Genomic DNA, 110,699 nt, shown 5'->3' with positions numbered 1-110,699 from the left:
AGAAGAAGAAGAAGAAGAAGAAGAAGAAGAAGAAGCAGAAGAAAACCAAACAACTCATACAATTGAACACATCGAACAAATACTTCAGATACCTACTATTATGACAACCGGTTTTTCTCTCTCACTCGCTTTTTTCTTTTTCAATGTACAGTAAGTTGAAGAATCAACACAACACATTGGTTACAATCAACACAAAACAATCGTGTTTTTTCTTACAGTTTCTCGTGTTCACAATAAAATCGTGTCTTGTCTCTAATAATGATACTATTAACACAAACAGCAGCAGCAGCAGCAGCAGCAGCGTGGGAAGTGCGCACAGAAATGCGGTCCTGCCCCTTTAAGACGCAGGATTTGGGAGTGACGCGCCTGCGAAGCCACTGGATCCCGAGAGACAGAGAGAGAGAGAGAGAGAGAGAGAGAGAGTTTCCAGCGCTTGAAAAGAAAAAGAAAAAGAAAGAGTGCAGGCTTGTGTCTCGTCTCTGCTTTGTCGGCGCTGACGGGCGCTTTTAAAGATAGCAATACTTTTTGTGTGAGTATCTGCGCAGTGTTTGGGGATTAAGCTGCGCAGCCCGCGGAGCCTCAGCATGGATTGGGGCACAGACCTGTGGGTGAGTGTTAGTGTGCCCCTCTCTCTCTCTCTCTCTCTCTCTCCCTCTCCCTCTCTCTCTCTCTCTCTCCCCCCGTGTCTCAGCTGGGCACAGTTTGCAGTAGCATGGATGTGCTTCTCCCCGCTTCCCCCCTTTGGTTTCATTGCAGCCTCTGTTTTTCTTCCTTCCTTTCTTTGAAGTGAAAAGTTCGGGACACTGCTCTCACCGCGCTGTGATGGCGGGATGAGTGGAGGTGTGTGCGCCTCGGACACAATGTAGCCACCGCGCCCGCAACACTGTTACAGAGCGGACGCTTTCCAGCTCCGATGCACTTTGTGCGATTGCGCGGCCTGGAAGACGGACGCACAGCTTCAGCTTCAGGGTCTGATCCAGCTTTAGTGTCTGACAGTGATTTTGTACATGTGGGTAAAAGCTGATCTGCTGAACGTGTCGGGTCATATTCCGTCCTTTCAATGCCCACACAGGTCAGCTGTGCCAATGTCTGCGTACATCGATACAGATCGTTGATTGGAGCGCACACAGCGGCTTTATTGATGATCATGTCATATTGCATGATCCCTGTGCTGGGCTCCATGGCTGGTCTCTCCCGGGATTCACACCGGGATCCTCCTCTTGTTTGTTTGTGTTCAATGGAACGACGTTGGGATTCATGGTTACTCCAGGTGGGTCGGTTTGTCTTCCCCTTGTAGGAGAAGATCAATTGGATTAGTTGGCAAACGACTCGTGTGCCGTGTGAAAGTGTACTTTTTATACCCGTGCAGATGTGCTTCAACAATGATGAGGAAATATGACAAACTTGTTATGTAGGATATAAAACGAAGTGATATGCTCTGTTGGGCTCCGAGGTGCAAAGCTGGTAAACGCGTCTGAAGGGGTCGCGTTATTTCCCGAGCACATCCGTATTTATGAACACAGTGGGAAGGAAACGGTGACTCCCATCCCCCCCATCGCTTTTACTTGGCTGTGAAGGACGTGATGCACAGCTGGCTGCTTCAGTATGTGAAGAAGAGGAGTGTCGCCCTGCCCGTGATCGCATCTCACTTTGTTCTGTATTCTCTGGAAGATGCTTAAGTTACAAAGTTGCACTGTCGGCCTTTCCCAAAGTTTCGTGCAGTTCTAGCCTATAGGGGTTTCTCTACATACTGCACAGCTACTTCACATGCACATTAGCGACGGGTTACTGTCTTGCTGTAGAGTCTGCTCTTGCACAGGACGGTCACCGAGGCGAGGCATCCTCACAGATATAGTCCTCACACACCCTTGTAAAGTGTCTCATGTAAAACCGGATTGTTCCCGTCCAGGGGCGCTGGGTCTTATCAGACCGTCTTCTCAATCTCTGTGTGCAGTTTGTTGTCGTTTTGATGTGACGTCGCCTCAATGTATACCAATCCTTACTGTCAATTAATTGTTAATTGATTCGCAGCGGAAACCATGCCTGGCAGGCAATCCTTGTGACTTTAATCAACAGGATCCCCAAAATAGCCTTGTGGCATTACATATCCAACTCGAAACAAATCCAATGCGCTAGGCAGTAAGAATTCTATATATAGGCCAACTTTAAATTGCTGGTATTTTGGTTACACAGGCATTGAGCATTTCCATTTCTGCATTCCCTTGTGTGTTTGTTTAACAACTAAACTGATTCCATTGTTGTTGAAGGCCTGTTAACAAACAAACAAACAAAAACTCAATTTCCGAAAAGGCCAACTGTTATCAAAAGCGAGAAGAATGCTCCCCACTGTACACAGAACACGTTCTTGCTGACGTAGTTGTATCATCTCTTCATCTCTTCACTGCTCTATTACCTGAACTTCGCAGTGGAATGTGCAGCCGTGAAAAGACCTGGATCAAAACACACCTGAGCGGGCGTGGCCGAGGTGCAGACCGTGCAAGCCCAGGTAGCTGCGGGCAAAAGTCGCCTAACAAAGCTAGAGACAAATGGCAGTCGGGGCTAGGGATGGGAGAGACAGAAAGCACAATTGCCACCCCGCACCGCCCCACCCCACCTCACCCCACCTCACCCCACCTCACCCCCCTTATCACTTCTCACTGCATTTGCATTGTGTGGCCAGACACTATAAAAACACTAAGCTTGTTCCTGAGCCCAGTTTTGTTCGCTATCAGCATCGTGATTAACCGACAGTGGCCCTGCACTCTGATTGTCACACACGGGAGGACCAACATCCTAAAACTCATTTCATCCTAGAGAAGAATTTTTTTTTTATCTTTGCTCCGATTGTTGTGCTAGTAGGCAGACAAGTCTGACGGGTATTGCAGCTTGCTTGTGGTTGGGTACATTGTGGAAACTGGTTTTTGCTGTTTGAGCAGAGAGGGCGAGAGGAGAGATGAAGGGGGTAGAGTCTGGAGGCACGTAAGAAGGAGAAGTTGCCAGAGGGAGGGAGGACAGCAATAAAAAATGGAAGTGGCCAAGTACAGTTTACAGCCAGGATAGGATTTTAAGGGAACCTCTTGAGGGGCATTCTGGGGACCATGTTCTGCTAGCTCACACCTTTTAAAGGACTAAAACCACTCACTGTCTTGATACTGTTGCATACATGTCTATATGTATGTATTCTGATCGTCCTCCACACGTTCGAGCAGGATTACACACCAATAATCACACCCAGTTAGACGGGGCTTCTGCGGGGCTGCGGACGGGTCGCCTGGCTGCTGTGAATGTTGCCGTCTGTGAGCGGGTTAACCAGACGTCCTAAATTAGGCCTCAAAGGCATCTTCTAAACTAAACATCTGCCTCTTTATTGGGTGAAAATAGTTAATTGCATTCCTTCAGCTTTTTGATGTCTATTTTAATGCAGCCTTCAGCACTAAACTGTGATCGCCATATAAAAACCCCACAGTGTTACATGTTTATTAAGAAGCTGACCGAGACGCATGGCAGATTATTAGTCAGAACTCGACTTTTTTTTTTTTTTTTTTTTTTTTTAATACTCTGACATTACACTATAAAAAGGGCAGCATTTTAATAGAGTAAACAAGACACTCGACAGCATTGTATTAACAATCAAGCATTTTCCACAAGCCATGCAGATAATCACACAATCGCTTTTGAGGTTAACTTACACATCTTTGTTAAATATTTATTATAATTTACATAATTATAAACTGTTATTTGAAATGAAAACTTGAACCTAGCTGGGTTTGGAACTGACTCAAATGGATGTTTCTAGATGTTTAGTGTTTGAGGGGCGCTTGAAAACAAACATGTCCTCCCAGTCACTGACGCAATGCTTATTTTGCTGCTGTTCTTAAGTGTTGTGTCTTGGATGTCAAGGTCAAAGCTGTTTTGGTTGACTTGTTCTTTTGGCGGCTCGAACTGACATTGGGCAGTTTCAGCAAGAGCTGGGGACCAGAACAGAATATTTCTCTCTGCAGGGAGGGAAGGGGGTAGACATGGGGGTAGGGTAGCAGTGAGTAAATAGTCTCAATTCTTGGTCTTGCTCTACGCTCAAACTGACCGACAGGTTCCGTGTTCTGCATAGTCGTTAAAACACTCAATTTGTTTTGCATTGTGGTTTTATTTTGCGCTGGGTTTGCAAGAACTGCCATGTAGTAGAGAGCGTGCAAAAGCAGCTCCCAGGAAAAGAGCGATTCTGTTCTCCGGTCAGAGCCGATGACTCTTAGTGACGAGACTCGTGAGGTCCGCGTTTTCCTACAGTTGTACTATTTGGGCATCTTTCAACAAACCGCTGGGAAAATGCCTCTTGTGACTCAGTGTTTCATTTTGTTCGTGTGACGTCGCCTATTGGAGTCACCCTGGGGGGTTGTCCATGCCTTGCGTTTTCTCCCGGGCTGCCTTGCATACCTCACTTCTCATTTGGCCTCCTAACCATGCCAGGGATTGTAATGGCCCGTCTCGGGTGTGAGCTTCCCTCTGGATGCCAGCCAGGATTCAGCCCTGATGGTCCCCCTGTCCCAAGTTGGGATCTCCCTGGTAATCCACTAATTCCTCCAGGTCTAGATACACCGTACCTCCGTGGACTCGATCAGTGGCGTCTTTAAGTGCTGTAGTACAGGCCGGCAGGATCTTGCTCTTTGTGATCTTTTGTGATCACACCTGCAGTCATGGTTTGCTTTGCGTTTGACCTGTTTGTTACAGAGGCCATGCGACAGCGCTAGAAAACTCACTGCGTCACTCTGCGGTGTGGATCTCCATAAAGCTCTCTCACTGCCCTCTTTCTGAAGCTTTTAACATCCATAAGGCAGCTCTTCGACTCTAAAGCCACCCATTTCTGTAAAGAAGTTTTTCGCTTCCTAAATGCCCATTCTCTTTCTCTCTCGTTCTCATTTCTTTATTTTACTCTGGGTTGCAGGGAAGTAAGACTGTCAAGGACGTGCTGTTTTTCTTTCTTTGTCCTTTTTTGTAAGCAGGCAGGGAAGACAGATAATCGCGCCACTGGAGGAGTTAAATTCAGCCTCTTGTTATCGGCAGAGGCCCTGAGCCCTCCACAGGATGGGGCGACTGCAGCTGCGCCCCCGCTATATTTAGCCCCACTGTCTGCAGATCTAGATGCAGGTTTAGGCGTCATAAGAAATGGCTGAATGTGCAAGAAGAGAGCCGTGCATCCGTGAGAACGCTACTGTGCGGCCCATTGCAGATAGCCTTTGAATGGCACGGATGTTTATCCCAGAGATACTCCGAGATTTTTCTCCTGTAACAATCTGCCATCCATAGGAGCTTTTGTTTTTCTCTCTGTGGTTAATTTTATTTAGTTGGTTTACTTTATATTAGTATATTTAAACTGTTAAAGGTTTATTTATTCATGTTGCTTTATTATGCTTATCTCTGTAAAGGCTTTGTGGCTACCCTGCGAAGGACACTATACAAATAAAAATTGCTTTTTTTGGTTGATCTGGTAGTTATGTGCCTGGTCTGACGCAGATGATGACTGCGGGGGTAGATATCGGTACCACAGACCGCAGGAAGGCTGGGCAAATTCACTGTCTTCAGAGAGGAAATGCGATTTCAGATGGCAGGGTTCGGTGTGATCTCGGGCGGCTTGCCTAGAGAGATCAGAAACAAAGGAAATGGTGTTCCTCCTGCACGCTGGGCACTGAAACACCCGGAGCGATGATGACCCGTTGTAAAGAGACCCTGTAGTGTTTGTGTCCCTGTCTGATAGCAGAAGCCATTCACTATTTTATAGACTTGTGCTTTTATACAGCAGGGAGGGCAGGGCTGGGAGGGTAATATAAAAGACAGTGCCGTTGTGTGGAGGTGCTCAGCTTGGCAGCGTCGGTGCTTTATTGTGTTGCTGTGGGTGGGGCCGACTAACCAGAGACACGGGGCCGTCTGGGTTTGCTTTGTTGCGTTCTTTGATTGCTCATCGACGCATTTATTGGTCCGTCCTGGCAAAGCGAAGAACCGGTTTAAGGGAGCTCCTGTCCTCGTTAATTATTAACTAAAATTATCCTATTGTAATAAAGATGATGCAATATATATGTTTATGGTTGGTCAGTGTACATTGGTAGGTGTGGGCAGTGCTCTGGTCCATTTCAAAAGTAATAGTTACAACTGAACTGATTTTTAGTTTGTGTGGACACATCCCTCATTGTACAGCGGTGCCCAAGAGGAAGTGGAAGAGCCTGATTTCGTTGTCCCTGATTAGACCTCAGATTGTTAGGAGCTATAACATCCCTGTATTATATGTGGTTAGATTCTGCTTTTTCTCACTGCCTTCCATTATTATTGTCATTAATCAAAAAGACTGCAAACAATAGATGTCTTCTTTCTGGCAGTTCTGTTTTTCTGTTTTTGTTTTTCATTTGTTTTAAATAATTTTAGTTGTTGTTGCCCAGCAGAAGGGAAGGAGTTCCACAATTGTACAAATCTGACAGGAAATTACCTCAGATCCTTCTCCCCAGCTTAAAATGGGCCATTTCATATTTGTGTCGGAAAGCGATGCTTAAACCTACTTAAACGCATAAGAGTGCAGGGACAGTTGCACGTCATTAATGTGCGTGTTCCTCTCAGTTCGGCCTGTATGGACCACTTACTGCCTCCAAGAAAAAACAGTGAGCGCAAATGACCCTTTTTCTGTTCAGTGCAGCAGAGTCTTAAGTCTCATTTTGTCTCAGAGTTGATCAAACTGTTTTTGGAGTTTGTCTACAGAGATCAGCTCCTGAGAAATTTGGAATATAAAATATAAAAACCTGACCGGTCCGTGGCAAAGATGCCCATCTTTAAAAGATGCTCTTTCTTTAAAATCCGAGCCTGTTTCCAACCTTTTACTCCCTTGTTTAAAGCCGCCCCACCCGTTGTGTGTCAGTGATGTGGGAGGGTTGTTTAAAACGCTTAAAAAGCATGGTTAACTGAAACCACATTGTGAATCATGTGGACACTGGCACTCCCCCCCGACTCTGAACACTCCTCTGACTAAAGGATGGTAGAAGGGCAAGTCTGTCTGGGGAAGGAAGAGGCAGACCCCAGGCAAACTGAGTGACGGGAACGCTTTCTTCGGCAGAAGTCACTGGGTTTGTGAAACATTCGGCGCAGAGAGGGTTTGGTTGTTTTGAAGTGGAAATCTGGGTGGGTAGCCTTTACTCTTTGCCAGCCACGCTATGCACGTCCACAGGAGCCAGCAGGATTCGATGCAGAGACACTCCCCCTAAAATGATGGTGATTCTTTAGTACCTTTCATGTTCAGTTGAAACTCAACAGCTTGTCCTGTAAACACACAGGTAATGGGTGTGAGGGGTCATGTAGTGTGATCCTAAGTGCAGAAACCTATCAAATTACAGGATGTTACAGCATAAACATTATGTAACGAGCACGGCAAAAATACAGGGGCAAGATTGTTTTGTAGGCGCGGGCCTACAAAACGCAATGGAGTTGACTACATTCTCTGAATACACACACAGGCACACTCGTATATCTGCATTCCCCAGCCAGGACAGACCAGCAGACCGGCTTGACGGAGAAGTCAGATTAACATGTGAATGGGAGTCGACATGTTTCTACTGAAAACTGCTGGAGTGGCACCGAAAAAGCACAGTTACAAATATTTGGGGCTTAACAAAAATCCATCCAAGCTATCGGCTCTTGCCTGCACTCGGGCCAGTGATTGTATTTGACCGGACGTATGAGGAGCTCGGCCCGCAGTGAATCTTCTCTGTGGGGGGAAACGTGGTGTCCAGTGCTGGCGGTGCATGTGTGGACGCACCCAGAGACGCAGACAGGTTGACAATTTACACCCAGACTTGTTCACGTCCCAGTTCAGCACAGACCAGACCATGGTAGTGTTAGGGCTCCCCCCCGCTCTGGGCTCAGTGGGAGTAGAAAACTCCGACAGGAAACTGAAATGAAGAGCAGATGTGAGACCCCCAGACATTCCTCTCGTAAGAAATTTCTTCTCGTCCCCGTCCCCCCTCTTTCTTTATAGTTTAGCCTCCTTGTTCTCATAGGAAACAAGAAGTTTTTAATCACCTTCTGTCAGGACCAGCAGTCCCCCTCCCCACACCGCACACGGTCTGTCTTTGAGTTGTTGTAACGTGTCCTCTGTGAATTGTGTGCTCTTTCTTTTGCTTTACACACGTGTATCCAATTGAGAGTGGCCTTCCGAATCTAGTGGAACATCCCCCGTTCCCCTGTTGTGAATATCGGTCTTCAGTAGGACTGAGAGACCCCACGAGATCCCCTAGGTCACTGCATCGGTGAGAGTGTGGCGTTCGTGGCCTGGCGATGCCACTGACTCACTGTGTGCCACTTTGAGCGAGGCTCCACTCTGAGTTGCATGGTCCTGCACTGTCCTGCGGAGGTCTCAACCAGTTCCTTGTTTGCTGCAGCATTTTTCTTTTTCTTCCAGCTGCAGAATGGCTGAATTAACCTACCTTATTCATTACCAATCAGACGTGTATAACATTATATAGATCTTTTATATTTCAAGGCTGCAAAGGTCATTGGCAGCCCGTAGAGAAGTACTTAACTCAGTAAATCCGCTAATCAGGCCAATATTAAGTTACTTGCAGCTTGGCTGGAGCCAAAGCTGGAGGCCCGGTGGGGCGGCCTCGCCCCTCTCTGCGTCTCTCCTAAGTCGCACATGCACAGTTCACCAGCCTGTGTGCAGTGTGACACTATTCTGTCTCTGTCTGCCCTGTTGTGTGCATCTACATACCATTTAAGATCCTCCACTTTTCATAATGACTCCAATGTATTAGCCATCCCAAAAAATAAACTAGATCAAAACTAGAAGAGGGTGGGGGGGGGAGCATCTTTGACAAGTCATCTGATTCTGACCTCATTTTGGACACGGACAAGTTTAGTTTTTCCCTTCAGTTTTTTTCATAGTCTAAATTAGTTCTGCCCTGATTTAATAAACTCGGGGACATCTCATCTCACCCGAGGCATCTTTCTCCTTTTCTTGCCCTGAATACAGCCAGTTTACTAGATGCAGGAGACTTGTACATTTTGTATGTTTTAAACCACTAAAATCACCGTCTGATTCCCCTGCCTCTGTTGTGGAGCTTTTAAAATGGAAACGCTAAGGTTTCAGCCAAATGAGTATCAATTAATAAGACAAATGTAACCCTCTTGTTTTCTGCTGATTATAATTGAGTTCTCTTCAAAAGCAGCTACTTTCCCATTGCACAGCCGAGTCTGAATCTCAGGGCCTCTGTTCTCCTTCCAGAAACCAAACCAAATGGCTTTCCCGTCACGAGCCGACCAGTTTCTGGTGTCCGCCTTTTGTGGAGAAGTTGTTCCACCTCACGAAAACAAACCAACAAAAGAAAAAAGCGGAAGGGAAAAAGCCAAATGATTTTCCAAGTGAGTGCAGATTATGAATTTGGTGTTGAAGATACAAAAGGGGTGCTGTTTCCCAGCTGGCTCTGTGCCCACATGCCCCCCTTCCCCTCCTCTCTTACACACACACAGGAAGTGGAAGTTCTGCTGCGGCCCGTTTCCCCAGCCCAGCGTCTGGCCCCTGGCTGTGCAGGGCAGTCGAGGTCCTATTGTCACGTCATTGTGGCGTTTCTGCTGCCTCAGCGCTTTCCCTGCCCTCTGATGAAGCACTAAAGGATCTGGTGGAAATTAAATTACCCGATTGATCCCAACGCAAACAGCTGGGATTTTTTTTTTTTCCCTTCTTTCCAGTCCGTTTAGCGATGCACAGAAGCCGAAGCCTGACTTCAAATGCTCGGCAGCAGGAACGCAAGCACACTTTCAAGGAGGGCCCCAGCAGAGACCGTTGTGTAAACAAAACTGTCTCAGTCTATTAAGACAGTGTGGTTTTTATTTTCAATAATAATAATAAATAATAAGCTTGTTTGCAAATTTGGTTGACGGCAAAGATTGGGTTTTAGGAAGTTTAACTAAAAGGGAGTCTCTGCTGACTCAATCATGTCAAACCTCCCATTCTTCAGATTCTTTGTGATTGGAAAAGTTGTACTTCCCTTTGGCATCCTCCTGTGTGATGTGGAAAGATTGAAAGATCCAAACAAACATGACTCACTGCATTATCGATGAGAGCTGCGCGAAGGCTGTTTGTTTGAAGGAATGAAGATTCAGTGCGTCTTCTCTCTGACGGAGAGTGCTTGTGCGGGTCACGTCCCCTGGACGGTCTGTGTTGATATTCTTGAAAGACTGCAGAACAGAATGTCTCGTTGGGTGGCGGCTGCTGGAGCCAGTCTTCCCAAGATTATCTGTGATCTGAAGGCTAGGCCGAGATCCAGGCATACACCGTTTAAACGCCAGGTACCAGTCAAGGAGCTGGCCGTATCCCTGATGAATGGATGGCAATAAATCGTTAGCCTGTCACACTTATTGCAGTGCATCTAATTTAAGAGTGTTTCCTTCGGTGTTCTTGGAATTTGAAAGGGAGATGTTCAGTGTTCTCTACCACTGGAAGAATTGACCTGTTTTTTTTTCTGTGCCTTCAGGCCATAACCCCTCCTGGAGGACAGTGTGTCTAGTCTTCAGCTGCAAACACCCATCAATAACGGCCGTGTTGTAACAAGAGTAAATGTCCTGTTAGATTGAAATGGCGGAGGGAAGAAAGGGGTTGGCTGTTTTCAAGAATGGGCCGAGTCCCCTGATACAACTGAACAGAGACACTGCGCTAAGGGTCTAAGCCCAAGGGTCTATTGCATTGGCCATTTGGTTTATTATATATGGATCAATGTGTTTAAGTCAAGAAAAACTTGTGTGTGTGTTGCTCCTGCCTAGACCAAATCAAAACTTTGATCCACCCAATTGCAAACCTGTATTTTATTGCCAGAGGTCACTTTGTACGGCCCGTAAATAAGATCGGGATCTGGTACGAATCCGATGCGAGAGCAGGTCAACATTTTGATTCCTAAGTCAGGACCATTCTTTGGACTTTGGTTTTATCGAGAGGAAGAGAAGCTGAGGTGTGCTGAAATCGGTGTCCACCGTGCACTTTACTGCCGGGAGTCTCTGCGGTACAGCGCTAAATGGATGATGGTGATAAAAGCTCGCTCGCCTCCCGAGTTCTGTTCCCCGTGTCTGTGTCTGGTCTGGTCTCATTTACCAGACCGGAAAAGCTAGCAGCTGGCTTTCCTTACAGTCATCTTGGAATCCGTAATTAATGTGTTTGCCATTGCGCAGAAATAATGTACGAATACACAGCGAAATAAAACTGCCTCCCTGTGCAACTTTTCCATTGAACTCTGCTGACCCGGTGTGTCGGCTCTAGAGCAGAGAGACAGACGCTGGGGTTGGCTGATGATGTGTGAGCCCAAAGATTTATTTTATTTCAGCCCCCCACCCCCCACCCGGCCCAGGGTCTGTCTACGTGGGGCTTTCATGACTCCACAATCTGAAGTCAGTGTGTTTTCAGCCCTTGTCTGTGAAATGTGTCAGACAGTCGCAGAACGGAGCCAGTTGCGCTCCATGTGTCCCACGTTAGTGATGCGGTAGATTTGCATTCAGCTGTAAAAATAAATAAACATAAAAAAAGTGACAAAGGGTTGAAAGTTGCAAAGGATTAGTTACATACACACATACACAAAGGTGTGGTCATGTATTCATTCTTCAAAGTTTCACGGCCTAAATTTAAGGTTTTGGAAAGCAACCCACTTAGGATCAATACACTGTAGAGCAACAGTAATAATACTTGGGTACCAGGAGGAAGTGCTGGTTAGGGTGTGTGTGTGTGCGTCATGTAAAAATGAATAAATCCAAATGAAAACTTTGCAATCACAGCTCTGGTTTGTTCCCCAATGTGCTCTGCCAACTTCTATTAATATTACTTAATCATTTCTCTGAGAATCAATTATCTCTGTGCTCTGTTTTGTCCAAAGCCTTTTTTTTGGTAATAATTCACCCCTGGTTTCTTTTGTAAACAAATACAGTTCAGCACTTTGGTTTGCTAGTGGCGACCGCATTGCCATGCCTCCCTCGGCCGTGCCGCCGCCGAGCCGCATGCGGGCCGAGACTCGGGCTCGGCGGCGTTTTGTTTTTCCCTCTACATCTTGCATGCAGATTTCTCTTCCCCTGCTGTAGAAATGCCTCCTTGGTCAAATTCCCCTGCAGATTTTTTTGTGTTTACACCTTTTGTAATCTGTCTTACGTAAAACATTTGCGTTCATCTGCCAATAGTTCGCCGGCTGAACTTTGCCCTACTGAGGGGAAACCTGAATCTGAGATTTTCCTTTCTTCTTAGAAGTTAAGGTGAATTCTTTCTCTGTATCGCTCAACAAGAAAACACATTGGAGAGAAATTTCCTGTTTGTTTATATTAGCCACAGCGAAAGCAACCAAAAAAACCCGCAGGGTGACTAATCTCTGCCCTGCTTTGTTTGTCTTCTGAGGGATATGATAACATGAAAAGACGCTGTGAAAAAACCCACCCACAACTTTAAAGATTAGACCATTAGTGTACATACAAAAATATAGAAGACAAGGAAATTATTAGGAAGATAGATTGTTGCTCTAATTCCAGTATAAACGCAGCATAACTTATTGATCTGTACAAAGAGGAGCATATAGGTTTAATCATGTTTTAATGTAGATCTACACTGAGCACTGCAGATTTCCTTTCCGGTCCAAAGTAAAGATGCAGTCTGATAAATGTTGCAGCATCCAGCACATTTACAACTACTGATAAGTCAGGCCTATGATTATGCAGTAATTGGGACCTGAATTGTGTGTGTGTGTCTATATATAGGGGGTGATAAATCTGAGCCGTCCACAGCGTGTGAAAACACTGTTGTGGGAATCGAAGGTGAGCGAGCGCCTGGCTGCCTGTACAGTCTTTGCAGAAACTGCTGTACCCCTGAAAATATTATAAATATCTTTTAGGACCAAAATAGCTGCAGACCAGTTTCTTCTGTCCCCTAGGTGTGTTCGCTCGGCATCTCATCTTTCCTGTTTAATTGCTGATGAATGGCAGTGGTGTGAATGGGCAGGATCTGTAGTTTTTGCAGTCTGCCGGGTCCGAGACCTTGCTTGCTACAAACCTCGAGGCGTCCTGAGGGCGCCTGCTCTAGTGTGTCAGTGTCAGTCTCCAAAATCTGAAGGTGTTCATTATGATTAGCTATTTCTGCTACGTAATGCTAGAGCTCTGTGTGCTACAGCTGAACTAGACGGTAACAAAAACGTTTCTTAATGAGGCCCCGCCTAGGTCTCGACAAAGGTGATGCATGCGTATTTGTAGTACATAGAAGATCCTTCTGCCTTCTCTGGCTTTTGCAGAGGTAATGACAAATGGTGGCTATGGGGTGTCATGATTTTACACCGATTCCTGTGTGTGCCTCCTCGGAGGTTTGCCAGCAGACAGCAACACTTTGTTCTTTACGGACACCTCTTGTGATAAGCAGGAAGCGCAGATAGCCCGTCTGTGTGTGGTTTGTTTCCATGACTGGTTGCTATCTCGTCTCAAATAGTTTCGTAGCACTCGGGGGCACGGGAGATAAGCAATACTGGGAATTGAAGGAGCAATAGAAGTCATCTCTCCTCGCACGTTCCTCCTGACCTTGCCGAATCCATGCGCTTTCACAACTCTGATCTCTGTCTCGCATATGCATTACGATGTTTGTGGTTGGTCTTTGTGGTCCCTCAATCAATTGGTCGGATGTGTAAACCTCTGTAAAAACATAAGCACACTCGCACAAGAATGTTGAATTGTGCAAAAGGAACATTTTAAAGCAGAAGTAAGTATCTGTAGATAAAGATTCGATTTTTTTTTTTTTTTTTTTAAGCATGTGCGAGACCAGGAAAATTTGAGATTTTTCCACAGGAATAAGGCTGTGCGCCGGTGAAACATTGACATTATGGAACATATTAATATCATAAGTGCTCAGAACCTCATTGCATTATTAAATTGAAATCGTAAAATCCGCATTGTATCATATCTTGCAGAGAAAGCAGTCCGCTGCACTTCTGGGATTAATCCTAAAGACCCATAGTTTTAAAAAGCCAGGAGCTGGGTTTAATGGGAACTGATTAGCAGTAAGCCAGGGCTTCTTAAAGTAAATATAAGGAATCTAGCACCCGGATTATCGCTAATCCTAGTCTGTGGAAAAGCAGCATTTCAGGGCATTGTGAGGGACTAGTTGGTATCCTCTGTGGTTTTCTCTTATTTAGTTTTCTGTCGTTTCTGCCAGACATCCTGCGGGGTGTTTGTTTGTGGTTTTACTCGGCACCCTCTGACTATTATTTGATGGCGTGGATGTTAACTGGTACGGTTGAGCCTGACTAGGTATTGATTTGTCATCAAGAAAGATGTGGGGAGCAACTGCTTCTGCGAATGGAGAGCGACGAAAGGCATTCTGGAGCTATAAGGATGAGTTCAGGTTGTAGGGGTTAGTCCTAATGCTAAAAGCAGCTTGTGATTAAAATGGCAGCGGTCGACTCGCTTGATACTCACGGCACTGGGATAAAGCGGCTGTCGATATACAGGGCAGTCAAGGCATGAACTCAATTCTTAGGCGCTCCTCTTCGAATGATGGTTTTATGCAGCTGTGCCATTGCTGATTCAAAACAACTAATGAATCTTCTCCAAACTTATTGCTGTGTCATAATGGGTGTTATTGCACCATGATGTAAGCTAAACTAATTTCCATTTTATGTACTATTTAATGGACAGTAAAGTTTGTTTATTTCATGTATTGTAGACCCCTTCAGTCTCCTTTCCTGTCACCTGATCCTCACGGAAGTGTCCAGAAACCGACCTTGTTGCCATAGCCCAGTGAGCACTACAAATCAACTCTGAACTAGAATCCACAAGAGCAAGAATAGGCAAGCTAACAAAATAAGCATCTTGTTTCGGTCTTGGCAGTGTCGTTTATCTTTTTGATGGCTTGTCTGTGCCTCCTGTGTGTTGCCTACCACACAAAACTGAATGCTCTGAGAATGGGGCGGTTCGGTGTGGGGAAAATAAATATGTGAAGGGGCTGCAAATAAGTGAAGTATGAGTTACCTGAAGTTTCATATTTACGGTTATGACACAACCTTATAAAAATTCAGGGTGTGATCATGTTTGGAGTGCCATAATTATTATACTTGTGCATAAGGTGTGTGCGACTTTTGTCACCTAAAATATGCGTGCTTGTGAATCTTTTTAAATTACTTTCATTTCAGTCATTCTTTTGGATCGGATCTCCGCCACTGTTCACTGTGAACTGTGAGCATAAATCAAATTTATGCAGAGAAAATAAAATCTACTTCATAGTTCCATCCATGGGATATTTTCCTGTTTCTAAGAGATATTGTAAAGGTTTAGCATCAGCTTCATCCTTCACCAGAAGAAGGGGAAGGGATCTGCACCGCCTGGATTTCACGGCTCTTGCAGACTTTGAGGTGACGGACTACCTTTCTCAACGTGGGGAAACCAGGACTTTGGTCTCAACTAGATAAAGCGAGCATAAATTTGACCAGAGTGGTGTCAAACTCAAAACCATCTTTCCATTGTACTCTCGGACAACACAGTCGTATCCTACTAAAACCAAGATGCCACGCCCTCTTTCAAGCTGTTAGATCTGTAATTTTTGTTAGTTTTTAGTTTCTGTTTGGCTTTTTAACCAGTACCAAGAAGCCATGTTTTCAATCACCGAATAAACCACCATCTTCAGTTTTAGAATTAGGAGTGTTGTCCTTAAAGCTTCCTTCTCTTCTTTTACAGAAAGCCTTTACGAATTGCAGTTCTTCACGACTGCTCTTGTTTCTTGGTGGGTACAGTCTGGCTGTAGGTCACAGACTGTCATTTGTTCTCGTTGATGAATGGCCACAATAATGCAGTAATAAAACTGTGCTGTACTGAAATGTTGCTTTAGACTGCTGCCAGTATAAGTGGTGCAGTGAACGGTTTTGGGGTTTGAAGTACTGGAGAGTGTCGTATAATGAAGTACAATAACGGGAGCGGAGTCTCTGTTGCACCTGAGCCCCTCCTCCACAGTAGGGCGAAACTAAAATCTGGTTATCCCATGTTTATCCCATGTGGTGAAATCTAAATGCCCTCGTCAATCCTCAGTCCTTCTTTGTCACACCTGGGTTACGAGAGCCGAGACAAACTGCAAGGAAGGGCAGAGTTTCAGACTCCGCAGCAGTGAGTGTAGCAGATGTCATGTTTTACTAAAGAAAGTGTAGGGGGTGTAGGGTGGGGAGGAATGAAAAATGATGTAATCTTGACACGCCACAGACTGTCAGGAAATTGTCACACAAACCAGTTGCTGGGGAGGCCTCGTCCTGCAGGCAAGAGAGCACTGCCCGTTGACTGTGTTTGAACAGGGAGGAAAGCCGTGATGGGGTGGGGGGAGTTGCGGAGGCTGCACTCTGTTTTCTTAACTCGAACCACAAAGGAAAATGGAATTTTCCATGTTTGGTTTTTTTTTGTTGTTTTTTTGTCGTGTTTGTAAAGTACGAACCTCGAGTAAACAACAGGCTCCAGTTCCTCTAAATGTCTTGCAAAGCCGGAGGAAGAAGCTGACAGAGTTCTTTTGTGGCTCCATTGTCGGGACACGCTGCCTGTATACATGGACACGTCGGCACCCACGCAAACTTATTTTGGTTTGTTCGAAGTCCGTGGGTGCTTTGGGAACTGATTACTCCCTTTTCCTGCTGGTAGTTTAAAATGACACGGATGTTCAATCTGGGCCTGCACAGCTGACACAGGTTTTGGAGGGGGCTGACATGAGAAAATGTGATTGCCAGTTAATTAGGATTGATTCCTCAGAGATTAGTGATCAATTGCTGGGCCAACCAGAAGTCACCCTTCTAACCTCCCTCTCGAGACCGATACGTCCGATAAGCCAAGCAATGCCACCCAGAAGAATCCTGGTTATGGCTGTACCTTTTTAAATCAGTGTTGCAATCCTGTGACTGGGTAGGGTGCATGTGTGTGTGTCTGTGACTCAGGGCCACAGTCCAGCACGGCTCAATAGTCTTAAAACGGTAAACTGTTTAGGAGTGTGTGTTGATTCAGGCGGGAGTGGTTGCGTTGTGTTGGTTATAGACAGATCGATCTCGTAACTCGGGGCTCAGACCATAACCGGGATGACTCGGTATTCTGTACCTCTGGTCTGGGAGTAGAAGGGAATGCGCACGACAATCAATCGGAAGAGTGGTCCGCCTTTAATCCAGCGGCTCCTTCTCGGACCGCCCCGGTTCAGCCAGTGGCGTATGACGGTTCTACTCTCCCTCCCTCCGAGGCCAGCCCGAGCTGTTCAGTTGAGTCCCGGCCGAGTCTCTGGGGACCTGGAGGGGGGATTACTGCTGAGCCATATGTCTCGCTCACATCCAGCATTAGCATGGACCCTGTAAAGCTGCCTTGTCTAATTCAGTTAAGTTAAGACCTTATGTCAAAGACAATAAGGCCAGTTTCAACCCCCCCCCGACAATCCTAATACAGCGCACACTCGCTCCCTCGCTACAGCTGCTGAAGACAAAAGTGTTTGTGGTTTCCTGTTTAGTTTCATACTCCTTTTATACATCACTCTCCTCTCTTGAATTCCACCCCCCCACGAAACTCGTTTTCTCTTCGTTTCTGTGGTTGATCAGAAATGACGGGCCACTTGATGCATGCCGATCTCTGTTTAAGTGACTCATACCCATATTTATTTTTTTTTAAAAATTTTTTTCCTCCTTCATCCCGAAAGTGAAAACTAAAGAAAGTTTGCCCTAATTTTTTTTTTTTTTTTCTCTCTCCTCCGTGCCTAAATGGTTTATTTACTTAAATGTTCACTCACTTTATTCTAGATCATGTAAAATGTTTACAGGTCTATATTTTATTTTATTGTATTTAATTTTGCTGTGCATTTGTTGCATGTTTACCAGTCTGTAAAGCACTCTGTGGCTACCCTGCGAAGGGCGCTATACAAATAAAAATTGATTCAGTTAGAGCATACGTTTTTGTTTGTTTTCTCTGAAATGGGAACATGTTTTCCCCTCATTTGCTTCAAATTATTGTACAAAATATCACCATATGTGTTATCGACAAAAGAAACCGTCCCTACAGAGCACTCAACCTACAGTCCATAATTAGATTACATCACCATCAATCCTGGGACACATCTTCCTCAACCTGTCTTGCTCAATTTCAATCCGTTTTAAGGGGGACGTGAAATTACCCGTTCACTTTCCTCTCACTTCGGTACAGATTACAGGACAGATTCAGATTCAGATACAGATTCCCTTTTGGGGAAACCAAATGCATCTTTGATGGATTGGTGTATTTTTGTTGTCCCCTCTTTGTTTGTGAAAGTGGAAATACGATTACCCCAGCACTAAATCTTGACCCCGCGCGTTTCGTTTCTAAATAGGGATTATCCCTGGTCAAATGTCTGTCCTCGTTTCAGTCACACTGGCGCACAGACCGACCTGGGGTGGTGGAAGATCGCCACAAATCCACGATCTGCTGCCGCCCTGACCCCTGACCTCTGATCTCTGATGTCCATCCTGGAGGTGGAGCATCTGCACAGTTTAACCAGCGCTGTCCCAGGAGTGTGTCCAATGGGTCACAGTGTGTAGGGGGGTCAACATACTTTCTATTAATAGCTCTTGTTGTTGTTGTTGCACATTCCAGAGAGTGACGCCGGATGGGGGTTCTGGGTGCCTTTTCTACATTCCCCTGCCTGCCCTCCGAAACTCTGTTTGCACAGCAGATAGGGCTTAGTGCTGTAAACTGGCATGTCCGCTAATCCAGACGAGGAGCTGGACAGAACTAATTGCATGTTTGTCAGACGGTCGTAAAAACACCCACATCTGTGTCTTGCTCTGCTTCTTACTCCTCCTCCTTGATCTCTCTCTCATATATATATATATGAGAGAGAGAGAGAGAGAGAGAGAGAGATACGCATATATATATACACTCACCTAAAGGATTATTAGGAACACCTGTTCAATTTCTCATTAATGCAATTATCTAACCAACCAATCACATGGCAGTTGCTTCAATGCATTTAGGGGTGTGGTCCTGGTCAAGACAATCTCCTGAACTCCAAACTGAATGTCTGAATGGGAAAGAAAGGTGATTTAAGCAATTTTGAGCGTGGCATGGTTGTTGGTGCCAGACGGGCCGGTCTGAGTATTTCACAATCTGCTCAGTTACTGGGATTTTCACGCACAACCATTTCTAGGGTTTACAAAGAATGGTGTGAAAAGGGAAAAACATCCAGTATGCGGCAGTCCTGTGGGCGAAAATGCCTTGTTGATGCTAGAGGTCAGAGGAGAATGGGCCGACTGATTCAAGCTGATAGAAGAGCAACTTTGACTGAAATAACCATTCGTTACAACCGAGGTATGCAGCAAAGCATTTGTGAAGCCACAACACGTACAACCTTGAGCCGGATGGGCTACAACAGCAGAAGACCCCACCGGGTACCACTCATCTCCACTACAAATAGGAAAAAGAGGCTACAATTTGCACAAGCTCACCAAAATTGGACAGTTGAAGACTGGAAACATGTTGCCTGGTCTGATGAGTCTCGATTTCTGTTGAGACATTCAGATGGTAGAGTCAGAATTTGGCGTAAACAGAATGAGAACATGGATCCATCATGCCTTGTTACCACTGTGCAGGCTGGTGGTGGTGGTGTAATGGTGTGGGGGATGTTTTCTTGGCACACTTTAGGCCCCTTAGTGCCAATTGGGCATCGTTTAAATGCCACGGCCTACCTGAGCATTGTTTCTGACCATGTCCATCCCTTTATGACCACTATGTACCCATCCTCTGATGGCTACTTCCAGCAGGATAATGCACCATGTCACAAAGGTCGAATCATTTCAAATTGGTTTCTTGAACATGACAATGAGTTCACTGTACTAAACTGGCCCCCACAGTCACCAGATCTCAACCCAATAGAGCATCTTTGGGATGTGGTGGAACGGGAGCTTCGTGCCCTGGATGTGCATCCCACAAATCTCCATCAACTGCAAGATGCTATCCTATCAATATGGGCCAACATTTCTAAAGAATGCTTTCAGCACCTTGTTGAATCAATGCCACGTATAATTAAGGCAGTTCTGAAGGCGAAAGGGGGTCAAACACAGTATTAGTATGGTGTTCCTAATAATCCTTTAGGTAAGTGTATATATTTCAGACAAGTTCATTGCACTTTACCAAAGTATCCGCGGGTGAGAAGCACTGTGGGACAGCTTACAATCTTCTGAGATGGCTGATACAGTAGCGGTGTCAGGTAACGTTTCTTTATAAAGTACCTTTTGAAGTTCAAGCCCTTAAGGGATATGGAGGAGAAGTGTAGGACAGCCTAAGCAGCATACATTGAAGTATAAGGAGATACCTATGAGGTAAAACGGTTTCCAGTTTCTAAGAATGCACAATTTTTGTAGAAATTAGTTCAGTGCAAATGGGTTTTGTCTTGTAGTGGCATTCTCAATAGCGCTGTGACTGCAGGCGTCTCAGGATGGCGCAGGAGTGATTGACAAGTGAATGACTTGCACAGACCTGCCCAGCCCAGCCGGTCTCCTGTCAAGGCTGTTGACAGTGGCAGGTATGCATGACTGGTGACTTCAGAAATGCAGTCGAGCAGTTCTGACGCATCATCACTGCCGATCTCTGGAAGTGAAATGGTCGCTGCTGGCATTTACTAAATCATTACAGCGCTTGGAATTGTCATAAGAAAAAGTATTTCCAAAACTCCTTGCAATGACCTTTTCATGATCTTCATGGGGGGAGCATTAAGAGTCATGCAAACAAGGTACCATTTTTAGTAATTTGTTTTGTTTCATGCTTCGTGGTGTCCATACAGTTCACAGATTCATTCACATATTTTATTCTTCAACCCCAGAAGCAGCAAAAAAGCGTGAGTATCCAGGTTTCTCCTTTATCCTTTCTATTCCAGTAGAAACAAATTGGGGAATGAAATCAAGGTTGCACAAGCTTCAGAACTCAGTCCTTCTATAACCTTCACTTTCTTCCCCTCGGCCTGTACCATGAAAAGAGCGTCACAGAAGCATGCAGGGTAGGTTTCCAGTGAAGTCGGTGTAAGGGAAGTGTGCACAACTGCAACCCCATGCGGGTCTGTTTCCTTAGTAAGAGATGTCTAGGGATGCAGGCTCCTCATTAGTCTGTTTTCGCTTTTTTTTTTCTGTTTTCTGCAGCCCACATCCAAGAGGTCAGTTCAGCCCATGTATTGTTCTGGGATATCCCTGTGTCATCAGTTGTCTGCGGTGGGTTTTAATTCCCTCGATTTATCACAACATCTAAAAATACAGGCTTTTCCGCAGAAGCCCTCTGTGAGCGTGGAGTTGGGGAATAGAGGGATCTTTGTGCGGGGAAACTTCTGCTGCCATGGTTTTGGCACTTTGTTGGTAAACTGAACTTGTGAATCCATGAGCCTTTTTAAACTGTTCTCGTGGTCGCTTTATTAACGGCAGTTAACAAAATTGACTGTGTGCTGCAATCCAAGTCCCTTTCAATTGCATTACAGCTCGGTGGAAATGGCCTTAACCTTTGGGCACCTGTGGTAGAACGACCGCAAGCAGTGCAATTTTGTTTCGGTCCGAGACAAATGAAAGCATTAGAGAATTGATTGTTCACTGCCTTTGATCTGTGCAGTTTTGATTGGGGGAGGGGTTTGGTAATAAAAATATAGCAGCCCTTATATATAATTATATAATGCTCTTCTGTTGTCTTGCAAAGGAGTGTGTTTTGATTGTTTTTATTAAAATCCTTTTCTCTTGATGAAGTGAAAGGTGTGTGGGTCCAGGACGTGACCTAACAAGTCTGGAATTCCTCCCCAAGAATGTCTGCTCCGCTTTTCTCTCCTCATACATGAAAGGGGGTGACGGCAGGTTTCCGATAAAACGAGAACAACGTGTCTGTACTCGAGGAAGCCACGAGAGATGCAGAGAAATGCGAGGAAACTGAATGGATCTTTGGCTTGTTTACATTCCCCAGCTCGGCTTTTATTTGTTTTGCTTTTAAAAAAGAAATGTACATACAATTTAAATTTATATGAAGGGAAATCTTTGAACATACTTTGTCTCTGTTCTGTTTATCGGGGTTGTTTGCTGAAGCTGTTTGCTTTTACATATCTAGAATAGTTTATTTATTAGATATTTTTATTACACAAGTTTGATGGCTTTTGAGCAGCTCTGAGTCATGGGACAGTCATTTCCTTTCCCAGAACATTCCAAGTTTGAGGAAAAAAGAAAAGAAAAAGTTGTCCGTCCCTCACTTCCTGTGCAACAGTAATTACCCCCCTCTTCACCACCCTGCCAACTGAACTTCCACATGTGCGATCCAATAAGAGTGCAGGGAAACGCACACCCGAGAAACAATAACACTGTGTTTAGGACTATTAACACCTCGAATCCTTTTTGAAAAAATAGACTGCGATCTGGGCCAAGATACTAATATGATTCACGATTTCACAATTGCTTTCTCCCTACATTTATTCACCCCTTCTTTTATGTGTGTTTGTGTGTGTGCGTCTGTGTAGTGTGTTGTGTGTGTGTGCGCGCGCCTTGGCCCGTTTTCCTGAGTCAGAGTTGAGGAATGGTTTCAGCTTTGCCAGAGAGATCTGTGTGGGTCTGATTTTTTTTTTTTTTAAGCTGTGGCGAAGGTCTTAAGTTGGGGCTTCTGTCATACTGGGCCGCCCACTAACTCCAAGCCCTTGCGGTCTTCAGTTGCTGTCCGTGCCAGCCTCCCTCCCTGGCACCAAGACCGTTCCAACAGGCCGAGTCCTTTGCTTTTGCCTGCCGCCCGTTTCCTGTTCATATTTGTCCTCCTTGTTTGGATTGGAAGATGGCGAGAGCCTGTGGTCTTGATGCCCAGTGTATGAAGCTCCTGCACAGCGAACTGATGTGGGTGTGTATTATATATTCCCCTTCTCAATGTGTAATCCCATGGCCAAGCTGGTATACATACACAGGACCTCGTGCAGTGCACATTAATCAGTTCTGACAAGCTGCTAGGAGGGCATCTGGAATGAGATGCTAACTCCTTAAATGTTACCTTTTTCAATGCCCCCCCGCCACCAAGTTATGACTAGAAACATTCACCATTGAAAAGTTACTCGCATATAATGAATTCCTTTTCTGTTCCTATTCTAGTTTTGTCTTATTGATCCATCTGTTATTGATATAGCTGTTGTCTAATATCTATCCCAAGTCGGTGCGATTACTTAACTGTTCACAAACCGGAAAAAGTAGAGCTTGAGTTCAGTAGAGGTCCACTTTGATTGGCTTTTACTTTGTATTTTCATTTTTTTAGTGGACACATTGTGTTGAGCAGAACGTGCCCAGCAGAAGTGTCTATCCAGGCCTGCTTTCGAGGGCGACACATTTGTTCAACTGCCTTCAGTTTTCCCAGAATCCCCTCCTATTGTTTTGATGCCAAGGGTTTGTTCAAGCAATGCTTTGAGAAATGCTTGACTATGTATAGAAGTGTCAATTGTATTGAAAGGCAGAGCAGGTTGCTTGAGGACAGTTGATTACTACTTTAGATGCCTTAGAGACCAGTATAACTGCAAAGCCTAAAAATGCCTGTGAACGAACGCTTGGTAAAGGCTGTCCAAGAAGCAATCGAGATGCGTTTCAACATTTACACAATGAGTATATCAGCCACTGGAAAACACCCTGGTTTTCCTTGCATTTCTCATACAGATGAACAACACGGTTCTAATGAATAAAGCAAGTTGTGTTGTTGTTTTGAGGAACAGTACTGACCTCGTAAGGTGTGATCCAGTTATAAAGAAGTGGAATTGAAAGATGTGGGCTGGTTGGCTCGAACTACATAAGACGCATATCAGCGTTATTGCAGGGACACCCCTGTCACAGACGGCAAAAGTGGAACTGAAACTCTGGTGGTACTGCCCTTAGCTCAGCTGGGACAATCAGTGACTCAGAGAGAGAGAGAGAGGAAAGTTTGAAAATGCCCGGCTGTCAAATCTGCACGGGGAAAAACAACAAAAAAAAGATTTGGTTATGCAGATTTTATTAATTCATTAATTTAATTATCTACCACTATTCACCTCTCTTTGGGGCTGATGACTTTATGATAATGTCTTTACAAAATATATTCACTCCCTCCACAAGTAAACTACGCTGAACGGCAACATGTGCCAGGTCCCTCCATACAGATTGTTAGCAGCGAATCTCCCATCTCTGCACGGAGTGAATCTTTCCCAAATGCGTGCGAGTGCTGGCACAGTCGCTCGGTGGATTCATACAGAGGGGAAACCAACACCCTGACGCCGGCCCGAACATGCTCCCACGGCAGGGGTTCACCCCAAATGACATTTCAGAGGTCGCTCGTCCTTCGGGGGAAAAGAGGAAATGCTTGGAATTCGCAACGCAACACCAGATGTAGCTCGGATTGTGATCAGTGAGAACATGACCCCGGTGCCCCGCGCATTCCTCTCCCGTCTTGCGTGTGCGCCGGCCTCTGCTGTGGTTCACCCCCCCGCCCTCAGATCCTGCTTTACGTTCAACACTGAATCGACTCTGGGCGCAAGAGTCGCTCTCCTGTGGACCTGCAGGGTTCGTTCCACTCTAGGCTTCAGATACGCACTGACTGAGTGAGTCCTAAAAAGGTAGCGATGGGATGTGTGTGTGTGTGTGTGTTTTTGCTGTGATGGCGTGCAGTGAATCAGAACTGTATTTTCCACCAGGATCAGCCTTTTTGTCTCATGACCGACTTGAGTTATGATCAGAAATAATATAGACCTACAGTTAAAGCACTTAAATGTTATATATCTTTTACACCGCTTGAATATAGAATTGCAAGCAAATCCTCTGGGGCTCCCAGACTGTGGGATTATAACCTACCAGCCCACAAAGTGTTTCCCGGTTTGGGTGTTGAAGGGGGAATGTGCCCAGTCTTCACTGCACAGTTGTCCTGGGCAGTTACAGGACCTCACAATCTTCTGCCTCTCAAAAGCAAATCATCCACCTCTATAAAACAGTGTTGTAAAGGCTGGAATTGGTGAGATGAAACCAAAGTACTTTTTGTTGACTTTTTTGCTTGTGTTTCTCCCCCCCCACACATTTCACATAATGTCTAAGGAAATCCCTCAGGAGTACACTTTACAATAATAAACTTCAGATTTTCCCGATTGGTTAAGCCTCAAACAAAACCACTAATTAAGTGTAAGATGTGTTATGCAGTATACCAACGACCTTGGAATAACCTGCTATTATACATGAAGCTTATACGTTTAAGATGTCCATCTGTGAACATGGTTTTTGATCGCTACACTGGTCCCTTTGTGGCCGCACTTCACGTTTTCCAGTAAATGCATTACTTATTGGGGAGCCATAAAATCTAATCGCGTTCAAACGCAGTGGCAATCAGGGAGCTAATTAACCCAGCACTGTTTATTCTCCGTTGTCCCCTGTTGTTGCGATTTAATGCAGAGCGGCCCAGTTTATTACAGTTCCTGTCAGACGATCCGGGAGAAGCACGGTCACCAGAGAATGCGTCTCCGCACATGAAACGCTGCGGTGATGTCACCGAGAAGCGGGAGGGGGAGGAATTGTTTTGGCGGTGAGGTGAAGTAACACCGATCCCTCAAACAGGGCTTCCAAATATCCCTGACAACAAAGCCCCCCCACTTCCCCAGCATGTTATGTCTTGCGGGCCCTAATGAAATCTAAGACCCTACAACCTGATCTTACTGGCTGCAGGCTCTTGTACTTGAGCCAACGAGCAGGTGCTGGAAATCTCAAACTGGTGACCTTATTTTGAGTCCATTCGCATTAGAGCTAAATTAAAATGATGAAAAAGCAAGCAAGACTTTCAATGCCCCATTAGTGCGAAAGTCTGCGGCTCCCACAGTTTGAGTGGCAGATGGAGTGTGAGGTTTTCTTTTATTGTAAGTGTGTGTGTGAGTGTAATAGAAATATATCTGTCTGGCCTACTACTGGTGCAGAGTCCCTATGACCTTCCACAGACCTCGTGTCTGTATTAGTCAGGGTTGGGAATACCCAGGGAGAGACGGACCGGATCAGAGCGAGAGAGTCTTTAGCAAGAAGAGATTTGCGATCATTCGGCCTCACTCATGTCACTGTCTGAGTATTCTGCATCACCCCCCTCTTATTCTCTATTGTCACCCAATGTGAGGAGCCTGCCAGCGAGGGGGAGATGGCCAAGAGGCAAGGAGATAATCCCACTGTGCAGAATTCTCCACCAGTGACTTTCAGTGCCTCGCATCTCTGTGGGGTCTGCAGGCTAATACCCGACCAATAAAGCCCAGATTATGCTTAGATATTGTGCCGATGTGCTTGAAGATGGGTTTGTAGGAGGCCAGGTGGTCCAGATCTGAAGGGAAAAGGATTTGTTAACCTTGTGAACTCCCTGCTCTCCCTCTGTTGCATGGTCTCTCCTGGGCTGTTTGTCTGACCTCCTCATCCTCTGGGCTTCAGGTGAGGTTTGTACTGTAAGTCCAGCTGCAGCAGTAGTTGTAAATGTGTAGTTTGCATCACTATAATTAGTTTTGTAAGGCAGTTCAAGGGAAGAGGGAGCGAGTGTAACAGTGGCACTCTGGTATTATCTCGCGCACACTGCAACTAACGTTAATACTTTTTTTGTGTGTGTTTCCATTTTGTTCCTCTTTCCTTTGAAAACCAGTCTACACAGAAAGGGAGACCCTTGTTGTAACTGGGCCAAACTGCAACAGTGCTAGACATCCTTTGTGAATTACTCAGACAGGCAGCAGCAGGGGCACAGCGTAGGCAGCCAGCACTGTGATTGTGTGGGGTCCTGCAGAGCGGCTGAGTACTCGGGCAATGCTGTGTGGGCTTTGGGCTGGCTGGCAGGCAGGGAGGAGGGGTGGGGTGTTGCTTGGGATGGAAGCCGGAGACCTGACCGTACAGGCCCGCCACCCCGACATTGTGCCACAGCATGCATGCCTTTAGTAGTCGGGCAACGCTCTTGCATTGTTGCGGTCGTGCCCATCGGCTGTACGATTGTGTATCAACCTCTTTAACACTTGGGTTACAGCCAGGCCTCTGCAAGCTGGTTCCGGTCTGTGTGTGCCGAGCAGAGAGACCAGAGGGCCGGGGGGGCAGACTTCCCAGCACGTAAGCCTCTGACGCTTCTCCCTGCCCCTCCCCTGTCAGGCTCTGTTCGTCCATTTCACGACCCGGGCTCAGGCGGTGTGGACGCGAGACATCTCTCTGGGGAGGCACTGCATTGTTATTGTTGCTGTTGTTTATAACCACCAGTTTTGAAGGCCCACAGGGGATTGTTTCTGACCGTATTACAGTAGATGTACGCGTTTCAGCTGCAGTTTGTGGTGTTCTGTCTGTCTGTGTTCTGGAATGACTGAGTAAAGTGCCTTGAAATAAAATCTGATCTCTCGTGTTATTACAGCGCCGTCTTCCTTGGAGCTCAGCAGGGCTTCTTGTAATGCCAGCCCACAAGCTCGCTCTCTCTCTCTGTCTCTCGTCCCTACCTACTAGGCATTGTGTAAGCATTGTTTGCTTAAAACAGTCGGTCAGCGGTTTCAGTAATCATCCATAAAGATTAGATGTTAAATCCTGGTTAGGTTAGTTCTACTAATGGTAATAGAGGTTCTTATGTTTGTTTTTAATTTAGAGAGTCTGGCTGAGTCTGTGACTAATCCAAGCCTGAACTTTAATCGTACCTATGGTAAAGGTGGATCAGTCTAAGCTATAAATGACTAACTCCTAACATTAGCATTGCGCCGTGCTTAAGACATCCCAGGTGACTTCTTCTCCAGTTACACTATATTAACAAATGTATTGGGGACAACAGGCAAATGCCAAAAGAACAGCTGCTGGCAGTGTATTTAATGGGCTCTAGGTTAAACCTTCAAACTGCTGGAATCTTCAGCGATGACCAATAGAGCCTGTGCCATTCCTCCTGCAGTGACGTTTCTAGTGCACTTCATCCCAGAGGTGTTGAGGATTGAGGGCAGGACTCTTCGAGTGTTGCTACTGTCCTTGAACCGCTGACTGTCGTGGCGTTGACATTTACAGTTCCTCAGCATGATACGCCATCAGTGCGGGCAAAATACAAGACATACAAATGTTTTCCGAAGGACCGTTAATGCGTTCAGTCTACCTTTTGTGGTCAAGTCTTCTGGACACCTCCCCCAACCCACCCCATTCCTCCATCCTGCTCTCCCTGTCTCTTTGTCTCTGGGTCATTCTTTCAGGACGTGCCCTTCCCTGGGTCTGGAGAGCTTCAGCAACTCGTGGTTAAAGGTTGCATTCCTCTGCAGAGCGTGGTGTTCACATCAGTGAATAGATAGGCAGACACTTGACTGACAGCAGATAGACGAAGGGAATGTTTCACGTACCCGCTGATCTCATGGGACACATCAGGCCCACACCTACTTCAGAATGTTCTTGTTCCTGGGAAAAGGACACCTGGACCTGACATCATAGGTTCAAAAGCTGCACCAAAGGCTAAGCTCACTGGGGAGTGCATTGGTTTCTATACATTTAGCTACATATCAAATGAAGAATATGTCAGAAGAAAAAAACGAAACAATCCCAGTTTTGTCCTTTCTAAGGTGGTTCATGGAGGAGTTTGAATGGCTTGCTGGTGAGTGCGGTTCTTTCATCTGCTGGTTGTGTGGCTGACTGACTCTTCTCTTTCTTGCACTCTTTCCCCAGGATCAGTTTGAGATCATCGAGAAGCACACGCAGTGGGGGTTGGACCTGGTAGACAAGTATGTGAAGTTTGTGAAGGAGCGGACGGAGATCGAGCAGAACTATGCCAAACAACTCAGGTAGGCTGCTGGCGTAGCATGGGTCTGCAGGCTCCGCCCAGTTTCCCAAAACTGGAGCTCAGTATGAGTTCGATTGGACCCCTATCAACCCCTTCTTGACATTCTAAGGCAGGTGATGTTTTTAAGCGGCCCTCAAAGTTGTGTAGGTGAGAGAACATGAATAACACAAGCAGAGGTGGCCATGCTTGGATCTCCCAGTCTGAGGGCCAAACTGACAGTTACTTAATTATGCAATTGCACAGCTTCGGTCCCCAGGGGCCACCGTACATTAATCATAGACCTCTCTGATTCATCAGCACCTTAAGAACTGAATATCTGTCCAATAAATGGCCCATCAGGAGCTGAATTTAGAAGTTCAGGTAGAACAACAGCCACAAAATACTGTGGTGCACTCCATACATCACTGACACCTGGACCACTGAACATCCATTAAACAATTAAGGGTCATGTTTGTCAACGGGTATTTCTTTGTGCCTGACCCCTTAATTGATGTTAATTGAACCAATTTGTTTGCGTTACTAATCCAGTTTTTAATCCAGTGCAGGTGTTAAGTAGGTAATGATTTAAAACCGAAATGTGGAGATGGATGAGGCCTTCAGAGGTCTAGATACGAGGAGCACAGTGTGATATGATGGCAGAGCAGTGAAGGGAGAGAACTTGCTTTCTTGGGCGTACCTGGCTCCCCAGGCTGTCCCCGACATATGCGATATGTAGCTCAGAAAGGTCCGAAACGCGGTCAGCTGTTGAAAGTAAAAAATTAAAATGTATATATTTTCTCTAAACATTTCATCAAAACTGACAACCATGTCAGTGTAAAAGGACGATGTCGTCACATGATAGCGAAAGTGTTTCGCCAGGCTTTAGAGACGTTGGTGCGCTGGTGGAAATTGTTTTGAGTGTTTCAGCACCGGAACCGAGGGAAGGGAAGTGGGAGCAGACGACACATGATCGAGAGCATGTGATGGGGGAGAAGAGAGGGCAACAATAGACAGCTCAGCATTCTTGCATGAAATTTTCAACTGCATTAACGACTGTGATTGGGATGGTAATAATGGCCAACGCATCTCTTCTGTCTTTAAACCTGTGGGTCAGCTCTTTAATAAAGCCACGTACCAGACTGTATGGCATTGTACTTGTGCAGAGTGGTACTGAAGTATATTAGTTCAGATATGTTAGTGACTTTTGCTTGCAAAGCTCTGGCAAGTCTCCAGAATATTAAGCCTTCAAAAGATGCAGTTTCGACCATAAATCTTTGAATTTATGAAGAGGGACAATGCTTGTTATGTAATGATGGCTGAAACTACATTCTTTAGCAAAAGGTGGAGCCAAAAAATCCTCACGTTGTCCTTGATAGAGAAACTAATCTCTTTCTTGTGATGAAACGAAACAAACACCTGAGCTGAATCAGCCCCTAGTCCACACCACCTCCTCTCCTCCGGTTGGATCGCAGTGTTAAGCTCCTGAAATTCTGGAACTGCTGCCAATCTCACGTTCCTCAGCATTAATAGAGTTCACAAAGTTCAAGAAGGCTTTAATCACCTGTTGAATAGAAGGAGAAAAGTGTGTGTGTGTGTGTGTGTGTGTGTGTGGACTGTATTGCAGGACTTTTTAGGCCTCCAACCCAAGCAAAGTATTCTGTTAACCTAGCAACAGTGTTCAAATTGTACAGTTTAGTAATTATGAAATTACAGAGCTGGGTATATAAGATGGACTATTCCACATTTAGTAACATTTCTGTGTAGATAAATCAGTTCTGATCTTTCCTAGGACTTGATATTGTTGCACAAGAATTGCATTGGGACTCGCATTAGTTCTGTTCCTCTGTCTGTTAGTTGTACCATTTGTTTATATGTCTTTTTAGCATAAACCCTACTTCGCAATTGTAAAAGAGCATTCTAAATCTTGGTGATGCGGTCTACTCACAATGGTTATTTTCCTGTATATATCAATAATTAATGAAAACACTGCATTCATTATTAAAATTAGATGCTTCTGTAATCATTTACTTGCAAGGGCAGTAAGAGAGGAAGAGGAATAGTGACGTAGTTTGGCAGCTGTAGTTCTGGGGCAGAGTGCTCAAATTGTGTGCTGCTTTACCGCAGGAATCGGAAGGTAGCTCCAAGGCGACAATGGTCTCTTTCATTGACCTTTTGCAGGAGACAAAGGGTGATGCACGTCAATGATAAACTAAATGCATTACCGGGCAGTTTAGCAATTATGTGATGTAGCTATACGTCCCAAATTGGTCAAAGAGGTTTCTGCAGACCGTGCTCGCTCAGCATGTGGACGGCTTCCCTTGGCCAACAACGCTGATGACTCACTGGCCACATCTAATTAGGAAACGGCCCGTGGGTCAAAATAAGTGTTTGTGAATGGAGAGCTTTGTAGCTCTGTAAAGGTTGTGTACTTTATTGAAGTACTGGGCGTTGGGGACCAATCCTCCTGTATAGGAGATTTTGTACACTCTGTATGTGCTCACTGGTTCAGGATTAACCCTCACCCCCTTTCCTCTGCTTCATAGGAACTTGACGAAGAAGTACAGTCCAAAACGGGGCAACAAAGAAGATCAAGAATGCAGGTGAGTGCTGTGTGCCCTTAATGGATCCTTCTGAATAAATGCTGTGATGTTTGGCAGCAAGGATTTCCACTTTCCTGTTGGTTTGCTGAAGTTGTGATTTGATTTCTGGTCAAAGCAAGCGAGCACAAGTCACTCTGCATATGCAAACTCATGCAAAGGGAAAACCTGGGGAATTCCATCGGGACTCGGTGGTATTTTCAGTGGACAAGACTGCAGAAAAACGCACATTCTTGCAAGTGTGAAATCTCACCGCCCCCACACACTGATAAAATAATATAAATATGTGGAAAGTTTCGGACTGTTCCTTTTTTCATGTGCTTGTTCAATCCTTCCTTAATATATCAAGACATAGAATAGGAAGAACATACAAGAAAATCTGGTACATTTTTGTATCTCTTTAATTCAGCAGTTACATGAGCTCTGAGTAGAATCAGTTTATCATTAACTCCCAGACGCTGAGGTTCTGGGGACCGAAAGGGACCCCTAAAATGAGCTGGTATCAGTACCCTGCATCCTTAACTGAATGCCTCCCTAAAAATAGATCCTGTCAATCACCTGGCATGTACAAAGTGCCTTCCAGACACTCTAGAGCTGTCATGGTGATATCTTGCAAAACACACCTATGCAGAAACTCGCTCCGCGGGCCATACACGGCCTGAATATACGTCACTCAGGGGCAATGGCCTCTCTTTACACCCCCCTGCAGGAGGCAGAGTGTCAGTACAGTGTTGCAATGAATTATCGCTCCCCCTGTCAGCACGCCCATGATTTACAGCACCACTGGTACGCGAGGAAAGGCAGCCGGGGAATTCGGGCAGACCCTTTGCCCGCTGTGATAATCCCAGGGAGAGCAACTGAAACAACTTGCCACTGTAGATCTCATTCCCACAGTGGCTAAGTGGATAATGTTACTCTGTATATCTGGACCTCTGATTTAAAATAACAAAAAAAAATGTTAAATTCTGCACTGCACTTGGGCACTACGCTTTCTAGAAATAGCCACGCAGCCTGGTGAGAGCGCTCCCCACACACCTCTCCAATACTAGTGTGTTTGTGATTGGAAAAAAGCTTTTTTTTTTTTTAAATGTTAAGTTTGGCCATGACACATTTGTATCCTCTGTCTCTCTCTCTCTCTCTCTCTCAATCTCGCTTCGTCTCCTTCCCTCCCTCTCTCTTGCTCTTTCCTCTGTGGATCTCCTTTTCTCTCTCTCCGGTTAATTCCATTTGAAAATGGTTTATTGACATGACATTTTCACAAGTATTGCACAAGCTTTTACTTATTAGCAAGTGCACAGAGAAACACAAATCTATGTTTTGCATTACTAAAGAGAAGTCCACAGGCCTATTCTGATGTTAATTTAATCTCTCATTTCTCTCCCTGTTCTCTCCCTGTTCTCCCCCTCCCTCTCACCAGGTTCACTCATTACCAGTCTTTCCTGGACATCCTGACCGAGATGAACGACTATGCGGGCCAGAGGGAGGTGATCTCTGAGAACATGATGATGAACATCTGCGTCGAGCTCACCAAGTACCTGCAGGAGATAAAACAGGAGCGCAAAATGGTGAGCGAGGGAGAGGGAGCACCGGAGTAAGGAGAGATGGAGAGACAGAGGGGGTGGGAGGAGATGGAGAGAAGGATTGTGCAAAGATAAACAGTGGATGTGGATTGAGAGTGAGTGTGTGTGATGTAAGAAATGAGAAGTGGGAGGGGGGAAGAGAGAACTGAGATTCAGGGAGCAAGTGAGAGAGAATCTGAAAAAGAAGGGGGATCATAGAGAAGGAGAGAGAGGGGTACCCACGCAGTAAAAACTGTACCTCTGTGCTGTCAAGAGCTGGAGAAAGATCCTAGACTCGGTTCGGGCAGGAATGGTCATATCAGCCTGAGGGGAACCTGATGTGTGAAGGTCTAACGCCGATCTGTCTGTCTGTCTGCAGTACCTCGCAGAAGGGAGGAAAGCACAGCAGTTCCTGGACAGTAGCTTCAAACAGCTGGACAGTGTGAGTCTTCCTCGCGTCCTGGTCTTGCTCTGGTTACCTTTCTATTCCAGTCACGGTCTTCTGTAAAAGCATTACAAAAAATAATACTTGTTATGCAACTCAGCGGACTGACAAGTAAGCAGAACAATTAACAAGCTGATTGTGCCGCAGTCCTGCTATAGAATGTATCGGAAGGTATTTGATGGCCCCATCTATACTGCATGCCACAGGGATAGTAGTCAATACAGTCAAAAAGCCTTTGTTTTTATTTGTGATATTTAAAAAATAAAAATAAAAAAAATCCCCATTTGGTGCATCAGTGAATGTGGCCTGGAATATGTAGCTATTTTGGGAATATCAAGGAATTGGCCAAGGTCAGCAAACTAGTCCTGGTGCTGCTGCAGTTTGTGTGGAAAGGATGTGGGTATCTGTACAGGATAGGGGAGTCTATTAATTGTCCTAGGACTGTTTTTTTTTTTTTAAGGCTCTTCCCCTTTATTTGCTTATGCATGAATCTCTCGCTCTCCATTTTTGTCCTTGTTTTTATTTCTCATGTCACATTGATAGCTAGTAGTTGTGAAAATATTTACCTTAGCTCATAAAGAAAACTGGCAGTTTAACATAGCAAACCACTACTTTGGGAGAGCCAGAAAGGAAATATTTCTTAGAGCGAGGTATAATTACTTGAAATTCGCATTCAAGGTGCTTCTTTTCTCTGGCCTTTCCTGGGCGTCGCATACACATTCCTTGGCTCCGGTGTCTTCCGGCACGGTTCCCACATCCAGGCTTGGGGGATCCCCCGTTCCTCCGGTTGTCATTATCAAGGCTAGGCAATCCCTTCACAGATTTTCCATGCAATCGCAAACATGTTTTATAGGAAAAGTCCCCCTTGAAAGCATCATTTGGACACCCAGCAACTTTAATTGTTTAAGTGACAAACACCCTGTGCTGGCTTTGCTTGCTATGAAAGAATGGCCACACCAACTCGGCCTGTGATTTATTTTCTCTCCCTCTCCCTCTCTGCAGAGTAAGAAACGGTTCGAGAGGGAGTGGCGGGAAGCGGAGAAAGCTGCTCAGTACGCAGAGAAGACTGATCAGGACATAAATGCCACCAAGGCTGATGTGGAGAAGGTAGGCCCCACCAACGTCCCCGCCGACACTGTTACATCCCTTCCCAGTTTTTGGCCAATCCAGATGCCTGCAATGTCGATCTTAGCGATTCCTTAGAGTGGATGTAAGCTTGAACACGCCGGCATCCAGGTGAAGAGCATCCTGCCGTAATTGTGCTCTTGTTGGTCCCTGTGATGATGACGGATCCTCCCTTTTCACACGATTGGCCCCTGATTTACATGAACATGCGTTACAGAGGGGCACAGGCCTGGGCCAAGCTTTAAGCACTGCGTTTCTTATTCTGGTGATGGTCTTTGTCAAGTCTGAAATTGCTGCTTTGTGTGTGTATGTATCTTGTTCGGTGCCCTATGAACTCCTCAGACTGAATCTAGAGAGGGGTCCAAAATCCCACGTTACCATTTTAATTGAGTGAGAAGTGAAGACAATGTGGAGTCAATTATTGGTGTAATGAGTGGTGTATGGATATAAGGAGAAAGGAGGTGCTTTGCCACATCGACCATTGGTTTGTAGACCAAGAGGAATGGCCTGCCCCTGTCCTAGAGAGTTTTTCTTTTACTCCTTTTTTTATTCTCTTCCACCCAAACATTTATTGACTGAATTCAACTCCCTAACTTAACAGAACTAGTTTAACCAATATATCCACTCCAATCCAATCTAGTTCAGATAGTGTCAGTGATTGGGTGTGTTGGAGGGGGGTGATAAAGAGTTCTGATACCTGCTTGACTGCCATTCGCCTACATCAGGATTTGTTTCAGAGGGGGGGACCTGATTTGAGATTAAATGTTGGGGATGAAGTGGAGCAGCAGTCACTACGGAAGCAGGTGTACCTTTTGAATGATTTGCATGAGCCTTTTTTCCACCGCTGAATGCAGTATATTCGTCTCATTTTCAGGCCAAGCTGCAGGCCCACGGACGCATGCACGCGGCAGAGGAATGTAAAAATGACTACGCCTCCCAGCTCCAGAAATACAACAAAGACCAGAACCAGTACTACTTCTCTGAACTGCCAGACATCTTCAACGTAATGACCCTCCCCACATCCCTTCCCATCTTGTATCCCCAAAATGTTGAAGGAACCGAACCCTCTGGCCCTAACTGGAGAGGAATCTCAATTACTTACTTGAACCCTTAATTGAACTAATTATTTCCTAAACACAGTGGTGTGGAGTAGTGGTTAGGGCTCTGGACTCTGTAGTGGAGGGTTGTGGGTCCAATCCCAGGTGAGGGACACTGCTGTTGTACCCTTGAGCAAGGTACTTTACCTAGATTGCTCCAGTTGCCCATGTAAATTTAATGTGATACATTGTAACAATTGTAAGTCACCCTGGTGAAGGGTGTCTGCTAAGATAGAGTAATAATAATTAAGGTTCAATTGAGTAATTGAAAGCTCAGTTGGGAGAAAACCCTGGCGTAGTCTGATTTGATATTGAACCCTTTTATTGCAGCTATGAGAATTTAGTATCTGATCACTTCTCTGGGTTATTTCTCAGTGTAGAGAGAGCACCAAAGAAAAACTCTTCCTCCTAACAGAACCACACTGGGCCTGGCATTCACACTCAATTGGCTGTACTGTATCTGTTTATTTACATATATTTAAGCGGGTGAAAGTTTTCTTTAGAGATTCAACGCACATATTCCCTTTTCCCGAGTCTCTGGGGGAGAACAAGAGAACGCAATGACCATGTTCGTGAAACCGGTGCTGACAGCGCCCCGTCTTGCCCTTGCAGAAACTGCAGAAGATGGACGAGCGGCGAGTGCAGAAGCTGGCAGACGGCTACAACACCTTTGCCGAAACGGAGAAGCGGGTGATGCCAATCATCGGGAAGTGCTTGGATGGCATTGCCAAGGCGGCGTCCTCCATCAATGAGAGAAACGTGAGTTAGTGATCCTCTGCCCAACCAACACCAAACCACAGTCCACTAAATATCCAACACTAATCTAGGGCAGTATTGTGGAGTTAGTGGTTAGGTTAGGGCTTTGGACTGTGGAGCACAGTGTTGTGGGTTCAGGCACTGCTGTTGTACCCTTGAGCAAGGTACTTAACCTAGATTGCTCCGGTAAATGGGCAAATGTAAAAAATAGTGATATATTGTAACAATTTTAAGTCACCCTGGATAAGGGTGTCTGCTAAGAAATCAAGTTCCTACAATAGCAGGGCACCTTCCAATTAATCAGTCAGAATAATTTGTTCCTATATACTAAGGGAAAACCTGAATAAATGAGTGGAGGAATGTAATGAATGCAGATGCCTCCAAACGGGTGCACTGCATGATACAGTTAAGCAATTAACATCCCATCATGCTCTGTGGCATGTATACAAATGCTGAGCAGACCCAGTTGACCTCGATTTTGGATCCAGGTGGCAAGAGGAAAGGATCTAAGTGACTTTGAAAGAGGGGTCATTATTGGGGCACGAATGGCAGGAGCTTCAGTCACACAGACACTCAACTGGCTCGTGTTTCAATAGACCTGTCATTTAGGTCTATGTGAAAGACATCAGTAAATAGACTTGGAAATTGTGGTTGAAAGTGCACATTTGATGCATTACTGCATTATTTAAGGACAAACAGAAGAGCAACTCTTTCCCAGGTGACTGAGAATGTCAATGCAGGACATGATCAGACTGTCAGCAAGAACAGGCCGTCGAAAACTACACAGAGAGGGATATTATATTAGGGCTGCAGTGTAGAAACCCCTCATGCACATCTGAGAGGTTAGTGGTGCAAAAACCATAGTCACTGGTCTACAGAGATGGTCAGATGAGTCATCCTTCACCATATTCTCAAAGTGGGCTAGTGCATGTGTGGGACACCAAGAGAACGGGACAGGCCTGACTGCTGGACCTCTACAGTGAGGGGGTCCGGAGGCTCTGTTACGCTGTGGGGGGCATTTTCCTGGCATGGTTTGGGTCCATTTGTCCCCTTAGAGTGAAGGGTCACTGCAATCATGACACAGTTATTCCGAGTGATCTCCTTTATGCTATGGTGACACATTTCTATCCTGATGGGAGTGGTCTCTTCCAGGATGACAATGCCCATCCACAGGGCACGAGGGTCACTGAATGGTGTGATGAGTATGAAAATGATGTGAATCATATGCTATGGCCTTCGCAGTCACCGGATCTCAACTCAGTTGAACACCTATGGGAGATTTTGGACTGACATGTTAGATGGCGCTCTCCCCCACCATCATCAAAACCCCAAATGAGGGAATATCTTTTGGAAGAATGGTGTCCATCCCTCCAGTAGAGTCCAGAGACTCGTAGAATCTGTGCCAAGAGCAGTGAAGCTGCTCTGGGGCTCGTGCTGCCCAACAGCTCACTGAGACACTTTGTTGGTTTTTACTTTAATTTGTCAACCGTCTGTATCTGTTGTGGCTGACAACGACATGACATTACAAAGCTCTCCTCTCCCTCTTTCCCCTGTGCAGGACTCTCTGATCCTCATTGAGATGCACAAGTCCGGGTTCGAGAGGCCAGGGGACTTGGATTTCGAGGATTACAGCCAAGGCATCAACCGGGCGTCCTCGGACAGCAGTCTTGGTACCCCCAAGGGCCCCCTGGAGCGCTCCGTTGGCAAGAACCGCAACAAGCTGTGGCCCTTCAGCAAGAAGAGTAAGGTAGGATCAAGTGGCCGTGTGTCCCTTTGAGCCGTCTCAAGAGTACTGTGTGGACTGCGGCTGGTCTTTAATTACTAAATAGGCTAGCCAACATTCCATCCAGACATCTCCTGTGGAGGAACTGCTAGCTTCATCCTCACTGTGTGGCCAAAGCTGGAGATTAATGTCCCTAAGAGTAAAACCATTAGTCAGATCTGCAGAGAGACTAGTGGATAGGTCTCCCTAAAACAAAACCCAGCAGACCGTTCTAGCGAGATCTTCCTCAGACCCAGAACAAAGATCTTGATACGACGCTGAATGTGGGGCCAGGTCGTGGTTGTAAGCGAAGGTGATTTATGGTGTGAAGAAGAGAAAGCGAGCAAGAGGTTCCCCCCAGCATTCAGTGGGTGAGGTTTCTCTCACAGAACCTACGCAGGCCCGTTCTTCAGAGCTGCACGGCGGACATCCGCGAGTGCATGGCTGCCTCTGGCTTAAGTAACAGACCGCCGGAAAATCTCTCCGCCTCCCAACCCACCACTGCAAGACGACAGACGGCACTGTGTCATTGATCTAGCGTCCGGGAGCTGGCAGGTTCTGCCCAAAGCAGCAGAGGTTACTCTGCCAGAGCCCTGCAGCTTGTGACAAAACACGGAGCACAAAACTGAACACACAATTGTGTAGCCGTAGTCCCCCAAGCGGAGCCAGAGCTGCACACGGATGGTGTAAAGGGGGGAGCCAGTGAGTGGGTTGGAGGAGCTGGGAGGTTTGGATGTCTCGGTTTCATCGCATAATGTGCTTACAGTGTTTCTCTTGGCCGAAAGCATGCCAAAGTCTGAGCAGCATGGCCCGGCAGAGGGGGCGATGCGAGTCCCCCGGTAACTGTGCCAGCGCACGAGTGTACAAGGCCTGTGCTCATAACCTGTACCCTGCACATGCACGAGCGCTCGACAGCATTGAATCTGTGACTCTTTATTTAATTTAATTTTATATTCATTTCTCATCTGACAAAACTCATTCCTCAAACGCCTCCTTTGCTGATTTTCCTCCAGTCTCCTCATATCCAGGACAAACAACAACAAACACACTTAAATATGGGTTTTAATTTTGTTAAAGGTCAAATGGCTACAACACACCCTCCAACAACAACCAAAAAAAAAAAGGTTTTCCATTAGCACTTTCTTGTACTGGAGTACCCACTTCTTCAATTCTTAGCAATACAGACACAAAGATTCCTGGAAACGTGGGACAGACCCCCGGAGAACGCACACATCCCCTGTGCTTGAAACACCCGCGCTCAGGTTTTGTCTCCAGTAAGTCTTCCACACACGGGACAAACCCTGAGACTGCAACGGAGGACCGTGTTTTAGACCCCCGGGCAGCGCATTAACATCCAGTCCTGGAAATTAACACTTCTCCTCAAAAGATCTCGTCCACAACTCCTCCTCCCTTCCCCTCCTCCCCTCTCCCCTCCATCTGTCCTGCATGTTCTAACCTCCCACCTTGATCCGTCTCTGTGCTTGTCTGTTGGCTGAACTGCTGAGATCCTTCCTGTGTCTGTCATTTGTCTCGGCCATTTATATTTGTCATAGGTCCTGAAGAGACCCAGTCCGGCACAGTTTTAGAAGTCATCTGCAAGGGAAAGATTGATCTATTGTTCAAAACCCTTTGTCCAATATGTGATTTACACAGAGTAACGATGAGTGACAAATTACTCTCTGCACGTGCACTATATTAAAAGGATGAATTAGTTGAGATAAGATGCCAATTTATAATACAACAATCAGATTTTTCCCTTAATTGAACAGGCGAGCTGTTTAGTTAATCCAAATCTAACTGGTGATTTCGGGAGACCTGTAAGACTGGACTGGGCTGAGGTTCTCCCCGGCCGTTGTTCATTACCAACATCCCCCAATAGCCTGAAGTCTCTCTATAGAGTTCTCATCATGGAATACGTGGCTGGTTTTATATTTTAACAATTGTTAGACCACAAATTATATGCCTGCATCTAAGGTGGCCAAATTGATAGAGTCCTTTATGAGGCCAGAGGTGGCTTAAACTCAGCTCTTCAAAACTAAGAAGCGCTGGTTAATTTTCATTGCCAGGTTTAGGGGGGTTCGAAGGGGTGAAATTGCCAATAATAATAAACTTACACTGTTACACTATCTTTCTTAATTCCACTCTTGTAGTTTTGTGCTCTGAGATGCGCAGCGATCATATTAATAATCTCTACTGCTGTCCATCTACACCCCCTCTTTGCCTAACAGCACGGTTCATGAGTTTGGATCGCAGCGGCAGGGCTTAGGGTTTAAATCCCCTTCTGCAGAGGACAGAACCATTAATTGAGGAAACTGCCACATATTCGTTGTTTGTTTGATGTCATTGTTTTGGTTTTAGCAGATTCAATATATTCCTGCTCTTAAAAAAAAAAAAAAACAGGCACAAAAAGACAGTCGACGCATGTTTGTACTTGAATGTTGACCATTGAGAGTGCAGCGTTCATCTCATCGGCTTTTTTAAAAAGGAAATGGGACCCATTTCCCGTGGGGTGTTTTTTTTATGATAGAAGCAATATCACACCACACCTTAAAGCAACCCTGTTATGTTTTAAGCTTTTTAAGATCTGAGTAGCTTTATGTTCACGTGGGTGGAGTCATTTGTCAGATTATGACCACTTATTCTTCAAGTTCTGAGCTGTGCTTAAATAACCTGTTTCTGATCCCTAAATGATCCATGTCTGATCTGTATCCAATCTTTCATATCAGTCCTGTCCAGAATGGGATCCTGTAGTGCTATTGGCCTATATGCACTTTAGATGTATTTATTTAGGTAGTTATTTGCATGGGCGCGTTGATCATGACATTGTGAAAGAAGAAGTCGGTGCCTCAGTATAGCGTCGTTCCAGGTCTACGAACACTGATCCTGCAGAGACGGGGTTCGGTGCAATTTAAATCGCTAGAGACGTGACAGAAATAGGTTGTCCTGTACTCATTCAGCAGATACGCTGGTCTAGTTCTGTCCTTCAAAGCTCAGCTGGAGTGCTCGGATCCCTTTGCGCTGGTCCGAGAGCACAGCGATACTGGACTAACTTCAGCTCGGCCTAGTTCCCTGCCCTGCCGTTGCTTAGATGTCCAGAATCGGGACTATTTTAAAGATGATCGTCCTGGCACAACGAGCAAGATCGACAGATGGCTCTTGTTAATTATTATTACGGAGAATTGTGTTCATGAAGGGCTAAAGGGTGCTTTTCCTCTTGGTGACGGTGTGGTATTGCTCTGTCTGGGTTGTCTGTTCCTGTAACTGTTGTTTTTTATGCCTTTCCTACCCCCCACCCCACCTCTCTCCTGTTTGTAGTGCTTGTGGTGTTGATGGTGTCTCTCTTCTTTCCAATGTTGTCTTTTTTTTTTTTTTTTTTGTATCCTCCCCTCCCTCCTCCCGTCTCAGCTGCCCCCACCGCCGCTCACCCCCTTCTCCAACCCCCCCGCCCCCTTGCCCGCTAATGGACCCCCCTCCCCAAAGTTCACCCGGGACCCCTTGTCTTACTGTCTGAACGAGATCAATAAGACAGTCAAACCGCGCATCTCTTCCTTCCGGACTCTGAAAAGAACGGTAAGTCCTTCCGGGTCAAAGGTCAACGCCTCAGTCACGGACTAATAGGCTTTAAGAAACCACTTGAAAGCAGTCGAGCCCAGTTATAGACCGCTGGGGGGGGGATTGGCTTGTTTCACATAATATTTATTTATTCGTTTTTACTGAGTTGTAGTGATACAAAAGCGCCAAATGCGAATGTGCTCTTCACAATTTAATTCTCAAGTTTGTTTTTGGTTTATTCTTGCCACAATATATAGTAACGCTGTATCTCTTCAGCTCGGAGAATTGTGCTCACTTCATGTAAGGCTAGAAAACCAAGGGTTATGTTCATACAGCCAGATGACCATTATTTCAAAGGGTGTTTCTGACGCTGTGATGGAAGACCAGTATAAACGTCTCACTGCTATTGCTGGTTTGGAGACCTCTTTTGGTTTGAGGAGTTCAGCTGGCATCAGGCCCGTAAAAGGCAGCTTCTCCCCAATTCTGGACCATCACCACACTTCTACACACATGCCTTCACATTGGATGTGAACGTGCGTGTGGTGTGCTAATCCATTGACCCGCTCTGAGCTACTCCCGGACCGCACTCTTTCCTGGTTTGTGTCCAGCTCGAGTCTCTCCGAGCCCTCGGGTACCTGCATCACAGCGTGTGTGTCTGTGGAGGCCTAGTGTTTCAGAGCAGCCAAGACCAAACAGTTGATTGAAGAAGCCCTTGAGAAGGAAAAACAAAAAGCCACAAAGTGACATTTAGTTCTAGCTTCAACATTCTTTCAATGTCCTTTTGTCCCCCACCTTTGCCCCCAAATTGTGTTTATTTCACACTCAACATGCACAGATTTTTAACTCACTCATTCTCTTTGCAGTAGCATTTTTTTTTTTTCCTGAATGCCACAAATTTGTCGTCTGTCAATTTCTAGTGCCCGTGGTTGACGTCGGTTTCTGTGAAAGGCTGATGTTTTGTCTTTTTGTTTTTTGTTTTGTTTTGTCTTGTTCAGACACTTAACCACGAAAAAAGGGTTGGTAATTATTTTAAAACGTTCTTTCCAGTTCGGTGAAAGGGTGGGGGGGGAGTGTGAGGAAGAAGTTCAACCTGTTGCAAAAATAAAAACGTCTTCCGGTCTCTTCTGTTCCAGTTTAGATGCATGAACATCACGTTTACACACAATCAAAAACTTTTTATCCCCCAAAATGCTGCACACCAGGATCTCATTAACTGAGCCTTTTCAATTTGGACCTCCCTAACCATTTTCACACACTGTCAAATTCAGCGTCACTAGCAAGTGACATTTATGTATAACATACAGATAGTTTGTAATGAAATGTAGTGCTGAATAACTTTCTGGGAGTGATCTAGGGGTTGTGCAATGAGTTACTGAAAACCCAAAAGCCCCAGGGAGTTAGAAACATTGTGCTTTTCCAAACTGGTTTTGTGTGAACGTGTTGCAACACTTTTGCGAGGGGCACCAGTTCTCGTCTCTAAACTAGATGAGTCTTTTTTTCATTTTAATCTTGCTAGTTTCAAATGCATTATTTAGATGAGTTGTATGTCCTTTTATTGATACTGTTATCATTTCACTTAGTTAGAATATTCAGGGCAAGTTACAACTAATATACAAATCCATATATACGATACAAGTGGGTATCTATGATGTGGGAAAAGTTTCCTCCAATGCAGACTGAGAGATTAGTAAATTCAGTTTTTCTAATTCCTGAGACAAACTGTTATTGTGGATGCTATTAAATGTACAACTAACCAACATTGCTGGGCATGGCAAGGCTATAACCACAATCATTTCACTCCGATGTCTAGATTTCCAAGTTCCGGGTTTGGGGGGGGGGTTGTTTTTTAGAACGATTTGTGTGTTTTCTGCAGTAAGTAAAATCCAATTTAAAGATTTGGTGAAAAGTGGAACCTAGACGTTAGGAGTGAAATATGGGGTGGTTGCCATCTGGTGGAGGTAAGGTGTAACTGCAGCTCAGGAGAGTAGGTCACCTCGTCGGTGTCCTGTGTGGGCTGATGGAAGCTGGTTGGTAAACTCCGGCCCTGTTGGTTTTCTCTCGAGATTGGTGGTGCTGGTTGAGCTCTGTGGAAGTAGGTTTAACAGATTGAACGCCTGGCTTTGTACTGGCTGGGAAATGGAGCTCACTTTATTCCAGTGTGGTCTGTATTATGGCCCTCTCTGTGTTATTAAGAAGGCCATTCATTCTTGCCCGGCATTGTCCAGGATGAGACTAGTTTGACTAGCTGACCTCTGGCGGAACATGACCCTGTCACTGTCGTAAACATCCCCCCCTTTCTGTTTGAGTTCATGCCTCCTGCCGTGTCCTTGTGCTTTCCAAGTCCTTTCACGAGAGCTCAAATCCACCACCGCCTCTCTCCACTTTGATGCATGCCTCTGGAAATAATCCTTGTGCTTTACCCTTGACTCTGGGTCTGACTTCTGACTGTTCTTGCCCCCGCCTCCCCCTCATCCCACCAGCCAACCATCACAGAGGACTTTGCCCACCTTCCTCCGGAGCAGAGGAGGAAGAAGCTGCAGCAGAAGATCGACGAGCTTGGCAAGGAGCTGCAGAAAGAGGTGGATCAGAGGTGAGGAAAGCAGGAACGGCACCTCGACCCTGGGTCTTACTCTGGCCAGTGTCGGAGAGAATGGGGCCCCAGAGCTCTCGGCTGGGATGTGCCGTCGTTGGCAAGGGTTTCCTGGGCAAGAATGGGCTTGGCCTGTAAGATGTGATTATATCTGTTGTCTGTTGGTAGTGAGGCGCTCAATAAGATGAAAGATGTCTACGAAAAGAACCCCCAGATGGGAGACCCCAACAGCCTGGCCCCCCAGATCAACCAGACTTCCCAGAACATGGACAGACTACGAGGAGACCTGCAGAAGTATGAGGTAAGGCTGCAGGGGCACACTCAGACCATTGACCACTTGGCTGATTTTCATGAATAGTTTTTTGGTGAAATCTAGGAACCTGTCAGCTTCTCATCTGCACCTTCAGATGGCAACACTGATGTCACTTGTGACTTATAAATGCCTCCCTCTTCTTAATCACCCACCACCGTATTTTTATGTTCACAAATGCCTTCACACTCGACTGTCAACTTCGTAGTCGCCCGCAAATGAGCTCCTCAGGGTTCTGGAATGTGACGGAGATTGCTGAATTCTGAATTTCGTTCTCTGGCGACGTCTTGTCAACGTTTCTTTTTTGCACCCCCTCCCCTTCCCAACAGTCCTGGCTTGCTGAGGCGGGTGGCCGAGGAGAAGTGTCCCGATACTCGTCCTTCTCCTACAACAATAACGGATCTCATGAGAAATACAGGTACCCACATTCTTTTATTTGACAACAACTAAGGCTCTGTGCAACACGGTCCCGAGGTCAATCGTGGGACTTTCAGAATCGACTGGAAATAGCAGGCATGTCTTTATTCCTGGGTGTCCTGGGGGTCTGGAACTAACTACCCTTTTGTGCAGTTGATGCCAAATCTCTGGGTTGCATCAAGGCGCAGCAGAGTGAAAACCTGGTATTGATTATCTTTTCCAAACTTTAATGTAACTCTGCTCCTCTCTCATCGCACAGAAACGCAGAAATACAATCATTCAGTTTATTTTCTGGGAATGTTAGAATGTTCCCAGCTTTGGTGATTTTAACTGTAAAACCTGTGCCATTGTTACGCAGAATAAGATCTCGATCCTGGTGAGTCCTTGTCTTGTTCAGTGGTCAGATAGCTGGGAACAGTATTAACTTCCACAAAGCACAGAATTCAGCTGGCACAAACACACAAACACTAGAGGGCCACTGTCCTATGGGCACTCCTACAGAAGCACACTTATCTCCTCAGTCTCGTCTGAGGAACCTCAGCTGTCGAGATCCCCATGCCTAAACTGCAATATGTACTTTGTGTGTGTCTCTCCGTTGGTCTTGTGTGGCAGCCCGGACGGTGCTCACTCTGACGGGAGCAACCCTGAACACCCTCAGGGCATCTATGCCGAGTTTGATGATGACTTCGAGGATGAGGACTCTGCCCCTCCCATTGGCCAGTGCACGGCAATGTACAGCTTTGCAGGTAAGGGCGGCACCTTTTCATTGTGGCTGGGAAAGGGGGGATCAACTGATACACAGACTACTACAGAGCTAGGTGGGCCAACAAGTGCCAATGTGTGATTTATTGTGCATGACATTTCCAGCATAGTAGTAAACTTGTGTTGTAGTAGGGATTACACTGTATTTCCTCTACATCAAATTATTTTTGTATTATAAATTAGTTACCATAAATTTGATCTGTAGAACAACAGTGGAGAACCTGTTGGCTCTGACGTGTGTATGAGCAGACCTACAAATAGAGCAGTGCTTGAGTGGCAAGTTGACCTTGCTTTCACACACTGAAGCTCGGCGTTGTTACCCACACTGGCTCACACACAATCCCAACTGCCCGGCATGTTTTCTCCCCAGGTGCGAGTGAAGGCACCATCTCAATGGCGGAAGGAGAGATCTTCAATATGGTGGAGGAGGACAAGGGAGACGGCTGGACGAGAGTGCGCCGAGCCAATGGCGACGAGGGCTACATCCCTACTTCCTACGTCAAAATCCACAGGAATTGACCTGCAGCCCTCCCACCGACAGTCAGGACATCAGTGCTCATCAAGGCGACGATCTGAGAAGCCAACCCCCTGTTTTTAATATATATATTTTATTTTTTTGATAAACACTGAAGATGGCTGAGAAGAAAAAGAAGAAAAGGATTAAGGTTTCTGCTGCTGTACCGTTTCTCTGAAATTCAGAGGACTGGGGTAAAGGGGCGAGAGGGGAGCAGGTTGTTAGAGCTACGAACAGACCACTGCATTCACTCCAAAGCCAAGGAATGCAGGGACCGTGTGCGAGGGGGTCATGGGTGGGACACTGTGTGAAGCTGGCCAAGGGGAAGCCAAATTGCCACTAAAAATGCATGAAAAAAACTTTAAAAAAAAGGAAGTATTTGAAAACGAGAAGACGGGAACTCCAAATTTTGCCATAGCTGTTCTTTAGCGTTTTTTGTTTTTATTTTAGTATTGAACTCAAAAGTTTTGGAGTGCAAAAAAGCAACATTTAAATCTCGACTTTTCATTTTTTATTTTGTTTTATGATCATGGTTTTTATGTGTTTTTTCTCTCCAGTTCGTTTTGCAAAATAGGTTTATCAAAGAGCGGAGATATAAAGGAAAGCATCAGGATTTGGTGTGCAATTTATCAGGGTAATAGTTTTTTCTTTTTGGAGGGGCTGGCAGACCATGTTTTTATGTGTAAAAGGATGGTTTGAAGAGTTCTATTCAGTTGACTGATATTCGACGACGCTCTCTGTTAAGCCTACGTTTACGGTGGCAGCGAATTTACGGACAGAGATTGAGCAACACAGACTGACGCGTGTTGAGTTGGGTCGGAAGAGAAACCAGGCTGGCGTTCGAATGCCACCTCAATGCACAATCTCGGGTTCGGGATTCAGATTCATTCTTACAATTATAATCATTATAATCTCTTATTATAATTGTTGTTGTGATAATTTTCCCCACTGTGTTTGGGCTCCCCCTCTCGCTCTCCTAAAGGGAATTTTTCTCCACAGGAATTTTGCCTTGGTTGGTTTAGACACTTGGGTTATGGCCCGGTTTCATTGTTGGTGGTTATTGCAGAATGAAAGTGTTTACAAACTCTAGATAAATCTATATATATATATATATCATTTTGTTTTGCAAACACAAATTGATCTTCCTTTCCTTTGTAAATGTACCAGCCGGGCGCGTGAAATGGAGGATGTTTGCATGAAAATAACCACCCTTACGGATTTTGATAATTTTCTGTAATTTCTATACTTGAATACTTAATTTGAAGTTCTCGTTTTCATCTGCTACTCGTCAGCCCACGGTGCCCTCTCAGACCCAGAGATTTAGGGTGTGAAGCTCGCCATTGCGCGATTTCCAGTAGGTCCAAAGTACAGTTTGGTGCAGAAAGAAACAATTGTTTCATGTTCGTGGTAAGTGCACTGTGAAGGGTTGAAGCCTTAATAATAAACCACACACACACACACACACACACACACACACACACACACACACACACACACACACACACACACACGCACGCACGCACGCGTCTCTTTTTGACAGCAGGAGTCAAAACAGCATTGCCTATAATGGCCAGTGCTGGACTGGTCAAGATTTTATTACTTTTTGTTTAGTTTGTTTCAACTATTATTATGATAAGCACACAATAAAAGAACTCTGATTTACTCCTCTTATTTGTCTCTGAAAAGGGGTGGGTGAGGAACACAAAAGCAATGGAAGGTGAGCGAAAAAGATGCTTTGCAATCTTTTAGGACGATCATATTTATATTACAAGAAATAATATATTTTAGCTATGTTACCACTATTATCTTTTTAGCCTATTACCCTTATAAATGTTCTTTTTAAAAGCAGACAAATGTCATTTTATATTTAAGGAGGACTTATTCTCTTTTCAGGTTTCTGTTTTTTTGTTTTTTTTTGGCTCCCGGTCTGTGGACTGAATGTTTTATTTTCTTTGATTTAATTATGCTGTTGCTGAGCCTGTTCTCTGGAGATGCTCTGTCTGTGCAGGATCACACTTCTCTTCTCTTGGTGCCTTTTGATTTCCCCCTCTCGTCTATAGTGTGTTGTACATAGTTTGAAATGAAAACAGATTGCCTATTACAATTTCCCTTATTTTAATGGGATATAAATGAGTACATTTCAAAAATAACCCACTATCTGACTTGGTCTCATTTGTTTTAATAAGATATGCATATTTATATAAACAGATTTTCTGGTAACTTTCTTCAATTGTCTTTTTCATTTCCAGTTTTGTGTGTGTAAGGGTTCCAGGTGTTACTGTAGTCTTTTTGTCTCGGTGTCATTTTGTCATGTGTGTGCGTGTCCGTTTCTCCTGTGTATTGTGCTCTGTGGGTCTGTTTCACTTTTATCTTAACCTTAAAAACCTGAAAAGGCCCAAATATTACTTTGTAGGAAAAAGGTTTTTATTTCTCATTGAAAAAAAAGCTAAGCAAAACAAGGAGAGGACTTTATATAAAAGTATAAAATATCCCATCACAAATCTAATTCCAGTCTCAGCTTAATATATATAAAAAACATATATACATTCATAAATACATTTACAGAATAGAAACAAGTTTTTGGAAACTTGTTTTGGTGGAATACGGTCAACTTAATATAATTTAAAATAAAGATTAAATGCATTGGCCAGACAGAGCTACAGTAACCCAGATAAATTCACAGAGAATTGAAAAGCTATGTAAAATAGGTATGGCAGTAACAAATCTGTACGTAGTTCTGTAAGCATTTGCCACAGCTCAGTGTAAAGCCCATTCAAGGTGTCCTAAGATGCTATATACATTTGACCAGTGTATTCTGTACTCTCCAGGCAAGAGGTCAGAGTTCAGGGAATTTGGAAGCACAAGGGTTCTTTGAGCGAGAGTTCAGTTTGTTAACAGAGGCAGCGATTGGCCGTCTCCGTAGTGCCCTTGGCACTCCTGTGGCTCTGTCAAAGAATATCGGCTTCCCGTGGCTGAGTAAATCCCACCGGGTCCTGATGTGCACAAGTGCCAGCGCGTGTCTATTCTATTCACCCGAGGTCAAAGTTCAGGATGCGAGGGCCTCCGCCGGCTCCAGTTTGTTCGACAGCACATCGAGGATCCGGTCGAACTTCTCGTAGCGCTCCTTCTGCGCCACCTCTGCACCCTTCTGTCCCCAGAAGAGGCGAAGCGCGAACTCGGTGCGGAAGGCCTCCAGCAGCTCGGGGATCGGCTCCCAGCCTGCGATGGACAAGAGAGAGTGAAGTGGGGGTCCCGTGGGGCCTGGCTGAAACGATGACATCTATCATTCACACACGGGGACGATACGGTACTGAAGATCCTTTTAATACACCGGGTTTACAGTGAAATAAAATATTTACGATCTGTTGCCTTGTAACTGTTCTGTAAGTGACACTCCTCAGTAGAGGGTGCTGCAGATACACACCTACAAAAAACACACGCCATCTGTCACACGAAGGTTGCATTGCAGTGCAACATTCTTGTAGGCAAGCTGTGTTAAGTATTGTCTGCTCTCCGTAGAGTTTATTTAACCTGCAACCTTCTAGCCTCAGGATAAACCTTTATAACTTCATGTGGACAAAACATTCCCCTTCTTGTTCTTGTAGATTACACCCTAACATCTAGCACGTCTTGCATCCATGAACCCATTTCAGTAAAGAGGATGCGATTGTATTTAAAATAAAACTCCTTGCGTTTCAGTTTTACCACCACAAGGGGGAAGGAGGGAAGCAGCCGGAGTGTGGAGGACTGGGTTTACAGACTCCCACGTTCATGGTCAGCCCTGGTTGACTGGTGACCTAGCGAGAGTGTCTGACCTGAGAGCAGCGTCTGGGCCCGGGCCTGGTACTGGCTGGTGTTGAGGCAGATGGTGCGGGCCGCCCCCAGGGTGCACAGCAGCAGTTCACAGCCCTGTTCCGTGTGCTCGCCCAGGTCCAGCCCCTCCATCACTTTCAGCAGGGGCAGGATGTGTGGCAGCGCTATGCTGGTCAGAGGTGTCTCGGCTAGAGCCCGGGGAAAGACGAGACAATGTCAGATTACCCTCTTGGAAGTCTATCACTGTAATGGAAGAATAGTCTGTTTCAGGTTTTTAAATCCCAAATGTATCAACCATGTTTGTGTAAACTAGCTCCCCTCTAGCTTTGCCATTCTCTGATGATTTTGGTGAAACAGACTAACAAACAGCAAAGCGATCTGTCCTGCTTTGAAACTCTGGACAAAATATAGGTTTTCTAGCTTGGGGGTGAGAGCCTGCCAGTTTTAGTGTAGGGTGCCATAAAGGCATGACTGAACCTTGTTGCGAGTCCCCCATGACCCCTGACCTTTGCCCTCGTTGAGCGCTTTCATGAAGGGCTTGAGTTTCTTCTCAAAGTCGATGGCGCTCTCTGTGTGGTTCCTCCTCAAAGCCCGCCAGGTCATCTCCAGCCGGTGCACCTGTCCGACACAAAGGCACAGGTAAGCAAGGCAACTAGTAAACTCACCCACACGGCACTTTTAAGCCGCGTTAACTTACTAGGTCTACGGACATGGACATGTGCACCCGTTGTAAAGATTTCAGGCTCTCATCGGACACTGTTCGTATCTGGGTCTGCACACTGTCCAGCCCCTTTCCAAGTCTTGTGCAAAGGGAGCTTTGGCTTGATTATCTGCAAACCTACAGTGTCTGTCATCTTATCTTTCCTTTGCTTGGGTTACTAAGATCTTAGCAGGACCGGGATGGGAGTTCTTAGCCCCGAGTTTTGTTTGAGCAACGGGATCATCTTTTTTCTTTTTTCCTGCAGTCGAGTGGCGACAGGCTGTGAAGAGGAAGCAGTTTCAACAAGTCGGTGCGGAGACCACTCCCCCACATATATCCAGCAGGGTGTTTTCAGGTAAACTCCTGTCCCTGGGGGCATCAGAAGCGTGACTGCATTAGTCTTCATCCACACCGTTTGACCGGCTCAGACGTGCCTTTGACTTGGTGAGGAAGTGTGGATTTTGGCTGGGCAGTGCGTGTTCCATATATCTATATCTGTATATCTTTTAAGAAAAGGTGTTGTGATGGTGATAGTTCCACTGATCTACCCGCCAGCATCGTGTGGACAGAGATACACGATTGCACACATTTGAGAAGAAAATTGAGAATTTCATTTTGTTTGGTTTCGTAACAGAATAAAACCCAAACGGAGAATCTCTGACTCTTAAAGAAACCCCAATTCTAGAACAGCGTTGTTGCTTTCGCCTACCTGTACCCCTTTCCCCCTCTATAGCATTAAACTGATTTGTGTTGCACTGATGCACGTGATGTGGAAAAGCCCTGAACCCCAGAGGCCCCGCATCGTACCTGGGGCAGCTCCAGGGCCTTCATGACAGCGGAGAACGCGAACAGATCGCCGGCCGTCTGCCTCAGCTCATTCGCCAGCTGGATCACCTTGTGCAGCACCCCGGCCCGCTGGCCCACCGTGCCTGTGCAGCCCAGGATGTCGATGGCGATGCCCAGTGCGATCAGGTGGTGCCTGGGGGAGAGAGTTACTGAACACAGGCTTTGTACGTCCCGGCAAACGGGCCCATCTAATTAATGCATGGACCCCAACCCCCTTTGAAAGCAGACCCATAGTTTCGGGTGCTGTACTACACCTCTCAAGCAGGTCCTTCCTCAGCTGCTGCCCGTGTGGCAGCGTGATCAGCTCCAGCCCCGAGCTCACTCCCATGAGCCTCTGCTGCTCCTCCGTCACGGCGGTAATGCGCGCCACCTGTCCAGCAGAGTGAGTGAGTTACGGATCGACCAGGGGTCAGAGGTCATGTACTAAATGTTCCACAACAGAGGACTCAAGAAAACTTGACGGTGCCTTTATATAGCATTTGTGTACCGCAGATACCAAGAACGATTTGGTTAACAATTGTATATTATTATTATTATTTATTATCAGACTACCTGGCAATCAGCGTGCAGCAGGTGCAGCGCCGTGGTCTTGGGGTCGTTCTGGGTGAAGAGCTCCTTTAGTGCCTTGAGCACACCGGGCTCCAGCGGCCTGTTGTTGTCTGGCAGCAGGAGCGACTGAAAGAGGTTGAGGCGGAAACACGACCTGGTCTCGACCTGGGGCCGGACGAAGTGGGGCTCCCCGTCAGGTGGGCCGTCGTCCTCCTCCGCGATCACGTCCCCCCCTCCCCCCGGGAACACCACGGAAAGCCCGGAGTCCAGGAACCCGAAGCTGGTCTCCGTTATCCGCGCCCGGCTCTGCCACTTCTCCTCCGCCCTCAGTCTGTCCACGTGGCCCCGGGACAGGATGGGCGCCCTGGGGACCAGCTCCCCGTACTCGCCGTAGGGGTCGTCGTCTGGGGTCCAGCTGGCCGGAGGGATTGGGAAGATGGTCGAGACGCGCAGGGGCTTCGGGGGCGCCCGGGAGTGTAGCTGCCCATCTGAACCCCGTAGATTGGGGCCCGCTCCCGGCTGCAGGGTGGCGTTGTGCCCATTGGCGGGGCTCAGCAGGGGCTCGCTGCCGGTGCGAAATACGGGTGAGACGGGGGGGCTGCAGTCTGTGCCGTTGCTCTGGGACAACTGGGGAACGCCTGAGAGAGAGAGAGAGGAGATGAGAAGGAATTAGAAGCTAGAGATGCAGATTTGTGCTTTTGCTTTTGTGTGGAGGAGGAGGTCAGGCTGGAAAACTGATGGAAGGGAAAATGCAGATTGAGGGAGGAGATCAGAAAGGTGGAAGTTCCCACTAATGCACTGTGTTCTCTGAATAAAGGATGAGAGAGAGAGAAAGTCAGCCACTCCGCTGTGGGTCCGTACCTGTGCGCAGGTTGCTGTCGGACTGCGAGCTCTGCATCGAGGGTCTCCGGCCCAGGTTCTCCAGGCTGGCCGGGTGGCTGCCACTCTTGTCCTTGTTCCTGATGCACAGACAGGCGTTATTATAGCACACTGTGGGTCTCGGGACTCGGCGCGGCCTATAAGAGCAACCCTGTGGGTTCATTCCCCTCAGAATATCCAGTGTATACAATCCATACTGCGGGGGATTATTATTTATTATTATTTTTTTTTATTTCTTGGCAGACGCCCTTATCCAGGGCGACTTACAACATTTATTTGGATTATTTGGATGCTTAGACTGCATTAAATTGCTGTTGTAGCTATAATTTTTGTAACATTTATCTTTTTTGGCACAACCTCTGTTTGCTAGTTTCTCCGCTATTAAATCTGATTTCACTTTAGCTTCTGATGTCTCCTAGGCTCTCGGTCAAGTAATGGAACGTCAAGGAGGAAGACACTAATTCGTTCCCAAGTGTTGACACAGTCTGTGCTGATGTCCTGTGGCTGCAATCCCTTAGCTCCCCATAAGGTGGCGGTACAATCAGTCACAATGCATTTATTACGAACAGCAGAATGAAATGAATAAGTTATGTTTTCAAAAATGAAATGCAGAGGATAGTAAACTTCTAAAGATATAGTAAGAAAATGGAGACAAAGCTTTCTAATTGTGCTGGATCTGTGTATGTGTTTAGTATCCCTGGTTGTTTCACAGCACAAATTCAAAAGAAAGATCTCAGGGGAAGAGGAAATGACTCCCATCCGAAATACTGTAGATGTGTGTGTGTATCTGAGTGAGAGAGAGAGTGTGTGTGCGACGATTGAATCATGCAGCAGTAGTGCGTGTGTGTGTGTGTGTGTGTGTGTGTGTGTGTGTGTGAGTGAGAGTCCTGCATGATTCAACCCTCGCAGTGTGGGAAACGCACTTTCCTCTGGGAACAGAGGTGCTGCAGTTCCCGATCAGAAAAACAAAGGCAAGCCGTGGCAGGCCGAGTCTGCGGCACAACTCTCTCCATCCGTCACCCCGAGGGCTCCAGCTCCCAGAGCACAGCCGCCCCCCCCCTACCAGAAAGTGCTAATGGGTTTGGCTGAGAGCAGACCGTGATGATGGTTTCAGCTGGTGGAAGGTAGTTCATGTTCAGGTGCCTAAACCCTCCCCATTCTGAGGCTGAACTGAGATTTACATGGTTTTGAATTTCATTTAGCAATTATCCCTATGCTCTACCATGTATTATCATTCTTTTATTTTCTGTACCAGAACAAAGACGACAAACACACAAACACACCCACCCTTTGAAGTGTACGTGTGGCCAATTACATGTGACAGTTGGCCAATAATGGACCATCCCCTGGCCGATGCAGTCGACTAGCTCAGATTACAACTAACATGGTCTAGAGCTGGGCTGTCAGACTCCAGTCCTGGGGGGCACACTGTCTGCTGGGTTTTGTTCCAGCCCAGCTCTTGTTGGTCTAATTGGTCTAATTAAATAATTAACTAGATTCATTGAACCCGTCTCTCCAGACTCTGACATGTTCAGTGGGTTCAATGTTTTGAGTCAAACAAATTTTCAGGCTATAAACCTAAAATGACAGTTTTAGACGAACCTACCTGAGTAATTGATTAAATTAATTAAGTAATTAGGAGCTCCTGTTGAAACAAAAACCAGCAGACACCCCTGGTCAAGAGAGCACAGGGCCCACCAAAACCTTCCCAAAGTATTAGACATTAATAAGCTATAATGTATTCTTCTACTGCCGATTAACAGGATGGCGTTAGGGCTCTGCATTTATAATAGAAGGGTCAGGAGTTAAAGTCCCAGACAAGTACCCTTGGTCGAGGCATTTTACCAAAATTACCAAAAGAAATGTGCCAGCAGGTACTAATGTTAGGCTGGGTTTATTCTTCCAACACGGGTCCTTGAGTGTCAGAGCGAGTCACTCGCCCGGCCCGAGCTGTGTCCGTTTGGAAACATCGCAGGCTGTGAAGCATGACAGATCTTGCACACGTCTGTGTCTGAAGTACAGCATTCGTCAGATAAACGTATTATTGATAAAAGAAAAAAAACAGATCACAGGTTCACCTGAGAAGGTTGCCGTTGCTGAGGGCCATCTCGGCCGGGTTGGTGTTCAGGCTGAGTCTCTTTGTGCTGCTGGGCAGGGTTGCCCAGGCAGAGAGCTGGTCCGTGCTGGCCCTCTGTGGGGCGCTGTGGTCCTGCTGCCCACCAGTGAGGCGCAGCGGCAGGGTGCGGTTGACAGGGCGGCTGATGATGGCACCCGAGGCATCGGAAATGGCCTTGCGACTGCCCACTTGGAAGCGGACCAGAGCAGGCACATTGTCGAACTGGTCCTGCTCAAACTGGAACAGCACGCGTGAATAGCCCTGCACAACACACAATAGACACAACAGAAACACGCCCGTCAGCCTCACTCTATGATGCACACTAGGGCCCAGATTTGTGTTTCCAGCCCGGGGACCCAGGGCAGCGAAAACCTGGGCAACCTGAACGATTTCTCAAGCCCGGGTTTGGCATAGGTATAAAACCTGGGTTTGGGGGGAAAAAAAAAAAAAGTCATACGTGCGTGCACAACGCAACAGCGAACTCTTGTATACGTTCATGTATTTGAAGATTTATGCGGGAATTTTCATTCAGTACCCTGTCAGCAAAACCTACAATATAACTGAGCACTCGGTTTGGTTCTACTTCCTAAAAGAAGTACACAGCCAATCAGCCAAATACAAAAGTATGCAAACAAGGTATTGCAAACAGCTGGGGGCTCCACAAGGTCACTCCAGTTTATACAAATGATCAACACATAATAACTATGTGAATCAATAAATAATAAAAATAATAATGCAGTAGAACTGAGTTTGTGTTTAATTTCAGCTCCACATAAAATAGACACAAAAAAGGCGTTAATTATTTTACTTATTTAGTATTACCTTGTTGTTCAGTCAACTAATATGTTTTGTGTGTGCAACAGTGTGTGACAGGTGTGCGTCTGCAAGGTGTCATGGTGCGCACGCTGCGCTGAAAGCCTTGTATAATCGCATTTGAGAGAGAGAAGAGAGAGAGTGAAGCGCCATCGGAAAAGGGAGTGTGAGATTAGTGGGGTTTTTTTACTTATTGTTTCCATATTGATTATTTTTCCTATTCATATGCCTATAAAATCATTTGTCATCAAGCCTGGGGACCCTGGGTTTATACATTTTAAACTCAAAAAACCTGGGCCTGGAATTGTCTCCCAGTTTTGGAAATGCTAGCCCAAACACAATTGCAACTATACTATTAAGAAGTGGAAAGTGGCTTCCATAATTTGGGATCTGGATCACCTAGATTTTTTATTTAGTCTGTGTGGTAGTAAGCTGTGCTTTATTGTATTGGGCTGTGCTGGGCTGTACTGTATTGATCTATGTTGTGCTGAGTTGCATTTCATCTCCTTTACCTTCTTGGGCCTCAACACCACCCGGATGATCTTGAAGTGAATGGGCTGCTCCTTCCACCGGCAGGTCAGCACATAGTCCCCTGTGCTGGACTGGGAGTCACGGATCAAGAAATCACCGTCTTTCTCCACCAAGCTTTCCGCGGCCTGAGAGAGAGCGTAATTGGGGTGGATAGAGAGTGGCATGATGGGTCCCTGCACAGTAGCACTCAAGTAGACAAAGAAGAAACCAGATTGTTTTGTAAAATCATGAAAGAAGGTTTCAAACCTTTTTCCCACAGCAGGAGGAATTAGAACTTCATTAGGCAGTTTTCTCTTCCCTTCTCTACCATTTGGTTTCCCTAAGTCAGCGGTTCCCAGCCCTGGTCCCAGAGGACGCCCTACCCTGCTGTTTTTTGTTCCAACTGAGCTCTCAATTACTTAATTGAATCTTAATTGAAGTAACAATGTGCTTAGATTTGACTTTTTAAATTGTGTATTAAAATAGTTGGTTCTTTAATAAGTTATGTATACACTTCTGTACTTAACTTAAAACCCCTACTGTTTAAAATAATTAAAAGGCTCTGATTTAGGAAAATATTAGTTCAATTAAGAATTCAGTTTAGTAATTGAGAGCTCAGTTGGAACAAAAACCAGAAGGGTAGTGGGTCCTCCAGGACCGGGGTTGGGAGCCACTGCCCTAAGTTACCATGATGCAACAGTCAACCTATGAAACCCAACCGACTGTCGTCTTATTCAACAGACTGGCAGTGCAGATTTGCAGTTTGCCACACTGGGCAATGCTGGCACTCCCATTCCAATGCATTGCAAGTCTGGATTATACACCTGAACTTCAGCCACAGAGTTGGATAATAATCCAGGAGGAGTCGGCTAAGCACTGGTCAGATCTAAATCCTTCAAGGACACAGAGATGCCCCGGCTGTCTCGCCCTGCTCTCCACAGTGTCGGTGGATGTTCTCACTCCAGGGGGCGCGGCGGTACTGTACCTCTCTCCGGATCTGCCCATGGTACCAGGCGTGACTCCGCAGGTCATCCGTGCTCAGCTTCAGCTCCTCCTCCAGCTCCTTCTTCAGGGTGTCTTTGCCCGTGTCCATCCCTCCCTTGCCCCCAAACAGCTGTTTTGAGCCAACACACGCAGACAGACAAACAGGCATCGAGAGAGAGAGACAGAGACAGAGACAGAGACAGAGACAGAGACAGAGACAGAGACAGAGACAGAGACAGAGTCATGGATCATGTCATAGACTTGCTGACCACCCCAAGAGGAGTCCATGGGTGCTTGCTTGTCTAGTGCTATTCCAATATGTGCACCACCTCCTGTTATCTGAAGTAGGTTTTGCTTTTGGATGCTACAAGAACCCATGATGTCAGAGATCAGTAAACAGATCAATAATTGTGGGATTCATTTAGTTCACTGTGGTGTTCAATTTGCGCAAAGGGCAAAGTTGTGCCGGTGAGTTCTCTCGACATGTGGCCATTTCGCTGACATCACAATTCCTGAGTCTCGCAACTTTCTACATACTTGTGCTAACATGCTGGTTGCACTGGCAACAAGATAATAATAATAATAATAGCAATAAGAGCCCCTTCCTTACCTTCAAGTTGCTTAAATACACGCCCACACTCTTCCGTTTACTGAAAACAAAGCAAAATATTTATAATCAGGAGAGGGTGCTAAAAATAAAAACAATGGAAATGCAGAGCAGTCACTTGAAAGCTGTGGTAGTAATTCAAGTAGTTTTTTTGTTTCATTTTTTGTTTGTTAAATGAAAAAGATCTAAACCAGTTTCTGTGTGCACTGGTGGTCCTCAATACTATAACACATACCAGCCATAACTATAGTCGGGAAAGTTTTTAGCGCTTCGAACAACAGTGAGTTTGAGTAAGTGGGTAAAAGCTCAGGTGGTATGAAGCAATGTCACTCCTCTAGGAGTTGGACAGCCCTAACTCAGCCTTGCTTTTCTTTTGCTTCTTGACGTACCATTTGTGTGTGTGAGTTAAACACAAACTCGCTTTGCTGCGCACTCTGAAGTCAAGTTGTGGGAAGTGAGGCCGGCGTGAGTTGAGCCCTTTGCTGCGGTCTCCAGCTGTGCGGGAGTGTTTTTTACAATCCCCCACTTCGTAAAATGTCATAAATGCTCCTAATCGCCTGCTTTCATGTGCTGTACAAATGTCACACCAGGACATACATTGTCAGGCACACTGCAACCCTAGCGTAGATCTGTTTGCTCACACAGTAGATCCAGTGTACCACCTTTCCCAGACAAGTCAACACTTTATATAATATGATACATTTAAACAACAATTAACAATAGTTCTCCACAGCTCTTATGACATACTAAGAAACGGTTTTGAAAATCACCCTTTTTGAGCGCAGGCTTTAAAACACGCATTTCCCTCTGTGTCTGCCACTCTTTGCAGTAACATCATTTCTATTTTCTGTATATATCCTCACTTTGTTTTAATATTCTGTACAGTAAGAGGTTGAAGTTCACCTGGCTCCGTTGATCGGATTTCAGGTCATGTTGTTTATGGGGGTGGGTGTGACTTCCTCCCCATAGGTGACCTTTCACCCCTGTGAGAGAATGATTAATAACACCCTGCTGTACAGCCAGTGCTGTTGGCTCTTCTGTTGCCGGTGACATCATAGATCTTGCAAGATAACATTGCAATACAGGGGTGTGAGCATTAATAAACTACAGCACTGGGGTTGCTTTTAAAGCCTTCCTTTGGAGAGGCTAGAAAGCTGCTTCTAACAGCAAAAAAATAGGTTAAAACTGACAGGTTGATTCCATACATTTCATTAGGGACACCCAGAAGAGTTCTGCTTCTCTTTGAAACAACCAGAATCACAGGAGCATCTCCAAACACTAAATTTGTACACGTTAAGTGAGCTGTGGTTAATTAACATGGAGACCAAAGTGACATGTTGCCCCAAGCAATTAGGCAGGGTTGTCATTTGACACTGATGTCCACTTTGTTGGGCAGCAGATAGGGAAGGAAAATCTTCAAGGTATGTCACAAGAACAACTGCAGTCTCCTTGTCTGTCGTTTCCCCCTGAAGTCTCTTCACTGGCATATTATTCTCTTTACTTCAGTCCAATTCAAAGGCTGTGTGTTGTATCCCTCCTATTGAAAGGTTTTCTTTCTCTTCTACTTTTTTGTAATCAGAACTCAAGCATCCAGCTGGTACTGTAAACAGGATTCAAGTTGAAATTAAGTTTGGTGCACATGGAAATATTTTCTAATGGCAAGATCAACAACCGGGAGCAGACCGGAGTCATTGTGTCCCAGCTGTGGCTCAGGGCCAGTTGATGGCTTTTTAATCTGTCCACATGGTGCTCAGTGTATGAAGGTCAGCTACACAACCAAGAGAGATGCACAGGATAAAGCCAGTGCCAAAAACATCCCCTAACTGGCCACATTGGCAGCTCTGGGCTGTTTTATATAGCATAGCTTCCTTCCTGAGTCGAGCTTTTGCTTTAACGGGGTTTAAACAAAAGAAAAAAGCATCGAGGACAGAAACTGAAACAGGGGAGTTGTAAAGTTAGGAGTGTGAGAGGCTACTTTTCTGTCACTTTTTGTTTGTTTTAATTACATTTTCCTTCCCTTTGTGCGCGTCCAGATTTCCTTTTTCCAATCCAGATAAACTTACATTTTAACTGAATGACACTTAACAGTAATTAACAGAATAGCTGTATTGCCAAAAGCTTACAATACATGTCTTAGGCAATATGTAACATATGCGTCTTCGAAACAAATATCTGCCATAACATTTCTAATCACTTTAAGACTAGTTTGAGGACCACAGTGAGTCAGAAACAACCGTATTAACAATTACATTGCATTACAAAGGCTTTTCAAATATCTGTATAATAATAAAGTAAGTGCCATGTAGATTAGGTCCAGGTAGTCTGTGTTCATCTATCATCCAAATACCTTTGCACAGATATTTGTACAGTTCTGTGAAAGGCGCTATATGACACTCAAAACTTTACCGAACAAAGCAATGTTGCAATTAAAGTGCAATTTAATAATGTATTGCCTTTCACTCTAAACACGAAACAGACCTCACGCTGACAAGTGATTTCTGAAAACAGATAAATAACCTTTACTCGTTAATCGGTGACTTACCTGGAGACCTTCTGCTTCAGCTCATTTCAAACTCGATATTCGGCATCGTCCATTGAAATGCTGTGTGTGTGTGTGTGTGTGTGTGTGTGTGTGTGTGATTGTTTGTTCGCTTTTAAAACCACGACATCGAGATTCTCCCTTTAGAGAGTCAAACGGGACGAGTCTTCACAGGTCCTCCCCAGTCCGTCCCTCGCAGGGCACCGCTATCTACCGCATTCCTCAAATTCCCCTGCCTTTACAGCACAACCTACAGACAATATGACGTTTCACCGTTAAAAATGAAAAAGTTAGTAACACATGGTGATTGGCACTTGAATCACTGCGCTGCTGCCAGTTAAGATCCAGTCTCTCTGTCTCTCCGGGCTGAAATCATGTCAACACCTACTGCTCCCACCCCGCCGGTTTGCCCCACACCGCGTATGCAAAAGACCAATACATGCACATTATTTTATCTCCGGGATTGCACAAGGCAAACATACTGCACCCTTTTTTCCGGGCCGTACCACTGCAATCGGGGAACACAGGGGGTTGTACAAACTACAATACTTGCGTTTAATCGTATCGCGTCAAGAACGATGGAAACATACAAATGTAACAATTAAGTAGCCGTTTATTGTAACGATGTTTTCATGAGCTCTTTAGCTTGTTGTTTTCAGCTCTAATTCCTCTCGGCTTCATTAGACTTTTCTGATAATCTTTTTGGGCTTTATCTCGGCTCTGTAACATTCAAGCTGGACTCGATCAAGCGTTTTGAGATGCAGCATCCCACGAAAAGGGACTAAAAATAACCATAAAGCGAACTGCATCACCATTTAGGATCTCAGATTGATTAACACAGACCATTATTTATGTATCCGTTTCTTTATTTGATATCATTATTGATATTAGAATAATTTCGCTATAACGTCACAGTTATGGTTACAATATACACTGTTCATGTCAAACCATCTTTTAACTCCGTATGAATGAGCATGGGCGTGTTGCCGTTCCTAAGCCTTTCTTTGCTGAAGATTTCTTACACAATTTCCTGGCTCTCACATTCAAGGCACACAGAGCTGCTGCAATTCATCCTCATTACACAACCCGCTGCAACCCACGGTGCTCCCGGTGCGTGGATTAATGTAACGACCTGAGTGGGACACATCCAATTTCAACAGTAGTCTTACTATTATTATTATTATTATTATTATTATTATTATTATTATTATTATTATTATTATTAGCCTATTTTCAGTCCTGACTCTTAGTTGCAAAAACATTGCAGTATATTTATTGCAGTATATTTATTGCATATGCATATATAATATACACACATACATACAGTACTGTTGCTGTTTGAAGGTAAAGGGTGGTCACACCAAATATGGATTTGATGTAGATTTTTCTTCTGTTCACTCTCTTTGCATTTAGTTAATTGATATGTTAATAGATTATATTTGTCTATTTTTGAAAGCATTCTTACTTTACAGCATTTCTCACTTGCCTAAAAACGACTATTAATGTATTAGTAGTATTGTTACTATTCATACATAACATCATTGACATTTTTTGTATCATACAAAGAATAATAAATAGGCTAAGTAAATATACCGTCCTCTGTCTGAGAGCTCTGTCCAGTTAGTGTGGGTATTTATTGTCATTGAAGTGGGTGGTACAAGGCAACTACTGTGAATCATTTAATTCTCCTACATTTTCTCTTGACTGTTAAATACATGTTCAGGACTGGCACAATTGCATCCGTGAATGAAGTGTCTATTTACTGGCCTTTGATTTGTGATGCTTCAGGATGTATCTCAAGCTCTCATTTGATTCCCTTGGATGTCATTTACCGCTGAGCTGAAAAGAAACGTGTGTATTTGAAGATCAACGCACAACCGAGCATCCCCGGGCTTAAGAGATTGGGCCTCTAAAAGAATGAGTAGGTTGTGTGTGAAATAACTAATGAGAAGGAAAACAGGATGCATTGCGAAAGAAAGCAAAATGCATATCGTACCTGTAGAAACCATGTACAGACAATGTGGAGGTTGCACTATAGGCTACACGTTACATAAAGAACAAGATGCAGTGATTTAGGTAAAGGCTTTGTCTCTGGAAGTGTGTGAGGTTGTCACTCTAGCTCACCACACCACCGGCTGTGTGCATCACCTGCGTAAAATCATCCGCTAAATGCCATGAATAGAAGCTGTGCTGTACTGGGTGAAGTGGTTATAGATAACGGATGGAGATGACGTGCAGCAAAACAAATCAAATAAATAAGAGACGGAGACAGAAGACCTCCCCGCCACGGCTTTGAACACAACAGGTGTTTGGAAACGATTTGAAAATAACAAGCTTTCAAAGAGGTGAACCCAACATTCAAATATACAAAAGCGATTTCAGGTTAGGTTTTCTGTAAACGATTTAGGCAGCCCAGCTCTTCATCTCTCTCTCCCTCATTATGTGGAAAGACGCCATTCAAGACATACAGCTGCTTTCCCGCGGTCTAATCTTTTCCTCTAGGTTTGTAATTACACATCTGCACGGCGTTGCTCTCATAGGAAGCTTCCCTGGTGTGTGGTTAAAAGCAATACCTTGAGAGTTAGATCAGAGAGAGAGAGAGAGGGGGGGATGGAGTGATGAGGAGGAGACGCTGGGTGCAGTGCTGGTTGTATGACCGATGGGGATTGCAATAAGTAGTGGGCCTCCTGTACTTTGTCTCAAAAACTGCCATGATGCATTTCGACAGCATGTACCTGTGATGTCATTCCTCACCTTTTCGATTTTTTTTGTAAATCAGGGGTGTCACACTCCCGTCCTGGGGGGCTGCACTGTCTGTTTGTCTGTCCTGTTCCAACAGGAGATCCCAATTACTTAATGTCATTATTTACTCAGGTAGGCTTATCTAAAACGGTCATATCTGATGTTTAGAGCCGATACCTGCCAATGTGGTGATGACTCCTAAACACTGAACCCACAGAACTCGTCACAGTCTGGAGGGAAGGTTTACATTCATCGTTAATTGATTAATTAGACCAATTAAGAAACCAAGACCCGAGCTGGAATGAAACCTTCCAGACACTGCGCCCCCCCAGAACTGCAGTCTGACACCTCTGCTGTAAATTATGTCCCCAAGGACAATAGATTTTTATATACAGCCGTCTCTGTCAAAAGGGGTGCTGCTGAGTCGGCGGGGGGACATCTAACCGCGAAACACAGGCCTTCGTGAATAGTGGACTTCAGAGACTTGAGTAACCTTTACTTCCTCCGCATGTCTGAGCAGTCTCTCCAAAGCCACAGCTAGTCATATCCAAGTACAAACTGGGAGTGAATGCACCACTACACGTTTAAAACGGGTTTTAATAATGAAAACCTCAACTTCAAAAGTTCTGACACCTGGCTCCTTCAGACTGCCATGTTTTGGTTGCTTTTGAGTCGCAGCATTTGTCTCCTATTTCAGTCCTGCCCTGTACTGTCCCGGCATGCACATCAACAACAAAAACCCTCTCAAATATTCGCGGAATGTAATATAAATCATCCCTTATTGCTGATGCCGCATTCATTACCGGGCATAACTGTGCAGCTCCTAAACTTCCACTGTCATAGTGCCACCTAGTGCTTTCCTAAAGTAAAGCACCCCTTATCATCTTTCTGATGTTTCTCTTCAGAGCCGACAACCTCACGGTACCTGTGAATTATGATCTGTACTGAAAGATAGAATTTGAAAGATGATCATTATTATTATAATCCAATTTCCGCGCTTGAATTTGAATGAGTTCAGAGATGGGGGCGGTCACTGCTGAGTATTGTGCACAACGTGTTGGTAGAGAGCACATGGACAAAGAGGGGCAATGATGAGGGTTTCAAAGGACATAATTGGGGTACTCCGGAGTGTGTTCATGCTAGCTATGACCATCAGCTATGATCTAATCCTGTCGGCAGACATTAAAGCCCCAGCAGAGCCCCCTTCTGATATTGGCAGGAATGTAGCCAGAGTCCAAGTGAGTGTTTGGCGTGATGTTACAGATTCATAATCCAAAATAAACCTATTATTTATAAATCAGCTCATAGGAAACCATCCATTTGCATGCAAAAGAAATGCAGCCACGACACCATCACAGAAACCTGTCATGCAGAGTGTCTTCCTCAGGGACCCGCTCTCATAGAGAGATCATTCAATCCGAGCTGGCAGTGACCCGTGTGTTGGAGTGTGCTCCCCATTATGCTCGCTCTTGTGGGTATGAGGACCATGTGAATATGGCTTATTTTTCCTTTTCTAAAGGTGTGTGGAGCACAACCGGGGCTAGTGAGGTCTGCATGATTGAATGCCTTCTGTGCCAATGGGAGTCCAGCCCAGGTCCCAGGGAGCAATTTGTTACACTAATTGGCCCGCGATGGCCAAAGTCAAGATGAACCCTGTGATTGAAGAAGTCTATAAAATGTGGAGAATCAGGTGTGGGGTGGTCTCTCAAGGACATGGGGTGTGGAGAGTAGAGGACAAGGGGGGGTCTTACCTCTGGGTTCCTTTGCGAGGCAGCGTGGCGGACTGTCCAGGCTGGAGGGTGTCCTTCTTGCCGTGGTGGGGGGCTGGGCCAGGTGAGAGGCTCTCCTCCAGGGTGCTGAGCTGGGAGCAGGAGGAGAACGCCGCCTTGTCTCTCCGGCGGAGTCGCGGCAGGACACTTTGGCGGAAAAGGCCCAGACTGTGGCTGGACAGACGTTTGCCGGACGACCCCACCAAGTCTATGGAGGACCCCAGCGAGTGTTTCCGGGTCACTCTGCCCTGAGGGGGGGCAGTAGGGCTTCCTGGGGCTGCTGGAAGAAAAAACAGTAAAAACTATTTCTAGTCCTCTGGTTCATCCCCAGATCTCTCATGCGAAACTGAACCACTTCTATTTGGATGCATTAGTCAATATTGAATGTGATCTGGTTTGAACGCTGCACTGGACCAGGGACTGTACCTGGTTCGTCCTGCTGCTGCTGCTGCCTCAGGTGGTACAGGATGGTCGCCCGATCTTCCTGGCTCTGGATCCCGGCCTCCTTCAAGTCTCCATCAGTCACTTGCATCAACCCCTGAGAAAACAACAATGTTTGGCTGAGCAGGGCTAGGTCTGCCTTCTACATGACTGCCTTTATTCTGGTTGTTATTGTGGTGGTGGGGGGGTGGATGAAATGTTTAATTATTTCAATACCAAGAGTTTATGGAGGATGGGGTGGGCAGTGCCATCCTATAGTGGGACTGCTGTGGCCTCAGCTTCAGGTGGAGGCTGTAGCTGACAAGCAGTGTGAAATAGTGCAAGATGATGACTCTTACCTCCAACCCATAATACTCTCTCTCCAGGGTCCTGGTGTACTGGGGAAGTCCTATCTGACCAAGCCACCAGGAGATGGAGCGATTGTTCATGCTTCAAGAGGATCTCGTGCTGTAAGATCAGTCGGTTATTTGGTTTTATAGCACCTTTTCAGGGGATATTCTCTCAAAGTCCTTTACACACGTTATGATGCTGTCAGGCACAGTGAAAACAGGAACATGCTCTTCTCCCTGTATGGGACGACAGTAAGAGCTGCTGCTGTCAAAATGAGACACCAGCCCCGAGGACCATCTGTATCGGTGCATTGTCATACCATGCTCATATTTAGATGGATCGACCATCAGATATTGGCACAAAAACAGAAAGAACGTAATGAACTGATCAGGGATCATTGCATGCACAAAAGAACGTCATTAAAAAATATTAAATGTTACAATGTATGCAATGTAACCATTTAGTTTGCATTCTGCAAGCAATTCCTAAGGGCAAAACAGATCTGCTGTCAAGATAGCTTTACAAAGGGATTATGCTTCTTTAAATGCACAATCTGCATACTGTTTGTTAACCTGTAACTCTAAAGACATTCGTTAGTGTCCACCAGGACCTACTGACACTATATAACCACTTAAGATGTTCCCAATGGTTTGCTAATTTATTCGTTTTATGACTTTTTCCCACAAGCTATTACAGAGCCAGTTCTGGGGGAAATAAAATACTTTTTTCTACATTTCAAATAGCCTGTGTAAATCCAAATGGGCAGTGCAGCACACAGTGCCCTCTCACACCAGCCTGTACTTTTTCATCTCGCAATGATTTCCCTCTACCTTTTACACTGATGTACCTTCCCTTGCTCTGTATTTCAAATGTCAGGCTCTCACTATGTCTCTCTCCCCGCGACTACGAGTTACCTTCCTGCATCAACATTGTAGCAGTAGTGTGCCATGACTATTGATTATAGAAACTCAGGGTCTTATCTTAGTAGTGGTCCACAGTTAAAGCATGAGGCTGACTGATTGCATTCCTGTCTGAGAAAACCGTCTCAAAAGAAGAACGTCATCGAGAAACAGGAAAGGTTATGGCTGGTGAACCCACTGTACGCTTCACAAAACTCATGCATTTACTGACTATGTAAACCTCTCCTTATCAACTATCACAGTCCTTATCTCTGGCCTGTATCATTGATCTACGCTGTCCACGTTGACTGTCTCCAGCTCAGACCATGTACAGGCAGCACAATCTACCCAAATACTCACCTTTATCATTGCTGATTAAGGCATGCCATTCACAGCCCTGGCAGGAGTGTTTGGGATCAAAAGACACAATGTTTCTTACCTGGCACAGCGACGCACACGTCAATGGCAGAGAGAGGAGATCTGAGAGTTTAGGAGCCAAGCTGTCAACGCAGAGTGTTCTCCTCCTCTCGTCCCCTCACTGCTGTGTCCTGCCTCGCCTCCCTCGCCTGCCTGCCTGCAGGGGTCCCCCTGTGTCGTCACATTCGCAAGAAATTCCACAGGGTTGCGGTTGGTCAGCCCTGTAGGGCATGTTCAGCCTATCAGGTGAGATTGGAACTGGGCGTGGATTGGCGCGTGTTAGGACAAATCTGTCTCTATTTTTTTTTCTTTTTGCATACCTTCGATTTATGCCCTGCAGAGAGAGGGAGAGGGAAAGAATGGAGGGGGGCTGAGGGGAGGGGATTTTGACATCAAAATAATTGTAGATGCATCAGAAGAAAAAGGTGTGGCCAAGTGCAAAACACAAGGAAGCATCAGGATTAATTAAAGGGGAATCTGTGTTGTCTCCATCATAACACCTCTTGTGGGAGAGACATGCGTGACGTACTGATACAGGCGTCATCTTGGATAGGAAGGGCAAGTTGACACACTAGCTGAAGCCTACAAACCTCTGTACACATGTCGACCTGTCTGTCGCTCTGGTGTCCTTGGCTTGCTGTCTGGCTGTGTGTCCGCACCCTGTGCCTTGCCGTCACATCTGTGACACATCTTCCGTGGTGGGAGGGTGCCATCAACATTTGATCTTTCCATCCTTCCACCTCTAAAGGCTTGGATTGGATGAACAGTGCAAGAAATGGGAGTGAAAAAAGGTCTTAAAAAAGCAGTTCAGACGTGGCCCTGCTGAAAGCAATCACCAGACAGACAAGCACGTTTAATTCTTCTGTGGTCTAGAGGTAGATGTCCTGTACATTCACTCTCACTGCCTGCTTAATGAAGCGGCTGACACGGCGTTGACAGATCCTGTACTACACAACGCTCCCAATGCATTTGTTTGGGTAACACAAATTCTAAAAGTTAGAACAGTGGATGTAGATACATTCGATAACTGTTCATTCTACAGCCCTCGCTAAAATCGCATTGGATAAACTGATTCCTTTTGCATCGACCTATCTCCATGAAACGACTTTTTCCACACTGACGCACACAAAAAAAAAACTACGGTTACGACTCACAAGAGTGGAAATTGTGTCTCAGTTAATGGATTGTGCCACATCCAGTGGCCATTCAGAATATAGGATTGTAGCGCACATCTGCTAGTCACACACCACAGTTAGGTGATAATTGCGATAAAATAAATGCATGCAAATAACTTGCAGTTCCAAAATGTCAACAGGTCGTGGGAAACAAGTTCCCCAGGAATCTCTGCTGCAATATTTTGGAAACGCATTAACACCAAAATGAAACATCAACAAAACGGCGCGAGCTGTAACCCACATGTACAGAGCCAGCCAAATAGTTTGGGAACCGCTGAGTTAGAGGGTGGAAACTTGTGGAAGGAGAACAAATAAAAATGTACAAATACAATTTAGAGAAGGCGAATCCAGGTGCAGAACACAAAAGGGGGAGGTCGAATCAACCAGGAGGTCTGGGGCTGGCAAACTGGTGTAACAAGGGCAAGGCGAAACTCAAAGTCAAAGTACAGTCAGTAGGTCAGGGGATCAGGCGAACAGGCTATCAAGGGAAATCCAGAAGTCAAAGAACGAAGGGTGTAGCACAGGTCAAAATACCAGGGATCTGTAAACAAGAATAGCAGGCTTAGAAATGTAACTAAAGTTAACAAGACTTAGCGAGCACTGACCGTAACAAAGGGGTATAAATACACAGGGAGGAAGAGAAGCAGAAGGGGAAGAAGGTGTGTAAGATAATTTGTAATGATTTATGCCTTGTACTTCTCTGTATTTTTGCACTTATGTTGGATAAGGGCGTCTGCCAAGAAATAATAATAATAATAATAATAATAATAATAATAATAATAATTCAATAATTAGGTGCATTAGTGGAGCATTACAGCAAAAACTGGAGCAAGAGTGACATCTAGCGGTTAGGATGTAGGAATGACAACATTTAAATATTACACTCAAACCTGAATGTAACTGGATGGGTTTCTTTCAAACTACACCCCTCTTTGAGGATGATTTATTTTTTACCTGAGAGTTTTTTGCTTTTATGTTTGAGTGTAATTAAGTGGGACTATTACACAGAGCTGTGATGGGGTGAGAGAGGTTAATAACATGGAAAAAAGCTGTCAATCAAGTGATCACAACATACATGAAGGCAGTTATAGATGCATACGGTGGTGTAAATGGCCATTTACAGCAGCAGGGCACAATGGAGCACTTAAAATGGGACAACCTACTTCTCGCCAAATGCTGGACTCTGATTTCTCATTTCCTGTAGGTTGAAGATCACGAACAGAATTGGAAAAGAAAAAGCTTAAACCCCTTTTTTTTTTACCAAAAATACTTCTCAAGAGAAAAGATACAGCGAGGAGGAATTTATAGAAAACTGCATATTAGTATCTTACATAATATACTTTTGTTTAAAGGCTTGTAACATTTCAGCACTGAATGCATGGTAATATTGATTAAGATTGAACCATTAAAATTATATTAAATTGAATTGACTCAGGCATGCATTACATTGTTTTTGGGATCTCACATGTCTGTGCCCTATGACTGCAGGTAAGGTAAGCAAAGGAATTTGTTGATGCCCTTCCAAATCTTGGGGAGTTTTAATGCCAAAGTCCATATCTTCCCTGAAGCCTCGTATGAATACCCGCCTGGTACCCACCATGTGTTGGACCTGTATTTCAAAGCTGAAACCATCAAGCAAGAACTCAATGCTTGGAGAAGGATTGACGCCCAATGGTTATACGCTGCCATATCCTCCAGAGTAACTCCACAAATCACCACTAAAATAATCCACAGAAAATTAGATTTATGTAACTGCTCGAGGTTTTTTTACATGATGTCACTTAATTAATTGATGTCAGAATAATATTATGAATATAATTTAAAATGTTACCACAAAATGTGTGCAAAAGTGTGGCCCTTCCTTTATAAATGAAATCATACAAACTGCAGAATCAGTTTCTGCATTGTTGACCAGCAAGATAAGTAATTGCATCATTTTGAATTATTAAAGTGATGATTAAAAAAAAAAAAATATATATATATATATATATATATATATATATATATATATATATATATATATATATTCCCCTTAAAGTACTAACCACAACTTATAAGACAAACTTGGTGAAAATGTGATGAACACTGAAAGAGTGATGATCATTTCCTCTGCTTTGCAAGTGTAACCCTCTCTATTCGTACCGAGTTGCAGCCTCCCCTGGACAGAGCGGCCTGGAATGACTTGCTTCTGTGCAGATGAGCCCTCAACCCTTGACCTCTCCAGAACCGCAAGGAATCAACTGCCCGTAAAAGCAATTATAATTAGAATTACAACATCGTTCCGCCATTGAATAATTGCAACATATGACTTTATAGATTCATAAAGCAAACTATAAACAAAACAAAAATATTAAAGAAACGGTGCAAATTCTAATTGCATCTGTTACACAAGTCAATATCTCCTCACAGCAACGTCAGTCAGAACAGAATACAAGACTATTTAAACTTTATTGATTTACACAGCAGTGCACACATATCTTGAGATTAAGTAGAATAAAAACAGTAGGGGGCGGGGCAGGTGAGGGGGCACTGGGTGGGCAGGAGGGTCCAGGGCGCTGCGGTGTGCTCTGGTGCAGGAGGCTCTCTGCTCTGATTGCGCCTGACCTGAGGAAGGTGAGAGACTCCTGCTGGTGACACCTCTTAATGTGCTTGTGGAGGTAGAGCTGGTCAGTGAAGGAAACTGAGCACTGACTGCAGGGAAACTGAGAGGACACTGCTACCTGAAGAGAGAGCGAGGGTGGGGGGGCTTAATACAGTACAGACACTCTGGCGGACTGGTCACTGCTGCACAGACGCTGCACTGAGAGAGACAGTGAGCAAGAGAAAGATGGAGAGAGCGAGAGTGCAGGTGGCAGAGAGAAAGCAGAAACCTGCCAGACATTGTGAGATCCTTGAAAACAGAGAGAAGGAGTTGGACAGAGAGAGAGAGACATGGGTCGAATTGAGTAACAGCTGTGAAAGACATTGTGAATGTTGTGTCAAGCAGCAGATGGTCAGAGAAAGGAGTTGGTGAGGAGAGGAGTGGAGAGACGGAAAGGAGAAGAAAGGGAATTGAGAGAGAGAGAGACAGTGCTAAAGTGTGTGAGAGGAACAGCTGTAGGTAGAGAAAGTGTGCGAAAGAGAGGGAATTGGATGAGGGCGTGGTCATCTGTGAATGGGCTCCTGTTCTCCCACAGGTCATGAGCAGGGCCAGACGGACTCCACTCAAGCCTGTGGAAAATGTATAAAAATAAAACTTAAAACATGGAGAGGGAAATTAAAGTATTACTTACTGTAACATAACAGCATCCCCCAAGTAATAGCATATCATGCAACACATGTGCTGTAAAATTCTCTCATCTGCGTTCTGACCAGTGCGCTCTGGGGCAGCGTGTAATCTGACACCTGAGTTCCAGGGCTTTCAGAGGGTCTTTGGATTGGCTAGATATTTGTAGAGTCTGTAAAGATTTCTAGGCTGATAAAATGTACATAGTAATGTCCTTTCCATTGGTCAATACTACATAAGAACATAAGAAAGTGTCCAATCGAGAGGAGGCCATTCGCCCCGTCGTGCTCATTTGCTGTCCATTAATAACTGAGTGATCCAAGGATCCTATCCAGTCTAATTTTAAATCTTCCCAAACTCTCAGCTTCTTCCAGTCACAGCGCAGTGAGCTCCGTTTACAGACACAGCGAGTCGTGCGCCGATTCTTCTCAGTGAAATGTCTCAGGAATTGCACATTGGTGTGGAAGCATGGAAGCATATTGACCAGCGCTGCTATATGACACAGAGGTTGAAATCATGGATAGTATCTGTATTGCTTTCTAGAACTTTCTAAAACACAACACAGACCAAAGTGGTGCAGCGTATAGTTCCTTTGGTTTTGTTTGGTTTTATTATTATTATAAACCTCTTCTGCATATTTAATGGGGGTCTCCTCTAACTAGACAGACTGTGAATATAGAGGGTGTGTAACTGTGTGTGTGTTTATTGACTTCCCTGTCTCAGCTGCTACAGAGAGCCAGGGTTCGAGGATATAGAGACCAGGCTGGGCTGCAGGGCAGATGTCGGAGAGACTCACCACCCAAGAGTAGGCACTGAGCACGGCTTCCTCCTCGCTGGCCAGCTGCCCCTCATAGGGTCTGTAGTGCACCCCTCTGGGGATGGGGGCGCCCCGATTGAACACCCCCAGGCCCGTGCCAGGGATGCCGGACTCCTCCACGGTCAGGCCCGGGGGCAGAATGTGCCGAGCCCGGCGCTGCGGGAGTGTCAGCCACGAAGAGGGGGAATCCGTGGACCTCGCACTCGTCCAGGAATAGGGTCTGGCACTCAGACACAGGGACAGAGCAGGGTCAGGCTGGGGACACGGGCACAGGCCCTGCCGGCCGACCGCTCCTCTGTGTGAGAGACACAGCACACAGCTGCTCTGTCAGAGAGTCACTCACACAGATAGTCGTCGTCCTTCAGGTCTGGCTCCTCCGTGTAGCTCAGCCGCTCCCTCCTGCACAGGCCGTACCCTCCTGAGTGGCTGTGGTGCGGCACGGCCTCCTGCCGGATGATGGACACACATCACAGTGCAGGACATTAGAGCACAGCGCAGCAGACACAGGGCACACAGGGTACGCTGCGGACTGCACACCTCGGGACTACACTGATTCATATCGGATCATCCATTCCCTGCCGTCGTGCAGCCGGGCCTTTTACTGCCCAGTCCTGCCCCTATACTGCCGTCTGCGGGTGAGACTATACAGACTTCTCTGGTGAACATTTCCCATAATGCCTCGCTGCTCGCAGAGACAACTGAGAGCCGTCGAAGGTGACATCACAAGAAGAGATTCATAGCGAGCCACTACGTAGTGACGTGTTATAGCTAGGTTACTGATAGTCTTCAGTTCATTTTATGGTGATTCAGTATTGATATATAAGGCAAGGTTTGAGTAGGCTATGGATAACACCGGGGAGACGTCATCATTCATGAAGTGCGGGGTTTCGTTTCTTTTTATGCTGATGTAGGTAATAGCTGGTAAATATATTAAAGAAAGTTTAAAAATAATCAGTAAGGGTAATGAATGAATGAATGTAAACCATATTTGTGATTTCAACAACACTAACACTGCAACTATACGAACAAGCTGTAAAGTCAGAAGATTAGAAGATATATCAAAACTATAGGATTCAGTGTTTCCCGTCATGTACATGTCACGTGATACAGACCGGACACACAGCCTGTAGATATTACTGTTACATACATGTACAATGTCTGACGCTGACACTGTCAACAGGGATGGGCAATATACACTCACCTAAAGGATTATTAGGAACACCATACTAATACTGTGTTTGACCCCCTTTCGCCTTCAGAACTGCCTTAATTCTACGTGGCATTGATTCAACAAGGTGCTGAAAGCATTCTTTAGAAATGTTGGCCCATATTGATAGGATAGCATCTTGCAGTTGATGGAGATTTGTGGGATGCACATCCAGGGCACGAAGCTCCCGTTCCACCACATCCCAAAGATGCTCTATTGGGTTGAGATCTGGTGACTGTGGGGGCCAGTTTAGTACAGTGAACTCATTGTCATGTTCAAGAAACCAATTTGAAATGATTCGACCTCTGTGACATGGTGCATTATCCTGCTGGAAGTAGCCATCAGAGGATGGGTACATGGTGGTCATAAAGGGATGGACATGGTCAGAAACAATGCTCAGGTAGGCCGTGGCATTTAAACGATGCCCAATTGGCACTAAGGGGCCTAAAGTGTGCCAAGAAAACATCCCCCACACCATTACACCACCACCACCAGCCTGCACAGTGGTAACAAGGCATGATGGATCCATGTTCTCATTCTGTTTACGCCAAATTCTGACTCTACCATCTGAATGTCTCAACAGAAATCAAGACTCATCAGACCAGGCAACATGTTTCCAGTCTTCAACTGTCCAATTTTGGTGAGCTTGTGCAAATTGTAGCCTCTTTTTCCTATTTGTAGTGGAGATGAGTGGTACCCGGTGGGGTCTTCTGCTGTTGTAGCCCATCCGCCTCAAGGTTGTACGTGTTGCGGCTTCACAAATGCTTTGCTGCATACCTCGGTTGTAACGAGTGGTTATTTCAGTCAAAGTTGCTCTTCTATCAGCTTGAATCAGTCGGCCCATTCTCCTCTGACCTCTAGCATCAACAAGGCATTTTCGCCCACAGGACTGCCGCATACTGGATGTTTTTCCCTTTTCACACCATTCTTTGTAAACCCTAGACATGGTTGTCCGTGAAAATCCCAGTAACTGAGCAGATTGTGAAATACTCCGACCGGCCCGTCTGGCACCAACAACCATGCCACGCTCAAAATTGCTTAAATCACCTTTCTTTCCCATTCAGACATTCAGTTTGGAGTTCAGGAGATTGTCTTGACCAGGACCACACCCCTAAATGCATTGAAGCAACTGCCATGTGATTGGTTGGTTAGATAATTGCATTAATGAGAAATTGAACAGGTGTTCCTAATAATCCTTTAGGTGAGTGTATATGATACATGTATTTAAAATACGTATTTCAAATACAAAATAGGATTTTGTAATTTGTATTTGATAGGTTTGATGGAAATGGCTTCATATTTTGTAGTTTAAAAATACTGTAAAATACTTTGTGAGAAGTCTACATGATGACATTATAAAAATGCTGCCTCTTTGTTTAGTAGCATCATGATTTTGCATACCATTGCATGAATGACTGCCTGACACACAATTTATTATATTTATGACTGTTGGTTACTTTAAAACTAACCTTCGTCTGGGTGATCACAGGGATATGTGAATATCTGATCTGTTAACTGGTTGCATATGTCATATTTACCGCACAACTCGTTAGGCAGAGGAAAGCTGTTGCTATCAAACATTGTCTACTTAATCAGCTGAGTCAGTTTACTGGTGAAGGGATCGATCAAATAGGCCAATAGAAGGAAGGTTTGCAAAGTGATTTCATGCTCCCTTGTAAAAGTATTTTTATTATTTTTAAAATACAAAAATACATTAGTTTATTTTGATACATGGTGTGGCTGCTGTATTTTGTAGTTAATTTTGATACACTTAAAATTAAGGTATTTGGTATCTTATTTTAAAATACATTTTGATGTATCTTTGCCAACCCCTGTCTACATTTGTCAATAAAATTAATTTCAGTGCATAATGTAGCTAAATTACCATGATACTAAATGTAAACATCGGACAATTCTGACCTTAATCAGTTACTTATCAATAAATAAAACGATCAATGTATTTCTGATTTTGGATATTCATTCATTAATTCTGTAAACTACTATTAATATGAAAAATATTATATTTCATTTCATGTCATTGCAGAAAAGGGATTTGTTCTTAAAGTGCCAGTAACCACAATGTAACAGGGTGACTTTGAGAATGTACAGAAAATAGTCAACTTATAAAAAGTGCAGCATTTAACATAAAAATACTATACATAAGATAACATTTAATGAAGAAAATGTGAGAATTAAGAAATATTTTGAAACAATTATAATTATATTCCTAATTATTCTCATTGATGTTGATTGAGCAGCAAAAATACCTCCCTCCACTGAAATAAAATTGTCTAAAATGTATCAAATTGACTTTGAAGTCTGTCATTATGCTTCTATTATCATGAAGGCATACACACATAGGGATCCTTTTGAAATTTGAGCTAGTGCACATTTTACATACAATATTGATTGATTTACCTTGAGGACAAAAAATAACACTTTCAGTGATATTGACCCAGCTGCCAGAACCGGGAAGGGCTGGTTCCCTATGGGAGGTGGATGTGAGGGTGTCCAGCTGGTCAGTTACGTTTTGTATAAACTTTGTCACATAGGAGATTATTTGGTTTGATGATATGATTGCTTTATTGGTTGTATTTGCACAAGGTTTTTGTTTGAGCCCGGTCACTTAATGTAACACATCTACATTGATCGGGTCATTCCACCCATCGTGCTCGTTTGGTGTCCAAAACCTTTCAGACAAGATTTATTTCTAGACACAAGAAAAACATATTTGTGTGATATTTCTTACACCTATCCCTTGTAGAAATAAGGCTCAAACTAATTTGAGATGAAACTTCACGTTTTTAATGACTTTATTTTATGTCCATTGCAATGGACTTTGGGTTTCAATGGTCATAGAAATATTTATATATAATTAGGGGTGAGACCGAATAGTCAAAAATATATATAAAATGGGTAAAATCGTACAAAATGTAAAGAGGGCGTTACTGTATCTTCAGGCTCACCCGTCTCATTAATTCGAATGAGCAGCACTAGATGGAGTAAGAATAGGTTCATGCAGAGAGATTCCAATGTAAATGGCCAAATAAAATTGTGAAAAGTGAAATGCAAACAAGTATTAAAGTGTATTCATCCTTATTAAGCATTAGGGCTTTCAAAAAAATAAATGTTAATATAAAAATGACTGTGTGAGACATGGGGGGTTGGGGGGAGGTGTGAGCTGTGACTCAAATGTTTTTGGGGGGGCGCCACCCAGAAAGTTTGGGAACCGCTGATCTATGCCATCATCTCAGCTGGCACATACTTGTAAAAGTACTCATATGGGTTAAGAGGAGGAGTTTTTTCAAATGATGGGATCTCAGTGTTGACTTTTGCAAATGTCGCCATTTGAATGAATCCGGCCTGGAGCCAGAACTGAGACTCTGGAGCTACTCCGGATCCGGAGCCAGCAAACCTGGAGCATTGCCTACCCTACCGCACAGGACAACATAATTAGTGCTACGTTAACTGAAATGTTTACTACAAAATAGAACCTCGCAACAAGTTACAAGAATCGGGGCAGCATGCGCTAGGAAGGCATAAAAAGTATATTGGAGATTTTTGTAAATACAGGCTCATTCAGTTCCGTCCCAACCCTCTCCCCCCACACACAAATAAAATGCAAGGTGTGTAATGAACTGTAAAAAAAATAAAAAATACAAACCTTTTGAAATTCCCTTTTAAAAATCAGGTTGTGGACACATAGTTGGATGTATTTGTAATCAAACCAGTTCAAGAAAATGGAATAACAATGATAGAAAACAAGAACCACAATATATATATTTTACTCTTTTATTAGAGATTTGATTCTCCATTTGGTGCCAAACAGGCACTCCACTTCTGCTGCAGGAAGCTCCGCAGCACGGGCCCCATGCGCACGTCTAGTGCCTGGATCTGGGAGGTGCAGCCCGCGGAATGGTGGCCAGCAGGGTGTTAGGCAGTGCAGAGGCCATCATCAGGAAGCCCTCGCCCCCTCTGTCACTCTTGGGGATCATGAATGATAGGGGAGAAGGGGATTCAAGCGCAGGTAGTGGGAATAAGTCAGAAAACTGACTGAGGGTCAGGAATCCGGTGTGTGGCACAATAGGGCAAGGCAAGAGGTGTAGTGGAGTCACAGTCGGCAGGTCAGGTGATCAAACGAACAAGACAATCAAGGAAATCCAAAAGGCGTCATCAAAAGAGAAAGCATGGGTCGAAAACACTTGGACTTGGAAAAAGGCAGGAGGCTGATGTCTGCCTGCACAGTGAGGTCCAGGTCTTCATCTCCTCCTCCTCCGTGAAGCCCTCCGGCTGAGCCTCCAGCAGCACAGCCTCGGGGACAGAGGAGAGAGATCAGCAAATGGGCCTGGCCTTGAAGAATAGGAGCATGAGCAGGAGGTTGCTGTCTGCCTCCACAGTGAGGTTGAAATCTTCATCTCCTCATCCTCCGTGAAGCCCTACGGCTGAGCCTCCAGCTGCACAGCCTCGGGGACGGAGGAGGGAAGCCAGCAGATGGGCCTGGCCTTGAAGGAGAGGAGCATGCCCAGTTAACGGTGTCAGTATGGGTGCATTCTGTGGCTCCATCTTCTCCTGGGCTTGTACTTGAGTGGAATAGCCAGGGGAGCCACAGTCAACATTTCCACATCTACTGGAAATTTAAAATCAATCTCCATGGGTTCTTCCTCCATTTCATCGATCTCCATGGGTACTCCTGTAGGCATGTGGGCCAGGCTTTTTTGGAATTGGCCAAAAAAGTCTTTAACTTTGTGTGTTACAAAAACTCTACACATCTTGGCGCTCTCTTTAGGTTCTCTGTATGGTCTGGTTAACAATGAGAAGGTGTGTCTCTCTCTATTGACTGGTTGACCATTAGAATACATGTGAAGCATTCTAAAGTTGTTGTCATGGATACCGCATGTGTCACAATGAGCCATGTTACAGTAAGGCAGTGATGTCACTCTATTTCGCTCTGGCCAATCGTAATGCAGGATTTGGAACATTTCCTATCTTCATCTATATGGCATATTACAACTAAACTGATTTTAACTGATTGGGCAATATTCATCATTTTCAATGTTCCCTTTTTTATTGTGAATTGTTTCTTCAACATCCACATTTTCAGTTGATGGAGATACAGGAATGAATCAGCTTAAGTTCCAAGTCATGCTCAATCGTTATCCTCCATTACAGTGCAGAGAGGAGAGACTATTCACTATAACCCACTGTATTACAACAACAGGGTACCGGCCTCATTTTAGGCCCAAATAGCAGCTCTCACACTTAACGTTAGCTTGCTACTTTCAGCCTATGTTACATTTTCATTGGTTGTGCATGAAAAACATAAAAGCGTTTCAGTGTTGTACAATATTACATTATAATGCCACGATATGGTGTAACTTGTTAAATGCACACACGTGTGCCTTATTGTCATTAACAACGTTGTGCTGCAACGCCATTAAAGAGCAGGTTGTCAGCCCATCCAATACTCCTTGGCAAGCTCTGTTGCTACTATCTGATTACGTTTCTGGCTACATTTAAATTCAAAACATATCGATCATTTAATAATTGTTGACAAAGTGCTAAAATGTTTGTTTTCAACCTCCAAATAGGTGTCCAATGATTGATAAATAAATAATTGAATGCTAAATTATTGTACCCTAATTGAAGTAGCTGTTTAGTAGGATCATGATTTTGCAACCATTGCATAAATGACTGCCTGACACACAATTTATTATATTTATGATTAACAATCAAATGATTCATTAAAGTAGTTGCTAAATAAAGATGCCATCAGTTGTCAAAGTGATTTCATGCTCCCTTGTAAAGTATTTTTAGTATTTTTAAAATACAAAAATACAGTAGTTTATTTTGATACATGGTGTGGCTGCTGTATTTTGTAGTTTATTTTGATGCACGTAAAATTAAGGTATTTGGTATCTTATTTTAAAATACATTTTGATGTATCTTTGCCCACCCCTGCATATATAGAATTCCCAGTGTGTGTGTCTGTTGCTGCGCTGAGCTATAGCACTGTGTGGGGGTCAAGGAAGGAGGTGTGATCCCAGGTATAGAGGGTGGTACCGGCACACTGTGGGGCTCATTGCCTCGGATGCGTGGCGGGGTGTGATTTGGACAGTCGGGCACAATGATGGGGCTGAGGGTCCCTTGCCTCCTGTTTTCCTACGAGCTGGGCGAGTGTCTGCAGGCCCACCGTTAGGTCTACAACTACAGAAAAACAACTTATACTCAACTCACAGACACGCATTGCAAAACTCACAATGGTATTTCCTCAAGTCCTGTTAAGAACTATTAGTCTATTTAAAAAATTAAAAAACACACCTGCTGCCCTATGGCCAGGTTGAGTTGTTTTTTCTATTTAGTCCGTGATTATAATAATGATGACAATAAGAATGTATTCTAAACCAAATATATGCTAAAGAAACTTTAAAAACAGAAATGTGTCACGAACAGTGATCCCAAACCTGAAGTTTGTGTCTTTATTTTTGTGCACAGCGACCTGCGATGCTCCAACGTCTTCGCTGCACAAAATGGCGTCCAGGGAGTGTGGTGCGTCAGAAGCAGAAAGTAGTTCTTTGTTAATTCTACTTATGTTTTGAATTTGTTTGTAATGTTTGCACACATTATTGTTTGGTGGCACACACACACATGTATGTGTATGTATATGTGTGTGCTGTGAGAATACCATAGCAATCATCTACTATTTATCCCGCTTGTGGCGCATGGATATTACATCTGAAAGTATGCTCCGGACCTATTGTTAACAAAGGCGACCTGATCACAGATATAATATAATATTAAAAACATTTTTGAATCCCTCTATTTTTACAGTGAATAGTTCTTATAGAGTTTATGATTAAATATTTCAGTTTGATGGGATACAATTAAAAATTTGCAAAACACTTCATTGGTTCTGTTGGGGATTATTATTATTTACCATATTAACTAATACATCAGCTGGACAGACACTGGGAAACTGGGCAGTACCCTTCAAAGGAAAAGAAAAAGTAATGTTTAAGTATGTATTTTACCTTTGCTTTATGGTAAAGCAACCTTAAAATACATACTTAACCATTAAACTTAAACGTCGTTACCGTAACTTTACAAAAGTACAGTATTTGTGTAGTCGGATTAAATGTTGTAAAGGTTTCACATTCAGTTCAGGGGGAATGGCAGTGTTCTGCTAAATGGTTCTGTACATTTAAACAATTATGGATAATATCTGTAAAATTACATTATATATATGTGTATGTATGTGTCACGACCTGCTTGGCAAGGGAAGGGAGGACCCAGGTGCAGTTCACGTAGAGGTGGCAGATAAGGCAAATGGACTAAGCAAGGACGTCGTCGAGGTCACAGGCAAATGGTCGAGAACAAGAAGGTTGAACGAGAGACAGGACCGAGAGAGAGAGAGAGAGAAGAAGCTTGGAGACCCAGGAAGCTGAGAGTCCTAGGAGCAAGGAACACAAAAGAGCAAGGAGAACAAATTCTGGAAGGCCAAGGGGCGAGAGGGGCGAGAAGACCGAGGAATCAGGAGAGCCAAGAGAACCAGCCACACAAGAAACTAGGACTGAGGCTGGGTGAAGCAGGAAAGACTGTCAACACTTCGCCCAGAGAGAGGGCAGTAAGAGGTTTAAGAAGGGGAACAGGAACTAGGATGGGAGGTGCAGGGCCAATAGGAGCAGAGGGAAAGAACAAGCGTGCACATGGAGTAGAAGAATGTTGATTGAAAGAGTGACAGTTGAAAGCATTGAGAAGAGAAGGAAAAAGGCAGGGGAACAGTGGCAGCCTCTAGAGGATAGAAGATCAGGGCTTGGGAACTGTGACAGTATGAAATCAGTTGTTTTGAAATTATAAAAATAAATATATCTGAAATTCTAATTGTAATACCCTTTATTGAGGAAAAAATGTAAACTACCCTTCCTCCTTTTATACAATATAATTATTATACAAACAGTATACAAATGAAAAGGATAAATCATAAGGACATATGTATCTTGAAACACAAGGGAACATAGGAAGCAGATTTGTGTAGCTCCAATTCATAACACAAGTGGAAAAGACTGTAAATTGTAAATGCAATACAATCTTCAGACTTTTGAGTTAACATAAAGATTTGTTAATTCTGCTCATCCCTGAATCATGAATGCTGTTAGTAAAATAGTGATATCCATGATGTCATTTTTAATAAGGACTGATTAGGTTAATTGATATACATTTGTCACTGTTACTGGCATTAACTGACACTGAACATTGCGATTGTATTCAATAGATATACCATGCCAACTTCTTTGGGATTTTTCAAAACAGTGAAAAACTATTTATTCAGTCCTCAATAAATACAGACATGGCAAAGACAATAAAAGCAAACAAATATAGCACAGAAATCCAACCAAAATACATACAGACAACATACATATTCAAAACTACTTTCCAATATTGCATTGAAACAGTTAACAGTTTTCCTAAACCCCCCCCCCCCCACAAAAACACTCCATAGTACACTCAAGTAAATATGCACGTATATTTTCTGTAACAATTGATGGTATTAACCTTCCTAACCAACATTTGAAAGTTAGACATTTTAAAAGTAGTGCAGATTTCCATTCTATCAGCATGTAAATATGTCACACATTAAAGACCGTTAGAAATGTCTACCACAATTGGATTTAAATAAATCTTATGAAAATTCATGGACAAAGGCAAAACCCCTGTCAGTAGGAAAAAACAACGTGAACTAGATTTAGTTTTCAAATATGTTACAGAACATCAACAAATTCACAATATCCTGAACACTGTGTAATGTCAATACATGAAGAAAATGTTTCTTGCCTAAAAGCAAACATTTATCCTTCTGTTTGAATATTTTGGATCCTGCTGAGTCAACACCCAAATGTGAGAGATCGCTCACCCCTCAAAAACTTTGATCCGAAATTCATCATTAATTTATATTAATATTTGGCCAGTTATAATCCCATATTGGAATCTGGAAATGATCTGCTATTCATTTCTTAGTACATGACTACTATCTGCCCTAAATTTGGATTTTAATCATACCGGCAGTAAATGTAATACATCTATGTACTATTAAAAAAACTACATTAACAGCAATCTCAATGTCTTACATATAAAGACATCCAAATAGGAGGGATGTTGTATAGCTGAAGTAAATAGGGAATGTTTTGAATTATTTAATCCATATTTAATCACAAATTGGTCTGGTTCTGGTATTACTGTAACACTGCATTCAATCTGCTAATTTTCCTCCGGCTTCTCCATCTGGGGTGGGTGCGCATTGAGCCACCTGTTGACCTTGGAGTCAGGACACGACAGGAAATCACACAAGAACCATGCAATCACTGCGCCAATAGCAGGTCCCACCCAGTACACCTGCAGAGGAGGGGACACAGAATCAGGCACTGAGCTCAGGCAGGTCTACATTTTTTATTTTGTCCCATCAAAAAATTGACCGTTAGTCAGAATAATGACTGGGAACATGGCGGCACAAACCAGAAATTACAGTGATTACATACCCAGTGATGTTCCCATTCACCGAACAGCAGGCTGGGCCCTAGTGACCTGGCAGGATTCATACTGGCACCAGTGAAGGGCATCTGCAGACCAACAACACATGAATGACTTCTTTACATCAGGAGTGTCTGCAGCCGCCTGCACACTAAGTGTTGCTCTGCTGGGTGGAGCTGGGTGCTGCGGGGCGGGGAGGTCATAGGTGCGGTCCAGACAGAGCTGGGGCTCCGACCCTCACAGCCAGCAGAAACACTGCGGCACTGGGGCCACTTTGATGCATAGTTTCCCCTGGCTGTTTTTGAGGATCGTTACATTCTCCTGTCTGCCAGAACAAACTGCAGCACAGCGACTCTGAATTTTGCGTTTTAGCTGTAGTAGACACGTCCACTTCCAGCTTAAATTGTATTACAAATTACAGTAAGTTACAAGTAGGTTTTTGCTCTTTTCTCATTGAGAAATTCAAGACTGGTCCCCTACACAGACATTGAAACCCAAGTGATTGGAAATACAGGCCGTTATTTAGAAAGCGATACAGGAGTGCGCTTACTGACCTGTACTGACCTGTTGTGGCGTTGGAAGCAGAGAGACGAGTGGAGAATTTGCGGTTGTTGCACAGCCTTGTGTGGGACTTTGTTTAATGTGTTATTATTTACTTACCTGCGGTGTGGATTGGGGAAACGCAAGCGGCCGTCTAGAGACTTGATGTACTTGCCTGTTTTCCCCTACAGCCCTGGGCAGTGGCGGCGCCTGTGGAAAAGGAAACCAGTGATTAGAACTGGAGCTACACAATTGAAATCTAGTGACTGTGGATATGTTTCTCCTCTGTGTCTCTCCAGGGTGACCATCCACCTGCAGTAGATCATGGGATCTTCTTTGGACGGGGTTATAGCTGAGGGGGAAAGATACATCTTTGAAATTTGAAATATTCCTGTTACCCCTATTGTGTATAGAATAACAGCCCAGACTTCTGGCCCTGGGCTGTTCAATTGTATAGTTTATCAGTTTTATTGTGTAATAATTAAAACAGTTAACAGTAGGTACCTGTTGCCTGCTGTGTTGGTGTGCCAAGTTCAAAGGATCCTGTGTGGGGAGATACTGGGCCCCCCCAGCTCATTTAACTTGGGGTGGCGTAGTCATGAGTTGTCGCCCCCTAGTGGTTGTGATAGTAACTCCCTTGTCCTCCGGGAATGGACTGCAAATATATATTTTTAAATTCAGCTTATTCATAGTTAAATGACCCAAAACCACTGTCCACTCAGTTCACCAGGCCCAGAAAAATAGGGAACAGATCCCTCGATCAGCTCACAGTTTCCATTGGCCAACTATTGATGGCAGGGGCTGCCCTGGAAAACATGTCAAAGCTTTGAAAGTTAGTGGAGTCATAATTGTAATGAAATTGGATTGTGACATAAACTGTGCTGTACTTAGCTAGGAGAAGTGTAGATGTTCAGGTGTGCACAGAGGGGAGGGGCCTCAGGGAGCGACTGCGGGGAGACGGACTCTCTACACAAGGGGGCGGGAACCTATGGCACACGGATTCGAGGAGTCGACTTATTTATATAAATTCCGCACCTGCATTCCAGTCTACATCTTGATGTAATCCTTCCTCATGATTATGCAGCGCACCGCCAAACCACCCCCCGCTCTCACCGAAGAAAACACCATGATGAGACTTGTGCTGCACGTGCAAGCCATGCCAGCATAATAAGACACAGACACACTCTTCCACAATAGCAGCACATTCCTTAAGTTGTTGTGTTGGGTTGTGTGTCGTCATCCCACCCACATTGTGGACAGTTTTCAAGGGTTGCTATCACTGTTATTATTATTATTATTATTATTATTATTATTATTATTATTATTATTATTTATTTCTTAGCAGACGCCCTTATCCAGGGCGCAATAAGCGCAAGACAAAGTGCAACAATACAGTGCAGTCCAAGGCATTAAACATTACAAATTCCAATTTACATAATACAGAGCAGTTCAAAGCATAATACATTTTACAAATTCCAATTAACACAAGTGTATACAATATATGAGGTCTTACATCCTGGATTGTAAAAGCTGAGTGCAGACAAGATGTTAGGTCACAGTCAAGGGCGAAGAGAAAGGGAGCATAGGGGACATCAAAATAACAATACGAGTGCTGGTAAAGCAAGGCAAGTAGTATGACATTATTTTGTATAAGTGCAATCTTACAGGAGAGTAAATTACTAAATTACAGGTACAGTCTGAAAAGATGTGTCTTGAGTAAGCGCCGGAACGAGGTAAAGGACTTTTGACTTCAGTGGGAAGGTCGTTCCACCATTTAAGGGCCAGGGATGAGAAGGAGTGGCTCTGGAGGAAGGAGAGTGGAGAGGAGGCAGAGTTAGTCTTCTGGCACTGGAGGAGTGCAGTGGTCTGGTGGGGATGTATGGAGAGACGAGTGACTGAAGGTAGCTTGGTGCAGTGTGGTCGAGACATCAGTAGGTGAGGATCAATGTCTTGAACTGGATGCGTGCCGCTATCGGGAGCCAGTGGAGGGAGAGGAGCAGTGGTGTAGCGTGTGAATCGGGGCAGAGAGACACCAGACGAGCCGCAGAGTTCTGGATGAGCTGGAGCGGCGGGTAGTGGACGCAGGCAGGCCGGCCAGGAGGGAGTTGCAGTAGTCCAGGCGGGAGAGGACCAGTGACTGGACGAGCAGCTGAGTCGAGTAGTCGGTGAGGAAGGGACGGATCCGGCGTATGTTGCTCAGGTGCGTGTCAGCGTGGTGATGTGCTGGGTGTAGGAGAGCGCAGGATCGAGGGTGACTCCTAGATTTTTAGCGGAAGAAGAAGGAGAATGTGTCATAGATTCCAAGGAGATTGAGATGGAGAGATCAGCAGAAGGTGAGGAAGAGTGGGGGAAGAACAGGAGATCAGATTTGGAGAGGTTGAGCTTGAGGTTTTGTGAGTGCATCCAGGCGGAGATAGCAGACAAGCAGGAAGAGATGCGAGAGGGGATGAGGATATCAGGTGAGGGAAAAGACAGGAAGATCTGGGCAAGATTTGTGTAAAAATTGTTAGAGAATCCATGGGATGCGATGAGGGGGCCCAGGGAGCGAGTGTAGAGAGAGAACAGGAGGGGGCCCAGGACGAAGCCTTGGGGAACGCCTGTGAGGAGAGGTTGGGGGGTGGATGAGGAGCCTCGCCATGTCACTTGGTAGGTCCAGTCGCTTAGGTAGGAGGAGAACCAGGTGAGAGCAGTCCCAGAGATTCCAAGGTCAGCGAAGCAGGAGAGGAGGATGGAGTGATCAATGGTGTCAAATGCTGCAGAGACAGCCAGGAGAGCCGTCTCAGTGGAGTGAGCTGTGCGGAAGCCGGATTGCATAGGATCCAGAAGTGAGAGATGGGAAATAAATGTAGGGAGCTGATGATGGACTGCCCGCTTGAGAGTCTTTGAGAGGAAGGGGAGTAGTGAGACAGGGCGGTAGTTCTGAGGAGAGGTGGCGTCAAGAGTTGGTTTCTTGAGCAGTGGGATGACAGCAGCTTGTTTAAATGCAAACAGCCAGAGAGGAGTGAGGAGTTGAGGAGGGAGGAGATGAAGGAGAGTAGGTCAGGAGTAGTCGCTTGGAGGAGGCGAGTGGGGAGAGGGTCCAGGGCACATGTTTGTGACCTAGGGGGAGAGAGGAAATTTCAGAGTCTGAAGAAGGGGAGAATTAAGAAAAGGAAGCTTGATCGGTGGGAGACTTGGGGGGGGTGTTGAAGAGCTTGCGGATGTCTGTGATATTGGAGGAGAAGAAGGAGGCAAAATCATCAGCAGAGAGATGAGGAAGGAGGAGGAAGGGGGGGCGAAGAGGGAGGAGAAGGTGGTGTAGAGTTTGCAGGGGTTGTTGACAGTGGATTTGAAGAGTGATTGGAAGTAAGACTTCTTGGCTGAGGTGAGTGAGGAGGAGAATGTGGACAGAAGAGAGTGGTAGACTTCGAGGGCAGCTGGGAGTTTGGACCTCTTCCACTTCTGTTCAGCGGCACACAGACTGGATCGGGTTGAGCTGAGAATGGAAGAGTTTCAAGGATGAGGAGGGGAGGGACAGACAGGATGAGATGTAAGAGGACAGAGAGAGTCAAGGGAGGAGGTGAGGGAGGAGAACAAAGAGGAGGAAGCAGAGTTGACAGACAGATGGGAAAAACAGTCAATGGAAGGTAAGAGAGTGAGAGCAGTGGAGGCAAGGGTGGGGGGGGCGGAGATTATCGTGGAAGGTGACAGAGGGAGTGGGTGGAGTGGGGAGGGAGGAAAAAGAAAGGGAGAAAGAGATGAAGTGTTGGTCTGAGATATCCAGGGGTGTCACGGAGAGCATCGAACGAGAGCAGCCTCTAGAGAAGATGAGATCTAGCTGGTAGCCTGCCCTGTGAGTGGGGGAGGAGAAGATGGGGAGAGAGAAGTTAAAAGAGTGGAGGAGGGGAAGAAATCCGGCAGAGTGGGAGGGGTTGGAGAGGTGGATGTTGAAGTCTCCCAGGAGGATGGTAGGTGAGGAGAGTGAGGGGAGAGAGGAGAGAAGGAAGTCCAGTTCATCCAGGAAGGAGGGTCAGGAGGGCAATAGAGAACGAGAAGAAAGAGGTGAGAGGGAAAGATGAGTTCCACTGCATTAGATTCAAAGCTGTTAGTCGTGATACAGGAGGGGGGGGCAGATAAGAGGAGAGAAGGGGAAAGCAGGAGCCCTGTCCTTCTTCCCCACCCAGTAAGATGAAGAGAGTAGGACAGGACAAATAGAGAGGATAGGGTGACAGGGGTGCTTGAGTTCTCAGGGGAGATCCATGCCTCAGTGAGAGCGAGGAAATCCAGAGAGTGGTGGGAGGCAAAAGTGGCAAAAAGTGGTAGTTCCACAGGCCTCCAGAGGGGAGCAGAGGTAGAGGGGAGGGAGGAGGAGGGGAGAGGCAGAGAGATGAGGTTAGAAGGATTAGGGTGGCAATGGCATGCAGGTGCACGCTGAGAGGAAGGAGATAGCAGAACTGGAATCGGAGCGATAGTCATGGCTGCCTGATGATGATGTGGTGATGTGTATCATCTCCTCACAGTCTTCTCCTCACTGCAGTCCCCAGGTAGAGTCCCTGCCCTTTGTATGCGTGGCCCTTCGGAAGGGGGGCACTGAAGGCTGCTGGTGCTGACTGCTGGCACGGAGCACCTGGGGGGCTGTTAAATAGCCGACCTATAACTAATTAGGAGAGAGCACACCTGAATTGCTTTGGATTACACTGCTTTGTCTAGAGACTGCATGTCACGCCCTAGTACAGCGTCGGCCGACCTAAGTGCTTGGAATGTCTGGAATGTTGAACTCTATTAACTGCCTGTTCTGATTGCACAAAAGGCGGAGCTAAGCGCACAACAACACTGTACAATCTCTCTTTACAATAGTATATGCAATGCAGCATTTCCAGTTACAGAAACTTCGTCAATATATGTAGTTCAAACTGCGCTAAGTAAGACAGTAACTGAAAAACAGTAGCTGCCCTTTCGGATATAGGAGCAGTATCAATACAATTAAATAAAGTAAACAAAGTAAACAACCGGTACGTGGCAGAACTCGGTCGTTACGTCTGCGGGTCCGTGTCCGTCTGCTGGGGAGAACGAGTCAACAACACAAATATTCATCGGCTTCTTCAGCGACACTCACTTATCAGCAGGTAGAGCCTTCAGAAGTCATCGCTCCCAATATCAGCTGAGACGACTGGATCATTTCATTAGCAAAGGCACTGGCATTAGAAAACAGATAGAATTGGAAACATACACAAATACTATATACGATAAGGCTTCCTGTCTGGCCACAGAACAGAAACGGCCCTGTTAAAAGTATTAAATAAGTGTTTCAGTCCTCCGACTTTTATTATTTTACTAGACTTAAGTGCAACTTTTGACACAATTGACCACCAAATCTTGATACAGCGCTTAGAAAACCTTGTCTAAATACAATATTCTATCCTGGTTTAAATCAAATCTGTCAAACAGACTCCAATATGTAAAGATTAATGAAAAACACTCAAATTAAGGATAAGTACAGAGTACCACAGTGATCAGTCCTCGGACATATTCTTTTTTCATTACACTTGCTCCCTTTAGATGATGATTTAACTGTGGTTTTTATGTTTTTATCTAATATTGTTATGATTATTTATTTCTATTAATAAGAATGTGTTTTAGGGTTGTTTTGTTTATATTTTTCTTTACATTTGCTTCTGTGCTCCGTTAACCACTGAGCTGTGCTCATCAGGCTATCCTGGTTGCTGGGACCAACCGAATACATGGTGTCCCTTTAATTGTAGACTGAATGAAGACCAAGGGAACCGTGCTGTACAAGAATTTGTGAGCTGTGATAGTGACGTGCAGAAGACGAAAGGGAAACAAAACCAAACTAAACCAAACTACAAGAAATGAAAGAAAAACTTAGGGTTAGGTTTTAGGGTTAGGGCAGGTTCATGTGCTCAACATCAGAACTCATGATGGATTGATGTTTAAATCCTGTGGTGTTGACATATTATTTCATGAGGAATCACAGCACTTATTATAAATTGTTACCAGATTTCTTGATTGTGATATTTGTGTGGATGCCTGTTGGGACTTTAATTGGATGGATACAAGTGCTAGTGAATTTTGTGCCGTATTAATGTTCCCCTTTTCTCCAAAAGTTTGGAGGTTAGGGCTCTGATATCAGTTTACAGGAGTGGCAATCAAGCTTGAAATGGCTGATAGAACTGAATAATGATAACATTAATTCCCCCCCTAAGGAGTCATCTGTGACCATAATCTTTGAAATCTGTCTTCCTCCAGCTTACAAACATTGCTAAACTAACACAATTCATCTCGTTACATGACACACGTTACGTTGATACACGCATTTGGTACATCTAGATGGGATTCATGTAATGCCATTCTGTCAGGCGGCACAAACAGAGCTATTTCTGCACTTCACTTAGTTCACAACGCAAGAATCTTAACTAAAACAAAAAACATGAAAACTGTCTTCCAGCCAATGTAAGAGATTGTCGTAGCCTTTAAATTGTGGCTGAAGACTCATCTGTTTAGTCTCTGCTTTTCTAGCCCATATGCCTCCGGTGAGCCATGGACATGCAATTGCACAACTGTATGTGGAGAGAACAACTTTCATTTTGTTTTCCAGCAATAGGTGGTGCAACATGAGGTGATTAAAATGTGGGTGTGTCTTTTGTCCCCTCCCACATGACTGACAATAAAATCGCCATTCACTTCCCCTATCATTCATCTTCACCTTATTCAGCAGAGACCTGTAAGTATGAACTTTTCTCAAATAACTTTTAGGGTTTAGTTGATACTTAATATTGATATAATAAAAACAACAACTTACTAATATATACCTGGGTAAAATGTGTATCTGTATATATTTGTATATCCAAAACAATCAGAAAATTATTTGCATATTATTATTATTTTGAATTATTTTGAACTCAGATCTGTGCATTTGCTTCAGTTCAATATTATTCAGCTCCATCAACTTGATTAGCACAATATTTAACGTTTTGAATGTCAGTATTACGGTCTACCTCCAAAACTTTAAAGCTTAAATGATGAAGTAAAATCACTACCCCATTGAGACGCATCTGTCTTTTCTCAGGTACCAACCAACTGTGAATTTAAGTAAGTCAGTTAATTTCCATGATTCTTTCATTGCACTGTTTTTCACTTTTCATAGTTGCAATAGCGCTTGAATAAAGTCCACCATGAAGACGGGGAAGTCTTTGAAAATGCAATTGCAATTTGGCTTCTGCATGAACATTTTAATTTGAATACAGCTTGACACACTTTGCTCTGTGAGCGAGTGATCACATGCTCCCGTTCACAGATATAGTGGGGTTTTGCTGTTGGTGCACATCCACCGGGAACACATCAATCCTAGGGGACACTAAATTCATCATAAAACCTGCATGTTATTATTAGCCTGTCAGTCAAAATATAGTTTACCGTAACATAACAAACACATATAATTTACTGTGTATAATTTACTAAGTGTGGCTATATTCTTACATATTATCCATCGGGGGTGCAGTATTAGAAGAATGTTATAATGACTTTGTCTTGTTTTAGTTTTTATACCTATTTTTCTATCCCCGCAGTACAGAACTTCAGATACTTCGTTGGAACAAAGACTGGTCCTCGGGGACACCCTTACGTTTTGTACCTTCCTGTGCCTGCATTCATTTACATTACAAACAAACAGAGAATAAGCTTAACTGCAATTCCACAACAGGGAAAACCTAGCATTTGCGTTTCTTCTGTAGTTCCTATTATATCTCCTATAATGGGCAGAAAAGGTAAAAGACGAAAGAAAGGGGCTGAGCTCCCCGGGGACCAGACCGGAGGCGGGTCAGGGCGTGGAACAAGTCCAACAGGAGTGTCAGAACAGGTATGTGCTCTCCCTGCCCACGCACAGCACGCTGAACCAGATCAGACTAATTACATATTAATTACACAGCTGTTACAGTGAAGCCAGGATTAACAGAAGTTTTGAGATTACCAGCAAAAAACAAGCAGTTTCACAACCAGCTCACTCTGTAAGAGAAGGAGACACATTTGTTACTGTCATTAATAATCTTTTTTATACCCTGTGCTGCTCATGGCTCACAATCATGTTGTTGTTTATGATCAGTTTTCACCACAGAAACGTTCCCATGATGAAGAGCAGGAGGAAGGCGTCCTGAAAGACACCGGACAAACTTCAGCGGTGGCACTGCAGGTCAGCCCCAGTATTCAGAGTGACCCATTAAAATGATTAGTATTATTATCAGTTATTCAGCATGAGTGGCAGCGGCTGTTTAACCAACAAAGAACACAAAACCCATGTAAGATCTCACCCACATCAGGAGGAGTGTAAGGAGGAGTGGGAGAAGTTTAAGGAGTAGTGTGAGGAGGAGTTATGAGGAGCAATGTGAGGAGGAGTGTGAGGAATATGAGGAGGAGTGTGAGGAGTGCATGGGTGGTTTGCTGCTTTGACACGTGTGAACAGGTGTAGCACAGTAAAGGTACAATTTGTAACTTTATATGTATAATGAGCACACACGCTAAAGTTAGTTTTTTCCATTTAATAAATCAAATTAATGTATCTTTATTCCCCCAACACAGAGAAGGAAGAAGATAAGAAGTAGTGAGGATACTGTCGAATTCAAACTCAAAGCAAGACCATTGGGAGTATTCTTAGAAAAATTCTATAGTTCACCTTATAACTTAACAGAAAGTGTTAAAATAGCTGAATATATTCTGTACATATATTCTGGAAAGAAGTCTTATAAGTATCCTGTATGGGATTCCAAATTAATTTCTACACTAAAATTGTGTGATCCTGAAACATCCAATGTTTGTAAAAAACACATTGTACAGGAAAAACTTAACAACAATGAAAACATTAATTTTGATATTTCTTTCTGTTCGGGAGAAAACATAAGGGAGTGTCAAGATAGCACTGAGTCAGGAAAAACCTTCATAGCAGATTTAAATAAATATATTATTGAAACATCTAGAACCAAGATTAAACTTAAGAGTCTTGATGTGTATACCTTCAAAACAATGAAGATGGACAAAAAACAAGTTGTTAAAATTGATACATTTTTGGACTTAAAAAATCTTATAAGTTATATCATACAAAATGCAGTAGAGACAAGTACATATAATTTTTTAGTAGGTGACATTGTTATACAAATGAATGCATATGACAAAGAAAAACGTACCACATTCTATGCATTTCCATTCGGATCATTAAAGAAAATAGTTAAATGTATCCATGTAAAGTCAATTTACAGCTATGATAGAATGAATCTGAAATACCCCAACAAGTTTAGTAAGATGCAAAAAATATGGTCTCTGGGTTATAATGACAAATTAGCAAAAGAATTCCCCAATATGAATATTGATGATGCGGTTGCAATTGTTGCCAGTATAGTTTCTGAATCAGTGAGGAATCCAAGCAATTTTTATATGAGTTCCATTATCTGGAGCCTAGCAACATCATGGCAGGATGTTAGAAATCTTAACCCCATGCTGAGGGGTGGAAGCGGTGGAGGAAAGGGGGGAGAGAGCGGCATAGAGAGCAGTATGGAAAATGGTATAGAAAGCAGTATAGAAAATGGTATGGAAAACAGTGATGGAGGAAGCAGTGGTAGAAATGGCCCAGAAATAATGAGGAAAAATATTGGAATCAACTATAACCCCCCCAAAAAGGTGATAGAAATAAGTATGAATACATTAAAACAATGGGTATTTAAAAAACATAGGTATTAGGGTAAGGGTATTAGAATAGGGCAATAATCTATTAGATTTGCATTTTAATTATCATAATAATAGGGTAAGCAACAGCTTGGTTTACTTGTGCATTTGCAGTCTCCCTGTTATTTCTCTGCTCAATAAACATCTTCCTGAGACAACATTACTGTCTAAGTGGATTCCTCACAAGCTCATCTGCATTCATTTTTTTATGTAAATGAGGCTCATTTCTACATTATCTTATTCCAGTCGACCCTCTACAACTGTGATGTACATGCAGCTAATAATGGTGATCAACTGGTTACATTTTTAGAAAGGTAATTAAAAATAAAAACTGAAATAGCTTGGTTTGATAAATGTGCAACCCTCGTATAACAGCAATTCTAAATTTGCTCAGTTGTAAGCAATCAAAATCACACACCAGATTATCTTACCATGTCGAAACAGTTCTCCCAGAGGGTGTTGGGTAATTACCTTTAACCCTGGAAACACTTGAGGCAATGAACGCCTTATCGCTTCTGTGTTGTTGGGAGTTTCTTTCAGACACACAATATGTATATACACTCACCTAAAGGATTATTAGGAACACCTGTTCAATTTCTCATTAATGCAATTATCTAACCAACCAATCACATGGCAGTTGCTTCAATGCATTTAGGGGTGTGGTCCTGGTCAAGACAATCTCCTGAACTCCAAACTGAATGTCTGAATGGGAAAGAAAGGTGATTTAAGCAATTTTGAGCGTGGCATGGTTGTTGGTGCCAGACGGGCCGGTCTGAGTATTTCACAATCTGCTCAGTTACTGGGATTTTCACGCACAACCATTTCTAGGGTTTACAAAGAATGGTGTGAAAAGGGAAAAACATCCAGTATGCGGCAGTCCTGTGGGCGAAAATGCCTTGTTGATTCTAGAGGTCAGAGGAGAATGGGCCGACTGATTCAAGCTGATAGAAGAGCAACTTTGACTGAAATAACCACTCGTTACAACCGAGGTATGCAGCAAAGCATTTGTGAAGCCACAACACGTACAACCTTGAGCCGGATGGGCTACAACAGCAGAAGACCCCACCGGGTACCACTCATCTCCACTACAAATAGGAAAAAGAGGCTACAATTTGCACAAGCTCACCAAAATTGGACAGTTGAAGACTGGAAACATGTTGCCTGGTCTGATGAGTCTCGATTTCTGTTGAGACATTCAGATGGTAGAGTCAGAATTTGGCGTAAACAGAATGAGAACATGGATCCATCATGCCTTGTTACCACTGTGCAGGCTGGTGGTGGTGGTGTAATGGTGTGGGGGATGTTTTCTTGGCACACTTTAGGCCCCTTAGTGCCAATTGGGCATCGTTCAAATGCCACGGCCTACCTGAGCATTGTTTCTGACCATGTCCATCCCTTTATGACCACCATGTACCCATCCTCTGATGGCTACTTCCAGCAGGATAATGCACCATGTCACAAAGGTCGAATCATTTCAAATTGGTTTCTTGAACATGACAATGAGTTCGCTGTACTAAACATGCCCCCTCAGTCACCAGATCTCAACCCAATAGAGCTTCGTGCCCTGGATGTGCATCCCATCTCCACCAACTGCAAGATGCTATCCTATCAATATGGGCCAACATTTCTAAAGAATGCTTTCAGCACCTTGTTGAATCAATGCCACGTAGAATTAAGGCAGTTCTGAAGGCGAAAGGGGGTCAAACACAGTATTAGTATGGTGTTCCTAATAATCCTTTAGGTGAGTGTATATATACCATGGCATGCCGTCAGGACCTGCAGGGTATTCTCTTTTGACCATTCAGAGCCAAATAAAACGGTCAAATCTTGTATTTATTTATTTATTTCCCAATATTTCTCTGCCAATTTTCATGTTTTCTTCCCAATTGTACCCTGTTAAATTTAGTTCACTGCTGTAACCAATCCAAGAAGGATTGTGTCCAAAATTGTGGAGTGAGGTAGAGGAGGTCAAAAACAGGCTTTGGTCAGATACCAGCAATACAGGGCAAACAAAGGCTGGGCAAAAGGCATTGTCGAAGTCACCAACAAGGGTCAGAAGATCAGGCAAACGTGGTATCAAAGAGGTCAAGGTCAAGGCCAGAGGTGGAGGATACAGCAGAATCACTAGAGAAAGGCAACTGCTTGGAAATTAAGCAAATGCTGACAAAACTTCACACTGAATGAGAGTCAGTGTCACGGTCTCCCCTGCTTCTACCTTAGTTCACCACCAGAGGTCTCCCTCTCCCGAATACTAACTCTAATGCTTCTCCTTTCCTTTGTCCACTTCAACCAGTTCTTCCACATTCTTTCCTTCCAGGTGCACCTGTTCTGTCCTCCTCTCCTGTCATTGGTTAGTCGTTCATTCACCTAGTTCAAACCCCCTTTGCTACACAGTATTTAAACCCCTCTGTTTCCTAGCTTCTTCGCGAAGTATTGCATTCTCTTTTGGATCAATGCCGAGTCTTGTTTATTGTTTGCTTAACCGTGTATTTGATCTTTTGCTACCCTCTCTCGTTTACCCCTTTTTGGATCTCCCTACTAGCCTGTTTGCCTGATCGATTGACCTTGGATTGTCCTTGTTATCTCTCTCTCATTTTGCCCTTATCGGATTATCTGCTTCATATCTAAGCCTGCACTTGGATCCTTTCCTTTGGTCCTTGAGGACGTCACAGAAGACTTCGCTGTTAACATGGATCCAGTGGCTTTACCAGATGTTGCATCAGCAATAATGCTCAGTGGGCATTATTGGGAGAACATAACGAAATGTTAAGACAGATCAACTCCACTTTGGAACTGCGCCTGCTTTATCTCCCCAATCCACCAGACAGACAACACCAGAAGCACACCCCGGCCCTTCAGCTCCTCCATTTTTCCGACAGATCTGTACATCTGGCTATTCCAGACAAATATGAGGGTGCGATGCGAGGGTTTAATCTTACAATGCTCTTTGTATTTTGCCCATCTACCAACTTCCTTCCCTTCTGATGATGCCAAGATTGCCTTTATCATTAGGCTACTTACCAGAAAGGCTCTTCAGTGGGCATCAGCTATATGGGCTCATAGAGGGGAAATAACATGATCTATCCCAGCATTTCTTGAACACTTCAAACAGGTTTTCCATCATCTGACAACCGGGAAGGACGCTGGTGAACAACTATTCTCTCTCCGTCAGGGTACTTCTTCTGCCGCTGACTATGCTTTGGAGTTCCAGACCTTGGCTGAGATCAACGGATGGGGTGAGCCTTCATTAATCACTCTCTTTCGTCGTGGATTGCGTGATGATTTACAAGCAGAATTAGCAAGCAAGGGAGACTCGCTCGATCTGGAGCAATTGATACAATTAGCCATCAGACTTGATAATCTAATGAGATCCCGAGACAAACTATCTGTATCTACTACATCCCGGTCATTCAATAGATCAAGTCTAGCCTTGACACAGATCCAGAACCCATGCAGATAGGAAGGACTCGACTACCTGCCAAGGAAAGACATAGGAGACTTCAACAGCGCCTTTGCCTTTATAGTGGTCAATCTGGTCATTTCTGAGATGCCTGTCCTAGTCTGCCAGGATCTACTTCGGCAATTCCACGGAAACCAGTAAGTACCTGTCCCCTGATATCACCTGCTCAGTGTATGCTTTCAGTATGCATTCAGCTCCACAATCAACACATCTTTCTGTCTGCATTAATAGATTTGGGGTCTGCAAGAAACTTCATAGACAGAAGAACTGCGAAGTGTTTCAAACTTCCCCTCACACCGTTCCTACCACCACTTAATGTCAGAGCAATCAATAACCAACCCATCGGATCCAGTCCAGTTACACAGAAAACCAAGCCAATCACCATGTCCATCGGAAACCGGCATTCTGAAAAACTGCCTTTTCTAGTGATCGACTCTCCTGGAGCTGATATAATACTTGGACATTCTTGGCTCATTCATCATAATCCTGTCATTTCTTGGATCAAGGGGACTATTATTTCTTGGGGAGAACATTTCTTTATTAATTGTCTTACTTCACCTTGCAGAGCCACCCACATCGAGAGTCCATTTCTGTGAACTCCGCCCAAATTCCCACCGGAATACAAAGACTTGGCTGCCGTATTCAGCAAATCCCGAGCCTCCTCTCTGCCTCCACATCGTTCTTGGGATTGTGCCATTGATCTTCTCCCTGGTTCTACGCCACCTCGGGACAGAATTTATCCTCTCTCTCTTCCAGAACCGAAGGCCATGGAAGAGTACATTAAGGAGGCTTTAGCACAAGGCATAATTCGGCCATCCCCTTCACCTGCTGTAGCAAGCTTCTTTTTCGTGGCAAAGAAGGACGGAGGTTTAAGACCCTGTATTGATTATAGGGGACTTAATGCAGTTACAGTTAAGTATAGGTATCCTTTAGCTTTAGTTCTGGCTGCCTTGGAACAGGTAAGAGGAGCTCGATACTTCGCTCGATCTGTGTAGTGCTTACAACTTAATCCGAATTCGAAAAGGTGATGAGTGGAAGACTGCTTTTATTACTAACACTGGACATTATGAATATTTAGTCATGCCCTTTGGTCTGGTCAATGTACCTTGCCTCTTTCAAGCTTTTGTGAATGAGGTGTTACATCCCTATCTTCATCACTTTGTGATTGCTTACATTGATGACATTCTGGTTTACTCCTCTACTCTCTCGGAACATATCTCCCAGGTTCGACAGGTGCTGAAATGTTTGTTGCAAAATGGATTCTATATCAAAGCAGAGAAATGTAAATTTCATCGAGTGCAAGTGGTCTTTTTGGGATACATCATCGATGCCAGTGGAGTTCACATGGATCCCGAAAAAGTAAGAGCAGTAACTGAGTGGCCACAGCCTCAAACAATTAAGGAGTTGCAACGTTTCTTGGGTTTTGCTAACTTTTATCGTCGCTTCATCCGAAACTTCAGTTCAGTCGCATCTCCTCTAACCTCTTTATGAAAGGGCTCTGCTCGTCGCTTATCGTGGACGGATTCTGCTGAGGTCGCCTTTGAGAAACTTAAGTCCCTGTTTACCACTGCTCCAGTCCTCAAGCATCCAGACCCTAATCTCCCTTTCGTGGTAGAAGTAGATGCTTCTGAAAACGGCGTCGGTGCAGTGCTCTCAACCAGAGCCCTCACTTTATCGGTCCCTTTCCTGTCCTCCGCCAAATCAATCCTGTTACCTATCGTCTCCAGTTACCTCCTCACTACAAGATAGCTTCCTCATTTCATGTTTCATTGTTAAAACCTGAACGCCCCGATCCCTCCTCTCCTTCTGATCTTCCTCAGGATTCTTCTTCTTCTTCTTCTTCTTCTTCTTCTTCTTCTTCTTCTCCTCTGGCTTCTCCTCCCTTGGATCTAGAAGACGGTCCAGCATTTGCTGTCAGAGCCCTGTTACAGTCTCGTCGCCACAGAGGATGCATGCAGTACTTGGTCGACTGGGAGGGGTATGGTCCAGAGGAACATTCTTGGGTTCTAGTTTCGGATATCCTGGATCCGTCTCTCATTACGGACTTTCACAGGGCTCATCCCACTGCTCCTGCTCCTCGGCCTCGTGGCCGTCCTCGCCACCGTCTTCATTGCTCTGGTCCGGCCGAGGCCGATTCTGGGGAGGGGGGTACTGTCACGGTCTCCCCTGCTTCATATCTAAGCCTGCACTTGGATCCTTTCCTTTGGTCCTTGAGGACATCACAGTCAGGGAGGGGTTTAAATAGGCAGTAGGAGAAACAGATGATGGAAAGCAGCTGTGTGGTGAGTAATCAGTGTGCATGTTGTGATGATTGAATGAGTGAAGCTGGGAGAGGAGATAGGTATGGAGAGGGCGGTGGCCTCTGGTGGGTATTTGTGGAAGTACATTAGACTGTGGTTGTCACAGCATTAGCCGCCAATGTTGTTTGCTGCTTACTGTAAACCATTTTGATTGATATTGAAAATACAAATACCATCACAACATAATTATTAAAAAATGTATTTTACATTAAAAATAAAAAGATGTTATCTGACAATGGATACATCATAGTTGAATTGTTTACAAATACTTTTTCAAAGTGAACTTTCTCTGAAAAATTGGACGTTGTTAAAAAGGGGAGACATGCAGATCCCATATTATTATGTTTTTGTTAGCAGACGCTCTTAACCAGGGCGACTTTCGGAATATAAGAGCATCGCTGCGTGTCTGGAAATAGGGACAATGCAACAGTGATTTGGGACCATCATCCCAGACTTCATCAATCAATAATTTCCCATCAAATCATAACATCACCTGAGATCCTCCGACAGCTAATTTAAATACCCCCAAAACAGCCGCATTAATAAACGATAGGCTAGCCTACAGTCATTGTTTTTTAAAGAAGAATAAAAGTAAAAATACATCACAAAATGAATGAAAATGTATCCACAAAGTATATTCATAATGAACTGTGTCTGCGGTGACGAATGCATGTTAACTCTAACTTGTGTTTTATTCAATACAGTAAAAGTGTCCGAAATAGTAAATCCCTTATTGCATCAATACAAATAAATACAAATAAAAGGCTGAGTTATCTTGGCATATTTGTATAGCTGTATTTTCGTTTCTGCTCGTCTACATGCGCACTCTTGTGATTTTTGTTTGGTTTTTACAATGTATCTGTGCTGTGTGTGACTCTGAATGACTTTGATTGTGATGGTTAAATAGGGGTTAAAGACACAGTCATACAGGCTCAAATTAGCGCCATAAGTATCGCATTCAAAAAATATATATATTTATATTGCAAACAATATCAGCCCACCTGATCACTGATTGGTTAGGAAGACCCGTCACTCAAACCTGCTGGACCAATGGAAACTGTGGAAGGAAAGTTAGAAATTATTTACACCTGTTATTCTCTCTTGTATACTTAAGAAAGATAAGGTCAGGCCAGAAGGTAGTTTGATTTCGGTTTGACATTGTCTGCAAGATTCGTAAATAACAAACAGTATGATTGAAGTGCCTGCTCCCTAATCCATGTGTTGATCTGTGAACTCTATCCTATAATGATATATATTCTGCTTAGCTAACTTTTAAGATAACATAGTAATGACTTTGTGATTGTAACCAGCTCTTTGATTTCTGTGTATAAAAGCTCTGACTCCAACCTGATTGAAGATGATTGTTCTTCCACATTATCTGGCGAAGAGGATGGGATCGCTGATGGGATACTCCAGGAAATTAAAGATGTGGTCATTTGGTAGCTATGAGTTACACAATGAAGATTTTTTAAATCTCTGGGAATAAGATCCCTAAATACATTAAATAGGTAAGAAATGAACTATTGCTATGTTAATTGGGCTTATTTCCCAAAGATTAACTAAACTGATTAGCTCACATAATGGGGTGAAATATATGTCTAAATAGTAATCATACCTATTGATAAATATAACTTCAATACATTTCTCAAAAGAAATTAGGAACAGGAGAAAGAACAGCTGTTAGGATGCAGAGCAATGATAACCAACATTGAAGAAGGTTGAGAAAGGAGAGTTTGTTCTGTGTGAGACAAATGTACTGCCACGAAAGATTCGGATGGTAATTGACTGGAATATGAGGGAAAATAAGGAAGTTACTAAAGGTGTAACATAACTAATTGAATGAAACATAGTCGTGGCAAGTTATATAACTGTGTGGAAATAGTCCTTTCACAAACAGAAATACCCTATCGATTAGGAAGAGGGTAGCAGGGGGCAAGGGCCGTGACACTGCTCCCCCTGTTCGCCTGAGCAGACAAGCAGCCTGAGATGACTGAGAGAGAGAGAGAGAGAGAGAGAGAGAGAGAGAGAGATAAATAAATAATTTTAAATGATGGTTTATTGGGAAAAAAGTATTGAGAATCAAAGAGTAATAATTGCCATAATTTACCCATCAGCTTTTAACTGTGGTGTTGAAGAAGCTGCTGTAATAATTATTTTAATGGTCTCAGGTATTTAAGGTAGATAAAGGGACAAAGATAAACACATTGTTTTGAAACTTTGACAGCTTTACACACAAGAGTATCTACACTAGGAAGTCAAGCTGATTCAGTAACACAGGAGATATGATGCTGCTGACGACACCTGAGGGCTGTACTAAAATAATTTGATAAATGAGATAAATTGGAATCAAGATTATTATTAGTATTTTGAATCGTCCCTTTACTTACAGATATTTACCGTATAGATTGTGTGAATGTCAACTACTGTCCATGTGATAGAGATGCCTTTTATAAGGAGGATCTCTGACACATTGTGTCTTCAGATGACCGATCTACTCCACATGGCAGATATGCACATTATGAATCGTGTCCTGAAGGAACCGATGTCTGATCCGTGGTGGCAGAGGTGCATATGGAGAAGACGCTGGTGTTCTCCTTGAGACACAGTAGGCCGAGGGCGCGGCTTTAAAGACACACGGCATCTTGAACAGACCGATGTTGAGGTCCACAACACTGAAAAGATGCTTGACTCAGTGGAGAAATAAGTTAAAATACTGTAATTCAAGGTTTTCCAGATGATAGGAATCTACAATATATTGTGAAACAGCTCAGATGATGTCCGCAGTAGCACATATTCTAGAAGAAAAACTCTGGAAGAAAACTCTGCCACACCCCCCACCTCCCCCAGCTCTCACAGGAGGAAACTGGCTCACTGGCTCCCAGCTTGTGAACTGACTCCTTGCAAGAATGATCCCCGTACTGCTGGCATCGCCGCAGTCTCGGGACTCCCTCATCGACTCTACCTGTCCCCGCTTTGTTCTCTTTCACCTTCTGTTATTATCTGATCCTCTTTTTAACAGTATTTGCTTTTCTTAGTTTTATGCTTATCCTGTAGATAATTTTTCTTTACTTTCTTCTGATTCTTATTTTTCTCCTGCTCTTGTTTTTATGTATTCAGCATATTAGGTAGGTATCTCTCTCCTTCTATTGACTACTATCCTCTACTTTGTTGTATTATAACTTTTTCTTCACTTTATTTCTCTCTCTCTCTCCCTCTATCGCTGTCTTGGAGGTAGGCAACATCACGCAGATCAGGCGCCACAGAGATTTTAAATGGACATTTTAAATCTGAGCTGGCATAGAATTGTGGTGTCTTGGCTGTCCATATGATGCTGGGCTTTATTCAGACAACTTGTCATACAGGGAGCTGCTATTAACAGCACAGGCACTGAAGTACAAATTGAGATTTTTTTATGAATGGTACCTTAGATTAGCAATGATTCATAATGGTTCAGATATAGACTATAAAGCGCCTAATCTGCAATTAAATGGAAGTGGCGTAGCCAATCACCCTGCAAGAGTCCAGTGCCAACGCTGAGGTAATGGTAATGGGCAGCACAGCAGGGTGATAAACCCCATTTGAGCTGACTGGCAGATAAGATATGATGGGATATACAATCATATTCTCCATTAATTTAAATCTCCCAGCTGTGTATATTAATTTAAGAAGCTCAGATTTGGACGCATTATGTGTTCAGTGGCTCAATAAAGTACCTGACAGCTCAGTGGAGAACAGAGCCCGGCGGTGCAGTGTGGCTCCAGGACTGGTGCTGAGAAGAACCGCTGTTGTTCTGTTGTACCTTTGGCTGCAGTGTCGGCCTCACTGACTCAGGTACGGGAATCAGATGCCCATTGCACAGCGCCGATCCAAGGGGGCCTTACTACAAACTAGTGTAGTCAGTACAGCAGGAAAACCAATACAGTACTGTCAGTCCATTTCTGGAGTGATTGTTTATTGATTGTGATTATTGTTTATAGCTCCTCCTCATGTTTAGTGTCCTCCAGATCACTCCCTAAACTGACCCAGTGATCCCTTTCAGACTTGCACGGCCCCCGAGTCACAAACTGTTCACCGTCTTCAGAGGGAATTCCTTCAGCTTGTTATATGAGCTGTGATTCTGTAATCCACACACACACACACACACACACACACACACACACACACACACACACACACATATAGATATATAGATATATAGATTAATGTTTCATTGCTACACAAATGAGAAGTTTCTGAAACTACAAGCTTCCAAAACAATTTGGAATAATAAGAATTGTGTTATCTGTATTGTCTTAATTTTTTATTTAAAAGTCCAACACGTTTTTACAATATACAGTTAGGTCGTCCATATATATTTAGACAGTGACACAGTTGTCATCATGTTGGCTCTGTACGCCACCACAGTGGATTCGAGGAAAAAATCAAGATGTGCTTTAAGTGTAGACTTTCATCTTTAATGCGAGGGCAGTTACATCCAAATTGGGTGACCAGTGTAGGCATTACAACCATTTTTATACGTGGTCTCCCCAAATTTAGTGTCTCAAAAGTAATTGGACAAACTAACATAATCATGAATTAAATTGTGAGTTACAATAATTGGTTTCAAATCCTTTGCAGTCAATGACTGGCTGAAGTCTGAACCCATAGACATCAGCAGATGCTGGGTTTCTTCCCTGGTGATGCTCTGCCAGGCCTGCACTGCAGTGTCTTTAGTTCCTGCTTGTTCTTGGGCTGTTTTGCCTTCAGTTTTGCCTTCAGCAAGTGAAATGCTGCTCAATTGGATTCAGGTCAGGTGACTGACTTGGCCATTGCAGAACAGTCCACTTCTTCACCTTAAAACAGTCTTGGGTTGCTGTCGCAGTATGCTTCGGGTCATTGTCCATCTGCACTGTGAAGAGCCAATGAGTTTTGATGCATTTGGCTGAATCTGAGCAGATAACAAAGCCCTAAACACTCCAGAATTCATCCTGCTGCTTTTGTCAGCAGTCACATCAAGAATAAATACAAGGGAACCAGTTCCTTTCGCAGCCATAGATGCTCATGCCATAACACGGTATCCTTGTATTTACTGATGATGTAACTGGAGCCCGTTATCAGTGCTGGAGCCCATTATGTGCTTCAACACAAACAAGACCAGTTGATCTTCCAGAGCAATGCGCTGGATCAGCAGCTCCTCACTAAAGTAGGACATGGGGTCCAGTCTCAACAAGAGCTCATGAATTACTTCCAGTATGAACTCTTCTGCTTCCAGATTCATTTGGAAGGAGGCATCTCTGACCATGTGCACTTTTGGGATGATTTGCACAGAAGTGTCCAGCTTGACCAGGTCCTCTCTGTCTCTGCTGTCGTGATTCTCCGTGGAGTTCAGCTTCACAATGCTGTCTCTCTCCAGATCTGCTGTGCGGATGACCCCGAGAGACAGAGGGGGGCTGGCAGATGCTCTGAAGCTCTCAAAACCATACATTTTGAGCGCTTCCCTGACCACCAGCTTGGGAATCTCACGGATCACAGTGGGGCAGCTGGTGGCCACTGCTCTCTGGACATGAAGCTGGGAGAACATCTCCACCACGTCGCTGTGGACAAAGCCAGCCGCTCGCTTCACACTGCCAGCAGGGGGGTAAGCGACTCCGTCACTCACAGACACCCCTGGGATCTTGCTGAGCTCAGTCAGGGTATCTGGAATGATGAACAGGGCAACGCGGCTGACGTGAGCCTTGGTCAGACAGTATCTGATCTCAATTAAGAAAGGCTGCATTTTAAGAAGGACCCTCCTGATGATGTCGTCCACCAATCCGGAGGGCAGGACGCACTCGACAGAATAGCAGGGCGATGAGGGACTGGCGTCGGAGCTGGAGCTGGGACCATTCTGTAAATCAATACATGTATTTCAATACATGCTTCAGACGTCTGCAACAAGTGATGCTGAGTTCTGTAACTGCAGTTATACTGGCTGTGGGCTCTGTGACGTCACAACGAATCTCGAATATTTCCGTGCGTGTGTGTATGTGTGTGTGTGTAATAATAATAGACGAGATGTATAATAATAATAATAATAATAATAATAATAATAATAATAATAATAATAATACATCTTACACAAAAACAACTGTCTAAATCTGTCTAAACAAATATATTTAAAGTTGTTATTTATTATTATTATTACTTGCGATTTTGTTTGGTAAAAATTCTTACAATAAGATAGTGAAGATAAAAAAAGAGGAATTGACTATTTTAAATCACTTAAATGTGACTGCATCGCCATCTTGTGCCGATCGATGGTATTGACATGTCTATCCATTAGAACAACGCTAGTCTGGTTAATTGCAGTTATAGAGAGAGTTTCCCACAAGTGTCTCGCCCATGTCTTCTTGCGGTATATATATGATCAGAACTAATCAATTGTGAAAGGGTTCAAAGGGACTTAGATCATATTCAGTTGTGGGCGACACCTGGCAGATGAATTTCAATGTGGATAAGTGCAAGGTATTACACATGCAGATAATACACATGTCCAGTGTAATTACACTATGGAAGGTGTAGCTTAAGGTACACTTTCAATTAAGAATTTAGTATCACCTCATCACGAATCCTGGAATCTTGTAGAACTCAATTTCTGTAATAATTGGATGCAGACACCAATTCCAAAGATATAAATTGTCAAATTTATTCAAAAACAAAGACTAAATGTAGCACTACACTAATTATACAAAAGGGAAAAACTAATTAAGATTCACTCAAGATCAACAAATCAAAGACAAATCACTTCCGTGACCAAATCAAAGACCATGGGATCGCATATGATAACACAAATCGTTAAACAAAAAAGGTTATAAACAAATTGACTACAATACCGGTTAGTAAGACGAAGGTGAGTCTCTCGTTAGTATTATTAGTCAGACATTAAATAACTACGCAGGTTAGTATTTATGTCAGGTAACTTCTCGTTTTATATATATATATATAGTGCAAAAAAAATAAAGTGCAAAAATACAGAGAAGTACAAGGCATCAATCATTACAAATTCAATTTAGCTAAAACAGCAATTCAAAATACATTTTACAAATTCCAATTTACAATTTACACAAGTACAGTAAGAGACTTCCTACATCCTGGACGGTGAAGCTAAATGCTGTCAAGATGTCGGGTTACAGACGTGGGCTACGGGAAAGGGAGCAAGAGGAGAACAATCAAGAACGTGAGGAGCATAATAAGCTGAAGTGCAATCTAGCAGGGATGGAGGACTAATATTACAAGTGCTGTCGGAAGAGATGCGTCTTGATAAGCGCTGGAATGAGGTCAAGGACTCTGCTGTTTGGACTTCGGTGGGCAGGTCGTTCCACCACTTAGGGTTCAGGGATGAGAAGGAGCGGCTCTGGAGGAAGGAGAGTGGAGAGGAGGCAGAGTTAGCCTTCTGGCACTGGAGGAGCGCAGTGGTCTGGAGGGGATGTATGGAGAGACGAGGGTCTGAAGGTAGCTTGGTGCAGTGTGGTGAGACAGCGGTAGGTGAGGTCTCAAAGTCAAAGTCAAGAACTGGATGCGTGCCGCTATCGGGAGCCAGTGGAGGGAGCGGAGCAGTGGAGTAGCGTGTGTGAATCGGGGAGAGAGACACCAGACGAGCCGCAGAGGTCTGGATGAGCTGGAGCGGCGGGGAGTAGATGCAGGCAGGCCGGCCAGGAGGGAGTTGCAGTATCCAGGCGGGAGAGGACCAGTGACTGGATGAGCAGCTGAGTCGAGTAATCGTGAGAAAGGGACGGATCCGGCGTATGTTGCTCAGGAAGAATCTGCAGGTGCGCGTCAGTGTGGAGAAGGAGAGCGCAGGATTGAGGGTGACTCCTAGATTTTTAGTGGAAGAAGAAGGAGAGAGTGTGGTGAATTCCAAGGGGTTCGAGATGGGGAGGTCAGCAGAAGGTGAGGAAGAGGTAGGGAAAAAGAGGAGATCTGATTTGGAGAGGTTGAACTTCAGGTGGTTTGAGTGCATCCAGGTGGAAATAGCAGACAAGCAGGAAGAGATGCGTGAGGGGATGAGAGGGTCAGAAGAGGGAAAAGACAGGAAGATCTGGGCATCATCAGTGTAGAAGTGGTAGGAGAAGCCATGTGAAGCGATGAGGGGGCCCAGGCAGCGAGTGTAGAGACAGAACAGGAGCGGGCCCAGGACAGAGCCTTGGGGAATACCTGTGAGGAGAGGTTGAGGGGTGGATGAGGAGCCTCGCCATGTCACATGGTAGGACCGGTCACTGAGGTAGGAGGAGAACCAGGTGAGAGCAGTCCCAGAGATCCCAAGGTCAGCGAGGCAGGAGAGGAGGATGGAGTGATTGATGCTGTCAAATGCTGCAGAGAGGTCAAGGAGGATGAGGACTGAGGAGAGGGAGGCTGCCCGAGCGCGGCTGAGGGAGTCAGTGACAGCCAGGACAGCCGTCTCAGTGGAGTGAGCTGTGCGGAAGCCAGATTGCAGAGGATCAAGGAGTGAGTGATGGGAAAGAAATACAGAGAGCTGACAGTGGACCGCCCGCTCGAGAGTCTTGGAGAGGAAGGGGATTAGGGAGACAGGGTGGTAGTTCTGAGGAGAGGTGGCATCAAGGGTTGGTTTCTTAAGCAGTGGGATGACAGAAGCTTGTTTAAATGCAGAGGGGAAACAGCCAGAGAGGAGTGAGGAGTTGAGGAGGGAGGAGATGAAGGGGAGAAGATCAGGAGCGTTTGCTTGGAAGAGATGAGAAGGGAGAGGGTCCAGGACAGGCAGGACGAGATGTGAGAGGACAGAGAGAGTCAAGGGAGGAGGTGACGGAGGAGAACAAAGAGGAGGTAGCACAGTTGACAGATAGATGGGAGAAACAGTCAATGGAAGGTAAGAGAGTGAGGGCAGTGGAGGCAAGGGTGGAGCGGAGATTACGGCGGAAGGTGACAGAGGGAGTGGGTGGAGTGGGGAAGGAGAAGGAAATTAAGTGGTGGTCTGAGATGTCCATGAGAAGTTAAAATAGTGAAGGAGAGGAAGAAATCAGCACTATGGGAAGGGTTAGAGAGGTGGATGTTGAAGTCTCCCAGGAGGATGGTAGGTGAGGACAGCGAGGGGAGGGGAGGGGAGAGAAGAAAGTCGAGTTCATTCAGGAAGGAGGTGAGTGGACCAGGTGGACGGTTGAAACTAGAAGGAAGAGGTGAGAGGGAGAGGTGATTTCCACTGCATGGAATTCAAAGCTGTGGGTCGAGATAGAGGAGAGAGGGGTGGACAGAGAATAGGAGAGAAGGGGAGAGCAGGAGCCCTGTTCCTCCTCCCCGCCCAGTAAGACGAGGGGAGTGGGACAGGACGAAGAGAGAGGATAAGGCAGCAGGGGTGGTAGAGTTGTCTGGGGAGATCCATGTCTTGGTGAGAGCGAGGAAATCCAGAGACTGGTGGGAAGCGAAGGCAGAGATGAAGTCGGCCTTGTTGGAAGCTGAGTGGCAGTTCCACAGGCCTCCAGAGAGTGGGGTAGAGGAGAGGGAGGAGGAGGGGGGGAGAGGCAGAGAGATGAGGTTGGAGGGATTAGTAAAACAATGACACGCATATATAAAATCTTCTTGGCAAGCAGGGTTTTATATCTACATGTACACGTGTGTGTGTATAATTCATCTGCCTGGTCTCCTGTTCTACCACTTTTTTGTTTTTTAATTTTCATTCAGAGGAACAGCACCACATGTGTTAATCTAGTGTCATACTTACATTGGCGCTGAAAATATGTTTAATTTCAGTTTTATTTATTTGACGTCTGGCATGGATCAGAAGAGGAGGACTCAAGTGGGGAAGAACAGAAAGTGGACAGACAAGCAAAGGCCAAGTGCCGGAGACAAGGTCAAGGGAGAGAAGGCAGGAGACATGGTCCAAGAGGCAGGAAGAAGGTCAGGCAAGCAGGCAAACAATGCAGAAGGGGAAAACCAGGAATCGATACAAACAGGCAAAAAACACAGACAGTATGAAGGAAGGCAAAACAAGGATATATGACTTAGATAAAATACAAGGAGTAATCAAGAGAAACAAAGGGGTATATGTATGTGGAGCAGAGGGAAGCAGGAGATGGAGGAGGGAGTGTAGGCCAATGGGAGAAGAGGGTTGATGGAATAGCCTACAAACGAGAGCAGGTCTTCTCATGTTCTTATGTACATGCGGTTTTATCTGTGTCCACCGGGTGGCGCTGTCCGACTCCTTCCAGGCTGTGCTGATGCCCGGCGCTCTTACATGCTGGCATCTTTCAATTGGCAATAAGCCGAGGGGCTTTCAGAAGTAAACCGGGAAACGTCAGAAAGGAGAATCATTTCGGGATTGTGTGCCGGTCGCTGAAGTCTGCGTTGTGCCAGTCAGGGGGACAACCTTTATTTGAATTTGAATAAATAGCGGGGAGGTCAATTAGTTCTCGTTACTCTGGTTCACTCCTGCATACTCGGGAAGTAAACGTCGAAAGAAAATAAACTGTTTCATTGTTTCTCAGCGCACATTATGCCTAAATACACACGTAGTACATACACAAGTCTGCCAATAAATACATACTCAACTGGAATGAGAAAAGCACATTTCCCTTGCATTGAATACATCAAATGAAATGTTGAATCGGGTGGCACTGAATAAACCTGGGCAGGAACTACTGCAGACAATTATCTCGTATATCAATGATTATCAGATTGATGCCCATCAACAGTGCTCCCTTAGGCTGGATGATTAAGGTTGTAATCTCGATTTATTGTGAGCTTCTTCCTATTTTTTCTTTGATTTACAGTACTACAATGTGTATGTCTTCGTTGTAATGAACAAATAAATACACAGTCTTTATTGTGACTGATGTGCAATAACCAAGACAACAGTAAGATACTAAATTGAAACATCGCAGCTGAACAATAGAGCAATAACTGTGTCTGCGGCTCTCTCCGAAGAGCCGGGCTGCAACGTCATACACCGCCGAGAGATGCGGACCAATCAAAACGCGAGGCTGTTGTGCGGTCCCATCCCAACAACCAGGCCGCCGTCTCCTCACATTCACACTTACCTGAGCCTTGTGTGTGATATGCCTTGTGTGTTTTCCTAAGCTTGTCAAGTGACAGTATTCACAGTGAAGTGGTGCAGATGGGGTGAGCAACTGGTGTTCTTCAAAAAAGTGCTAATACAACATTTGTAGTTAAGTAACCTTTTCTTCTCCTCTGGGCTCTTTGACCCGTTCAAAGAGCAGGCACTGTCTCCCTTCTGTCTCCTGTGTCCACAGGTGTCCTTAGTGTGGTCTCTTCTTTTCCTAGACGTGGGCGAGGATAATAATAGCTCTTGTAATTTTAAAATAAAGTTGTCAGGGGTTTTTAAGAAATTCGCACACACGGCAGCAGAAACATGAGGAAGTAAAACTCAGTTTAATTCTATATTTGCTCTCTCAGGGCTCACCCCCCTTATCTGAGCTGGCCTGACTCACATGATGAAAGTCCATTTAGCTCATTAGATTAACTGAAATGTTCATATGAAAGCAAAAGCCGGTCCTCAGCAGTGTGGACACACTGGTCAAGATGAGGATTCAGGGTGAACCACACTGCCTTAATTG

General features: G+C 44.6%; 2 protein-coding genes and 1 long non-coding RNA gene across 9 annotated transcripts; 2 read left to right on the top strand and 1 right to left on the bottom strand.

The window, feature by feature from the left end:
* The first annotated feature begins 376 nt into the window (after positions 1-376).
* trip10a (thyroid hormone receptor interactor 10a) lies at positions 377-48,428 on the top strand. Of its 4 annotated transcripts, none has more exons than XM_066707839.1 (15): positions 377-608; positions 28,629-28,744; positions 31,266-31,322; positions 32,737-32,884; positions 33,258-33,320; positions 34,326-34,430; positions 35,323-35,451; positions 36,158-36,304; positions 37,860-38,048; positions 41,469-41,633; positions 44,096-44,205; positions 44,374-44,506; positions 44,845-44,933; positions 45,545-45,678; positions 46,065-48,428. In XM_066707839.1, exons 1-15 carry the CDS (start codon positions 585-587, stop codon positions 46,211-46,213), a joined length of 1,758 nt encoding a protein of 585 aa, XP_066563936.1. In that variant the 5' UTR covers positions 377-584; the 3' UTR covers positions 46,214-48,428. The 4 variants fall into 4 exon arrangements, with proteins under 4 accessions (XP_066563936.1, XP_066563932.1, XP_066563933.1 ...); XM_066707835.1 differs by lacking the exon at positions 377-608 and adding an exon at positions 743-1,270; XM_066707836.1 differs by lacking the exons at positions 377-608; positions 41,469-41,633 and adding exons at positions 756-1,270; positions 42,611-42,631.
* A 281-nt stretch (positions 48,429-48,709) lies between these two features.
* On the bottom strand, positions 48,710-67,308 carry sh2d3a (SH2 domain containing 3A). Of its 4 annotated transcripts, none has more exons than XM_066707832.1 (15): positions 67,185-67,308; positions 65,855-66,082; positions 65,502-65,613; positions 65,058-65,355; positions 58,029-58,068; positions 57,420-57,548; positions 56,437-56,580; positions 55,074-55,372; positions 52,978-53,075; positions 52,120-52,754; positions 51,822-51,937; positions 51,529-51,700; positions 50,528-50,639; positions 50,024-50,209; positions 48,710-49,427 (listed from the first exon to the last, which is right to left on the bottom strand). In XM_066707832.1, exons 2-15 carry the CDS (start codon positions 65,942-65,944, stop codon positions 49,255-49,257), a joined length of 2,604 nt encoding a protein of 867 aa, XP_066563929.1. In that variant the 5' UTR covers positions 65,945-66,082; positions 67,185-67,308; the 3' UTR covers positions 48,710-49,254. The 4 variants fall into 4 exon arrangements, with proteins under 4 accessions (XP_066563929.1, XP_066563928.1, XP_066563931.1 ...); XM_066707831.1 differs by having other exon boundaries at positions 65,855-65,963; XM_066707834.1 differs by lacking the exons at positions 65,058-65,355; positions 65,502-65,613; positions 65,855-66,082; positions 67,185-67,308 and adding exons at positions 58,929-59,008; positions 60,568-60,990.
* Positions 67,309-90,380: 23,072 nt separating this feature from the next.
* Positions 90,381-93,556, top strand: LOC136752482 (uncharacterized). The gene is made up of 5 exons (XR_010817304.1): positions 90,381-90,409; positions 90,755-90,777; positions 91,254-91,543; positions 91,787-91,873; positions 92,260-93,556. It is a non-coding gene; the product is annotated as an uncharacterized LOC136752482 (long non-coding RNA).
* Positions 93,557-110,699: the final 17,143 nt, after the last annotated feature.

This window comes from Amia ocellicauda, chromosome 7, assembly GCF_036373705.1.
Source record: "Amia ocellicauda isolate fAmiCal2 chromosome 7, fAmiCal2.hap1, whole genome shotgun sequence".
NCBI lineage: Eukaryota > Metazoa > Chordata > Actinopteri > Amiiformes > Amiidae > Amia > Amia ocellicauda.
This window is presented reverse-complemented; position numbering and strand designations above follow the sequence as displayed.

Excerpts from the sequence above, each read along its gene's own strand:
- trip10a (XM_066707835.1), top strand. The coding sequence starts at position 1,061 with ATGCCCACACAGGTCAGCTGTGCCAATGTCTGCGTACATCGATACAGA. Across the intron at positions 28,745-31,265 it reads AACTATGCCAAACAACTCAG|GAACTTGACGAAGAAGTACA; the intron begins GTAGGCTGCTGG and ends TCTGCTTCATAG. Across the intron at positions 34,431-35,322 it reads CCAAGGCTGATGTGGAGAAG|GCCAAGCTGCAGGCCCACGG; the intron begins GTAGGCCCCACC and ends TCTCATTTTCAG.
- sh2d3a (XM_066707832.1), bottom strand. The coding sequence starts at position 65,944 with ATGAACAATCGCTCCATCTCCTGGTGGCTTGGTCAGATAGGACTTCCC. Across the intron at positions 51,701-51,821 it reads AGGAAGGACCTGCTTGAGAG|GCACCACCTGATCGCACTGG; the intron begins GTGTAGTACAGC and ends TCTCTCCCCCAG. Across the intron at positions 50,210-50,527 it reads AGCGCTCAACGAGGGCAAAG|CCGAGACACCTCTGACCAGC; the intron begins GTCAGGGGTCAT and ends CCCGGGCTCTAG.